The sequence below is a fragment of the Xiphophorus maculatus genome, chromosome 16 (genome assembly GCF_002775205.1).
Source record: "Xiphophorus maculatus strain JP 163 A chromosome 16, X_maculatus-5.0-male, whole genome shotgun sequence".
Lineage (NCBI taxonomy): Eukaryota > Metazoa > Chordata > Actinopteri > Cyprinodontiformes > Poeciliidae > Xiphophorus > Xiphophorus maculatus.
The window spans coordinates 4,604,419-4,718,384 of NC_036458.1; the positions used below are offsets into that span (position 1 = coordinate 4,604,419).

At 36.5% G+C, this 113,966-nt stretch overlaps 7 protein-coding genes across 12 annotated transcripts; 2 read left to right on the plus strand and 5 right to left on the minus strand.

The window, feature by feature from the left end:
* Positions 1-5,617: 5,617 nt before the first annotated feature.
* LOC102235379 (glial fibrillary acidic protein-like) lies at positions 5,618-15,201 on the minus strand. Its single transcript, XM_005796650.2, has 9 exons — positions 14,663-15,201; positions 10,677-10,737; positions 10,486-10,581; positions 9,664-9,825; positions 8,790-8,915; positions 7,122-7,342; positions 6,988-7,031; positions 5,858-5,940; positions 5,618-5,750 (listed from the first exon to the last, which is right to left on the minus strand). The coding sequence occupies exons 1-9, from the start codon at positions 15,175-15,177 to the stop codon at positions 5,709-5,711; spliced, it is 1,350 nt and encodes a 449-aa protein (XP_005796707.1). The 5' UTR covers positions 15,178-15,201; the 3' UTR covers positions 5,618-5,708.
* Positions 15,202-24,306: 9,105 nt separating this feature from the next.
* On the minus strand, positions 24,307-45,092 carry map3k3 (mitogen-activated protein kinase kinase kinase 3). Of its 2 annotated transcripts, none has more exons than XM_023349358.1 (17): positions 43,994-45,092; positions 38,363-38,443; positions 37,007-37,128; positions 35,475-35,515; positions 34,963-35,062; positions 34,739-34,852; positions 34,492-34,612; positions 31,937-32,070; positions 30,573-30,646; positions 30,341-30,408; positions 28,727-28,822; positions 28,468-28,629; positions 27,847-27,995; positions 27,125-27,256; positions 26,194-26,323; positions 25,939-26,116; positions 24,307-25,592 (listed from the first exon to the last, which is right to left on the minus strand). In XM_023349358.1, the coding sequence occupies exons 2-17, from the start codon at positions 38,364-38,366 to the stop codon at positions 25,364-25,366; spliced, it is 1,854 nt and encodes a 617-aa protein (XP_023205126.1). In that variant the 5' UTR covers positions 38,367-38,443; positions 43,994-45,092; the 3' UTR covers positions 24,307-25,363. The 2 variants fall into 2 exon arrangements, with proteins under 2 accessions (XP_023205126.1, XP_023205125.1); XM_023349357.1 differs by having other exon boundaries at positions 43,989-45,092.
* Positions 45,093-49,513: 4,421 nt separating this feature from the next.
* On the minus strand, positions 49,514-63,017 carry limd2 (LIM domain containing 2). Its single transcript, XM_005796651.2, has 4 exons — positions 62,830-63,017; positions 51,335-51,379; positions 50,142-50,278; positions 49,514-50,039 (listed from the first exon to the last, which is right to left on the minus strand). Exons 1-4 carry the CDS (start codon positions 62,830-62,832, stop codon positions 49,880-49,882), a joined length of 345 nt encoding a protein of 114 aa, XP_005796708.1. The 5' UTR covers positions 62,833-63,017; the 3' UTR covers positions 49,514-49,879.
* Positions 63,018-63,938: 921 nt separating this feature from the next.
* On the minus strand, positions 63,939-73,941 carry ddx42 (DEAD-box helicase 42). The gene is made up of 18 exons (XM_005796652.2): positions 73,874-73,941; positions 72,618-72,836; positions 72,344-72,494; positions 71,741-71,796; positions 71,422-71,458; positions 71,020-71,172; positions 70,821-70,925; positions 69,586-69,705; positions 69,318-69,494; positions 69,115-69,243; positions 68,928-69,027; positions 68,801-68,848; positions 68,290-68,387; positions 67,869-68,145; positions 67,502-67,728; positions 66,587-66,697; positions 66,014-66,118; positions 63,939-65,000 (listed from the first exon to the last, which is right to left on the minus strand). Exons 2-18 carry the CDS (start codon positions 72,827-72,829, stop codon positions 64,407-64,409), a joined length of 2,700 nt encoding a protein of 899 aa, XP_005796709.1. The 5' UTR covers positions 72,830-72,836; positions 73,874-73,941; the 3' UTR covers positions 63,939-64,406.
* Positions 73,942-73,965: 24 nt separating this feature from the next.
* Positions 73,966-87,759, plus strand: strada (STE20-related kinase adaptor alpha). 3 transcript variants are annotated; one of them, XM_005796653.3, is made up of 13 exons: positions 73,966-74,052; positions 74,982-75,051; positions 75,374-75,431; positions 78,221-78,249; positions 81,626-81,728; positions 82,413-82,534; positions 83,567-83,675; positions 83,758-83,881; positions 84,058-84,229; positions 84,303-84,407; positions 85,438-85,691; positions 85,775-85,817; positions 86,470-87,759. In XM_005796653.3, exons 2-13 carry the CDS (start codon positions 75,040-75,042, stop codon positions 86,623-86,625), a joined length of 1,287 nt encoding a protein of 428 aa, XP_005796710.1. In that variant the 5' UTR covers positions 73,966-74,052; positions 74,982-75,039; the 3' UTR covers positions 86,626-87,759. The 3 variants fall into 3 exon arrangements, with proteins under 3 accessions (XP_005796710.1, XP_023204329.1, XP_023204330.1); XM_023348561.1 differs by lacking the exons at positions 75,374-75,431; positions 78,221-78,249; XM_023348562.1 differs by lacking the exons at positions 73,966-74,052; positions 78,221-78,249 and having other exon boundaries at positions 75,020-75,051.
* Positions 87,760-87,802: 43 nt separating this feature from the next.
* rnf113a (ring finger protein 113A) lies at positions 87,803-90,038 on the minus strand. Its single transcript, XM_005796656.3, has 10 exons — positions 89,895-90,038; positions 89,433-89,512; positions 89,262-89,357; positions 89,055-89,162; positions 88,866-88,975; positions 88,556-88,662; positions 88,375-88,464; positions 88,211-88,304; positions 88,030-88,136; positions 87,803-87,947 (listed from the first exon to the last, which is right to left on the minus strand). Exons 1-10 carry the CDS (start codon positions 89,998-90,000, stop codon positions 87,877-87,879), a joined length of 969 nt encoding a protein of 322 aa, XP_005796713.1. The 5' UTR covers positions 90,001-90,038; the 3' UTR covers positions 87,803-87,876.
* Positions 90,039-91,274: 1,236 nt separating this feature from the next.
* On the plus strand, positions 91,275-111,741 carry LOC102236990 (RUN domain-containing protein 3A-like). 3 transcript variants are annotated; one of them, XM_023348560.1, is made up of 11 exons: positions 91,275-91,570; positions 103,571-103,698; positions 103,790-103,923; positions 104,012-104,097; positions 105,772-105,861; positions 106,311-106,391; positions 106,469-106,634; positions 107,620-107,777; positions 109,474-109,587; positions 109,938-110,041; positions 111,000-111,741. In XM_023348560.1, exons 1-11 carry the CDS (start codon positions 91,464-91,466, stop codon positions 111,140-111,142), a joined length of 1,311 nt encoding a protein of 436 aa, XP_023204328.1. In that variant the 5' UTR covers positions 91,275-91,463; the 3' UTR covers positions 111,143-111,741. The 3 variants fall into 3 exon arrangements, with proteins under 3 accessions (XP_023204328.1, XP_005796715.1, XP_005796714.1); XM_005796658.2 differs by having other exon boundaries at positions 91,278-91,570; positions 103,571-103,686; positions 109,935-110,041; XM_005796657.2 differs by having other exon boundaries at positions 91,279-91,570; positions 109,935-110,041.
* The last annotated feature ends 2,225 nt before the right edge of the window (positions 111,742-113,966 follow it).

A 113,966-nucleotide genomic window follows, 5' to 3' on the forward strand; every position in this document is an offset into this window, starting at 1 on the left:
AAAACCTATGATATCAACAGAAACTTTCCATAAGAAGGAAAGAAATAAAAATAATTGGACTATTAGTTATTATTGCGGGCTAATAAAGTGATCTGACAGTTTGTCTTTTTTTGTGTTGCTAGTCTGAATGGTTAATAAAGGGCCGTTTTCATGTGCAGTTCCATCTCAACCTTACACAAACAGACAAACATTGGAAATAAATCGATTTTCAATCAGTTTTTTTGCAACAAAGAGTTATAATAAACACGTTTTCACCTAGGTTCCTTAAATGTGTATACATTTGAGATTTTAAATTGACATTTGTGAATGTATAGAAAATAGACCAGCGACTATTGCAGTGAGCATATTGTGAGGTGACGCAAAAGAAACATTTTTCCCTATGTTCCTTAGAGGACTCCGTAGATATCCGATGAGGTCACGTTCACCCGACCTCAACAAACGTCACTATCCTGACAGGCGCAAGCGGAAAAAACAACAACCATGGCGGACTGGTTGAGGTTTAAGTTGTTAAGATGCTGGCTGCGGTTGGATAACAACTTTAAAATCATAAGTTATGCTCCACCGTTAGCATCCACATTCACTTCCACAAACACTGAGCACGCTCTCTATGTGTGACGTTATTGGTGTTGGAGAAAATAATATCAGGACATCTCACTGCTGATACCCAGGCCATTCGTCTCCTTTTCGTTAGCGCCGATAGCTTAGCTCCGATAGCTTAGCCCCCTCATGTTGTTTATAGGCAGGAAAACAGTGAAACGAAAGTCCATTTTCCATCTTTTTACCGCTTCGGTCGTGTGATTGGACATTCCATCCAATAACGCAGCAAGTTCGTACCATTGCAAAATAATTTTAAGTAAACTTAGATTCAAAATATCTGTGAGGCAGTCGTTTTTGTCGGTTATGTTTATGGCCCCTCAAGATGGCGCCCATATCCCTACGTCTAGAGCAGTGACGTCACGTTCCAAAGCTCACTACTCCGTCGTAACTTTTTAATGTCACTCTGAATTAAATTTAAAACTACTTAATCATTTCTGCTTGACCTATTTAAGGCCAGCTAACTTTTTAAAAATGCATTTAATACATTTTAAGGCCTTAATTCTAGACACATGAATTTAATACTTTTAAGGACAAACTGATATGAAAGAAATATCACATTTATAAGTGTATGTTATTTCGATTAGTTAAGTTGACTTCTCATGCTCTATGCGTTCATGGCAGCTGTATCCTCTTCACACCTACTGCAGAGAGATAACAGGAATGAAAACAAAATGCATCGCGTTAACCCCGACCCTTCCCGTTGTTGAGCATTAGGATTTTTCTGGAAAGCTTTATCTGCCTGGAATTCCTTCAGCACCAACCCGAGACCCCTTCCTGTCCCCCTGATAATTGAAACATGTTGTACTTTACACCTAGTTACCAAGTCAGTTCATCCTGCACACTCCAGGGTTATAATAATCTAGGGTTTTCCATTATTGTTAATTTTTTTTCTTTGTGACTTTTTATTTTTTTGATTCAGTTAGTTTTTTAGTGCGTTTGCAAGTCTTTTTTAATTAAATATTTCTTATTTTCAGTTTAGTTTTATATTAGCTGTAGCAGTAGTCTTAGTTTTTTGACTACTTTGGTTTATTTTTAGGAGCAGAATTTAAAAAGGTCAAAGTATCATATTGAGACCAAAACACAGCAAACAGCTGCGCCATGTCGCCCCCTGCTGGTTGGGCTACGTTACACTACTGTTCGGGTCTGAAACTTGCATTTATCTTCAAATAAAACGCCTCGTGATTCTAGAAGAAAAGGATAAAATACTTCCAACCATTCAAAATGGAATAATTGTGTGTATGTCACTTACATCCACTGGGTAACTGAATTCTTGTTGAACAACCAACTGACTGGCGTTTTCTCCCAACTTTAGCCGTCGCCATTTTGCGGACTAGCGTAAGCGAAGCCAGGAGGATTACGGAGTGCCGTAATTCGTTGACAAAGGACGTAAACTATTTGTGTTTATTCATCAGTTCGAAATGCTAATAAACACGAAAATGTGAAATTTCAGCATGTTTTAGTAAGTTTTATAAATGCACAATATAGTTCCAGTTACTTACAATTTTCCCCATTAAATACAGTTATTTATTTCCATTAATAAAAATATTACTAATTTCAGTTATCTTTGTTTTAGTCAACTATAATAATCTTGCCACACCAGTCAGAATACATAAAATCATTCAAACAAAGTTTGTGTTTTTCATGGAAGATCATATCTTAAAAATATGTAATCATTTTAATATCTAGTTTACACCTAATGCACAACAGTCACATTACAATGAGAATGCTCACGTTGTGTAATCCTATAAGTCCCCGCCAAAAGAAGCAAAGCAGTGCTCATTTTTAAACACAAAAGATGTAAAACTCAACCTGCTGCATATAATTTATGTCCCTTTTTTGACTGACATGAGTTTATTTCACCTGAACACTAATTTTACCCCAACACTCTGGTCTTGGTGAAAAACACCTCCAATGAATAACCTCCGTCACTCAAAGAAAAGTATTACTGAAATACAAAAAATATTACTTAAAATGTATTTCAAAAGTTCTGGAGCCAGAGTTTGGGTGATGTGGCTCTTTGCCCATGGTGGCATGTCTTCAGGGAAATCTGTTACCTCTCAAAATAAAAATACAGGTTTCTAAATACTCCTCACACTTCTTATAGCTGCCTATTTTACTAGTTCAAATATACTTTAATATACATTAATAGGCACAGTGGAAACTGATTTAGCACTACCGCAGAAGCTAACATCTAAAGACAGTCATCTACATGCTTGGATGTTCAGCCAATCAACAGCAAGGACAATGAATGGCATCCTGACTTGGCTACTTGGCTTCTACACTGTAAAATAAAATCCTACCAAGTATTTTAGGTCTAGTAACACTTGAAATAAGACAAAATTAAATTACAAGTAACGTTTCAGCAAGGTATAAGCTTGATTTAATAAAATAATTCCTCAATAAATTTCTAGTTCCACTGGCAGATTATTTCACCTAAAACATGCTGTAAGTAAGATAATCTGCTAGTGGAACAATTGATTTTGTTTTAAATATTAAGGAAATATTTACTTAAATCATGCTCATTTATCTTGCAGAAAAGTTACTTGTAAGTTAGTTTTGTCTTAATCCAAGTGTAAAAAGAAATTTGTAGAACCTAGATCAAAACTACTGGGTAAGATTTTGGTTTTTTGCAGTGCAGGAAGTGACAATTAGTTCACATATCATGTTAATTCACTTTATTTGAGGCGTTTCTGTGTAACTCCTTGACACTGAAACCCACCTGAAGGGCAAATACAATCCCTGCACATATTATACTCATATTTACTGAAACTATTCCCATATATGTTGCATGTGTCAGCAGAAAGAAAAAAAACAAAACATGACCTATCTGTCAGAATGACGCATATTAATACAAACAGATAAAACATCTCCAGGAAAGAAAGTATTTTATTGTTAGCATTTGTCAGAGCTAAATCTGCAAACATTTCCTAAGCAAAAAAACAATAAAAACATCAAAAAAAAAAAACTAAACAAGGGTAGAAAATACATCAAAGTGTGTTAGAAAGGAAAGGAGACAAAGTAGGAGGCATGAATCACACGGTGACCTTGGTGAGGGACAGAGGCGGCGCTCCAATCTCGGTAGCGCCTGTCAGCGTGTTTCGGTCCAAAGCCAGGACTGACGTGTCTCCATCTTCCTAACGCCAACATCCTCTCCTCCAGAACTAAAACAACTAATAAATCAGAGCGAGCTCTGCTGCTCTACTCATCATCCGCTGTCTGGCCCAACTCTACAAAAACTGGCTGCCGCTTTCTGAGCAGGAACCCCGGTATGTAGGGCAAAGGTCGCGTTAGCTTCCACGCCTTTAACAGAGACCTGCCTGTCTTCAACTCGTCTGCAAGATGAGAGCCTGGTCCGGACGCTTCGTCCTCACAAAACCTGCAGTTTTAAAATCAGGACTACAGCCACCAAAAAAAGTTTTTAATTCTGACTTTTTTTCCAGAGTTCTGACTATAAACTCACAATTTCAACATTTTTCTCAGAATCCAGAGTTTCTCAGATTTTTTTTCACCTCAGAATTCAAACTTCTTTCGGAATTTTGACTTTCAAAATATTTTTTTCGAAATAATTTTTTCTCTCAAAGTTCTTACTCATCTCAGATAAATAAGAATTTATCTGAGATAAATTCTCTGAACTCTGATGTTAATCTCAGATTTCTGGAATTTTTGTTCCTTTGAATTTTTTCCTCAGAATTCAAATTCTTATTTTTTCCCCCTCACATTTCTGACTTTAATTTCAGAATTCCAACTTTTTATTTCAAAATTCCTACTTTTTTAAAATCAGAATTCTCAGATTTATTTTCCTCAGATTTTTTTTTCCTCCCAATTCTGACCGTTTATTAGAATTCTGACTTGTTCTGACTTTTTTCCCCTCAACATTTTAATTTTAATTTCAAGATTCCAACTTTTATTTCAAAATTCTCACTTTTTAAATTCAGAATTCTGATACTAATATCATAAACTTGACATTTCTTTCCCCAGAATTGTTTTCTCAGAATTCTGACTTTAATCTCAGAATTTTAATTCCGTCAATCATGTCAAAATCCAAATAAAAAACCCAAACATTTTTAGCTGTACGTTAATTATGATGTTAGTGTATGAAAAATAATCTCTTATCCATTTCTTCCTTGTTATAGAATTTGTAAACCTGCACTTTATATGCACTGAAAACCTGTACCAAAATTACTTGGTAGATTTCTAAGAAATTTAAAGACTAAATTTTCCTGATGTTGCAAAAACAATTTAAACAAATCCAATTCTGAGGAGGGGAAAAGTCAGAATTGTTTTGCTCCCCTCGCAGTGGCACTAATCTTCTTCTGTACAAGGATGCTTGATTTATTATTTCTAACTCTTTTGACTAATTAAAAGGCACTGATCTTTTTATTCACAGAGAAATACTGTTAGGAGTCACCCTGCTTGAGACATTGCAAACTTAATTAGAAAAAAGTGAAGAAACTCAATTATCAATCCAAGATGCATAACTTTGCCTGGGCTACAAATTATTAGAGAGTAAAACTCAAATTAATCCGATTAAACCTCAGCTTGTTAGATGTCTAACAGAACAACATGCAGATATTCAGGACTTTAAACAAGAGACGTGGATGAAACTCCTGAAGGAAATAAAAAATAGCACCAGGCAAATGTAAAAGCAAACCGCTGGGATTCAGCTGTCGTTCTGTCGAAAGATGCTGTGACATAAACTCTTCTCCCGTTTCTCACCTAAAATCCAGTTTCAGTGTTTACAAACCAAGAGCTCCCTCCTGCCCACCACGTTTCACATACACGTAGCCACACGTCAACCTCCACAACGCTACAAATTGGATCAACACAATCTACATTTCAAGGCCTCTTCTATGACAGATTACTGGAATCAATGCAAATAAAATCTAATTTTTCAGCCACAATACAGTTTTACATCTTAGTAGAATCGGTTACACAACTGTATCGACTTAATAATGGAAATTTTAGTCTGAAAGTAATTGTAAGCGTGCTAAACTGATTAGAAAGCACTTCATAATGGAGGCAGCTTTGAGGTTTAAACTGAAAATAAAGGAATATTTCATTCAGAAAGATCTTAATGTGTTCAAGGACATAATGGAGAAATTCTTTGCAATTCAAGGAAGGTCTTTGTGTTCAGTGGTTGACTCCTTAATGATCTGAAAAGGAGAAAAAACACAGATTTAGTGTTTAAAAACAGCAGAAAGTAACACTTGGCTCAACACTGCCACCTGGAGGGAAAACATGAGCGGTGCAGCGCTCCTACCTCCCCGTCTCTGGTCTCCACAGTTCGGACCAGGATGCTTCGCTTCACATGAGCCTCTGGAGTTTTAGTGTCCAAATTAGTTTCTAACCAGAAAACAGATTTTTAAAAAAACATTTAGGATCTCTGGGAATGCAAGAAAATCTAAAAAATATTTCACTTCCTACTAAGCTTTATAATAAACACTAAATATTTAAGACTGACTGGATTGAGTATATCTAAATATTTTTAAACCTTTAAACTGCCCATACTATTTTTTAATTTATGGACCTGTTCTTATATTTATTAAACGACTGACTGAAAAGCCAAGCAAAAAAAAAAATAGGAAGCCGTTTTTCAGAGTAAATTAGTATTAAGGAATTTGTGTAATGTGTCGCTTCAAACATTTATTATTATAAATAATTTTTTTATTTTACTGTTTTATGACTTTAAATGTAAAAATTATATTTTAATCACACTAGATAATACAAATATTTTTTTATTCTGTTTTTAATTAACATAACTGGTAAGTTATTCCTGTTTACATTCTGCCAAAGTAACAAAGTAAGTATTTATTTTTTTAAATTTTATTTTATGACTTTAAATGGCAAATGTAGAATCTTTAATGTGCCACTGTACATTTCTATTAAAACTAACGTAGCTAAAATATGTTCTTATTTGAGTTTATTTTTACAACTTTCTGATTTTAAATTTAAAAAATAGATATCCTAAATTTATCACTGCACATTTTCACCACCAAACTATCCAATAAGTTTTTGGTTATTTTGTTTTTAATGATCTTAACTGGCAAAAAAAATCATAAATATCTCTCTTTATATTCCTACAATCAACAAAGAAGCTAACATTCATTTTTATTTCAGTTTACTTGCATGGCATTAAATTTACATTTAAATTTTTTTTGTTTTCATTACTTTAAATGGCAGTAATAATAATAATAATAATAATAATAATAATAATAATAATAATAAGACATCTAGCCTTGACTCCTGCTTCTGACTCATTACAAACATAAATAATGAACATATTTTACTAAAGGTTTCTACTTTCTACTCTCACAATGAAATAAAATTTCCCCTCTTCCAACCAAAAACATTTTATTATAAGAAAATATTATTGCTGCATCAGATTCTGACCTCTAAACTGCAGGTTGGAAAAGCTCTGAACTGGAATGGTGATCCTGAAGGCAAAAAGAAGAAAAACACGTTTTCGTTTCACTGTTTTTGTGGCAAAAGGCCAAATATGTCCGGTTTTCAAAGCTGAGTGTCACCTGCTCTCCTCTCCTTCCAGCAGTTTCCTGTAGGTGGCGATCTCGATGTCCAGAGCCAGTTTGACATTGAGGAGGTCCTGGTACTCCTGCAGATGCCGGGCCATCTCCTCCTTCAGGGCCTGGATCTCCTCCTCCAGGCGGCTCACCGTGTCCTGGTACCCGGCAGCCTCCATGGCGCAGCGGTCCTCCAGCTCCCGCAGCTGGCGCTCCAGGGACTCGTTCTGGAGGACGGGGAGATTCGGCTCATCAGCAGCTTCACCGCAAAAACGCCAATAATCTGGTTTCTACTGCAGATAACTACTACATGTGAAGTAAGACAAATGTCTTATTTAAGACATTCAAGTTACTTAAAAGTAACTTAAGTTAAAAGTAACTTGGAAGTTACTTTTAAATTACTGAAACTATCCAATAACTTAAAAGTAACTTTCAACAAACTTAAGTTATTTAAAACTTAAGTTACTTTTAACTGACCTAACTTTTAAGTAACTTCAAAGTTAAAAGTAACTTTGAAGTTACTTAACAGTGACTTAACTTACTCAAAAGGGTTTTTTTAACTAACTTAAAAGTCAAGTTACTTTAAAGTTACTTTTAAGTAACCTAAATATAACAAGTTACTTTTCAGTACCTTAAGAAATTTAAAACCAAGTTACTTTTAATTAACTTAAAAGGAGAAGTTACTTTAAGTTAACTTAAAAGTTAAGATGGTTAAAATAAGCTTTTCATTAATTTAAAAGTAACATAAATGTAACAAGTTAGTAAAGTTTTTAAATTACTTTTAAGAAAAAAGTAACTTTCAACTAACTAAAGCAATTTAAAAGTAACTTTAGTTACTTTTAACCAACTTAAAAACAACAAGTTAACTAACTTAAGTAACTTAAAAATTAAAAGTAACTTTTAAGTTACTTAGAAATTACTTTTAACTAACTCGAAAGTAACTTTTCAGCTAGATATATTTCCCCTGGCAGATTATTTCAGTTACAGCTAGTAATCTTTAATCAATGTTAAGGAATTTTTGACTTAAAACAAGCTCTGATATCTCGCTGAAAACGTACTTTTAAGTTATATTTGTCTCACTTCAAGAGTACTAAAGTATTTGCAATAGAAACTAGATCAAACTTAGTTGGTAAAATTTTGTGTTTTTGCAGTAAACTTTATTCTGCGTTGATAGATTACATATTAAAAGAATGAAAATGATTCCCAGTCAAATACTATGTTGAAAGATTGTCCATAAAATACCCGTTTTGTCTGATTTCTAGTGCAAATACCTTAGTTGTGTCCTATTTCAAGTGTTACATCTTACAAGCAGCTTTTTGACAACAAATAGCAGCTTGTTTTAAGTCATTAATCTCTTCTTATTGATGAAAAATACAACTTTCACTCATAAATAACTTATAAATAATCTGCCAGTGGAATTAAAATTTGGTTGCTAGGCAACGGGCTTGGCCTGGCTGGGGTTGCTAGGCAACGGCGCCAGTGGAACATGCACATTTTGAAATTATTGACATAAAACAAGCTCATATACTGTGTTGAAAAGTTACCCGTAGGTTTGTTTAGTCTTATTTATTATTTCAGTTTTAGTCCCACGTCTGAACAGACGTAGCTGGTTATTCTTTAATTTAAACGCTGGACACTTTCCACGCAGCTTTTCCTGAGATCGGCAGAACTTACGGTGCCTCTGAGAGCGTCCAAGTCGCAGGTCAGAGCCTGAACCTGACGCCGATATTCATTGGCGTCCTGCTTGGCTTGGCGCAGGGCCTCCGCATTTCGATTGGCTGCGTCTGTCAGGTCAGCAAACTGGGAGAAAAACCCAAACAGTCGAACAGCGCTACATCTTTTCACATTTTCCTCAACATGATGTCACTAGCTAGGCGTTCTGATTTGCACATGAAATATTTATTGAACTAAATGCTGATAAAAAATAATCTTCCCTATTGGCTTTAAAAAAATAAGGTAACTATTTGCATAATTTATTTATGTTTATCAAGCAAGCCTGTTTGTTTAAAGTATTTTAGCTGATTGCTACAAAAGTAAAGTTATACAAAACTGAATTTTGTATAAATTATTCAACATTTTTATGAGGTAAATACAATGTGCAAGTACACTGTAAAATCTTAAGTTAACTTAATAAATCTGAGTCTGTTGTAATTAAGCTTTTTTAACTGACTAGAAACTGCTTAAATAAAAAGGAAATGGTTGATTGAAACAACTCAGTGCTCCTGCTTTTTATTCGTTTTTCTGCTCAAACTTTGACAGAAAATATGGAAAGCAGTTCTAGTTTGTTCACTTTTTTCAGTAAAAACAAACACAGTCGTATGCAAGGCTGAACTGTCATGAAAATGAGCATTTAACTCACTCATGGTGCACTTTCATGTAATTGCTAACAACTAGCCAGCAAGTAATGACAATGTCTTGTATCTTGAACTAAATATATTTGTGTAAAGACACCAACTGGAATTTTTATTGTTGATTTCATAGATTCAGTTGTATAAAATCTACTTCAGCGCAGAATGATGTTTTTCAGTGCAGAGGTGAATCTTCTGACCTTGGATCGGTACCACTCCTCGGTTTCATGCATGTTGGACGTGGCCATGTTCTCATACTGAACTCTGATGTCCCTCAGAGCCGCAGTCAAATCCGGTTTGGACACGTCCAGATCGACATGGACCTGCTGGGCCACAAGCTGGTCCTGCAGCTCACGCAGCTCCTGGAGGAAAGGAAGGGAGGGAGGGAGGGAAGGAAGGAAGGAAGGAAGGAAGGAAGGAAGGAAGGAAGGAAGGAAGGAAGGAAGGAAGGAAGGAAGGAAGGAAGGAAGGAAGGAAGGAAGGAAGGAAAGAGGGAGGGAAGGAAGGAAGAAAGGGAGGAAGGAAAGGAAAGAAAGTTAAGAAAGGAAGGGTGGAGGGAGGAAGGGAAGGAAGGAAGAAAGGGAGGAAGGAAAGGAGGGAGGGAAGGACGGAAAGGAAAGAGGGAGGGAAGGAAAGAAAGGAGGGGTGGAGGGAGGAAGGGAAGGAGGGAAGGAAGGAAGGAAGGGAGGAAGGAAAAGAAGGTGAGGAAGGAAGGGAAGGAGGGAAGGAAGGAAGAAAGGGAGGAAAGGAAGGAAGAGAAAGAGGGAGGGAAGGAAAGAAAAGAAGGGTGGAGGGAGGAAAGGATGGAGGGAGGGAAGGAGGGGAGGAAGGAAGAGAAGAAGGGAAGGAAGGAAGGAAAGCAAGGAAGGGTGGAGGGAGGAAGGGAAGAAAGGAAGGAAGGAAGGAAGGAAGGAAGGAAAGGAAGGAAGGAAGGAAGGAAGGAAGGAAGGAAGGAAGGAAGGAGTTATAACTGTCAGCCATTATCATCCTGGTTTCTTGCTGGTCTTAATCTCGATTCTCGCCTCCTCGTGGATTTTCTTCAGGAAGTTGATCTCGTCCTGCAGAGCTTCAATCTTCCTCTCCAGCTGGACTCGACTGAGAGCCGCTTCGTCCACATCCTTCACAAAGATCGACAAACGGCAAGACGGCCTCAGATTACAGACTCAGACGCCTGAACATGTGGATTACCTGAAATGTGTAGTTTCAGCCGTACCTGTCTGAAAGTGTTCAAACTGTTTTCTGCTTCCTGACGCAGCGTCATCTCATCTTGAAGTCTGTCAAAAAAATAAAACACAAAACTGACATTTATGACACGGCTGTAAAAATAAGAATAGTTTCATTTCATTAATAATTACTTAATTCATATTTGTCCATTTGATTTTCCTCTTGTTTTATACATGAACTAAAATTTGGCACCATTTTTTAATGTGGAAATAGACGTTTTTTTATGTGGTTTAAAAATATAACATGAGTCTAAATTTGTTTAAAAAAATTTTAACCACTGGCAAAGTTCAACAAGAACAAAACAAAACAAAAAAAACAACAAAAAAAAGTAAATTTCCATTCAAAACTTCAGTGATTAAACTAAAGTAGAACTAAACTCAAATTAAATTAAACTCACATTTTTAGAATAATTTCAGAAAATTTATACAGATTTTTTTTTCTGAGTTTCAAATGTCAAAATGTTCAGCAATTGAAACTTAAAAAAACTTTTTTTTTAAAAAGAAATTTCTGAAATGAATGAATGCTCTTAAACGGCTGGTTGTGCCAGGGTGTATTTTTTTTTTTTTGCAATGATGACGGACTACAGTATAATCTGACATCAAAATCACAAAAAGTATCATGAAACCCTGGAGGGACTAAAAAGACATTGAATAATATGTAATTTTAAGAATGAATTAATATTTTAATGGGTTTTATCAATACATCCTGGCACAACCGGCCCTTTAAGAGGATTCATGATCTTTAATTGGCCCAAAATGAAAATGAGTTTGACAGAGCTGCTCTAAATGATGAACCCGGCATGTTTTAGTCAGAGAAACGTGATTTTTGTCCTGCATGTGGATAATTTTTAAATAGGTTTGAAATATTTTGATTAGACTTTCAATTGGCATTTTTTCCTGCTGCAGAGGAATAACAGGACTCAGCTGAATGAGCAGCTCATGCATCATTGCACTTTCACTCTAATCTAACACCCAGAGGCCTTTCCCACGGGATGGACTACACACACACACACACACACACACACCGACAGACCTGAACTGGGACGGACAACACCCCACGATCCATCTGTCGCACGCAGACAGACCCGGACTCACTGAGGCTTTGCATAACATCTGTACAGCTTCATGCAGAGCAGCACAGAAGTCAGTGGGAACCTGGAAAGTGACCTTTGACCCTCAGAGCACCAATCTTTCACAGGGCGAGCAGCTGCGCGGTCAGAGGGCAGGGAGCAGATCTTCCCACCCTCAGACTTTCAATCAGCACTTAAATTGTTGAGTCCAGCCACGCGTGTTATTATTACCAGAGCTGGATAGTAACAAGTTACATTTACTTGAGTAACTTTTATTTTTTTACGTAGTCTTTTTATGCTTTACTTTTTACTTTTACTTGAGTAATTTTATTTTTCAGTATCTCTTCTCTTACTTGAGTAAAATTTCTGGATTTTCTACCCACTCAATGAAAAACAAACATGTTTTAACCAAAAATCCACCAGACACAGACACACACACCTGCAGGTTCTGTTAAAGTTTCATAAGTTTTTTTTTAATTAAAGAAACTGATTTCAAAATTTCCACTAAATTTATATCTTGATCCATCTGATTATGTAATTTTTAAATATTAAATGATTGATAACTTGAGTAACTGATACTTTTTTTTTTTACCCTAAGTTGAGTATTTTCTTTGATGGCTACTGCTTACTTTTACTTTAATATATTCATGTTGAGGTGCTGCTTCTCTTACTTGAGTAAAGGTTTTGGGTACTCCACCCTCCTGTGCTTTGGAGAAGTGGAATACGCCCAGCGAGGCGATGTTCATGAATTAATTTGTTTATGAAAAACGAGCAGCTGCCTCCCTTTGTGAGGAGCCACCATTGTGCAGCCGCTCATTCCTTCACAGCCTCTCAAAAGCGGCGAGGGGTTCAGTCAGGATCAAGTTTAGAAAAAGGGAGCAAAGCTCCCGCTGCACGTGTTGGTGTGCATTCCAGCGAATCGCAAGGAAAACCACATCTCCATTTAAATGAACGGGTAAACACAGCTTACCTTCATTTGTGCAAAAATTATTTAAAACTGTATGTTGCAAAGTAAAACCTGTAAGTTTTCATTCCAATACGCTACATTTAAGTAGTTTAGAGGAAGTGCTGAAGCAGAGATGCATCTAAAAAAATACAAAACAAAAAACACCTGAAAGTCAAGAGTTTGATACAGGCACAAAGTGTTCATACTATTGGAACTTTTCCAAATAGTTAAAATTTGGAAAAGTTCAATAATTGCAACCAAATGCTGCAATTCTCTTTGAAAACTAGCAAATTTTTATTTTTAAAAATTTTATTTCACCTGCATGGAAAATTTCACTATAATAGCGACTGCAGGCTAAATATAAACACAGTTTTTTAAGAAAATTTACATTTTTAGGAAATTCCTATCAGATACGTTTGTCTTATTTATAGGGACTAAAAGATGATTTAACTGTGAACAAAACTGCTTTAATTATTCCTAATAATTAATGTCCAGCACCTGAGGCTTGGTCCATTTCTTCCTCACCATTTATCTACTCTCCTGGTTGTTAATGCATTTGGGTCATTAAGGCGCATCTCATCCCTTTATTTTCATTGTGCAACAACATTTAAACAATCAGTTGGTAGCAACTGTCAATGTGACTTTGGCAGCTTAACTGTGATAAACAGCTGTAGGCCAACAACATGCTGGCTAATTCATTCTCAAAAATACTTTATTGATCGGAAAAGTAAGTTAAACATTGTTGTAACTCACCAATTCAGATTCTTCAGAGTTATTGTAGATAGTGATGGCTGTTGGCAAAAGAAATCTCCTGCAGCAGTCTGTGTTACAGTGAATATGAAGAAGCCTCTCACTGAAGACGCTGTTTTCCCACAACGGCCTCATAAGGAAGACGGTCGGGGTTGTCTGTAATTTTCTTGATTTTATGAAGAATTCATGTTTGTGTCGTCAACTCCAGAGGTAATGCTGGGTAACCATGGCAACCAGTGACAGTTTGAAGTCCACCATGTTTAAAAACCAAATAATCTCTCAATAGTAATCTCTAACTGTGGTCCTTGGGCGCCCCCTGGTGGTCGGCAACATACTGCATGTAAAAGTGCGACTCTACAGCTAGCTTAGCAAAAGATTGTGTTCAAAAATAATGATGGATTAAACCTGGGTCACTCAAAAGAAAAACTGAAAATACTGATTGAAAGAAAACAGCAGGATTTCTTATATGATCGGAGGAAGTCAAGTAAATCCTGCTGAGAGTTTTGATGTGTTGTTCACAAACAATTTGATTCTTTTGAACGGCTCTAAGCCGTGAACTAGTCTCAGTTGGTGAGAACTGTTCTTTGCTTTTTACAACTTTGCTTGATTATAATACTCTTCTCACATATCAATAGCTATTACTAATATTTAATTAAAAATGATGAAATTAAATTAATTAAAAAATAGATGAATAAAATTGATAGAAATGGATTTGGATAGAACAGGATTTTTGTTTCTGGCAAAGCAACTCAAGTCTATTTTTGCATTTGTTGAGCTTCTAAACTACAAATAACCCTAAATGTTATTAATGCAGACAACACATAACTTTTTTATTTCATGTGTTTGAGATCATTGGAGAGCTTAGAATCCACACTGTCAGAATCTGGAAATAGCTCAAAATGAGTCGATGTGTTTATGGCCATTAACATTTACCAAACAGCCTTTGTCATTAGGATGAACAAAGTGAGTTAAGAGCCTCATATTTTCTTTTCAGGTTGTTTGTACATATCAAGCTAAGTGATTCTCAGCCTGAAAAGCTTTAATAAACACTGCTCTATAGCCTTGCCAGTGTTTCTCGTTTGCCACATAAACTCTCTCTTAGGCAGTCAAAGTGACTGCGGTCGGACTTTAAATGCATACAAGTCATTGAACATAGCAACCGTGTCTGGATACACTCCTCCCACTGGAGTCCCACCCTCCATCGCCTTACCTTTGCTTCAACATGGCCAGATCGGCAGCCAGGTTGTCCCTCTCGACCTCCAATCGGGCCTTCCCGTTGGTGAGCCCATCCACCTGCCGCCGAAGCTCCCTGAGCTCATCCTGGTAGATGTCTCCCAGGCGGCTGGGCTCCTTCACCTTCAGCTGGTTCAGCTCCGCCACCAACATCTTGTTCTGCTGCTCCAGCAAGCGCACCTTCTCTATATAGCTGGCAAAGCGGTCGTTCAGGCCCATCATCTCCATCTTCTCATTGGTGCGTACTTCTTTGTAGTGGGCCTTCATCAGGGAGTCGGCGGAGAAGTCCAGCCGGTCGCCGGGGCTCCCCAGCAGCAGGGCCGTGCTGGCAGAGCCCAGGGAGAGCCTGGAAATGGGGCTGGAGAGGGTGATGGACCGCGGGGTGCCATGCCAGGAGAGGCGGTTGGAAGACAGGCTACCGATTCTGGCGCCCGAGCCGCCCTGAGGCCCAAAACGTTTCCTGTACGAGGACTGGACCCTCTGGCTCTCCATGCTGGGGGAATAAGCTCACCCGGTGCACAAGCAGGGGTTTTATAGAGGGAGCAACCCCCCTTTGGGCCACAGGGTGGGCGGGCAGTGAATGGAACAAAAAGAGGAAAGCGAAGGGCTGGTTTACTTGACACTCAGAAAGCTGTGCGCCAGGGATTGTCCGTGCTCGTCCACTCAACTACAAATGTCTCCGGCATTTTTTTTCTTCGTCCTCTCCCCCTTTTCCTCCCTCTGACTCACTCACTCTTTCAGTCCTACGTTCACCCCCTTTTTGCCCAACTCGCTTTCTTTCTGCTCCAAGCGAATGAAAAGGAATTTGTGTGACAGGCCCTGGCCACAAATCCAACCTGACCACACATGCGCTCTTCAAAACACAGAGACACAGAAAGGGACTTTGATTAAACAAGGGGAGGGGATGTTGGAGAGACATCATAACTATCTAAAAATACAAAACAATGATTTACAAACAAGATAAACAAATGGAAATGTGCCTTTTAGAAGCACAAACTGTCACCTGACAGACAAACTTCAGTCTTTTTATTTGGATTTTATGGAATAAACCTGGACAAAGTGGTGTATCAATGTAAAATAGAGGTGAAAATCTGTATGGCATGTAATAGATAGTTCACACAAGTCTGAACCGGAAGTAGGCAAGCGCAGAGCAAAGCATAGCGGACCCATGGATTCAAGACCAACAAAAAGAAAATATATGGACACTCTTGATCAATGTGTGAGATATATATATATATATGTATATATATAAATAAAACGGCTGCTGTCTGGATCAACCTGAATGAGACGGAGAATGACGATGTGGACACGCTGCCTCCAATCTCATACTCCGATATAGTTCAGTACTTAATAAACACGAAGAGAGCGTACAACATGGAGGAGCTTCACCTGAAAACTATGAATGCATATAATCAATGTTTGATTGTAAATAATGTACGAACTCTTCATGTGAATAACAGGTTCTAGTGACTGGCGGAGTAATGTAGGCCACATGTCCGGATTAGCTGTCAGCTAAAAGCTACATTAGCTAAGCTAATTTTGCTGGTTCGGCGGTTAGTACTACAGTAATGGTATTACACAGAGGTGGGTGGAGTACTCAAAAATTGTTAACGCAATAGTTGTAATGTACTTGTAGTGTTTATAAGTTAGACAGAAGTGAGACGAGCGCTGGTTCTAAGCTCGTGATTTGTTTATTGTTGTCATAGCAACTCCATGCCAACGAGCATGGCTGTCCGTTACAAAGTTCCCAGAAGTGTGACGTCACACGAAAACTATGCTTAACATTCAACCCTTTACTCAGATCCTCGTAAATAAAAGCCTGTGCAAACAACTAGATGTAGAAGTTACTTGGCTTTTAAATAGAATTAAGTGATTTAATAAAATGTCAGTAAAAAACTCAACGATATCAACAAAATAAAAATAGACGGATCCACTTGATTCTAAACTCTTCACTGCTCAGTCTGGGCTTTCTCCCATTGAAGTGGATTAGTCTGGTAGAATGTCAACCGGGCCAATCAACGAACAGAAGCTGTGAAAGTTGATGTTGATTTTCTGTCGGGTAAAATTAAAAACCAGAGTTCTGCATACGAAGCAAAGCGTAGTGCAAGGGATCGATTCTTATCAGGAAACTGGAGGTAAAGCTAGCAGGTTTTATAGTTGATGCGTTGAACGACACACTGAGCAAAGTCCAGACCTAAATCCAAACTTAAAATCTGTTGCAAACCTTAGAAATCGCTGTTCAGAGATTCTATTGACTCCATTTCAGCTTGAGCCGACGTGCACAACTGGAAGTAAAAAACAAAGACTAAGATTTTTATTGGAGTTTCCAATCTAACCAACCATCTTGGTGGAGCATATTTTATATTCAGGCAGAGAGAGAAAGCAGCAGGTTTTTAAGTGTCTGGTCTTTGTGTGTGAAGTTCAGGTTATTAGACGTCCTGATGGATGGCGAAGCGCAGCGTAAGGAGGAAAAGTTCGCGGAGTGCAAACTCAATCTGAGCTTCAGATTGACGAACTGAGGCTGCGTTACGAGCCGCTGCTCTCCCACTGCCTTGGCAACCACAGGGCTCAGCTCTTCTGCAAATCTTCTCCTTTCGGCTTTTTCTTCCATAGGACAATTTAGAGATAGGATTAAATCGCTAATGTCCCTTAACACAAAAACAGAAAATTAAACACAAGAAATGTTGGTGAAAACAGGGAGTGCTGCAGTTTATCAGATGGTTAAAAGAACCAACATGTCTTCTTCATTCAAGTTGGTCTTTTCTTTCTCTCTTTCAATGAACGCCATAAATATTTCTTAGTTCCCAAAGATCAAAGTTAAAATTAAATAATAATTTTTGATAAATTTCTTTCCTCTTTCAATAAATGGGATTAGTAAAGAGGATACATTTTAATTACATTGGGTCCAAATATGCAAAAGATTCCAAAGATTGTTGAAGTTCAAATTAAATAATAACTGTGGATAATTTATTTCTCTTTCAATAATTGCCATTAGGAAAAGTGGTTAAATTTTCACTGTTTTGGGTCTAAATAAGCAAAATAAGTTTCCAAAGTTCATCCAAGTTAAAATTAATTAGTAATTTCATTCTCTTTAAATAAATGTCATTAGGAAAAGTTGCTAAATTCTTATGACATTTTGTTTAAATATACAAAATAAGTTTCCAAAGATCATATAGATTAAATTTAAACGATAATTGGTAATTTCTTTCTTTCTTTCAATAAATGCCATTAGGAAAAGAGGCTAAATTCTTTTTGCATTTGAACAAAATACACAAAATAAGCTTGCAAATTTCATATAAATTAAATTAAAATGGTAGCTCTTGATGCTTCTGAGGAATTTCCTGCACAATAATAATAAAAACAATAAATCCTGCATGGTTATATTTGCATAAACTGCTGTTTTGCTACCAGCAGCAGGGCAACAAAAGGGATTTCTTTGGGTCATAAAGTCACTGCCATTGTTTCTGGGAGCCAGTGAATAAAGCCTCCTTTCATTTTACTATCTGGCCTGGAGCGTTGATGCTGTAGAAGAAAAACAGCACAGTGTCTTGAATCCCAATTGGTTTCTGTTAATAGAGGTTAAACAAGATGGCACAGTAAGTCTGGCAGAGATTTGTTGACTTAAAAGGCTTCATCTCCAAGGATTAACGGCGCCGTTGCATCATCTCGCTGACACTAATTGTTTCGGCTCAGTGGATTTTTCAGACAATCGCCGCTGTTGCCTTAGATTTGGTCACTGAGGTAATTTCTCCTGATAATTAAGCATCCAAACAGAGTGTTCGTACAGTCTGGAGCTTCCCTGCTTCCTGGAAGATGGAGTCGCAAAGAGGGACAAACAGCTGACTGATGTTTTCGTTTAGGGCTTGATCTCCTCTGGACGAACTGCAAAGAGGCGGAATGGCAGCGCTAATCTGAAGCCCGGACGACACCACCACCTTTTAACTTGGACCGTTCTGGCATTTTAATCTAAAATAACCACATCGACTCTCTGAAAGCTGCACTTCAACTTCATTGTTGTCTGAACGTACATGACCTCATACCAAACCGAATCCTGGCCTACAGAACCGGCTCAGGTCCACTCTCCCCAATATACCAAAGCAACAAATTAAAAAATCTGCCAGGGGGCGTATTTAGGGGAAATTATCTCTTTAGCTGGACAATAAAATACAACAGCCTTTACTTTCCCATACAATAGAGAATGAATTAATGCTGAACTGATAGAATGGATACATTTATAATTGAAGTCTGTTATTTTTATTTATATTTGTTTATAATTTACTTTCAATATTACTGAAATTGTTTGCGTGGTAATTTTATTATTATTTATTTATGTCTTTTCGTAATGTTGAAACGGTTGTTTTGAATTTTGGGTTTAATTTATAATATTAAAAATATTACATTTGACATTTAATATGTAAAAAATAATGTAAAATGTACATTTAATACATTTTACTTTTAATATTTTAATATGGACATTTTACATTTTGATAGTCTGCACATTAAATGTACAGCAACAAAATCCAGTGGTTTTATTTTTTGGAGCAGTGTTGGTTACAGAGGCTGCTGGGAGGAAGGATTTGCGCCAACGCTTCTTTGTGCATTTAGGATGCAGCACGATCAAAACACACACATATGATTCCATGTTATATATATATTTATTAAAATGGATTTAATGGGTTTCCTCTAAGGTTTGGGGTCATAGTTCAGGTATTATTTGAGCTTTAAAGATGCTATTCAGCTGCTCCAAGTTTTAAAAAAAACCCTATACCTTGTTGCCATGGTTACGCATCATAACTCTCAAAAAGTAGAACAGCATCCAAAATTGCCCAAAACATAAAATGCCTCAACCAAAGAAAATATTAACAAATTGAGCTTTAAAGACGCCAATCAAATGCTCCCAACTGTGAGAACAATACCCTGTTGCCACGGTTACGCATGACAACGGTCAAAAAGTTGAATAAATGCTTCAACCAAAGAAAATGTGAACAAGTCTTCAAAACGAACTAATCAAAACCGCAGCAGAGCTACGCTGAAGCAGAAGGCGTGACATCGAAGGCCTGATATAAAAAGCAAGCGGGTTTAACTGGATCGGACGGGCCAGCTGCATGACTCAGCACCAGCAGGTCCAAACAAGGCGCAGCCACAAAGAGGCTGTAGAGAGCCCGGTTGGGCCCAAAGCTCCAGTCTGCCTGTCAGCAGGAATGTGCTGCTCAGACAGACCGGCATACCGGACCCCGGCATCACACTACGAACAGGATTCAGCCGCAAACTACAGCTGGAAGGCTGCATGAAACGAAATTCAACAGAATATGATTAAAAAAAATTAAAAGGCCAGTTATTTTATCATTTATATATATACTGTAGTTCCCGCTAGTCTGCAAGCGCCTTATTAGTAGGCTAGCGCAGCACAATGCATGGAAAACCAGCAAAAAGAAAATTTGTGAAAACTCTTTAACCAACGTGCAAGAGAAAGATTCATGAACAAAATGGCTGCTGTTAGGATCGACCCGAATGAGACGGAAAAGGAAAATACAGCTCTGGAGAAAATTAAGAGACCATTTAAAATGATCAGTTTCTCTGATTTTACTCTTTACAAGTTTATGTTTTAGTAAAATGAACATTGTTCTTTAAAAAACTACTGACAACATGTCTCTGAAATTACAAGAAAAGATTTAGCATTTATCTGGTCAAAGTAACAAAAAAAACGCAGAGCTTTCAGACTTCAAACAATGCAAAGAAAACAGGTTCATATTCATTTAGAAACAACAATGCTATTGTTTTAACTCTGGAGAAAATGAGAACGAAACAACCCTGCAGGGATAACGACACAGACGGCTCTGTGGGTTTGGATGAACACTTCAAGGTTCTGATGCATTAATTTGATCTTTACTGAGAAATAAACAATCATAATTGATACATTTGAACAGGTTCTGATTAAGCTTATTTTCCAGATTAAACAGTACTTTAAAATAAATAAATAAAAGCCTTTAAACATACGCATATGTTTCATTAAGTCACATTTTTGAATTGCTGGTGTGATTTAATATTCTAATCTTAAATGCGTTTTTTTTATTGCTATAAGTAATCACTGTGCTGCTGAAATTGATTCATTTTTCAGCTATATTCTCATTTACTGAATACGACCATTTTTGATAGCCACAGTAAAACAAAATAATAAATTTATTTTTAGTAATTATTTACATTTTTACCAGTTGTACCTCATTAAACCATTTCACACATAGGAACTTATATATGGGAATTAAAATATTTTCTATTTTTAGCTCCAAAGCACCATAAATTTGATCATATTGACTTTGAACATAACTGGAACTGAAATTTATATCACTAAAGGCAATCCAGGTGACAAACTTTAGGCAATAATTGTTGCAGATGCTATAAACTTCACATAATTTTCCCTCAAGTAAACTGATAGTCTTGTTTTTTTTTATTTCTTCTGGTTATTAATAAACTGGTATAATCTGTTAATCTCTATAGCTGTTTAAAAATTAACTCTGACAGATTAGATTACAGTTGCGATAAAGCGTTTCTTTGTTTGTTACCGTCTGTTTTCTCCACACACAGGCAGACACGGCCATAAAATCTCTTCTTCCTGTGACTGCCTCCCGTTTCTCCTCATTTAACGGGTGACAGAGAGAAGGAGGAAGAAAAGAGAGAGAAAACGAGAGAATGAAAAGAAACGGTGCATCCACCAAGCAGAACTCAGTCCCTTTGTATCCTGTTTACTTTCATTCAGTCTAAATGTTGAGATTCATTAAAAAATAAAAACAACAAACTCTTTTTTAAAATGTATTTGTTTTCGAGCGAAGTCATGACATCTACATATACATTCAAAAAACAAAACATTTTAGCAGTAAAATAGGTTTGATATGTTCGACTTTGCACTGCAAGTCTTGTCATGAAACATTACATGTTTAACATTTGGATACGTAGAAACATTTCTAACAACTAGCTTGTTTTCCTTTGCCTGTCCCAGGGTTCCTCCTTAAATAAAACTCTCATTTAAACATTATTTAGCTGCCTTTAATGTGTAGCAGCCCCATTTATAGCTATATGTTTGTTATTAGCCCATAATTTAAAGCTGGACATGTCATCTGAACCCTGGGGAAAACAAAGTCGTCATGGGGGATGGAGAGCGAAATCTGGCATCCAGCGTCGGCTCTGCTCCAGGTTGTCTTTGGCTCGCTAACACACCTGCATTAACTCACATCTTAAATGAGACCTGATGAGTTTTCATTGCATGTGGCAAAGCAGGAGCAGAGATGCACCAAGGAATCTTTCCAGGACTGATTTATGGATTATGTGGTGACTGACTGGTCCGAGTCAAGCTAACACTTTTCTATGTGCAAATCAATCGTAGCTGTTTGCAGGAACCAGAGGATGTAGAGAGATGCATAAAGCTGATTAATACTAGACAGCATGTTGAGAAATGTCTGCAGTTCATTCAGGTTGTAAGACGGTGAGAGAGAGCAAGACAAAGGAATCCTGAACGTGATTCAGCCACGTTTGGCTAAATTAAACCAATTTTTGAATGAATTGCACTTAGATAAATTGCACTGTTTGGCTAAAAACTTAGCATAACTTAGCTAATTATGCTAAACCTGGCTAAATTACGTTAAGTTTGGCTGAAATTCGCTTACCTAAATTGCTATGCTAAGTGTAGATGAATTACATCTTGCTAAATTATGCCAAGTTTGGTTAAATCACATTTAGGAAGCCAGAATGTAATTTTGCCAAGTTTGTGTTTCATCCTTTCCTCTTTATCTCTCAGGAGTTAAGATAAGGCAATACATTCTCTAGTGAATATACAAGAGAATGCTAAAAAAGTTAGCTTTGCCAACTGTGCTAACCCCAAACATAAGATGGTAAATGCGATTTAAAATGGAAATGTTATTATAGTGTCTTTGTTTTAAAAGAAATAATTGCTCTTAAACACAAAGTATGACATAATTTCTTCTAACAAAAACACAAAAGAGTCCTGGTATTTGAGGCAGCAGCGAACAGCTAAATCAGCAAATACTTGAGTCCAATCTTGATACTGCAAACACCAAATATAACTTAATGTGTGTTAATATGCGCAGTGGAAACCGTTTTAGGACCAACAGGAGTTAGCATCTACAGTCTTCAAGTACAGCCAATCAGCATCAAGGAAAACAAGAGCTGCTCCTGGATTGGCTGCTTTGCAAGCGCTAGCAAATAGCAAGTCAAGTAGCATTGCATCAAGGTATTTCAGCTTTCTTTTAGAAATTGTGAGTAGGCAGATTTTCCACTAATAAATTAGGGCAACATTCCACAGAAAAACCCACAAACAGGCAGATAAAACGTGATCCGTTTGGGCTAAAATCAAGAAAATCTGAGTAAGTCACAGGTGTACAAAAAACCCCGCAGATCAGAAATCGATCTTACAGTTCTGATGGTGAATCACCACATTTAGTAAAAATGCTTCCAGGAGCCGACGTGTAACACTGGTTGTGGTTTAATTTGTTGAACTGGAGTTTGAGCCAGGCAGCCAGACTTCGTTCTCCCCCCGTTTCTAAATTACAACATGCGATTCTGAAATGTCTGCAAAACCAGCTGCTTTCTACGACTTCCGTTCAACAAAACTAAAAGTATCAACAGATTTGATACAGTCGAAATATAAAAATAGATATTTATAGATATGTGTATTTCCTTACAATAATCAGACTTGGATGTCATGGGGCTATAAATAAAAAAAAAATTCACATTTGAAATAAAAACATTAGCAAAAAGAAAATATTGAAATCAGCCCCACAAAATTCAGTTATCAAAAAAATAAAAGTGCATCTGATTGAAAATTATCCTAAATTGAGGATTATCGGTCAACGACATCTGGGCCAGACATGCAATTTAGACAAAAATAAACAATTTTTATTTAAGGCTTTTTAGTTTCTAAAAAACTATAAGTATATTTTTGTTCTTTATTTTGGCACTTGGTCAGATAGTAAATACTGGAGAGATTATAAATAAAAATGGCTTTTTGTGAAATATGTTGAAATTTTAATCTGCAGACAAACTAACTGCTGAAAAACTGAACATATTTAATCTATGTTTAAATTATTATGTCTGATACAGTAGGATAAAAAAAATCTTAAAAGTTTTGAAACTTTAAAACAGGGTCTCATTTATAGTGAATACTACTAGATGTAAAACATGTGTGATGACATCACCCGTAACTATGGGAACCAAAGGAGCGAATTCGTTGGTGGGAAAAAATTCCATATAATAAAAACAAAAATTGGCTACAATGCAAAATATCAAGTTTGACAGTGGGCCAAACTAAAAAACACAAATATGATTAAGTTAGAAAAAATTAATTTGGAGTTAATTAGATTTAATAAAACTGATGGTCGGTGTGAACTGAGACAGCCACTGTAAATAGAAAAAAAATTTTATTCACGCCAAAGAATTTTAGAAATTTTCTGGGTTTAATAACTCGAAAATTTGCTATAAAAAAACTCTGAAATTTTGAGATTAATTGCAGAAATTTTATAGAGAAAACCCCCCTAAAATTGTCAAGTTTTTTTCTAGCAAATTTCTGAAATTAATCTAAACATTTCAGAATTTTTTCTAGCAAATTTTTGACTTTTCAAACTCAAATTTCTGATTTTTTTCTAGCAAATTTCTGAGTTTTATTCATTACTCATGTTTTTTTTATATCTGCCTTTGAACTTATGAGGGCTGAATAGTAAAACTAAATCAGGAAGAGCTTAAACATTTTTAAAAGTGTGCAAACTTTGTTTTTTTTTTCACCTTTATTAAATTTTCTAACAAATTTATGTCAATATCTGTTTTTAAGCTGAATTATCCAGGAGATGCATCACATTAAAGGTTGAAACCTTTATATAATAAAAACCACAGCACTAAACAGATGTAGCGAGCTCCACTGTATATTCGCTACATTTCAAAATTAAGTGCTTTTCTAAAATAAAAATAAAAAACTTTTTAAATTTTATTTTTAAGCCTCAACTTTAAGGCATCATTTTCTGAAATTACTCTTATTAGGTAAAAAAGTGAAGAATACTTTTAAAAATAAATATTTGGTTGAAATCGATGTTGAAGTTGCAACTTTTTAAAGAAAAAACAGCTTTAAGTGATGCAACAATTTGAGGGCTTATAAAGGGTTAAGGTCTACAGAAATGTAATATTAATAATAATAATAATAATAATAATTCATAGAATTAATAACTGGTCCCACTAGCTTCGGTGCATGACACCTTATTCAGAACATTAGCAAAAAGAGCTTAGTGGATTTAATACCTTAATGTGTTTTGATCTGCAGAGGCTGAAATCAGGAAAGTAGCTTAAAGAATCGTCTGCATGTTTCTGTTTTTGTAGAAAAGCTCTTTGGCATAGTTAAAGTTCATGCATTTTTTAACTCATAACTGCAAAAGAAATGAATGTAAACATGAACCGTGACTTGATAATGCTTCCTCTGAAGTGAGTTTTGTGTTGGGTTAAGCAGCATGGTGGGTAAATATTTGTTGCCCCCTTGTGGAAACTCCTGGTACAGCAGCGCTGGAACCGAGAGCACCGATTTTCACGTTTAGGAGTTCCTCCGTGTGAAGACTGGGTCTCCTTTTGAAGCATATGATGGTGTGTAATAACGGTGTGATGCCCTGTGAGGCGCAGTCAGTCTTACTCAGCACTGGATCTGGGAGAACGGATGCCTCAGCAGCTCCTCGGCGCTCGGCCGGTGTTTGGCCTCCACGAAGATGCACCGGATGAAATCCCGGGCCTGGTCCGAGGCGCGCGGCGGGAGCAGCGGATTGGTCGGCTGCGTGGCGATCTTAAATATCGCCGCCATGGCTTCAAATTCGGCCCACGGCGGCTTTTGTGTGAGCATCTCAACCACAGTGCAGCCGAGGCTCCTGGAGGAAAAACATTTGTATGGCTGAACAAGCTGTAACAAGGATCGCACGTTTCATCGAAATGCCACAAAAACATAACGACGTTATGAAGGAATGCTGATGGGCCTGTGGGGAGAAAACCGAATCTCTAATGACTTGTTTGACTGGCAATCAGCGGATCAAACTGCAGAACAGCAAACTATTCATACCTGTATGATAATTAATATATCCCAGCATAAGGTATATTTAACAGCTGCATAGCTGTGTTCGTACCACCGTTTCAGAAACTTAACTGGGTCTCTGTGTGCGTTTTTACAGTGTGATGATGTCACTCTGCTTTGGAGAGAAACCACACTGAACGTCTTACCAGACGTCAGCTTTCCTGCCGTATCCCTCGCCGCTGATCACTTCGGGACTCATCCAGTAGGGGGTGCCGGTCACAGAGCGGATGCCGGTTCCAGACATGCAGATCGTCTGCAGCCTCTTGCTGGCTCCAAAGTCTCCCAGCTTCACATTTCCCGCTGAATCCCGCAGGATGTTGGCTCCTGGCAGCAACAGTTTATTAAATCAGACCCATTTCTGACTGATGCAAAACTGAAATCTGTGTTTGATGTCTACCTACCTTTGATGTCTCTGTGCACGATCATGTTACTGTGCAGGTAGGACATGCCCTCCAGAATCTGTCTTGTATATTTGCGGGTAACGTTTTCTGTCAGGGCCCCATAAGCCTTCAGCTGATCTTTGACTGAACCCTAAAGGAGAAGAAAACATTGTTTAAAGACACCGTCTACTAATTCACTGAACATGGACACAAAAATCATTGACCAGTTAAAATAATTTTTAATAGCAGTGCAGAAGAAATGTCAGCATATCTTCACCACTTGGCATTTTGTCACATTTCAACCACATTTTTGACACTTTACTGGGATTATTACAAACTTTTGAAAACCGGTTTCCTCTTTAATATTAATAAGCAGCAGTTATTAGCCACAATTAACCAAAAGGCTAGGTTCACTAAACACTAATCTGCTAAACAAGAATCTTAGCTCTGCTAGGGCTAAACCGCTAAACACAAAGAAATTAGGGTCCGATATTGCTAAACTGCAAAAGACAAAAAGTAAGCACAAGTTCATGTTACATTTATAAAAACATGAAAAAAACACTAAGCTGATACAGATGTTAAATTATAAAAGTTAACATTAAACCGCTAAGACATAAAAGATTTAGCAGGAGCTAATGCTAAACCTCTAAACAGATCAAATGTTAGCAAAAGGTAGCACTAAACAAATAAAAATGTAAAAAAATTAGCAGAAGCTAATGCTAAACCTCTAAACACGTAAATAAGTAGCAGACGTTGATGTTAAACGGCAAACCTAACATTGTTTTAATTCAAAGTATATGTTGTAAATTCTGAATCGCTGTTATACTTTGGCTTACAGATTTTTATTACAATGTGACTTAACACTGACATTAAATTTTAATTTCAAGCTGCAAAATGAATGGTTGCTTCTGACCCCAATGTAAACTTCGATTTATTTACCCCCAGGACTCACCCCGGGCATGTACTCCATGAAGATGGTGAGAGTTTTCTCGTTGTGGTCCCTCAGACAGCCGTAGTACTGGACGATGCGCTCGTGATGCAGATTTTTTAGAAGCTGGATTTCACACTCCAACGCACTAACTTCCTGCAGGAAAAACAAAAATTCCACATTACCAATTAGAAAGACACTTTCAATTTAAGAATAAAAGTTTATTGGATAGACCCAAAGACCTGGAATGGAAGAGGGAAGCTAAAATATCTCGGATCCCAACCAAACGCTTCGACAGAGAGCCGACAGCAGAGTTTTCCTGTGTTTACCTCTGAGAATGAGGCCACAGCAGAGACAGAGGACAGAAAGGGAAGTCAGAGACACACAAAGTAATCTCAAACTCCCAACACACAGCCCCGTTTGGAGTAACGACTGATTTGGATCTGCAGAGAGCCGGGCGGAGGGGGCGGGAGTGTGAAAGGGTCACTGGAGGTCAAGGCAGTCCTGACCCTCTGCTGCTATAATACTCAGAACCTCGAGGATATAGGAAGTGACAGTGCATGTTTTCTTTTCAGCAAACAGGAAAAGACATTAAAATAAGGAAGAAGGGGGAGATAATCTCCACCATGGATTCCGCTTGTTCAGTTTGTGCTGTGCTATTCTTAATTAGGAGATAAAATAAAGTCACAGCCTTTAGCTTAAATTGAATTAAATTGTCAGTCGCCTGACTTTAGCAGTTATCTCACCTTGCTGGTTTCAGGACTTTCAGGATCAAACTGGACTTGCTTGGCGGCCAGTTCTCTGCCAGTGTCCACATCGTAGCAGAGGTAGACCTGACCAAACGCACCCTGGCCTAAAAGCTTCCCGCGACGCCACGTCACCGGGGCGCTGGGCGCTGAGAGGACATAAAATACAAACATTCATTCTGCCATCAACATTTACACAGATTCTTCAATTAGGACGCATTTTTCCCCCTTTCAAGGTGACCCATTGCGCTTTGGATAGGTGTCTGTAAGGGGTGTTCAAAGTGTGGCGCAGGGGCCATTTGTGGCACTTGGACAGAGTTTTTGCAGTCCAAAAAGGCAGTTAAAGATGATACAAACTTAGCACATTCAGCACAGGTGGTTAGGGAGACTTTTTTCTTACAATGGAAAATGGTAAGTATGATCTGAAGTATCTGATTAATCGATTAATCGTCAGAATAACTGATCTCTAAAATAATCACTAGCTGCAGCTATATAATATGAGAAAACAAAAATGTGTAACAAGTTAAACTTAAATGAGGTTGATTACATCATTGTCATTCTGTCAGTAAAAGTAAGATTAAGATTAAAATCCAAACCAGAGGATATTTCATCAGTACTTACACTTGTGGGCGACAGAGCGATCGTGTGGACGCAGCCGGCCTTGCGTGTCGATCTGCTGCCAGCTGCCCAGACTCTCCTCACTGCCGTTCAGCGATCGCCTCGAGGGAACCAAAGTAAACAGGTTTCCCTGGGGACGACGAATGCGCGGAAATGTTCGACGACCTGGAGGAAGCGACAGAAAACAGTCGATAATGTTAAAATAAAGAGAGAAACGTCTTATCTAGTCGCTGATGGATGTGACTAGCAATATTTGTCATACCTTCACTGTGGTCTTTGCAATGTAGGGAGACATGATACCTACGAGGATAGGTGCCTCCCTTCCCTGCTACTTTGTCATACACGTGATTCTCCCGGTCTGAAAACAGACAAAAATTCACAGATCATCTAACCACTTTCAAAAATCCATTTTTCTAACAGGGTATTGTAACACCCTGTTAGAAGATGGAGGGGTGCTGGTGCCTACCTCCAGCTAACGTTCCAGGCAAGAGGCGGGGTTCACCCTGGACAGGTCGCCAGTCTATCCAGGGCAACACAGAAACAAGCAGGACAAACAACCATGCACACACACACTCACACCTAGGAGAATTTAGAGAAACCAATTAACCTGACAATCATGTTTTTGGACTGTGGGAGAAGCAGGAGTACCCAGAGAGAACCCACACATGCAAACTCCGTGCAGAAAGACCCCAGGACCTTGCTGCAAGGCAACAGCTCTACCAACTGCACCAGTGTGCAGCCCCACTTTCAAAAATAAAAGGGTAAAATCTCTGTTTATGTTAGAATTGGCCTCAATGCAAAAACACAAAATCGTACCCAGTATTTTTGGCCAGTTTCTAGTATAAATATGTTATGTAGTAATATGTAGTGTTAAAATAAGATCAAACTAAGTAAAAAAAAAAAAAAGGGAAAATGTTATGTTATAAGTGAAGTAACCTGCCAATAGAACTAGAACTGGGTTGCTAGGTAACAGGCTGGGCGTGGTTGGGGTTGCTAGGTAACAGCGCCAGTGGAACTAGTACTTCTTAAACAATATTAAGGAAGTATTGATTTAAAACAAGCTCTTATTTCTTGCTGAACAGTTACATGCAAGTTATTTTTGTTTTATTTCAAGTGTACTAAGATATTTACATCAAGACAATCAAGACAAAAATACTTGAGATTTTGTGTTTTTGCAGTGCTCCTTCTGATCTCTGTTGCAGCAGGTTAAAATCAGGGTTGGGCAGGGTTGGGTAGTTGAGTAACATTTTGGAGAAAACTACATTTAGGGGTATTTTTACTACACTGTACTTGGCAAATTTACTTCAGTAATTGTATTATGAAGTAATGTTAACTTTAGTGTTTAATGATGGATTTGAATTGTTAATTTTCCAAGCTGAAATGATAGAACAACTTACAACTTCACTGATTTACAAAACTTGAATTTAACACACAAGGGTCAAAATTATAGAGATGCAAATATAACCATAGTTGGGTAGTAACTAGTTACATTTAGTTACATTTACTTGAGTAACTTCTTGGATAAAAATTTATATTCAAGGGTATTTTTACTGTACATTTCAATTTACTTGAGTAATTATTTTTTTAAATCAAGCTATATTTATTGAACAAACACTGTATTCCACAACAATAACAGTGTTAACAGCTTTGTTTTGGGGTTTTTTTTGCCTGATTTTGCCATTTGTTGTAATAAATTATGTTATTTATAGGAATTATTTTCATTTTGATCCTTAAAAACACCAACGTTTCCACATAACTTCATATTTTGGTCCAGTCATATTTTTACATTGAGTAAAAATATGTTGAAGTAGTGCTACTCTTACTTGTGTGTAATTTTTTGTGCACTCTTCCAGAAAAACTCCATGTCGTCTCTCACCTGAGACTTCTTGCCGGTTATCTGGGTAACTCTTGGCTCTGTGCATGCGTGACTTTCTCAGTGAAGGGCTGCAGAAGAATGAAAGGTTTTGCAAAAATAAACTAGCAAATTTTAAGACTATAATCATAATAAAATCAGTCAATAATTGTGGAAATGTACTAGAAAAATAAATAAAATTAGATGGAGCATGGCTGAGGTAAGATTTTGAATTAATAGGCAGTTTGTTTATTACCTTTCTGAGTTGCTGTCCAGGGACTGACAGCTGCCAGAAACTGAATTTTCTGCGCTGCTCCAAGGATCCAGCACCTGTTCAGACCAAAACAAAAACCCATATGAACACAGATTGAGAGTTTTTGCAGTTCTACAAAATATATCTAGTGCTGTCTCACTTTTTAACTTCACTATGAAAGTTTTAGAGCTGACGATTAATCACTTAATCACAAAAAATTGGCACTCTGTATAGATTTTTCATTTAGCTACTTAAGTTGTTTTTATACAATATTAGAAATGCCTCAAATGATACAAATAAACAATTAAATTCCTTTTTTAAACAAGAAACGAAACATTTTATTTAGCATTTCTTTATTCAATTTGAAGCTAAATCTGTACCACTTCAGGAGTTTTTATCTTTAGTGCAATTACTAAGGTCAGTTGCAATAATCAATAATTCTCAAGATAAATTAAAACAAGCTCAATCATTTTTATTTGCACAATTTATTGGGTTTTTTTCTCTTCTCTTTCTACCAAAAATTGGATAATAAAGGTTTTCAGTCTGGTGTTTTGGTCTAATTTTGTTTTTGAAGGATAATTTTGCTTACAGAGACTTCATAATTCATTTTGTCATTTCTGTTATTTTTTGTTTTATTATTTATTTTGGATATTTAAAGTGTCTTCCAGATCCAGTGCTAAATGTTCATTAGAATTTTAAGCTTATTGATATTTAAGAACGTGTTCTTGAATTATTAGTATGCATTATTTTACTTGAAAATGGTCTCAAACAACAATATTGTCGTTAATCACAATAACTTCCGGAACAATTTATTATCCAGCAGAATTACTCTTATTACTTATATTATTTTAGTAATATGTGAATTTTTTTCCTTTTCTTGTAATATTTCTCTTTTTCTTTTCATCAACTTATTTTATTATCATTTTTGTACAGCATTTTGGTGCAGTTTTAAACCTGTTTTTAAAGTGCTATATAAGTAAAAAGGGATATTGATTACTGCTCTAAATACGTTATTTTTGCAGCAACCAGCTTTTTTTAGTGCATAGTCCAATTAATAATTAATAAATTAACTGTTCAGCCCTAGAAAGTTTAAATATATACAATTATTACTATACTCTGCATGGACAGACTTTGAATTGCACACTGCTGATGCAACAGAAAGGCAAAAAGCCCCTCCTGTTTTCTCTTAGGCAAGTTTATTCTTGTGAAGTAATGCAATTTAGAAACAAAAAGTTATTTTTCTCACATTGCCAAGTCCTGCTCTAATGAGAAAACCCATTTAAGACTGTTTATGTTAGAGTGGAGCAGAGCATGTGGATCCTGTCTCTGCATGCGTTTCTTTCTTAAACATGGAGGAGATGACTCACGCATTGGTCGCTGGTTTCTGGGATGAACTCCCCCTCGCTGTTGATGCTGGTGTAGGAACCCTGGCGGGCGATCCTCTGCTGGCGCTCAGGCACATATCCAGGAGGCGGCGAACTTCGACCCGTGTTCTGAGAACCTTTAATTACACACACGCACATAAAAAAATGCAACATTTAGTAATATGTTCAACATAAACTTGATTGTCATCTCTGTTTCACTTTGTATTTATAGCCCAGGGCTACAGGAAGTAATTGTTTTCCAGTAAGGAGTATAAATATAAAAATGATGTGAACTCATCCATTATTCCCCGACGTATTTAATTTATTTGCACATTTTTCTAACATGTATGTGACCATTTTCCAGCTGTCATGAAGACAACATCCATACCCATTACCTGAGCAACAAAAGTTACTCTAATGAGATCTCAGATGAAAATTAGACGTACCGAACGAGATTAACATAAAGATGGAGCAAATCTTTCAAAATGCATCTGGATTACTTAATAAGTCCTAAAACGATAACTTTTAGATAGGTCTGAAACAATTAATCAGATTAATCGTCAACTAATTCAGTAATTAATTAATCGTTAAAAAGACATTACAAACTGAAAAAAGGCCTTAATGCATCTTAAAAGATGTATGCAGTTTGCACATCTGGATTACTTAAAATCCTAACTTTTAGATGGGGCTGAAATAATCAATCATGATTAATCGTCAACTATTTTAGTAATTGATTAATCCTCATCTGGAGAATAAAGACTCAAAATAGGCCATTTGCTGAAAAACCATCATACTCAGAACAGTTTGTAAGCCAAATCTGGTCAAAAGTATATTTATACATTTAAGATAAAAACATCTTTGTCTTTAAATGTTTTATCCTAAACTCCTCAAGTGGCACTTTAGTTTCACTCAGTTCAAACTCACAAAGAATGTTATGTTATAGCATTTCAGGCAAAATAAATTATAATTAAAATTAATTTTATTTGTTAATTTGCATCTTTTAATATATTTAAAATGTTTTATAAAAATAAGTTTAAGTGGTTAAAAAACAAATCTGTAAAAAGTGCCAATTTTTTTATACGATTAATCGTAAAAATAATCACTTGCTAAGCTAATCGTTGGCTGCAATCCTTCTTTTAGACACTGTTCCTTTGCAGCATAGTGTTAATCAGACCCAACACTTGTTCTTACGATTTCTTGTTTCTTATATACAGTATACACAACAGGTACAAGAAAAATTTTGAAAATTAGTTAAAAAACAGCTAAAGAAGTACTTTTAAAAAACCTGGAGAATTACTAATGAAGGCCAGTTCAAAAGATTACAAGAAGGTCTGATTTCTCAGAAGAACAACAATAAACAGAGGTAGTTTAATCCATGTAAACAGGCGATTCTTTAAAACGCTACAAATTAAGTTTTCTCCTCTGAAGTTCAAAGCCCTAAGAAGAACATGCAGCAGATTTGCCTCCATATACACAATACTTTAAGCTTTCATAGCTGCTGCTATAAAGTCAAGCTGTAAAGCCCTTCTGCTACTCAGGATAAAAAGAAACCGCCAAACCGGACCGCTTGCCAATGAAGTAAAAGCACTCTCCAATCTTATTGGCTGCAATCCAGCAGCCAACATCCAGTTATGGTGAAAAGGAAAAGGAAGAGGATGCAACGCAAGAAAGGGAAGCAGAAAAAAAAAAGAAGTCAGAAGAAACGAAAGCACCCAGCTACCTGTTTGCAAATACAGGCCCCTTGCATGTTATTGTTTACATCTGGAAATTTTGTGCATGTGCACAGCACTGGAGGGCAAAAAGTTGATTCTTTTACTGTGCATGTAAAAGAATCACCTGCTCTGCTGACGTTAGCTAAAAAAACCCTGGAGATGTAGATACTGTTTTAGTGCAAAGCACCACAGAAAAACAGTTGAACAACTCAAACCCACGTTTTTCTCACTTTGTGTCGGCTAATCTGCACGCAGTTGCCATAGCAACTGATAACAATGCCATTATGTATCAGGTTTACACACCAAAACACAGGGAGACATTTTCCACAGACAGAACAGAACATTCAGTCCGTTATAGTTTTATGTTTTTAGGCTTGATGTTTATTTTGCGATTATTAATAACTGATCGGTGTGGTAGATTAGCTAGCTACCGCTGCTATTGGCTAATCTAAGACTGTGGTGGTAGATTAGCTAATTGAAATATTTGCTCTACTGATGATCTGTCTGTGAGTCGCCTTTCTTTCATTTTGGAACTGAACCGAAACACAGAATTCTGCAGCACATCTACATGTTAAGGTTGTCAAAGTCAAGCTAGCATAACTGACCTCAATTTTTTTTTCTTAATTAAAACCTTTTCCTAATCTTTTATCTAGTTGTAGTAGTGTTGATAATTAGTAGCAAAGCCCTGTGTCCCTTTTTCTTTTAGACATATCATGTACATTGAAGATTTTGTGCAATAAATTGATAACTGAACAGCTAAACCAATGCTAGTCATTGAGGCAGCTTTTTGTTGTCCAGTAGGGAGATGGAGGATGCAAAAGAAAAGCTGATTTGTGATCCGTTTACCTGTTGACAGGTGGCGCCCTCTGGGTTCAGAGGGCTGATACGCCGTACTGACGTCTCCAGTGGAGTGGGAGGCCTTGATCCTCACCTGCTTACACGGTACATGATGAGAGTTGGAGGAGGCCTGCAGTTGCGAGGAGGAGAGACGAAATGTTTTAACCAATGTTCTTAAAACGCAATGGAACAATTGGTTTATGCGTGGAAGCATGTCGGTGTTGCGTAAAAATAATCAGGAAGCTTTGGGTCTTACGTTGCTGCACTCTTGAGAAAGAAGCATTATCCTGATGCTCTTCATGCTGGAGCTTCTGTCAAGCAGGTCGATCGCCTTGTCCAGGTCATCCTGACCTCGCAAAGGAATGGACATCTGTTTGGAGACGATCAAGAAAACAAGCAGACAAAGCAGGAGCAATGGTTTTAAAATGCTTGAATGTGAAGTTAACCTATTAGGTCAGATTAAAAATACATTAAACTTACCTCATTGTTCATATAATGGAGCTCTAGCTGCTGGCCGAAGACGCTCTTCACCTTTTCCTGAATCTTCTCAAACTGCACTGGCCTCCCAAACACCAAGATCCTGCAAAGAAAAGGCAAGAAATCACACAAACAGAAAGACTGTAACAGATTTATGTCAGCTGGTAGGAAAACAGCGCTCGACTTACATGCACATGTGCAAAGAAATTACTTTTTTTTTTTTCGGTGTGTGCAAATTCTTCTAAGTACACCTTAAATATTTGTGGCTTGTGTTGGCAGCCACTTGCTAACCACAGTGCTTTCCCTTCCACTCTCCAGCTCACATACCTTTCAGATTAAAGTGCTGGAGTGCTCAGTCTCATGAACTGGAACATGTGACAAGAGCAGCATGCCGACGGGAATGTGTTTACGTTCATGCTCTCCCTCTTACCAACGTATAAAAATATATTCGGCTTTCTAGATATCTGCAGAGCTGCTAATGCATAGCTACAAAACAGAAGGCAACGTAAACTCACCTTTTCTCTCCTAAGTATTCAAACTTTATCCTGACATCATCCTAAAAGAAAAAAAGAAAAATAACAGTAAGGTCAAAGAGTTCTTTTCTTTCCTTATCCACTTTCACTCTTTCCACTAATTACTAAGGTTATTGGAATGACGGACGTTTATCTTACCGTGGAAAACACAAAAGTTGTGTTTACATTTCAGGGATATATTAATTAGCCTTTCTGAAGCAGGAGCTTGGAGAGGTTATTGGTTAACCTAAATAGAAAGCAGGAGTCTGTGTCTGCTTAGGTGAACTTAGAGTGGAAGCAGACAGATAAAAAGGTAACAAACTACAACCGACAGCCTTTACAAAACTGAAATCCTTCATTACAAACATAAAAATGCAAAGTTGCACATGATTCTAAATGTTTTTAGCATAAGCATTTTTAATTAGTACAAATGGTGTTTTGTTTGTGAAAGCACATGAAAATAAACTTTGGAAATACTTCTAGAGTTTCAAGCCAGAAACTCACACCTGTACAAATAAATATGCATCAAAGCACCTTTTTCAGTGAGATATCTACTATCTTAAATGGTTAATAAAAATACTGTGCTTTAAAAATTAAATAGCTTCATAACCAAAAACAGCCACTTTGACGTGTCTCATTCAAGTTTCCATGATTTCAATGATCACTACCATCTGCATAAATGTGAACTGAGCAACCAAACTCAGCTTTCCAAAACAAAATATACATTGTTAATGTAACAATTTTTCACATGGGGTTGGATTGAACAGATTATTTCACTGAAAAAATGAAATTATCACTTGAAAGCTGTATTTTACAGAAATCCAAACTTGTTGGGTTGAAGGAGAAAGTACTTTGTAACATTCTGTTGTTAAAAGGGACCTATTATGCACAACATGTGAACATTTTTATACTTTACTTTGTGACTCTATTGTTTCTAAGAAAACAGCCCAAGCACTTTAAAAAAGGTTTTGGCAATACGTTAATTCTTTTTGATGTCTGGAAAATGAGTCGTTTCAAAAAAACCTGCCAATTGTTAAGTCACTCACCGTTACCTAGCAACCCCAACAAATTTGGGGGCGAGGGGTTACCGCTGTATGAGCTGCACAATGGCTGCTGGAGTAGTCAAGTGTTTTGTTATTGACTTATCATTCAGAAACCACTTGCTGAATTCTTGTTGGTTGTAAAGGAGGCTCCACTTCTGCTTTTCAAAGCTGTATGGCTGTGTAATTGAGCATTTGTTTGCAGCCATTTCCATGAGCGAATGTAAACATTGAGTTGGGGGGCGTGTCCAGGAGCATTTAAAGTGACAGGGACTGAACTGATCAGACTAAAATCTCATGATTGAAGACTGATTTTGTGCAAAAAATGTAATAAAAATGTTTTGTTTAGACCATCGGTCTATCCTAATCTGTTCAAGGAAGCATAATAGGCCACTTTAAAGCCTTTGATTTTGAGGATGAGTTAAATGAGTTTTTGAATCCTAACCTTCCCATAAGTTGGGAATGCTTTTAATCATCATCTGAATGGTGCCGCACCTGTCTGTTGGCCTGTGTTGATGTCTTTGGCTTGCCGCTGTCGTAGGAAAACACCGGCTGTCGTCGCGTCATCTGGAGGGCAACCAGGTCCTTCATTATAGAGTGGAGAGCCTGCCTCTCATCTGACGACAGCCCAACAAAACACACAAACAGGAATTAGAGCACATGCATAACATGGGTTCATGTACTTTACCCACAAATTCAAGCACTTTTCAAGGTAAAGCAGTGCAGCACTGCACTTTGGAGTTTAAAGCAATACAACTGAACAAAAAAAAAAGAAAAAAAGACCGTTTTAATTCACTTTTATACATAATTTATTAATGTTATTAATGATGTCTTGTGACAACATCCTTCATTCTACAGCAGGGACAACGTAAACTAAAATATGACAACATTTTATGTTTTGAAATGTTTTTTTCTCTCACCATCAATACACCTGATTGGACCATGAACAAAAAACTGTTGTTTTTAACAAGAAATTCCCTAATTTCAGTAACGTTATTTAGTATAAAAAAAAATTTAATTACACAGATAACATAGGAATAACAAAAATTCACAACATTGAAACAATCCAAACAGGTCATGTTAAGGTTAACAACCTTTCTGCTCAAATTAAATGCTTAAAAATAATCTGCGAAAACTCGCCAAGTTTTCTGGAATTTAGAAAATAATTTGGGTAATTCAACTGACCTAAAACATGATACGTTTAGTGTGATTTAACTCCAGACAGTGAGAAAAATATGCTTATTTTTACTAGGTATTTGAAAATATATGGCTTCAAATGTAAAAGTTGTCCAAATTTAGGCTTTTAATCAAACGTTAAATTGCACTTTACTAAAAATATATGCAGTTTTAATATTAGGCACTTTACACAGAAATGAAACATTTTCCAAACCTTTAAAACATTCTCACTGAAACTCAGGCACTTTCAATGATTTCAAGAAACACTAGTTAAGACGGATGTGCGTTTTCTCAAATCACTTAAAAGGTGAAATGGACATCTTGTCAGCTTTCTTAACCCATAATCCCATCTAAAACGTCTTTGACTGGGTTTTCTGAGAGACAGGGAAGGAGTGTGCTGTTTCTGATATCCATTTTTTCCCATGTTTGATCTCAGAAGAAACTCTGCCTTGGCTGTGCTCACTCACGAAGAGAAAATATTCCCCTTGTGTAGCTTGGAAAGACATCATACAGCCCCAGGGCAGCTGAGGGAACCGGACCCAGAACCCATTGCTTCACCTGAGAGTCTGGAGCTGCTGATTGCTCAGACCGGGCCGATGCTTTCTGCTGCAACTGTTTTTATCTTGTGCTGTGTCAAAACTGTGCACTGAAATGCCTGTTTAATATCAGACTCACTCATTGCGGCAGCGTTGTGCAGGCGGGGTCCACAAACCAGGGTTCAGATTGATGCCTCTGATGTGCCAGACCACCCACAGCCTGCAGGGGGAAATGCTTAGTTAGGTCAATATCATAAGATGAGTCAGGCAGGACATAACGGCATGAAAAAAAGAAGTTTAAAAAGTTAAAAGTGTGTAAATAATTACTAAACCACTTTTTATTTATGACAACCAAAGAGATAATGAGGTCTTTATGATGACAAAAAGGCTTTGAATTTTGCAGGGATGAAACCCAAGACTCCAGAAACCAAAGCAAAACATTTTTGACTGAATGAAAGTCAAGAGTGAATGAAAATGTGTCCAGCGCATACTAAAATATGCCCATGAGAAAGAACAGCAATTGGAAACGGCTGACATTCAAGCTGCACTGGCAGCGATCGCTCTGGCTCCGTTCCTATGAGAAGAATTCTTTATGAGCAGTTTTCTGCCATTTTTAAAAATCGAAACCAGGTTTGAGCAGCTCTGGTTGCATGAGCAGGAAAACCATCCCAAAGCCGTGTCATAAATCTACTGCTCAAGTTAACAGGCCAATATATTCAGCCCTGTTGATGGCACCAACAGCATAATGTACTGAAATAAAACGCACACCCTCTTTAAAATCATTAAAATTTACATTTCTGGTGCATATTGGGGTTTAAATTTGTTTAACCTCAAATGTGTAAAAAGCATACAGATTCCAAACTGCTGATTAGAAGCAGGTGACCATTTCTATAAAAACTAGAATGTGTGATCTAACATATAAATATGTCCTTGTATAATGATAGCAGAAAGTCATCCTGCCATTTAATGTGAACATTACGCGCCATTTTCTTATAAACCTGAATTTTCGCTTGTATCAAGATGGTTGACTGTCTTTCCATAACGTGCGGCTACGTTTTTCATAATATATAGATTTTTTTAAAAAGATGTTATATTTTAACATTTTTGTCACCTGTGTTAAATACTGACTAAATAAACAGGAAACTATGGTTTTCTCATATTATTAAACTTAGCCCTCAAAATCAACTGTGCTAATTGGCGTCACGTCTTTTCCTATCATGTTACTATTTTTTTATATTGTACTCAGTTTTTGTGAATTTTTATATCCTCACCTTCAGACATTTTTGAATGGGAAAAGCTGAATGAGCTTTAAACTGAAGCTGGTCGAAACAGAACCGCACAAAGTGCTTTTACATCCCACACAGAACCCAGTTGGACCGTTCCTCTTTACCGTTAAGAAATATCTCCGCCATCTTTGTTTCTGCCTCAGCGGCTCCGCTAATAAGGATGACCAGCAGCGCCCTCTACTGGACGGCAGCCAAACTACAACACCGAAAAAATTTATAAGCGGATGTTATTAGTTAATCGATTGGAACCAATTTTAATCTAATTAACTATTAATAGACAATTAACTGCAAGTCGATTGTTTGTGCCCCAAAGAAAAATATTTCTAAACAGTCTTTCTCCCATGTTTTCCAATTAGGAGATCTGGAGATCTTCCAAGGAAGAGAAATCTTTCAAATTCTCCCCTAGATTGGACTCTCAGAGAAATTCCCCAAATCCAGGAGCTCCATCTCACTAGTGCAGACCTCAGTTAGCATGTTAAATGTTAAAGTTCATGATGGGACTGCTAGAAAAATGAAGTAGACGGCTTGTTTTGAAATGGTTGCCAGGAGAAAGCCTCTTCTCTCTAAAAAGAATGTGGGGGAACAATTCGGGCTTGCAAAGTTGCATCTACATGAGCCAAAACATTTTGGATACATGAGTCAAAAGTAGAGATGCTTGGCTGTACTACACAGTGCCATGTTTGGATAAAATCAAACATAGCAAATCATCACAAACACCTGGCAACCGCAGTGGTGGAAGGACGACTATTTGGGCTTGTTTTGTGGCCACAGGAGCTGGGAACTGTGCAGTCAGTGAACGGATCACGGAGTCCTCCGTAAACCAAAGTACTCTCAAGCTAAATGTGAGAACATCTGTCCGACAAAACCGGATCATCAAAAAGACCAAAACAGGCAAACCACAGAACTGAAGTACATAGAGTGAAAATAACCTTGAGTCACTGATTCAATACAAGGCAGAAACAAACCACAAAAAAGGTCAAAAGTAGTTTAACTAAAAACTACTAGGGATGCAAACAAATAATGAGCTTACAATTAATTGCAAATTAATTGTTTATTAGATTAAAATTAGTTTCATTTTGTACTAAGAACATTGTTTGGCCTCCATCCAGAAGAGGGCAACACTGGTCATTCTTAACTGGAGCTGTTGATACAGAAACAAAGATGGAGACATCCCAGAAAGGGAAAAGAGACGAAGTCCAATCAGGGTCCATTTTGGGATGTAAAATGAACTTTATGCAGTTCTGTTTTGAAATATGAACACTTCACAGAAAGTGAACATTTACAGGCTCAAAAAGTCAAAAAAAATTTACTTTATAAGCTCAGAAAATGTCCAAGTTTATTCTATAAAATAATTTTAATTAATCTCAAAATTTGAGTTTTTTTCTCACAATTCTTTTGACTTTCCTTGTTTTCCCTTGGAAATCTATGAGTTTTGTAGCAGAAATGTGCTTCCCTCCCTGCACTACAACAATGCACCATTATAGTTCATATATTTGATTATTTTCATATTTTATTTTACTATTCAGCAACCTTTGTGAAAGCTTAATAAAGTGAGAAAAATATATTAAACAGTTTAAAACTTTATGTTATGGACAGTATTAGATGCTCTGACCTTTTGATACAAGAGAAAATTCAGGTTTTTCAGAAAATGGCCATTTATGAATTAATCCTAAATCACTCAGTAAGATTAACCAACTTCAGATTAACTCATTATCGATAACTTGCAACCACCCTAGCGACAAAGTAACAAATGCTCTGTACCCAAAGTGAGTGGCACCAGCACCTGAGGCACCTTAGTGAAGCCGCGGGATTCAGGGTAATAATCACCCACAGGAATGCTGGGTATGTCCGACTGCGGCTGGCAGAGCGTGACCGCTTTGCTTTAAAGTTTCCGCTGCTCTCATATGTGCCAAAGGAGCGGGCGGCAAAATCTATTCAACTCTTCCAATTTGGTATTTTATGCACTATGAAAGACCATGAACTTTACGAAGTGTGAGATTCTCACCGTTTTATCCGTGTCGGGTAACTTGAGGTAATGTAGAGCCATTGTCTCTTGCCTTGGCTACAGACATCAGTGAGACTGCTTCATCTTTAAAGAAAACTCCTTTGTTGTAGTCAAACAAAGCCTAGCCTCTTTGTCAAGAGCTGCCCCTCTTCTCACCCCAGTTTGAACCGATTTTAATGACCCCCCAATGTGGAATGCCGGGAATTCAATTGAGAACAAGGCTGCTTGAGTCAGCTGTGTCTGCTTTATTTTCCTTGTATTGCATTTCCAGGACTAGGAGGATTTACATGGATTTTCCTCTGCCCCGTCTCCTCTGTCTGCTTTTGAGAAATGTTTAGTCTGAGGCTGTTTTTTCCCTCCCTGTCTCGGACCTGAGATGCATCTGGCCTCATGGCTACTCAGCGAAACCCTTGGTCTCTTCAGGTCTCTATCATATTTCAGGTGCACATGTGCTTTGGTTTAGAAGACGAAACATTTTTAAATATTCCCAAGTCAATCTGGACCAAGTGTTGGCTTTGGCAACATCATTGGCTCCCATTGCTCAATGGCTAATTGAAAACCAAAACAATGTTGATTTATGAAGGGCACCATTCGGTAACTTACTATGATGGAAGTCCAAGAAACACATCAGAAATTTCATGGATAAAGTTGAGATATTTAAAGGAGTGTTATGTCAGAAAGACATAACACCAACTCAAATTTAATACTTTTTAAGATCAATAACCAAACGAATTTAAGACCTATATCCCCACAGAAATTTATAACTTTTGTCCAGTCAAGTAGAGATACATTTAAACTTAGAAATAGTAGATGCAAAAAAGCTAGCAGGCTAGCTCGCAAGGCTATGTTAGTGGTAGAGATAGCATCAGCCTTTTTTAAGTAACAACACAAACCAAAAAATTCCACCAAAAAAACCCCAAAACAAAACATAAAATATATTAGATTAATGGTCGTGACAAGACAAAATGTAAGACCTGTGGAAAAAAGAATTTACATCATTTAAGGCCTTAATTTTAGATACACTAAGACTTTCAAGCTACAGAATGTAACTTCAATCTTTTTTCTTTTTTACAACTGTCGATATGTCGTTAAAGTTTGGTATGAGATGGATAATCTGTGAAAAAAGAAATGAAGCTCCTTTGCATTCTCTCAGTACTAACTAAAAATAACCAATCAGAGACAAGAGGCGGGTCTTAGCGCTGCCAATCACCCTCTGTGTTAGAATTTCCACCAAAGATGGTGAATTAACAGTTTTCCTGTAACGTTAAGTGTGTTTCTGTGCCATTAGCACATTTAGGAGTACATGACAATGATTGACAGCACTAAGACCCTCCTCCTGGCTCTGATTGGTGTATTTTGGTAGGTTGATTTCAGACGGCAAAAGTAGCTCAGGGAGGAGGAGATTGAATTAGTCACAGATTATCTGTCTCATACGATACTGTCACAACATGGTGATAGTTTCAACAAATATTTAAAAAATAAATTTTTATAAAAGTTGCATACTGTAGCTTTAAGACACCGTGGAATGAAAGCCAAAATAAGCCATATTTGCATTTTGTACAACAGCAAATGGCAATGTGGTAGAAGATGCTTTGGTCAGATTAGAAAAGCTAACACTACATATCAACCTGAACACATTTTCACAAGGCAGTGGCAGTATTTCTCTTGAGAAACTGGTCAGAGTTTAAGGGAAGGCAGAATAAACTAAATACAGGGCAAACCTAAATAAAAACATGTTAAAGACTAAATCTCCAGTCCTCAAGTGGGACTGTCCTGCGACTTTTGGATGCTTACCTCCTCTACACACCTGAATCAAAAGACTAAATTACCTCCTTGACATTTCATTAAGTTTTGCAACAATCTGGTCAGTAACAGTGATTTAATTCAGGTGCGTTTGAGCAAGGATGCATCAAATAGACGTAAGGGTCTTGGTACTCAGGGACAGGTGTTGCAAGTCATGACAATATGCTATCAGACAGAAAATCTGTGAAAAGATTAATTTCCTCCGCCTCTTTCCTGAGCTACTATTGCAGTCTGAAGAAATGCCAATCAAAAACAACCTATCAAAGCCAGGAGGAGGGTCTTAGCGCTGCCAATCAATCTTGTGTACTCACTGCTAAATGTGCTGATGGCTAAGAAACAACTTATTGTTACAGGAAAGCTTTATTCGACAGTGCTAAGACCCTCCTCCTGGCTCTGATAGGTTGTTTCTCATGACATACAGTCACAATATAATGACTTTCAAAAAAATATATACAAATAAATATCTTTAATAAAAGTTACATGGTGCTGGTGCAACTTCTAAGACTATTTTACCATTTTGAATTTAAAATTAACTAACTGCAAAAGAAATAATACATTATTTGATGTTTTGTTGCGTAAACGTGGTTTAGTTTACCCAGAAAAGGTAGGAAAGTAAGTACACCTTATACTTCTTTTGTCAACTAGATCACGTGAACGCGTCACAACCTTACCTCACCTGGAGTCTCAGGTAACCCCTCCCGCTCGGAACCGACCCGGTCACCGGTGTCTCGGGGCGGATTTGTAGTAATTTGTCCCGGAGGTGTGGACGTCCATCAGACCAAAACACCCGGGATAAGGCGTGAGAGTGAAGGCGGCATGGAGGGGCTGGATACCCCCCTAAATAAAGGGGGTACGCCTTCTTTCACCGAAGATTAGCAACAAAAACACACTAATACAGTCTTTTATAGAGGTATTTTAAAGAAAATTTGAGCTCAAAAGACAATAATCCTATAAGGAAAACCCTACATCTAAGTGCTGCGGCTGAGGCCGCTGCAGCCTCGGATCTTTGGAAAACTTAAATTTCCAAAACATGATCGAAAGAGTCACTTTAACTCCTAATTTTTCAGGCTTTTTTTAAATATAACAAAAACTAGCAGACTATATGTAGCAGTTGCTGTGTAGCATTCATTAAATCCATTTGAGAGCTATCCAAAGGGAAAACCCGGACAGTTTCCGTGATTAAAATAGCCTGCCTTAGATTTTCCTTATTTTTTGTTCAGTATATTACTGGCTGCAGTCTTTTCGGGGCCTATGGAAAATGCACAAATGAACTAAATTCATCAAGCAACGTCATATAGTAATTACTTAAAGACTTTAAGGACAATAAAAGAAAGAACAACCGTTACTCTGTAACGCGACCTAACTGTAGGTTAGCGAATCCAAAGTGGCTTTAATCACTAAAAAAAACTTCACTAACTTTAAAAGTAAGAATGTTTAACAAGTCGTAGTTAAATCAGGTGGTGGGATAGTACGAATTTCCCGGGGTTTATGGAGGTAGAGTTAGCTAAACCGCCGCTTTTACACAACCAAAACAAACCAAAGAAACGTTCTTCAGCCGAAAACGTCAAACTTCCTGACAGCACAAAATATCTCCACCGGAACCCGCTACTACTCCTCCAACAAGTCACGGAAGCCGTTTAGCCGAGGTGGTGTCCATTGTTAACCAAAATGCCTGACTCTCGGCCGATCACACGTTTAAAAATGTTTCAGAGTTGCTCCCGGAGGAATTCCTGATTGACAAACTATCCAAATTAGCGCCGTCAAGGTGCGGGGACGCGCTGTTACTCGGTAGATAGCGTTACGCGGGGACGCGCATATTATTGGTGGGGCGGAGACGTTCTGTGACGTGCGTGAGGCGTTCAAGAGTAACGGAAAATTGAGATTTATTGAAAGTTTAAGTTTTATTTTGTGAATATTCAGATGAAACCAGACATTTAGACACAAAAAAATAAAAAGACACATTTACATACGTACTTTAGAGCCTAACCTCACTTTCTTCTTGTTTAACACCATTCAAAACAAATCAAAAGATTAACAGTGGACATGTAAAAGTTTAGTAGTTATTCAAAGGTTTGAGACCAAGAGTCTGCAACCTTTACAATAAAGAAGTAATTTATTAGAGTATCAGGGTCATTGAAATTTTTTTTTTTACTTTTTCTCAGAATTCTGAATTTAATCACATATTTCTGACTTTTGACCTCAGAAAAGTCAGAATTCTGAGAAAAATATTAAAATTCAGAAAAAAATATTGTATTCAGAGAAAAAGTCAGAAAAAAATCAAAAAAAAATTTTAGTTGCCCTAATTTTCTTCTGTACATTCTTGTCCTCAGTCCACCCAAATAAAACTGGCTTAGTGCTGCATATAATCAATGATCTCTGAAAAAAGATAACTTATAGTTTTTCTTAAGTATCTACTGTAGGAAATTTGTAGTCAATTAAAATATACAACAGCTATTTTATTGGTTTTATACAGGTTTTAGAATAAAGAAAAACATTTAGCTATTTGTTGTTATTTATATGAATTATCGTCATTTTCGTCAAAGAAAAAACACATTAGAAACCCAGGTTAAAAAAAGTCCAAGACTGAAACAAAGTTTGTTTTTATGCAAAAACAGATAAGACTGTTTCAGTTATTATTAATAAAATAAGTTTTGCATCCCATAAAACATTTATTTTTGAAGGTTGCAAGTGTTTAGAAACATAGGGTCAAAAATAAGAGTAGAGAATAAAGTGTGAATTATAAAAAAATAATAAATATCAACACTGCAAGCAGCAAAAATGTTTTTTTTGTGTGCATTTTTCTAAACACGGACACCTTAAAGCTTTTAAATACAAATTAGACTCAAGCCAACATGAATTAAATCAACACCAGCATTTATTTTTTTTCCAAAAGCATGTAAAAAAAGAAAAAAATGATTGTGTATAATGGTGGAGAGAAAAGAGAGATGCTTACATTTGAAACACAAGTATTAAAGGAAAACGGGGGGAAAAGACTGTAAGCAGTCCAAACCTCTTCTTTTTTCTTTTTCTTTTTTGCTGTAAGGCCATCTCAACCCTCAAGTCAAGTCTGGAAAATGATACACCTTCAGAGATGCGTACATTATTATCGTCTCGGTGACAACAGCAATAGAAACAACATGTATGTCCAGCACAAAAAGGAGCAGACGCACAGATTTAACATCATGTCACACTGCAATCATTCACCTGAGCCTCTGGGCTCCAGTGTAACCAGTTTACCTTTTCTTCTTTACTTAAAGGTGTGCAGTTCACAGATTCTGCTGTTGTACCTTGGCAAACTGCAGAGGACGACAGAAACAGCATTTCTAAAAACAAGTCACTTGATTTTAAAGCGTTGAAAATGTAGAAATCGTAAGATGAAAGACGTTTGGTTGTGGAATATGTGGACAGAAATGATGGCTACTGGTTGGGTGCAGGGATCTTATTAAAGCAGTGGTGTCAAACTCATTTTCGTTTTGGGTCAAATCAAGATCACGGGTGCTCTTCAAGGCCCGGGTGTCCCAGAATGTATTGATAAAACCAGTTAAAATATTCATTAATTCTTAAAATTAAACAATATTGAAAATTTTTGTAGTCCCTCCAGGATTTCATATTTGTTTTTGTTCTTTCCAATCAAAGAGTTAATGGTACTAATTTGTGATGATAAATGTGCTTTTTTTTATTTCTATAATCTGACATCAATTAAGGCTGAGGCAGCTGTTTAGTACAAGTAAGAAAGAGAGCACCACTGAAACCCAAAGGGTTTTGTGAAAAATCTTCAATAAACTCATAATTATGTGTTAGCATGAAAAAGTGCATGGATTTATTCATTTTGAGTGAATTTCCACTATAATTTGCAAGAAACTGGAGGGACTGATTGAAGTAATCTGGCAGAAAATAGATAAAAACAGATTTGACTTAATTGATAAAATAATGTTTAAGAACATTATGGTGGGTCGGATTTGGCCCCTGGGCCTCGAGTTTGACACATGCTCTAAACAAAAAAACATTTAAAAAAAACCAGAAACATGAACTTCTTATGGGAATCTTGTTAAAACACAATCAGGTCAACTACTTATTTCTAAGGCTTGGCTCTCTTTCTCTTTTCCGCATAGCATGCTCAGTTTCACAGTAAACTTTCAGTCACAAAACGTACTTTGTTGTCATTCAAGTGTCAACAATATTCACACATTTTAGGAAATTAGATATTTAATTGGTGGAATATAAACATGGAGACGTCAATTAACTAGATTCTCTTGGGAGTTTTGATTAAAAAGCACTGCAGACCGAGGCAACATATTGAAAAAGGCTGTTAGGTTCTTAGGCAAATTATTCACAGGGCCCTCTTTCATTGACAAGCATCCTCCAGCAGAGGGAGCTCTGCAATGGCGTTTGCAAGCATGAAAACTGCAAAACGAGCATTTTGAGAATAGGTCCACTTGAGTAACTGCTTGGTATGCAACAGAAAGTATGAAGAGAAAGGCAATAATACAAAAGTGAATATTAACCACCTTTTTTGGGGGATGGAAATGATGACTATCTAGTGGTATGAATGCCACACAATTTCTCAAAGATGCTTCATCTCTTACCCAAAAAGGTTTCATCCACATCTTTACGAATCAAAAACATCAAGTAGACTAATTCTTTAAGAATTTCGAATTAACAATCACAATCTTCACAAGACTTATCAATGACTAACATGCCTCAAACAACAGAGGAGCAACATTTTCTTGTCTGTTTTCACATATAAGCAGACAAGGCCTCAGTTTCCATCGTGATTTTCAACATCATGTTTGGTAATTGGGTTTGCTTGTGCAAAGTGAGAGTACAGCAAGATGGAGGAGGAGGGAAACGGTCAACAATCACAAACCACGGCTCTATGTACAGATAGCATACAAAACACAGGTTTCAGAAATTATTTGATATTCTGATAATAAAAGTACAGAAACAGGCTGCTGCACTGCAAAAACACAAAAGCTTACCAAGTAATTTTGAGAGAGTATCTAGCGCAAATATCTTGGTAAACTGGAAACAATACAAAACTAAGTTACAAGTAACTTTTCAGCAAGATATGGGAGCTTATTTCAAGTCAGTAATTCCTTAATATTAATTTAGAAAGCACTAGTTCTACTGGCAGATTATTTAAATTAAAACAAAACATTTCCTCATATTACAAAAGAAATTATCTGCCACTTAGCTGGTTGCTAGTGAAAACTGGCACTTTTTCATCAATGTTAAAGAATTATTAAGCTCCTATGTGTTGCTGAAAAGTTGTTTGTAAGTTAGTTCTGTCTTATTTCAAGAACTAGTAAATCGACCAAAATTAGTTGGTAAGATATGGTGTTTTTGCAGTGTATGCGCTGATGAAACAAAACCGTTCACAACACAAGACAAAATTACAGTTGAACAGGTAAGGCTATTAAGACCCAGTCGTACTAACATGCAAGGATAAGACTGGGAGTGGGAATCCAAAAACAAGAAGAGGATGAATTGAATATTAATAATAAAAAGTAAAACATGAGGTGAGCTGTTGCTGATGTGTGCGGTTGTTATACAGTACTCTGTACCCTGTTTGTTCCTGAATAAACCTGTAACAGAGTACCACAGCGAGGGATTGTTTGAATCTATGCATCGATCTTAATTATTGGGTAAAAACTGACCTGAGTGCATGCTCTGTTTGAAACATTGTTGCTCTGAAACTTCTGAAATGCCTGCGGGTGTGGTAGAAAACTCAAAAAATGGTGCAAATTATTATTATTATTACCATCATTTCTTTTTATTTTGAGTAGAAAAAGAAACGTTTTTGATGCGCTCCCCATTTTACACTGCAAAAACACAAAAGCTTACCAAGTAATTTTGGGCGAGTTTCTAGCACAAATATCTTAGTAAACTTGAAATAAGACAAAATTAACTTAACAATTTAAGAAATAAGAGCTTGTTTTAAGTCAATAATTCCTTAATGTTGATTAAAAAGTACATGTTCCACTGGTCCCGTTACCTGGCAACCCTAGCCCCGTTACCTAACAACCCCAGCCAAGCACAGGCCTGTTACCTAGCAACCCAGTTTGAGTTCCACTGGCAGTTTATTTCACTTATAACAAGAAATTTTCCCCATTTTGTAAGTGAAATAATCTGCCAATAGAACTTGTACCTTTTCATAAATATTACGGAATTATTGGCTCTTATTTCTTGCTGAAAAGTTACTTGTAAGTTAATTGTCGTTATTTCATGTGAACTAAGATATTTGCAATACAAACTACACCAAAAATACTTGGTCAATTTTGTGTTTATTTTAATGCAGGGAACAAATTTGGTCACAATCAACTATCAATTCCCCAGGAAAGAGGAAAATAAAGGTCTAAAATAATAGTCGATTAAGATCTCCAGACGTTTTGATGCTATGGGTCATTTCTAAGCGGTTTGTGCATGTTTCTGTTCAGATGGCGTTTTTTTAAAAAGCGCGTGGTCGAATTAACTGCGCCCCAGCATAACGAGGCATGTGTTCATCGCAAAACATGCTGGAGGTGTTCAAAAGGACAAAAAAAAAAAAAAAAGGCAGGTGTGATCATGGCGACTTTGTGATGTTATCTGACTCCTTGGAAGCCCAGAGCTCTTTGTGCTGCTTGCGTCCGAAACCCTCGTCGTAGTTGCCTTTGCTTTTGAAAAGCTGCTGGAAGTGGGGCTTGCAGTAAAACTCGCCCTGAAGAGCTGCGAAGGAGCCGAGGCTGAGGAGGAGGAGGAAGGATGGGATCGCGGAGTTACAAAGGAAGCTGGAGGAAGGAATCATATAACCGAAGAAAACAAAGAAAGCCAAACATATTATTCACCTGAGCTTGGCTTTGCAGTGCTTGCAGCAGAAGCATGCTGAATGGAAAACCAGGTTGTTGGCAACCAATCTCTCCATTGGGTAGACTGTCTTCTCACATGTTGCACACACTTCCTTTTGGGTCTTAAAGCTGAAAGACTGAACACATTAATATATAATTTACTGGGAGTGACACGCAGTGCAGTGAAAAAGTATAAATACTTCAGGGTTTCTCTCAGTGCATCAGAAGCCTGGCAGGCCACCAGGCTTTACTTGCGCCCCCACCAGGCTGGGAAATGTCTTTGTTTCTTATAGGTTTTTATACACCAGTAACAGTGATAGCAAAGACGCGATAAAGAGTCTCCTTGGTGAAATATTTGGAAGCACAATGACAACATAGTGTGTTCAGTATTTGAACACAAAGGGAGATTAAATGTGCAGCCCTTTGGTCAACAGCTGTTGTTTTAAATGAGCTTAGGGCTGAAACAATGAATCAAATTAAACATGATTAATCGATTAATGAAATAGTTCCCTTTAAGAGGAATGACTCATATGTCTGGTTAGTTATGCTCAAATCTAGGCCTGAAATGATTCAACGATTAAATGTATTGCATACAGATTCAGAACAGGTTTAAAGAAAAACCTTATTCTGTAAATGAGTTATAAACAAAACTCCTCAAGTGTTTTAGCTTCACCTGGTTCAAAATCATCTGGTTAAAATGATCCTATTTAGCACCTTTTTCTATTCAGTTATTAATAAAAAAATTATAATTTCATATGTTGATGTTACTTTTTTTAGCTGTAGATGCATCCTTTGCTAAAATAATCAATTGTACACAAAATAAATGCTAATTTATTTCATTTTAGGCAATAAAATGTTTCTTTTTTCTTATTTAAAAACTGAAGTGCATTGTTTAATTGTATTTCTTGATGTACTTCTAATATTGTATAAAACAAGCTTAAGTGGTTAAATGAAAAATATGCAGAACGTGCCAATTTTTATATCCAATTAATCGATTAATTGTCAGAATAATTGATTACTAAAATTGTTAAATGTGCTATATAAATAAATTCATGTTGATTTTTCTGGCCGGATTTGTCAGTTTCGGTGGGTTTAGCGTTTTATCTCCATGTTCATATGAAGAGCTTGGAATATGTTACAACCCAGAAAAACAAAAGAAGCAGAGAGCAGTGAAGGCATCACTGGCTGATTACCTTTGATCGCTGGACAGATTTATCTTCAGTGTTGGATCTGGTGTCCTGAGAAAAATAAGAAAAAAACATGTTTGTTATTTCAGCTAATATTTTAAAACACCCCAAAGCTTCAATGTATCTACCGATTCATTATAACTGACAAAAGATTATTTGATTAATCATCTAGAGTGTGGCTTTTCTACCTTTACCAGTGTGTTTGTGTCATGAGTCTGATCTGTTTCTCTCCCCCCAGTTTGCATTTGCTCCATCTGTCTTTCTGCACCCAGGGGAGAGGATCAGGTGCCTCCTGTCTGAACTGAGGCAGAGTCCTGCAAAATCAGCTTTTCTCATCTCATTAGGAGATTTATGAGCTTAATGTACGGCTCCGCGATACAGCTTAAAAGTAAAATGTCTGATTTTTAAAATTCCAGATTCAATGTTAATAGATTTTTTAAAATCATTTTCTTTTCTAAATTGTGTTTCTAGAGAAATGACCAGAGTTTTGGTAGTTACTAGTCACATTTACTTCAAGAATCTTTTTAAAAATGTACTTTTATTAGTATTTTTACTGCACTGTACTTTTTACTTTTACTTCAGTAATTTTATTATGAAGTATTTCTACTCTGACTTGAGTAAAACTTCTGGATTTTCTCCCGATTGAATGAAAAACATGTTGAAAAATAAATCACCAGGCACACACCTGCAGTTTTTGTTATAGTTTTATCAGTTTTTTATTGAAAAAAAAAACTGATTTGGAAAAATATTTTTTGCAACATATATGAATTATCATCATTTTGATCCTTAAAATACCTAAATTTCCACTTAACTTTATATTTTGGTCCATCTAGTGATGTAATTTTTAAATATTAAATGATTGATAATTTGATCAGTTACTCAGTACTTCAGAAGACTTTTTACCAGATACTTTTCTTTACTCTTACTTGAGTAATTTCTTGGATGCTACTTGTTACTTTTACTTGAATAAAAATATGTTGAAGCAGAGCTACTCTTACTTGAGTACAATTTTTTGGACCTCTCCCCACCTCTAGAAATTACAAATGACAAAAAATATTTTTAAAAAGTGTCTTATTTTAATAATCCCCTTTGTGAATCATATGATGGAGTACTAGGGTCAGGCTACAATAATTTTTGTTTAAACTATGAAAATATAGCGATAATATAAGCAAAAAAAGGAAGAAAAAGAAGTTGTTTTAATGGAAAAAAAACACACAAAAAAGAAGAAATAGATTCAGTTGTTGCTCAATTGTTTGAAAGTTTTGCTGCTGATGTGTTGAAGAAGTGTTTCCTTATCTGTAAAGCTTATACCAAACTATAAGTTCACAAGATGCTCAACTTCCCTCATTTTAATTTTTGCTATTTTTCACATTGAAGTTCTCATAAAATTACTACTTCAGTCTCCTACAGCTTTATTCTGGTAATTTTCTGACTATATTCTTGTTATTTAAAATAAAAATAATATTGTAGTCTGGCTCTAATACTATCTGATTTAAGAGTCCCAATAAATAAATGGAAGCTGTCAAACGCGTTTGTCATACAAGATGGCGGCCTTGGGTGGACTGAGATCACTCCTAACTATGGAAACTAAAAAAAAAAATCCAGATTTTCCAAAAATTAAATCTTCAACCACCAAAAGAGTTCATTTATTAATAAAACTGAGCCACAGTTCAATGGTTAGTGGTTTATACAGAGACTGTTTCTGTAAGTTGGTATTTTAATGTTTTTATTCAAGACATTTTCATCAAACAGGTGAAATTTTAGCTTAACAGTAAAAACTTAAAGAAGTATTGGGAAGTTTGGTATGTAAGAAGAAACAATCGTAGAGACTTTAGGACTGTTATGGCAGAACTCATGCAGCAACGATCATAACTAAAGCAAGTAATAAACAGAAATGGACTAAATGGCTGCCACAGAAAAAGCTCAGTAGGAGCAAAAACTGGCAGCCTCTGTGGAGGAAGAAGGGGAAAGTCCAGTGGAAACCTTTCTAAAAGCTTCTTATGTAAGTTTGGCTGGAGATCAACGTGTATAAATGGGAGTTTGAGGCTAGTAACAGATGCACATGGTAAGAGCTGCAGCACAATTTTATAGATTAATATTTGCATAATAAATGGAGCCAATGTTCGTCAGCATGCTAGTGGTAAACTGTATCAAACTGGTAGTGCCGACATACTAGTGATAGCCACCATCCAAATGGTAGTGTCTAATTTTTATCTATTTTTAAATTTATTAGCTATTTTAATGCAGTAAGTCAATAAAGTGAACAAGCTGGTGACATTTCACATCCAAATGGTAGTGTCAACATGATAGTCACTCAACATGAGCCTTATTGCTAAAATTAGCATTTTATCTAATTTTTAAATTATTAGCTATGTTTAGCATTCTTAATGCAGTAAGTCAATTTAAGTCAATAGGGATAACTCACATTCTACCAACAGCCTTTAAGCTAGCCTTGGCATTTTAGCTAATTTTAGCTTATACACTAATGTTTGCATACTGAGTTGAGTTGGTCACTGGCAGCCAGTATGCTAGTTAATTACTTCCCTTAATGCCTGATCATTTGTAGCAAAGATCACATCTACAACAACAAAAATACCATCTACTAATTTGTTGATTATTTTTTTGATGAATATATGGATAGCAAAAGGTAGTTAGGAGATTTGTTGAACCAGGTAAAGCTAAAAATGCCACCTGAACATATTTACTACAAAATGATTTTCATTTTAAATGCAAAATGTGTTTATTTTGTAGAGTTTTAGCTTAATTAATGCTCTGACTATATGTTTTCTTTAGTAAAAGGTCGTTTTAGAGTCTGAATACTCTAGCTAGCAATTAATCGATTACTAAATTAGATGACCATTATTTCAATAATCGATTTATTCACGATTAATCGTTTGTGTATAACTAACTAGACACATCAGTCATTTCTGTTAAAGGAAATGACTGGAAACATTTTAGCATCATACTTTGCACCAGTCTCAGCTGTTATTCTAACTCAACGATGTGCATGACATTTTGACTTAACTTTATTGATGAAACACTTCACAAACAGGCAGGAAAGCAAAGGATGTTGCCTGCACTCAGGGCAACCGGACGACATGTTTTTGTAGCGATTGGTTAATTAACAGTGAAGCCATGCATCTTCCTGTAGATGCAATCACATCCCAACAGTCAAGCAACTCCTTCTCATCAATGGTTCCTCTTGAGAGCAGTCATTATGTTGCTGCTAGCTTTCAGACAGCTCATGCGTTCTGATTATCAAGCACACTGCATGCTACACCACTTCCTGTGGTTTTTAAACACATGCTGAACCAAAAAGACTTTGATCTTCTCCAGAAACCGTTGAAAATTAAGCTTAAATTTAAAGTTTTTGCAGGGAAGGTATAGCTTCTTCACAAGAGAGCTGCAGTAAAATCTTGTAATTGCAGCCATAAAAGGAAAATCGACTGTTATCAGACTTATATTTTTCAAATACATCTAACAAGTCTTTAGATTTGCATGTGCCATCTTGGTCTGTCTTTGCCATATATGTACATAAGCCTCAGTTTCCCCAAACTGCTCAAAGGTGGCAGGAAGTTGTTACGACACATCTGCTTCTCCTATCCTGTAGACAACAAGAACAGTAACCCAGTTGCATTCTTATTCTCACTGGTAATTGTCTGCTGACAATTACTTCCCAAGTTTCACCGCAAAAAAGGTTGAAGACAGCTAATGGTTCGCATGATACCAATCAATTTGGCCTCAATAACTTAAGGGGAAATGAAAAACCTCTGTGAGCAAAAAACAAAGTGTTCATAAAGAGGTTTTATAGTGGAACTAATCCTCTGAACCAGCACTGTTTTAGCTGTGTGTGAGAAACTTCAGCCAGCTGGACTGTGGTTATCTGACCAAACAAGGAGCACTTTCAGCTCAAATCGTCTTGCAAAACAGATTCAGCTCTTAGCTCACTGCATTAATTCCTCTCTCCGAGCCTCTGCTTGGGTTGTAATCTCACCTAAACATGCCAACCTGCGTGTGTTTGTGTGAAACACACCCTGGGGCCGAGGGGATTGATTACAACAGGTTCCTCTGTTCTCTTTAACAAAACTTCTGGGTATCTGCTTTGAGATTTGGGTTCAACATTTAGGAGGCTGCTTAATCTCACTTCTTAGTTACTTCTGTGGGTTAAACAAACTAGACATGTTTCCCCAACTGATAATCAACTAAAGAAATCAGAACTTGTGAAAATGTGCAAAAGTATTTCACTCCAACTCACGAAACACTGCAAAAACACAAAATCCTACCAAGTATTTTTGGTCTAATTTCTAGTGCAAATATCTAGGTAACTTTTCAGGAAGATATAGATACTTGTTTAAAGTAAATAATTTCTTAATATTGATGAAAAAGTTCTTGTTCTAATTATATATTATAAGTTAATTTATCGGCCAATAGAACAAGGACTTTTTTATTTAATTTACTTAAAACAAGCCTCTGTTTCTTGCTGAAAAGTTACTTGTAAGTTAGTTTGTCTTATTTCAAGTGTAATAAGATATTTGCACTAGAAACTAAACCAAAATTACTTGGTTAGATTTTGTGTTTTTGCAGTGAATGTATTGGCAACTTTAGTAAGGAGGTGCAAAAACCTCTAAAATACGGTGTTTGGTTCTTGTTCTGTAGTAGCATGGTACCAACCTTTAGTTAATTTTACTGCATTTATTTAGCTTATTTGAGTTAAATAAGTCCACAAACATTTAACTAATATCCAGCTTCACTGGCGAATGAATATGGCAGGATACGGAGACCATTTCTCTTCAAAATGGACACATATTCTGCAAAAAAAATTGCAAATCTCATTTGTTGCAATTCAGAATCGATATAAAATGTCCCAAAATCGGTTTAAATACATAAAACAAATTTGTTGGTTTTTGGTCTCCATTTGGAAACGATGCGGTTACGTCCTGACGTCGCCAAGCAGCCGGTACTGGCACATACTAAAGCACCAAAACAAAAAGGAAATGGACAGAGAAAGAGCGAATCAACCCGTCTCGTCTTTGTTGAAGGCAAAACATTTGGACTCATTTTGTTTTTATTGAATGCCCAGGAAGTCCAAGCTTGACATGAGCTGTGCAAAGTTTGCAAAACAAAGATTAGGCACTTCAGGAATATCGCAAATGTGAGGAACCAAGCTACAGTGAAGTCAAGGTACGACATACCCTCCTGATAGTTCAGTAGACTCAGTTGAGCTGAGGACTAAAGTTGCAACATTTGTTACATTTTCAGTTGCTGCAGTTTGCTTTCACACGGCACTTAGTCAAACAAATCAAACCCCTAGAAAAACCTGGTCCCCTCCTCGCCTGTGGGGGTGCTGCGCCAAGAACCACTGAAGAAGACGACACAAAACCTTCAGAAGACATGAGCGCAACTTCCTTCTTACAAAATATAGACAAAAATGGAGTAGTGTCAGAATTCTCCTTGGTAAAAAAAACTCAAGCCATTTCCAATGGTAGCGTTAAATTCTTGAGTTTGTTTTGTTTGTATTTATCCAGAATTCCCTGCGCTTTAGTCCGCTTCTCCGGTCCGCTTGGCGTTCACAAATGCATTCAAACCGCACCAGAGTTCACTTCAACTGAACTGAGATTGAGGTTTGTAGGAGGACCAAAGTTAGCTTTTTTGGTCCAATTCAAGTTAAAACGGACTAAACAAAACTGGTGTGAATGCACCCTAAATGTTAAATGAACTGTATAAATGCTAACAGGTATAAATCTTCTTATCTAAGCAACAGTAGCTGCTCTAAATACTGGCCTATGATGGATGACTGCAGCCTCCAGCTCCCACTGAATGACGTGTGGATTGGAAAAGTCGTAAATCCTACAAATTTTTTTTCCAGTGAAGGAATTTAAAGATGCAGCTAAAGATGGCGTGGACTAAAGCAAGAGGTTCCTTCTTGTGCAAACACAATCCTTCAAATCAGGTCATGCAAGTACTACAAAGACAAACCATCTTTACATTTAAACTGCTGACTGACTGGACAAAATCAGGTATTTCACATTAGATTATCTCCGAATGCACAGCGTAAGATGACTCACTGCTGCAGGGCCTTTTTAAGGAAGCTTGAATGTTAAAAATGTACTCTGTCAGCTATCCAAACATTCACTCTCCTGTTCCTTATTTTTAGAAACGCAATCATTGTATAATCATTGTGACAGCAGCTTGAAAACAAACAGCTCAATTCAATGTAACAGCTGTCCAGAAGTTTGTCTTAAAGCTAAACTTGGCAGAGAATATTTTCCTGTTTGGAGCCAAGAGGTACTGCAGGTTTCATCTCTGCTTTTGTGTATTTTCTTTTAGGATCTCCTAAATCTCTCGCTGGAAAAGAAGACAAATATAAATCAATAACTAAACATTTAAAGACCGAGACCTGAAGCCTGGGAAAACACTCCCAACTGGTATGAAGTTTCCAGAAAGTAAAACTTGAAGCTGATTAGCTAGCTGCAAAAACTGATTAAACTTGTATGAATTGGACTCATTTATAGAGGTTTAGTTAAGTATTCAGCTCTCCAGTCTGCAGAGTAATCACATCCAGCATCATGGTGAAACGTTTGGTCAGCCGCTATTTCACTTCCCCAGCTGAACTTCCTGCTGGAACCAGAAAGTGACGGGGCATTTTTCTGCACTGGGTGGCATCCGGCGCCATGTCTGAATGTCTCATTGACTCAGCGGACAGGTCTTGTTTTGACTTCCTGCCTGACAAGAAAGTGCTTCAGAAGCCACATAATTATGAGATAATAAGCTGCCAAATAACAGAACGTTGTGCTTTTAGTAACTCACAGATAAAACTCAAGAATAATTTCTAAAGAAAGGTTATCCAGACATTTCCATTTACTGTCTGGAAATGTCCAAAATTATCAATTAATGAGTTAATCCAGAATTGATTGATATTATTGATCGACCAATGATTAATTGATAAGCATCCATTTTCATAAAATGTAATATTTCTCTTGTATTAAGAGGGTCAACTGTCTTTTCAAAAAATATGCAGAATTTAAAAATAGAAGCAAACTAATATATTCTAATAATTTCTTGAGTCATCTGTATTTTAACTTAAGGAAATTGTCGCGTGTTTATATTTCAAAACATAACAGCATAAATTTAATTTTCATCGTACCCGGACTCTGTTTGGACTGTTTCTCTTTTGGACTCTCATAATTGTGAGTTTATTGCAAATTCTGCTCAACAATTTGCAAAGAATTATTGGACTTAAAGGGGCCTTACTATGTATTTTCCAGGCACATTGTGCCATTTTATAGCATAATTAAATAAATAATTTTATTTGTAATAACAATGCTATATATATCAAATATGATACATAATTAAACACCTTGAAACTGGACCTCTATCCCTTTAAACACTCCACCTTCAGGAAGCTATCACAACATGGCTCCTCTATTAACCCTTTAACAATATATTTACCTGCACTGAGAAGTAGCTCCTCTAATGAGCTCAGCTGATGCACAGTTCTACCGGATGTTTGCTAATTGCTGCTGGCTAGTCTGAAGGGGCTGATTGGGGGACACGCTGAAGCTTGGAAACTGCAGCTCAGAGGAGGAGCTGCGCCTCGGAGGCGGAGCTAGCGCCACTAAGGCGTCTTGCACAGCTGAATGGTTGCCATGGAGATTATAGGAATAAAGCAACACTCCGTGTTTGTTTTTGATGAGGGAATAACATTATAACATGATGTAAAGCTCAAAATATTCTATTTTACATGATACCGTCCTGACTGCTAACTCCCACCTGCAGGTGGTAGTATTTCTTATTTCTGCTACCTCAGCCTTATTTGGTGTCAAGTAACAAAAAGGGAGCAATTTCAGTTCTTCAATTAATAAAAATGTTTGTGTCTCCAGTCTGTCCGCTTGTTATTTTTTTCTCATCTTTCTGAAAGGAATTTCAAGCAGAAACATGATGAAATTCTTTACAAATATTTCTAAAGTAGCAGAAACAATAGCAAAATCCTGGCGGGATTGTTGTTGTAGGTCATCCATTCAATCCAAATCGACTATTTGGTTACATGTAAAAATGCTAGTGGGGAAGTTCAGAACTCAAGAATAAAGCAGCCATTTTAACTTCCTTCTTCTCCTTTACTTCAATGAGTTAGCTTTAATGTAACAACAGTACGTTTTATCTGAGTCAAATCATTGGGTTTTGAGTAAGGAAAAATAGTCAAAATTTCATCACATATTTCCACACTCAACTCTTTATCACTTGTTTTTAAAAGTTCAAGAACAAAGGTTCAAAACAATCCAGACTGGATATAATATTTTTCCCATATCTACATTTTTCTTAAATTCTTAACTTTTTAAAACTTTTTCAGATAAACCATGTCAAACACATGTCTTAAATGTCAATTTTCCTCAACAAAAGCTGATTAGAATCTGCTTAAAAATGATTTTGACCAAACCTTCATGGAGGAAAAGCAGAAAGTAAACAACGAAATGAAGCACAGTTCTCATTTCAATATCATTTGCATGTAGCAATTCTGAGAAATAGCGTGCGCGCCTGTAGAGAAAGTGACACTGGCTTTTCAGCAGTAAAGCAAGAAGCTTGTGATATTTGACAATGCAGAAAGTTTACTTCCCTTTTTTAAAAAAAACGTTTCTGTGAAACGACTTAAGATGCTCTGATGAATAAATAAATAAAAATATGTGTACTTGGCTGAAATACAAAATATGGTGCCTTTGAAATAAAAAAAGATCAAAGACAAATGCTGGTCTAGTTTTTTTTTCTGTTTTATAGTTTAATAAGCATAACTAAAGTCTAACTGGCTGCTTTAAAAACATGCAGCATCCTGCAGCTTTGCTTCTGCAACTTTATTTAAGGTGGTTTACAAAATGCTTCTACAGCTGATCAGATGTTATGATGGAGGGGAGAAAATGAAATATTTCACAATCAAATTCTTCAGCGGAGCATGTCTCATCCAGCCCTGGAAAAAACTAAAACACAACTAGCATGTAAATATCTGCTTGCAATCACAGCAAGATTTTCATTCCAACCACACAAAGAACAAAGACGATGAACTAAGAAACAATCTTTCACTTATTTGTTAAAGTGATTCACTATGTTGCAGCAAAGCTTGTCATAATTTAAAATAAAACATGCTATATAGGTTTCCAAACAAGCTGTTCAAAGGGTTCGGTACCTGACAGCAAAAGAAATGTGAGACTCGGTATCAGGTTCCGCCAACAAGAAAATAAGAGCTCAAATGACATTATGACATGAAACTTGAAGCCTTCCATGTTTTAAATCTTTGATTTAAAACTTCAGATTTATCACCAGGGTTCGTTTTACACGTGAATCTTCTCAGGAAATGGAAACAAATGATACAAATCAGAGTGAAGGAATGTGGTTATCTGCAGAATACTTTCATGCAGGTCTACCAACGCCATGATGGAAGAAACAAACCACAACAAGAACATCTCCTTATAGAAACGGCTGCTTCTTCTGTGCAGAAAGACATGAGTCAACTGGAAACTCACAGGTGAAACTCAGTAATAAATATGTTTTACTTTAAATACAAACATTAAATTCAATAAAACTATCCAACATCTGGTTTGAACCTCCATCTTACTCTTTTTTTCTAATCAAAAAAGGCAAAAAAATTATATTTCAGTGCTTTTAATAATTTCAATTAAGACCAAAGTTGGGCAGTAACTAGTTACATTTACCCAATTACATTTACTTGAGTAACTTTTTTGAAAAAAATTTACTTTTAGGAGTAGTTTTACTACACTGTACTTTTCACTTTTATTTGAGTAATTCTATTATGAAGTATTTCTACTCTTACTTGAGTAAAATGTCTGGATTCTCTACCAACTGAATGAAAAACAAACATGTTTTAAACAAAAACTTATAGTACTTATGTGAATTATTGTCATTTTTGTCCATAAAATACCAAAATTTACACTTAACTTTATATTTTTGTCCATCTGATTATGTAATATTGAAATGTTAAATGATTGATAATTTGATCAGTTACTCAGTAATTGAGTAGACATTTTATATTATTTTTTACTTTTACTTGAATAAATTTATGTTGAAATAGTGCTACTCTTATTTTGTTTGCTTTTGTTTTAAATGTATTGTTTGTCTATAACTTTGTCTATTCTTTTATTACACTACATTCAATAAAGTCAAACCAAACCAAAATTACTACAATATCATTTGTCTACAGCTCCATCTGTCATCTGCTTTTTGGGTGAACAAATAAAACCGTGACATAGATTCCCATATTTAACCAAAACAAGAGGCAGCAGTGTCTCTTAGTTACTGAAAATCAGACAGTCTGAGAACTGTGTCAGGAAATGAAAGTTAGTGTAGTTAAGCCTAGAAGCCATATGCTGGCAAAATAATTAACCGATCAGGCTGTAGCGCCTTGGATGGATGGAAAGTCTCGTTGAGAGATCAGACAGCTGAAGGAAACTGCTTTATAACACTAAAGCAGGAAGTGAAGCTCTTAATGGGATGTTTATTTTCTGTTCGTACAGAAATAAGAAGCTGGATTAAAGTGGAATCATGCAATAGAGGATATCAGATGTCATTAACAATTTCACAATATGCAGAGGCTGTTTACTGTTAACGGTAAACCAATGGTTTGAAACGTTACGTATCAAAACACAAAACTATCCAAGTGCTTTTAGGGGGATGTCAAAAAATGTGACTGGAGTTTTCCCAATTTTTCAGGTACTGCTCCTTACAATTGGATCATGTTGCAAATTTATATTTTAGGCACTTTATATATATATATGTAAATTACATTTTTAACGCTGTATTTCATGTTTTATGATACACTGACTCAAACTCAGACGAAATTAAGCTCATGTATGCATGGACAGCATTTCCAAATTAAAATATACCAAAGATAATCCAAGAAACAATGGCCCTGACATGCTGCCCAACATCATATCTACCTATATTCTGAAATATTTATTATATAGAGAGTCACGTTATGTCTGACACGAGTGAATATGTCAGTTATAACACCTAATTTGTAAGGCTGTTACAACCCTGAGCTGCTACGCTTGACAGAACAAAACAATAACATTATGTTCGGCAACAAAGCGGTTTCCAAATCAGGAAATGGAAAGGAGGGAATTAGATTAACTGTTTATAAGATTAAAAACAACATAAATCACATCTAAAAAAGTGTTGCAAATGTTTTATTTAATAAAGTGTTTTAATGTATTAATTAGCCTTTAAGCTAGCGAACCAGACGTTACAATTGGCGCACTGTTAGCATTTTAAAGACCCCGGTGGGGGGTATTTAAATCTAAACCAAACAAGGATAAAACACTTAGATGAAATTAGAATTAAATAAAAACAGATGTTAATAAGAATCAGCATCTTGGACGGTGGATCATTTTAGAGTGGACAAGCATCATCACCTCATCTCAGAGGGAGAGAGAAAGAGAGAAGAGGCTGCAGACACGGTACAAACCAACGGACAGAGAGGAAGAAAAAGCAGGACTCACCATCTGCGCTACTTGTCTGCGGTGGCCCGGCTAACAGTAAAATCTACTTGCTCAGAAACTGGACTCAAAATGTTGTCTCCAATTTCTTCTTCTTGTCTGGGAGGGTTTTGCCGTGGGAGCTTAGCCTGCTTGCCGGCGAGTTTCTACCCTCTGCTCCGATCCTTGTCTCGGTTTTCAATACAACCGTTTTCTTCGTCGGCAGGATGTCGCACGCTATTGGCTCGCATCTGTTCCGGACGTGTTCACGGTCTGTCGGACAAAATGACAGAACGTGAGAAATACGACGCTTTGGCGGCACGCGCAAGATTTCAGTAATTTTAAAAGGACATATTTACGATGAGTGTAAAGTTTTTGCTTAAGGTGATAGCATTTGGTTAAAATTAAATTGTGTTTTTATCTGAGTCATAAAAAATTTACTTTTGCTGATGTTTATGACATCCGACTTTGCAAGGCGCTCCTGAACATGTCATGTCTAATTCTGATAACGGTGCCCTAAATAAACGGTTTGTCCAAACAGCAGAAGTGGGTAAAATACCGAAAAGTTGTACTCAAATAAGAGGAGGACTACTTCATCACATTTTAACTCAAATAAATGTTAAAAAGCACACATCCAAAAAATTACTCAAGTAAGAATAAAAAAGTATTTGGTAAAAAGGTTTCTTAAGCACGAAACTGATCAAACCATAAATCGTTATAAATACAAATTACACAATCAGACAGATCAAAATATAAAGTTACGTGGAAATTTTGGTATTATCTGGTATAGACAAAATAAAAATGATTAATATAAACAACATAGCTAACAACAAATAGTTAGTTGTTTTTTTACATCAATACACGTAAAGGTTAGGTAGCAAGGGTATGTTAGCAGTAAGCTAGCGGTAACCTAATCCGTCTTTTTTGTGCGACTCAAACTCTTGCCTGATAGAAAAATCCAGCGAGAAGAAAAGAGATTAAATAGTTGAATTTTATGATTTCCTTTTAAAATATTAAAAGTCAACTTGCATTTTAAAATTAATTTAAGACATGACTGATTGATGCACAGTCATCCCTTGAGATGAAGAGCAGTCGGCCATATTAAGGAAGAAACAAATGGACGACGCCAAAGCTTTTAATCAAACATGTTTTTATTATTTGCGATATACACGTATGCCATGGAAAGGCCCTCCACTAAAACATGAATACAATACACAAAAAGAGCCACACAGTTGCTTTGACATGTTCATTTACCTATGAACTGACGTTTTGTAGTACACAAAATGAAAATATGCAAAGCATGAGCTTTGCAAGCATAAGGATGTGTGAGAATGCATTTTACACTGCATTTCTTTATTTTCTACTGACATTAGAATTCACAGCTTTTATGCTCGACTTGACTAACAGCAACATCAGCTTGGATGGTATGTGTACAGTTGGTGTTTATGAATTGTCTGTGCTGAACAAACCTAGAGTCCAAACCAACTTTTTTGACCGCTTGAACCAAAATGGCTGCTTCTTTCAAGCTCTGCTCTGCTACCTGCCTAGACTGACCAACTCTTGTTATGGAGCTGAACATATGGAGCTAAGATGTGCTAACTTTAGTTATCCCATCGGCTCTTTCTGCGTTTCGGCGGGTCGGGAACTGCGAAGCTATCGTCTCCCCTGTCCCTCCCCTCCCCGCTTCCCCTGTCTCCGCCATCCCTGTCCCCTCTCCGGTCATCTCTCTCTCTTCTGCTTCCGTCGCCATTCCGGCTGTCGCTGTGGCGGCTGCTGTGGCGATCCCTGTCACCATGGCGGTCGCGATCTCTGTCTCCGTGTCGGTCCCGGTCACCGTAGCGATCCTCGCCGCTATGCCGGTCGCTCCTGTCGCTGTGGCGGTGATGGCCGTCGCCGGGACGACCCTGGGAATCCCCGTGTCGGTCCCGCGGGGTCTCTCTGTGTGTCGGGGGTGCGGGTGGAGGGCTGCTATGCTGTGAGCCAGTTGGATTGGCGGGCACGGAACTCAGGGAGCCGGCGCTGGTGAAACCAGGCATTGAAAAGGCGGCCATGTTGGGTCGCTCTGAGCCGTTGGCGGCCTCTGTTGGCACAGAGTTCAGGCTGCCGGCGCTGGTCCAACAGGAGGAGCTGCTGGACTTGGTGCTGAGCTTCGGAGGGCCGCTGGTTGCCGCCACAAAATGGCTCTTATACTGAGCCTAAAACAAAACCAGACACTGAAATAAATGATTGGCTGCATTAATGAATTAAAAAGGCTGCTGATACCATTTTTTTTTTACTTTTATCTTTTTTGGGAGAAAATTGTTTCCACCATTTGTAATTTTCAACAGAAAATGAAAGGTGATCTATTATACTTCCTTGAACAGGTTGGAATAAGTCCATGAGCTTTACAAAACATGCTCATTAAATTTTTTTAACACAATATCATCCTTGGGTAATGAAATTTTATATTTTGATCTCCTTTCAAAATTAGCTGTTTTAGGGCCTCTTGTCACTTTAAATCTAAATAACCTCAACTTTACACCCTCAGGTGAAAATGGCTGCAAACAGTTGTGTAATTATACACAAGTACATCTTTGAAAAGCAGAAGTAGAGCCTCCTGCACAACCAAATGTGACAGGTGGTTTCTCTATGATATGGTATGTCAACAACAAAACACTTGTCTTTTCCAGCAGCCATTGTACAATGCATACAGAGGTAAAACCAGCAGATCAACTGGGCCTGAGCTTAGCTTGGGTTGCTAGGTAACGGGGCTTAGCTTCACTGGGGTTGCTAGGTAATGGGCAGTACCTGCTGACTTGTGACTTTACATTTGGAAGGTTTTTCAAGTGGCTCACTTTCCAGACACCAAAATCATCAACTTAGTGCCAAAAATAAATGACTAATAAGATCTTATATTTAATTAACTGAACTTACTTTACAGCAAATAATTAATTCAATCCAAAAATGTCAAAAAGAAACCAAACACCTAGTACTCTTTACATCTAATGGTGAAGATGGTAAGAAGTGTCACACCTGTAATTTATTAATTATTTTTTAAAGTGGGTTTCTTCCTGTAATGAATATCAACATTCAAATGTAAGGTTGAATAATCTACATTTTTCAGTGTATGCTACAACAACAAGCACAATTTTTACACATCTTTTAAAAAAAAATTTTTCATTGTGAAAAAAATAAACTAATTAAGAGAAAACATGATTACAAACAGCACCTGGAAAGCTTGTTTCAGTGCAGACATGCGGTCCCCCATCGCCCCAGTTGTCGGTTTGCTGTAGCCTTCAAAGCTACTAGCAGAAGACAAGCTGCTGCTACGTTCCTGCACGAAAATATTTTAAACATTAAATTTATTTCTTAAATCACAATTCACAGTAGGGCTGGGCGATAAAACAAATTTATCAAATTTTTGGTGTTTGCAGATTTAATTTTTGGAAAATCTGGATTTATTTTTTCACCAATGCAATCCTTGGGTTTCTATAGTTACGGGTGATGTCATCTTGCCTGATGAGCTTTTTTCTTCTTCTTTCTTTTACAGCTTCTATTATTAATTGGACTTTAAACGCAGGTCAACTTTACAACAAAATGTAAGATCCAGGCTAAGATTTTGTTTTTCAATAAAAATTAAGTCATGTTTTAAAAAGAACAGTCATAGTAATTTAAAAGTAAAGTCTTAATATTACCAGAATGAAGCAGCCCTAATTCAGAGATATTGTATTGTTTGACATTTTTGTGCTACTATTTTAACATCACGAAAAGCAAATTCACTTCAGTTGGATAAGTGACTTACAGAGCTCTCGGACCCCAGACCCGGTCTCTCTTTGTAACCAAGACCGCCTCCACCGATGTTCAGCTTCTTTCCTTTACCTCCCTTAAACCGCGATTTCCTGAACCAGGGATTCTGGGGGAGATCAATTTAAGTATTACACAAAAACACAAAATCTTACCAAGTATTTATGTAGTGCAAATGTCTTAGTTCACTTGAGTTAAGGCAAAACTAACTTACAAGTAACTTTTCAGCAAGAACTTGGAGCTTGTTTTAAGTAAATAATTTCTTAAACTGATTCTCTCGGATGTAGGGCTACTCAATGTAAATATATCATCACACTGGAATGACAACAACTCTTTTACTAGAAAGGATTATTTATATATTGGAGGAGCAAGATGGGCAAATTCAAAACAATTTGGAAGCATTTAATTCATATATCAGAAAAATGAAGATAAAAGATCAGACTTTGAACTGCTCAAATCTATAGACTGTTTTTAGGTTCGCTTTTTGTTTATAATCCTACTACATTCAAATATGGATTTTGAAATGTTTTTGTCATAAATAATAAAAATAAAAACTATTTTTGAAAAAAAAATATTCCCTTATAAGATGGGAAAAATCTCTTCTCATAAATGAAATAATCTGCTAGAGGAACTAGCACTTTTTCATCAATATTTGGAATAAATTTTTTATTAAAACAAGTTTCTATAGGTTGCTAAAAAGTTACTTGTAAATTAGTCTTGTCTTGTTTCAAGCGTACGAAGGTATATATGCTAGAAAATAGACCAAAAATACTCTAGAAATGTTGCAATATTTTAAAAAAAATGGTATTGGCCAAAATCGCAATCGGCAGGTCAGTCTTTTTTACAATCATCCAGAAAACAGCAATCGCGCACCCTTAGTTAAAATTTTATGTTTTTTCCATGTTAATCCCACCTGCATGGCTAAATCCATGAGCTCTTTGGGAACGGCCTGATTGGCTCCCTCCAGGTTTCGCACCAAGTCGCCGGCAAACGAAGTGTCTTTGCTGGTCAGAAGGGTGTAAGCAACACCTTTCTCCCCGGCACGACCCGTTCGGCCGATTCTGTGAGTGTGCGTGTCGATGTCGCGCGCCACATCGTAGTTCACCACGGTGCGAATTGACGGGATGTCCAGACCACGGGCTGGGGGAAGGACAGAGAGGTGGCAACGTTACAATTTTTTACATTTTATAATTATTCTAAATAGAGTTATTCAGCTCACAACATGTAAAAAAAATATCTATCAAAACATTTAAAGATGTAGAAGAAGTTGAAGTAAACACCGGCTACATCAGTGGCAACCAGAACGGGTAAATTTTTCTTCTTGAAGTCGCTGATGACTTTGTTCCTCTCGCTCTGGTCCATGTCTCCGTGCAGGAGGCCGAGGCTGTAGCCCTCCTGAGTCAGGTTAGTGGCCAACTCCTCAGAGTTGGCCTTCTTGGTGACGAAAATGAGCACAGAGCCGGTGGAAGTGAACTCGACCAGCCTTCGGGTCAGCCAGTTCCATTTATCTGATCCGCTGAGCAGCAGCTCCACCACCTGAGTCACATCCTCGTTGGCCTTTTAAGCAAAACAATTGACAGAAAGAAACAAAATCTGCAGCTGAATGCTCTGACAAGTAAATATTTTAAACATAATCTTGTCCTAAAATGTATTTTGCAAATGTTTTTATATAAAAAAACATCTTTGTAAATATTGAATCACCTCTCCGATGTCGCCTTGCACAACCCGAATAGGATCAACTAAGATGTCCCTCGCCAACCTCTCGATTTTTTTCCGAAAAGTGGCGCTGAAGAGAAGAGCTGCAAAAAAAATTATAGTAGCAATCAGGGCTGAATAATCATGATAAATCAATTATTGAAATAATTGTCAACAAATTCAGTAATCGATAAATAGTTAAATGGAGTACACAGACTCTAAAAAAGGGCTTTTGCGTGGAAGAACAACAGAGTCAAAGCAATAATTAAGGCAAATCTGAACAAAATTGGAAATTTAAAATGTCTTCCAGTTCCAGTGTTAAATGTTCACTAGAATTTAAAGTTTATTGATTTTTCAGAATGTTCCTGCATTATTATTGTTTCACCACCATTTTACTACTTGAAAATGGTCTCAAAACAACAATATTATTGTTCATTGCAACTTCTGGGACAATTTATCATCCCAGAACTTATTTATTAAAGTTACAATTCTCAATAAGAATCCAAACATGACTTACTCTGCCTGTCTGGGCGAACATGGCTTGCAATTGATCTCACCTGATATTCTAAATAAGAAGGGAGAATTATTTATTTACATGCATAAAAAAAACGGTAACAATATAAAATATAATAGTGGCAGCTTACCAAATCCCATATCAAACATGCGATCAGCTTCATCAAACACCAGATATGTCACTCTCTGTAAGGATGTGGCCTTTTTTTTAACATGGTCAATCAGGCGACCCTGCGTGAACACATTTCATTCGGTGAAGTTCTCGTTTATGCATTTTGACGTCAGCAGCAGAAAGAAAAAGCAGGTGAGGTTTCTCACCGGCGTGCACACGACGATCTCTGCTCCCTCCTGCAGAGCCTTGGCCTGCTCCCACATGCTGCCGCCTCCGTAAACAGCCACAGAACGCAGCGAGTACGCTTTCCCAAAACGCTTGCACTCTGCATGGATCTGCAGAACGTAACTATAATAAATAAACCTCTTCAGCTTATTTACATTTGGGTAAAAACACTCCAGTTGTTTACCTGCTGACAGAGCTCCCTGGTGGGACACACGATGACCGCTATAGGTCCCTCTCCCGGCTCCAGCTCCTTCTGGTCCATGATGTGAACCAGCATCGGCCAGATGAATGCCGCTGTTTTACCACTTCCTGTTTTTGCAATGCCGATCATGTCGCGTCCAGAAAGAGCAATGGGAACTCCCTGGAAGAACGGTGGGGACAAATAATGTTGTTGGACCAATTTCTGGCTTAAACTCTACAACTTGAAATATGAAAGTCAATTTTTACTGAACCTGACACTGGATCGGCGTGGGCTGAGTGTACTCAGACTTTCGAATCTGATGCATTAGCTGCTCATCGAAGCCGAAGTGAGCAAAGCTGGTGCAAGGTTTAGGAGGGGCAGCACCAGAAACCTGAGGGAAGAAGAGAAAATAATAGAATGAGCAAAAAGATAAGAACAGAGAAAAATGAGAAGAGAAAGAAGGAAGGAAAAGAAGAGAAAGAAAGAGGAAAAAATAGAAAAAGAGAAAAAAACAATAAAGAGAATAGAAAAGAAGAGAAATGAAATGAAAAAAGAAGAAAAGAAAGGAAAAAGAGAAAAAAGAAAAGAGAGTGGAAAAAAGAAGAAAAGGAAGGATAAATGAAATAAGAGAAAAAAAGGGAAAAAAGAAAAGGAAAAACAGAAAAAAGAATAGAAAAGAGGAAAAAAATAATACAAAAGAAGTGAAAAGAGAAAAAAGGAAATAAAAAGAAAGATGAGAAAATAAAAGAAAAGCAAAGAAAGGAGAAAAATAAAAGAAAATAAATATTTATTATATTTGAAACAATTCAATCAAATCTTGTTATGGTAAACAACCTTCCTGTTCAAATTAAATGTTTAAAAAAAATCTCTAAAAATTTTTCTTACCACGTTTTGTGGCATTTAGCAAACAGAAATAATTTTTGTAATTATAAATGATTTAAAATAACAAGAAACGTATAGTATAGTTTGATTTAACTTTAGACCGTGGTGGTGGTGGGTGGGGGGAGGGGAGGGGAGGGGAAGGGGGGGGGGGGGGGGGACATGTCTGTGTCTTTTTATTCGGTGTCTGAAAATATCCTATGGAGGACCAAAACTGACATAATTAGAAATAAAACCAGAAACATATATTTTGTTTTTCCTTTTTCTTAAACATGCATTTTTGTCAAGAAATGTATTTTATTCTGGATTTTCTGTATATTTTAGGAAAAGGAAAAACAAAATATATATATTTCTGCATTTATTTTTAAATATGTCAGGTTTGGCCCTCCATAAATATCTGGTTTCAACTGTAAATAACGTTTTCCAAATTTAGGCTTTCAATATAATGTTAGATTGCACTTTATTACAAAAATGTGCAGTTTGAATATCATTCACTTATAAAGACCTTTATACAGAAATCAAGCATTTCCAAACCTTGAAAACAACTACTTTAAAGCAACCTTGTAGAAGTATTCGGAATAAAATAGCAATTTGATTGTGAAATAAAAAAATAAATAACTGACTTACTCTCAAGTTGAGTTTTTGCCTCAACTCCAACACTTGGCTGCCGTTGAGAATGCTTAGCTCCTCGTGTTCATTGTAAAAGTTTTTCTCAAAAGGTGGGTAGTCGATCTACAAGATTCACAAATCACAAGAAAAAAATTATTATTTTGATTTTCCTTTAAATAAATCCCACAGTTAAAGCAATTTCTACTAATCTGAGTACCTCTGAGTGATCAATTGGTGGCAGCGGCAAGATTATTTTCTTGGTTGTAGAAGGAATTGGGTTTCCATCACTGTCATAGTCGATGTTTTCCTCCTCTTCCTCCTGGGTCAGCCCTGCTGTGGGATTCTCTGCCATGTAGCGGAAATATGCTTCCTGTAGAAAATACAGCATTTTATTTTAAAAAACTAACATAGTTTGGTGTACTTCATAGTCGAGCAACTAAAAATATAAAATTACATAACTTGTAGGATTTAAATAAAAAAGAAAATTCACACAAATCAGGCCACAACAATGATCCTAATTGCAACCTGCGGAGTCAGAGAAATGTGATGCAGAATAAAAGATCGGAGAGGATACAGGAAGTACGTCTCTGGATTGAAAAACTTTGGAAAGCTCACTCACTTGCTCATCTTCTTCCTCAATGTCATCACGAATACCCCTGAAAAAAACAAGCGGAGAAAAAAAAACTTCCCTGCAACTCGTCCATACACCAAAAGCAGCCCACATCCCACAATGACTCTGCCTAGCACAACAATTTTGTTTTGTGACTTTTTTCCCCCAGTTAAAGGAACAACATAAAACCACAAAAGGTCTCATCCAACTTGAGAAAATAGGAAAAATCAGACAGAAACCTAAAAGAATTACTCTAAAGTTTAAACTTTTATTGTTTTTTTTCTCAGGAATTTCTTTTTTAATGGATAGATTAAATGAAAATACTTACTTGGTTGATTTTTTCTCCTTTTCTTCTAGTTTCCTCATGTCTTTAGCGGCTTGGTTCTGAGAAAAGGAAATAAAATAGTAAAATACAACACTTCATTTTGTGTAAATGTTTAAATATAGCTTCAGATTCATTGTTGGAACCACTGAGAAATAAAATATAACATCATATCTTCAATGGCACTATCCTTATAACAAATTTTGCTGGACGATCAACTAAATCAAGAATTATTGGGATGATCGACAGCATTGCTGTTTTGAGACCATTTTTCAAGTAATATGTTGATAACGCTGTAACAATGCAAGTTCTCCATATTTGAGACCAAAAAAATTTTATTTTATAAAGAACACTGGATCTGGAAGATATTTAAACACCCAGAATAAAACACAACCAAAAACAGTAAATAAAATGCAAATTAAAACCACTTACAAGCGAAACTATAACTAAAATGCATTATAGTGTCTTTGTAAACAAAATTGCTCCTCAAAAAATATTAATGATCAGAATGGAGATTATCTTCAGTTTCACCTTTCCAGTCTTTGTGAGTGGTGTATTTTTATGCTTCAGAGTTCAACAATAATAATTTACTTTATGTAACTTTCCTACCTCCACCTCTGCCATGAAGGCATCCAACGGGTCGTCTTCGCTGTCTGAGCCGCCGCCCGACTTCATCTGCTGCCGCGTGGGCGAGTTCTCAGCAGGAATGTAGGGCAGATCGGCGTTGCTGCTGGACTCTTCTTCATCGTCTTCGAAATACCTACAACAAAGGAAAAACATAAGATTTTAATTTGCACAATTGCATTTACATTTCATTCAGATCTTAGCAGTTTAACTAATATTGTGTAAAACAGTAAATTCAGTGAGTGTAGAGGTCACTTACGCGTTTTCTTCATCAAAATTAGCTCTTTTGGACCCTATTTTGTAGAAAGACGGAAGCTGTGGGCCTTTCCCATAACCGCCACTTGATCCAGAAGCGCCAAATGATGTGTGAGATTTTGGGGGAACATTAGGCTCCTCTTTCTTCCCTGCAAGGGAAAAACCTCCAAAACCAAACCCACGCTTCACTCCTGGACCGCCTTTGTTCCAGTTCATGGCTGCACTGTGAAAAACAAACAAACAAATATTTGAACTGCTTTAATCCCTCCGTTAGATTTGTATTTGATCATCCCTGCAGTCTGTAAAACAGACCAAATATAGAAATATATTTGCCCTGTAAATGCAGGGAACCTCAAAGATTTTAGTCCATTAAATACTGAAATAAAAACTGTGATTATGAAATACCCAAACTGTAATTGTTACAATTTAAACCACTTTTCCTCTGTTAGCATCAGGAATTCATTCTGTTTGTCTCAAAAGATTATTAAAAATAAATATATTATGTACTGTTTAGCAGTACAGTTACTGAATGTAATCGCTGTGGTAAAATACTCTTGTTGATCGCTGGTAAGCTTTAATTTTAGAGTTTATTGTAGTGAGGTTCTGACTATAAACATTGATAGATTCATAAGTAAATGGCTGAGGTAATTTATTAAAGTACATTAGGAGAGCTAAAAGAATCTAAAGTATCTCAGGAGCTTCTTTAAAACCAACTGCTGATTCTATAATCAACAAAGCTACATCCATATAATTGGTTTGCTGAACGTGTATACTTTTGTTTTAAGACATTTTCTTCATAAGGATTTATTTTAATAGTTTAACCACCCAACTAGATATGCAGGATACACACACATTATATATATATATATATATGCATTTTAGATATCTGAATAAATAGCACACCTCCACTAGTTTAGGAATCATTCAATAATTGAGCTTCATTCGCAAGAAGACTAAAAAGAATCAAATCGCAATGCAACTGAGTAAGTATGAGTACATCTAAAAGAACAATTGTACACTATCGAATATTTCCATCTTTAAAGATTCACGCTATACAACAACGATTTTATTTTCGTTTTGCAACACAGCATGCTAGCATTAGCTCAAGGCCGCATTACGGCCAAGGCTAATGTGTGCGAAGAAAAGCTTTATATTTTACGTAACGGTGAAAAACCTGGATAGTTAGTTGCGCTATGAAATATAAATCAATAATAATAGCAGTTGCTAAGTTTCAGAACAAATATTTATGCATTTGTTTACCTATTTCTGAAGCTAGTAAATGTTTCTGTGCTTCTTTTAGAACGCAGTGGGCGTCTGCGTTATTTACGTCATACGTAATAATGGCGTCACGTCGTAATTGGTGCGTAACGTCAACCAGAAGCGTAGAGAGGGGGGTTTCTGAAAACATTCTGCAGGAGCGGATAGACCGATAAATAAAGGTACTAAGAAATATTTTATTTCCACAGTTATACCGTGTTACTCTTCACTAGTCGGCGGTAGGTTGCGATGCGTCAAATAACGCCTTTTAAATTTGTTACAGTAAGTTAAAACAGCTGCTTATGCTAACTGTTGTTAGCTGATGCTCCCATCACCATTAAATAGCAACATTAGCAAAGCTGTTCTCTGAAAGAATAGCTGTTTCTCTTCATTAAATGTGGCATTTGCACTTCGCTTGCTATCACTATGTAGGTATTTTCCCTTATATTTTACAGTTATTTCAGCAGTATTGCCAGTTGAATTGGTTTTGCTGGAAGGATTTAATAAAACAGACGGGGGGAATTAAGTATTGGGATGGTTTTGCAACGTCCAAAAACATGTTTTTTCATCAATTTTCCTATCAGGTTGCTTTTTGTCCTTTAAAGTGGACATAATCAATAGTCCTTGATGCTTTAAGTCTTCCTTAAATGGCTTTGCACTTATTTTTATTTAAATAAAAGAAATTTCAGCAAAGTACCAGAACATTTTAAGAGCATGATTAATTTGTTTTTTGTTGTTTTGTGTGTTTAAATTCAGTTAAGTCTGGCAACAATCTAGCGTTAAAAAATTAAAACTTTGTTTACAGGCTATTTTTGGTGCTCTTGTTATGTGATAAAAAAATTTTTTAACCTGTTTGAGATTCTCACAACATTATAAGTAATTAATGACATGTAGTTACAATATTATTAATTATGTCAGCTTTTGGATAAAGAACAGAAATGATCTCAAAAGCATAAAATTTGGGAGGCATTAGGAACGTGTCGTTCAATCTTTCAGTTAAATTAAAAAAATATATCAGTACTCGTGGCAAGCTGCAATGATAAAGGACTTTTTTTGACAGGATGGGATGAAACAGTATTTCCTTTTCATCACAGTTCCTTTATTTTCACAGATATTCTCAAAAGAAGTTTATTTCAGCATCTGATGTAAGAACAACCTCAGGAGGATCAATGTCGTTTCTTGTAAGTGTTTCCATTTTTTGATTTATGACTTCCACACAGTTTTTCTAGGTTAATATTAAACCTCATTTAGAAATTTTGAACTAATTCAACTGAAATAAAGTCTGTTAGAGTATTTTTTGCTTTAGCTTTTGTAAAGTTTTTACAGGAAATTTTACAAACTAAACATTTTAGGTTTTTTTTTTTTTTGCATGCTTGCTGTTTATTATTAACCACTGCTGTCAACAGCCTTAATTACTCTCTCTTTGTCTTTCTGTGTTTTTCTTTTTCTTGCTTTCAATTTGCTTTTTTATTATGCCTGAAATTAACTTTTTCTATCTGTCAGCGCTGGGTAACTGAGAAACTGAGTGTGGAGAGCCTGCGGGATCTGGAGTTATTTGGAGGTGAGGCTTAAGTGAAACAAATTTTAAAAAACTACTTTAGGTTGTTTCCTCTCAGTTCTTGCTTTGCTTTGCTTTCCAGACATCATTCTAAATTTGTTATTCATTGTTTTGTCTGATCTGTTTTGAGCTTTTTTATTTCTTTCCGTTTTTGTCAGCATTTTATAGGAAAATTATGCAAAAAAAATTCCTTAATTACTTTCTAATGTGTGCTGTGGATGCTATTATTGGTTTGAAAAATCAAAATAATTATTGTTATTTTATCTAAGAATGAGAAAAGTCTCAGAAATAGCAGCTGGCAGTATAAATTTCTTTAAGTGAAACTGTCATCGAAGAAGAAAAGAAAACATTTTGTGTTTTTTTTTTATTTATTGACATGTCTATATGTATATAAATTATGTTTATTAAAGTCTATAAAATATACAAAATAATAATTTTCAGAAGAGTTTAATTTTCTTTTTCAAACCAAACTGACATGAAAACCACAATGAAAGTGGAAAAAGAGACACTTTTATTCAATAATAGCACTAAATCAGAACCAATATCTTTGCGCTTTTTAAAAAGTATAAATACTCTAAACAGTTACATTATTTTTCCAAAATGCTTTCATGTATCTTAAGAAACGTATAAGCGCCGCTTGACAGCACTGACATTAGTGGTTTTGATGGAAATTGACAGTAAATCTTTACAGGGTTGACAGAGATCAAATGTTGTGCAATATGAATATTTTTTCAGTTTTTTAAAAAATATATTTGTTATGCAAAATTGCTGGATTGGATTTATTTTGTTGCAACTTTACCTCATTTTCATTTGATTGCATCTTTCAGCATTTGTGCATGTTTGTTCAAATTGGTCATTTGTTTTGGCTGCACACGATTCCCATTGCCTTACAGAAAGTTCCTGTCAGAATTTTAGATTTAATCTATATGAGCATGAATATCAGTAATTTTCTGCTGTTACTGATTAGCGCTAGACAGTGCATTTCAAATGAATCGTTATCGCAATTTGATTGTATGCAGCATTCATTTTGCTCAGAGTGCAGCAGATGTTGGATAATTGAGAAGTTGTTCTAAAAGCAGATTAAAAAGTAGAAACTACAAGTTTTTTCAATGCTAAAATAGAAGACATAAGCCAGAAAAAAACATTTTTTTAATAAAAACTTTGGTGTTGAAATGGAAATATTGAATTAGTGTAACATTCACCAACATTATTGTTTTCCTAATTCTTTTATTGATACATTTGAGCTGTTTTTCTTGCAGGATGAAATTATTTAACGTGTAAAAGTGACTTTTGAAACAATCATTGAGAGCAAAGTTTTGTCCCTCCCATACATTTTGTTATTGATTTGCTGTATGTTGCTTAGGAAGCTGCACCTGAACCACATTTCACGACTCTTTGCTCAACTGGTAAAGTTATTTTTCAGTGCTGTGTTTCCTGCTACAGATCAGACTTTAAAACAAACTTTCAGTAATGTTGAGTTTAAGAAAAGATGTGAAACCAGCACATTTCTTTGAGAGTATTTTTGTGGCTCTTGTGGCCTGAATTCACAGCAGAGCAGACAGGAAAGAAATAAAGAGATAAGGGGGGAAGAAACGCAGACATGCAGCAAAGGCACTAAAGTTGGAAGTTAAACACCAGATGGCTGTCTGCAGGTCTGACGCATCAAAAGAGACCGTCTCTGGAAAAGCCCAACCTTCTAAAAATGATGGACTGAGCTTAGAAGCAGAGATTGTGTTAATAATATAAAATCAAATTCGTCGTTTAATTTTAGCTTTTTGTTTTTGAAGATTTAATTTTAGAGGGAAAAAAATGATTTTTTTCCATTATTTTACTTCTTGGGTTTCCATAGTTCAGAGTGATGCCGGCATGCCCAAGGCGGCCATCTTGTTTTACAGCTTCTGTTTATGTTTTGGACTTTGAATTCAAGTCAACTTTACAGGCATTTTTTTTTTGTTTCTAATTACGAGAATAAAGTTTTATGAGAATTTTTATGAGAAAAATAAAGACGTAAAATGAGGAATGTTGAGCATCTTGTGAAGTTATACTTCGGTATAAATTTTACAAATTATACTTAATAGAAATATGTAACTTTTAACACATCAAAATCAAATTGTTATCAGCAGCAGGACTTAGAAACTGTGTAAATAACTTTATTTTGAAAGAACTAATTAAAACAAGTTTTTCTGAGTATTTTAAAGATGCTTTTTCTGGTAAAATTGTAAATATTATGACTTTGTTGTTGTAATTAAAGAAAACAACCAATACTCCCTTATACAACTCACAGAAATAATAACTGAAATTAAAGCCACTTTTGGAAATATTTTCTTTCATTTTTAGAAAAAAAACTAAAAAAAAAAATCTGGTATGAAAAAATCTGATTTTATTTTTAAGCCTCATCGTCCAGCAATAATATATGTATAATTTTGACTCTGTTGGGATTATTTTTGAACATCCACCAAAAAGTTTATCTTGTTCACCCAACTCTCTGTTGTGTGTTGTAAAATCATTCTGTCCTGGAAAAAAACATGGAATATGTTAATAAAATCCCCAAATTACAATGACATTTATGCTCATGGTGAGTTTATGTAAAATTCTGACTGAAACTGTAATATTTGTAATTAGGATGGATTTTTTTTATTTATTTTGTGAAGCAGGAAACTCTTTTAATCAGATCTCCATCATGCAGCGGCTGTGCTTGGCAGCTGAAAAAACCCTCCTGTGGACAGAGATCCTTCTCTAGTTTTCTTTGTGTTTCACGTATTTATGTCATTGACATGGTTTCTCTACCCCAGAGCAAGCTCAGGGATTCTCACACAGGAAAGTAAGTGCGGTACTCCTGTCACTGCATCAGCATCCTCATTCTTCATGTTGCCTTTTGTGTATGTGCGTGCATGCACTGATACAGTACGTATGTGCGCACAGAGATTTACATTTCGAGGGATTCATGATCTCTCCAGGCTTTGGACATGTTTGTATGCACGTGTGTCCAGTTCATGCTGCACATGCCTGTTTTGTAGATGGTTCTTTTACACCTCACAAACGAGTGCTTTTGTTGCAGAGTTTATTGTTTTTCTAAACAGATTTAATACTTTTCATGTGTAGCCTATTAAAATAGAACAATCTTGTGTAATTTGTGCTTTAACATGTAGATTTTACAGACTGAAAGTCCAAGCTTATTGTGTGAAGAACCTGTGCTGTGATGTTTTCTTAGTGCAGTCTGTGTATCTATGGAGTTCAGATGTTGAAGTTCTTTGCTGTCCATTTTGGGTCTGATCACTGTTCGGTTCTCCATTTGATCAGGAAACTAATGCTGCAACTAACAATTATTTTAGTAATAGATTATTCAATTAATCAGATGGAAATACTACCACATTCTGCAGATATTTAATTTTTTAAATAAAATATTAGAAATTCATTAAAATACGCAAATAAACAAATAATTCAATTACTATTTAAAATAAAATGTGATAACAGCATTCCTTTATCAAAAGCTTGACTATTTGCAGCACAGGATGCAGCTAAAAGAACCAAAACGCATGTGAAAAACAAATTAATAAATGGATAGAAAAAGGTGTTTAAGAAATTTTTTTAATGGAATTTGAACTAGGTGAAGGTAAAGGGACACTTGATGAGTTTTTAGTAGAACAGATTTATAGATTTAAGTTTTTTTCTTTTACCTTAAATGCAAAATGTTTATTTTTGGACGATTTTGGCTTAAGTAAAGTTCTGGTTTTGTTTTTCTTTTGGCAGTTGGCCTTTTAAGTCTGTATTCTCTAGTTAATGATTAATCTATTACTAAATTAGTTGACAATTATTTCAAAAATCGATTAATCATGATTAGTCATTTCAGCCCTAATATTTTTTGTCCATTTTTAACACAATTACTGTTTTGAGTATGATGTTCTTTGAGCAGTTTATTTTGAGTCTGAATGCTTCAGTTAACAATCAATCAATTACTAAATTAGTTGAAAATTCTTATAATAATCGATTAATTATGATTAATCATTTCAGCCCTAATATTTTTGTCGATTTTTTTTTTTAACTTATGGTTCTGAGCATGTTGTTCTTTCAGTTATTGGCCTTTTCTGACTCTGTATACTCTAGTTAATGACTAATTGATTATTAAATTAGTTGATGATTATTTCAAAAATCAATTAATCATGATTAATCTAATTATTAATTTCAGCTCTAATATTTCTTTTGTCCATTTTAGGCTTAATCGCATCTCTGAGCATGTTTTGTCAGGAAGTGGCCTTTTTGAGTCTGTGTACTCCAGTTAATGATTAATCAGTTACTAAATTAGTTGATTAGTTGATTATTTCAATAATCGATTAATCATGATTACTCCGATTAATCGTTTCAACTGAACATGAAGTATATACAAAGGTTTCTTTAAACCGTGGCTGCCAGAGCATGCTCGATTTTCCTGCTTAGACGGTTTTAATTTGTGCTTCCTAGATGCGTAAAGATTTACCATTTAACTTTTTGCTTATAGAAACAGTCTCTGATTTTATCTGTGGGGATATTTACAGAGGCTAAACGTTCATTTTTATTTTAAAATGAAGTCATACATTAGCCTTCATCCGCCTCACCAGCTCACTGCTGCAGTCGGTTAATTTCCATCATTTTTCAAAAGCGATAACTTGATGGAAATCAGGAGTCCTCACTGCCAAGAATGTGGAAATGTTTATATGCTGCTGTTCTGTTATAGGTGGTTCACAAATACTTTAGCTTACTGTGGCGCAGATCCTTATGGAAGCATTTCACTGCCACAGTTTGGAAACAAATTCAGGTGTAGCATTTTGTTTTAACGAGAAAGTTCGACGTTAAAAAGTTTGAGTTTTGTTTTCTAAAAAGAGATGAAAAAGTTGTTTAAAAAAAAGTTTTTAATTTTAATGAGTTTTACTTCTCGTTCTAACGAGAAGGCATTTTCGTTTGAACGATAGTTTGTCATTAAAAAATTTAAACCATTCTCATTTTAATTAGAAAGCTAAAATGAGATAGCTTTAGAATTTGAATTTTAGAAAATGAATTTACTAAAATTTTATTTTAGAAATTTTAACAATTTTAAAATAAGAAATGTTAAGTGTCTCATTTTAACAAGTTTGAATCTTGTTTAAATGAGAAAGTTTCTCATTAAAATGATCATTTCTCTTTAACAGGAGATGCAAAACATTTAAAATGAAAAACTATCAATTTAACGAGAGTTTCTAGTTGAAACAAACAAATCTGTTAGTAACAACGAGTTTAGGTTGACTCAAAATGAGAAGGCTTTCTCATTTTAATGAGAAACTCTCTTGTTGAAAATGAGAAAACCTTCTCATTATATCGGGATTCGTTGTTTTAACGAGACTAAAATTTCTCGTTAAAATTATAACATTTCGGGCGTGGCGTAGCGGTTAGCGCAACCCATATTTGGAGGCCTTGAGTCCTCGACGCGGCCGTCGCGGGTTCGACTCCCGGACCCGACGACATTTGCCGCATGTCTTCCCCCCTCTCCTTCCCTGTTTCCTGTCAGCCTGCTGTCATATGGGGGACACTAGAGCCCACAAAAGAGCCCCTAGAGGGGTTAAAAAAAAAAAAAAAAAATTATAACATTTCTTGTTAGAATGATAGTTCATCTCACTCAAATGAGGTTTAGAACTCAATTAAATGAGAATTGTTCTCATTTAATTGAGATTAGTTTTATATCTCATTATAGCGAGAAGGTTTCTCGTTTAATAAGATGTAAAATTTGCTCCTCTTGTTAAAAATCCTTAACGCAACTTGCCATAACTCTCCTTCTTGCCCTGTTTCTTCTAGATGACTTCTAAAAATCCCAGAAGATGTTGCTGTTTTACTTTTACAACCTTATTATATAAAAGAGAATATATTTTGGTATTAATGAGATTTAAATCTAGTTAAAATGAGATGCTGCTTCTGAGTTTATTTCCAAGCTTTGGCAGTGAAACACTGTAGATCTTACAGTGGAACTGTTATTATATTTTTAATTATTTGACCTTTAAGTCAGACTTGTACTCACTGGATATGATGGATGTTGTTACTGATGTTTTAAATCCACTAGTGCTGTCTGTCTGCCTAACACTGTAGTACCACAGATTGGTCTTTTCTGTTGTTTTGTGATGGTTTAAGGGTTTTATCTGAGACGGATGAAGCTGAAATCAGAGTTTTGTGTTGATTTGTTTTTTCTGCTCCAGCCCCATGAGGACAGTGAGGAGAGTTTGAGCTCGCTGCCACGCCGAGACACGATGGGCTCCTTCCTGCCAGACAGCGGCTCGTACGAGCTGCTCGCTGTTATCGGTAAAAAAAAAGCTGAGATTTATGCACTTTTTATGTTTTATAGCATGAACAGTTTCAACAAATCAAACAGCCAAATCACTTTTGTTAATGCATGCAGTATTTTTATTCAGTCATGCATTTGTTTGCTTTTCTAATTCTTTTCTAGCTTATTAGTGCTTTTGTTTTGTTTAATTTGTAATAACAAACTGTTTTATTTTTAATATTGGGCTAAAAATTTCATTTGTCATTATTAATATTATTATACACTTTTTTTTTTAAATTTTGATCTTTTTTCTCATCTATTAATTCCTTGCGGTTCCATAGCAACGAGTGATGTCAGCACACCTGGGGCGGCCATTTTGTTTGAGAAATATGTTTCATAGTTTCTATGTTTTATTTGGACTTTGAATTCAGGTCAACTCTACGACAGAATATTAGGGTCAAACTATGATTTGATTTTTGTTTTTAATTACAAGAACAAAGTTATAACTCTACCAGAATAAAGTTGTGATATAACCAGATAAAACATTTGTTTTAAACATTTTCAGATTACTTTATGCCTCATGAGGATTAGTTAATTTTTTATTCTTTGTCTAGATTTTTTCTGTTTTTTTATATCTGTAAATGGAGCTATGTAGGTAAACGTTGAACTCAAAGATAAGTTTGCATCCTATTTTTATACTGACTCATATTTTTGGTTGTTAGGAAAAGGCTTGGACGACCTGATGACTGTGAACTTGGCTCGTTACAAACCCACTGGAGAACATGTGGCCATTCGTCGAATCGACTTGGAGTCGTGCACCAACGATATGGTCACCTACCTGCAGGTCTACATCCTCCTTCTGTTTAAGAATCATTTCTAACTTTGTGATTTATTGGGAATTATTATTTCAGCTACTGTGGTATGAAAAAATGCATGCCTTCTTATAGATTTCTTCACTTAAATGTTGCAGATCATCAAAGTTTAATACAAAAGAAAAAAATTTTAATTTAATTTTTATGTTTAATTTGAAATCTGTCCAAAACATTGTTGTTTAGCTTACTTTATATTGTTAGAAGAGTTCAATTTAAATAACATCTTAATTTTACAGGACTTTGGTGGCTAGTGAAGTAGTAAATTTATATTTTCATACAGAATCATGCTGCTCTGGGCTACTTTTTCCCCTTATCACATTAGTTTATCATTTGAAAACTACCTATGTTACATACTCTGATTAATATGTCTGATTTTAAAATTTATTGGATGATTTGAAAACATTTAAGTGTGAGGGGGAAAAAAAAAAAAACAAAAGGTGGCATTTAGATTTTCTCAGCGCTCTACAGTTTTGTCAACGCTGCAAAAACACTAAATCTTACCGAGTATTTTTGTCCAGTTTCTTGAACAAATATCTTATTTTAAGTGTAATGACTCGCGTGTAACTTTTAGGCAAGATATTGGAGCTTGTTTTAATGCAATAATTCGATAATATTGGTCATAAAGTTCTAGTTCCACTGGCACCGTTACCTAGCAACCCCAACCAAGGCCAAGCCGTTACCTAGCAACCTAGTTTTAGTTCCATTGGGAGATTATTTCACTTGTATAGCAAGACAATTCTCCCATGATATACGTGAAATAATCTTCCAGTGGAATTAGAACTTTTTTGATCAATATTAAGAAATTAAATACTTAAAACAAACCACTTTATCTTTCTGAATAGTTACTGTATGTTGGTTTGTCTTATTTCAAGTGTAGTAAGATATTGGCACTAGAAAAAAAAAGAAACTTTGTATGATTTGGTGCTTTTGCAGTGAAGTTTTTTTTCTGTCTAATAAAATTTTCCCTGCTAATTTCTAAGACTTTTCTTTCCTCTTTACACTAGGGTGAGCTACATGTGTCAAAGTTGTTTCATCACCCCAGTATTCTGCCGTATAGAAGCGTCTTTATAGCAGAAAACGAGCTTTGGGTCATCACACCATTCATGGCTTATGGTACAGAAACACTCAAAATTTATTCCCCTGTTAAATCTAACGCAGGAGATTTTCTTATCTTCATTATTACTTGATCTTGCAGGGTCAGCTAGAGATCTCATCTGCACTCACTTTTCGGATGGGATGGGTGAACTCACCATTGCGTACATTTTGCTCGGCATGCTAAAAGCTCTTGAATACATCCATCACATGGGATATGTACACAGGTAAGATTAACTGATATATGTGAAAAAGATAACCCTATCTCTAGAATCTGAAGAAGCCTCTGACTGAAGACGCTCTGTTTTCCCAAGACAGTCTCATGAAGAAGATGATATTAGTTAAACTATGCATTTGGATTTGACTGCTGGTGTTTTTTTTTTTCATCGTTTTGCTCATGTAGGAGTGTGAAGGCCAGCCATGTTCTGATATCTGCAGACGGACAAGTCTGCATGTCCGGTCTGCGGAGTATTTTCAGCCTCATCCGTAACGGCCAAAGGGCCAAAATGGTTCATGACTTCCCTCAGTACAGTGTGAAGGTGCTGCCTTGGCTCAGCCCTGAAGTGCTACAGCAGGTACGGAGCATCAAAACATACTGCAACCCTGTGTGTCTGTCTTATCAGCAAATATTTTAATTGTTTTTCCCAGAATCTGCAGGGATACGACTTTCGATCAGACATCTACAGCCTGGGCATCACGGCCTGTGAATTAGCCAATGGACATGTGCCGTTCAAAGACATGCCAGCTACACAGGTGATCAGAAACTCAAAGCTACGTTAGCCATTTTGACGCCTCATATTGTGTTAAAGATACAATATGAGGGTCCTTAGAGGTACAACAAATTCTCAGAAACACATTAAAAATACTTGAATTCAAGTAAAGAAACAAGAAAAGAATCCCAGTTACTCAGCTGTAGTTTTGAATTAATCTATTAAATGGGACAAAATTCACATTTTTCACATTTTTATATTTCCAATAAATTAATGTTTACATTCCATGGGCAGTGTGCAGTTACCTAACAACCCCAAACACGCTCAGCCCCGTTACCTAGCAACCCAAGCAGAATTCCAGCACATTTGGTCAGCTGGTTTCACCGCCACTGTACAATGGCTGCTGGAAAAGAAGTGTTTTGTTGTTGACTTCTCATCCAGAAACCACTTTCTGTATTCTTGTAGATAGTGCAGGAGGCTCCACTTCTGCTTTTCAAAGATGTACAGCTGTATAACTGCACATCCATTTACAGCCATTTTTACTGATGAGTGTAAAAGTTGAGTTGGGGGCGTGGCCAGCAACAATTTATTTGGATTTAAATGTCTCAATGATGGTGTCAAAACCGTATTTATTTCAATTCATCTGGGAAATAAAACCCACCGTTTTAGGGCTCACATGATTAAGAAAGATTATAATGTTATGAATATCTTTAAAAGTTGCCTCTTTGGTCATATTTCAGTCCATTTAGAGCAATGAGCGTTCCCACAACAGGGCATGCGTTTCTCGACATACCACCGGTGTAGGGGGCCAAATGCTATTTATCGGCTGATTAGTGGATGGATAAGATCCATCGACGTTAGATTAACTCATTACTCGACAATTTGTATCCATAATATATAATTCTTAGTTTACTTTTCAATAATTCACTACTTTTGATTTGGTTTGTAGCATAAAACTCCAGTAAAATGCATTGAGGCTTGTGGTTGTAAAAAATCCAAAGGGTGTAAATACTTTCGGAAAGGACTGACTTTTGGTTTTAACAGAATGACCTACATTTATTATTTTCTTGAAGATGCTTCTGGAGAAGCTGAACGGAACCGTGCCTTGCTTGCTGGATACCGCCACGATTCCCCCGGAGGAGCTGTCGCTCAAGCCGTCCCGCTCTGCTGCCGACTCGGGGATCTGCGAGGGCCCGAGAGCCGGAGGGCTCCGGCACTCAAACGGAGAACCGTCCTCATCCTCCGGAGGACATCCGTATAACCGCACATTTTCCACCCACTTTCACAACTTTGTAGAGCTGTGTCTGCAGCGAGATCCGGAAAATAGGTTGGTGAAATCCGATTCATGTTGCGTGTGACATTATTAAAAACACGAAATGCGTTTTTCTAATTTTTACTTTTTTGTTGCAGACCATCTGCTGCCACTCTTACTGGACATCCTTTCTTCAAACAGGTGTGTGAATTTTTTTTGTTCAGCTTAAAATGTATGAATCCAGACATGTTTTCTTTCGGTTTTAAATAAGTTTTGTCTTACTTTGTACAAGGGCTGCAACTAACGATTATTTTAGTAATTGATTATTCTGGCAATTAATCGGCATATTCTGCAGATTTTTCATTTAACCACCTAAGCATTTTTTTACACAATTTGAAAAAAACATTTTTTTAAAAAGCAAATAAGTAATTCAATTCCTTTTTTAAAGTAAGAAAATTAACATTTTATTACCTTTTAAATAAAATGTAATAACTTGATTGTGTATAGCAAATGTTGTACCCAGATATGTTGTTCTGAGTAAAACATATTTCCTTTTTTTTTTAAAAATATTAAATGCAAAATGAATGTTTTGGCTTAATTACTGCTCTGACTATGTTGTTATTTCAGCAAATTCACTTTAAAAAAAAAATCTGTTCACTCCGGTTAAAGATTAATCGATTGCTACATTATTTGAGGATTATTTCAATAATCGATTAATCACGATTAGTCATTTTAACCCTACTTTTTGTATTGGAAAAACATCTTTCCAGCTGCACTTGAGACTTAATTTCTTTTATGACAATAAAATAGCTTCTCCTTTCCCATTTATCTCACATTATGTTTGTCTTTTCAGATCAAACGTCGACCGGCGGAGGCGCTGCCTGAGCTGCTGCAGCCAGTGTCACCCATCACTTGCTTCGAGAACTCCGGGCCACAGGACTCCGTTTCTGGACTGGCTAGTCTGGAGTCTGGCCTGAGCTACCTGGAGGTGGACGACTGGGACTTCTGACAGTAACGGACTCAACAAGCAGAGGATTTTATGGAGAAGCTCTTCACTGAGGATGGGATTTGTTATGTTATTGATCTCCTTTTAAGTGATTTCCATGGTAATTTAAAAGGAAGTTGTTATTCACAGACAAATTTAAAGCTAACAGTGTCAGGGCTATTGTGAACAAGTGGGCATGGAGGAGTACATTTCTGCCTAATTACTCACCAATTTACAAGAGAAAAACATGGAAAGTTTGTTTGTTGTAAATATGTAGGGGAAAATTTTAGTTTTCCACATTTACAGGCAATAATGTATTATGTTAAAACTAGAATATTCTGACACTATAAAGTCAGAAATGTGTCGGGGGGGGGAGGCTGAATTTTACCAGGTGAAATCTCAAATTAAAGATAAAATCAGATCTCTGCAAAAAAGAAAGAAGTCCTCTAAGAATGAGTTTTTCTTTTGAATCAAAACATATTTCTGGTCCTAAATTTACTGCTCAAATCTTTTTGTTGCAAATGCCCAGCTTTATGATCTCAGAGAAATTATTTTTGTTTTCTTTGCAAGTTTTTGGCTTTACAGTGTCAAAAGATTATAAAATGTATGCCTTCTTGCAAATTTACAATTATCAGAACAGTCAGGGTTTTAATCTTGTAAATATATTAAATTAATCTCACAACTTTTTAGTTTCCAGGTGGAAATTTACTCCACCGTGACCAGTTATTTTCTTTTAATGCTCCTAATACTCTGCATCTTTCTTGATGTCTTGCTCATGTTCTGTTTTCTAGATATGCACAAACTCTCACATGGCACTGAAGGCCTGACAACGGTTCACTAAAACACAAAATGCCATTTCTGAGTCGATCAGAAGCTGCTCAATATTTTTTCAGGAACACTTATTTTGCATTAAAATTGTAACTTTATAATTTTCCACAGATGACTGTTACCGCCTTAAAGCAGATGTAAATGTTCTTGATTAATCAACTGAACAAACAGGATGTAAATGGGTTTTTCAGTTGCTTCAGGCTGTTTTTTGTTGCATAGTTTGCAAATGAGTGATCGGGGTGTTACTCATGGGGAAAGTTAATCTTTCTTTTATGCTTGTTTTGTTTGCATGTATATTTGAACGTAAGGGCAAAAATTAAACCTTAACAATAAACTCAGTGGAACTTCATATTTTACCAAAATGGAGGCTGTAAAGCTTCTAAAAAATATTTATTGAAAATTTACACAGACAAACACAAAGAGAGGTTTAAAAAAAATCATATGATGCTAATCTTCTTCCTCTGATGGAGGCTGATCTGCTGCGGCAGCATTACGCTTCTCCATCTTTGCAATAAGCTCTGGAGGAAAAAGACAAATCGTATTTGAGTACATCAATGTATTAATAACCTGTCCTTGGTTTTTCTAGCAGAACGTTCTTGCCTTTTGCAGGGTTAAAGACTCCGTTGGTTTGAGTGTTGCAGACGTAGCAGCGTTTGGACTTGCGGTAGTGCTGCAGGGCGCAGGTTTCACAGAAATAGTGCTTGCACCTGGAACACAGCTGACCGGTTAGTAAAACCAAAAAAACACAGAATCACAGGAAAAGCGTGAAGGGACGACTCACTTTGTGATGATGGGATTCTTAAAAGAATCCCGGCAGATGAAGCACTTAAAGGGCAAATCCTCATCGTCGCTGCTCACCTCATAATTCTCATCATCTAGAGTGAAATAAATAAGTTAAAAAATGCTGAAAAATGCAGAAATGATTTTGAAAATAATTTTATTCACCATTTCCTCCATATGTGCCCTCATCCAGCTCCCTCTCAATCTGCCAGCCATGTTTGTAGTCCGATCTGTCGTGAAGGAACTTGCAGCTGTCTTTAAAAGAACATGCAAATTATTAGAACAAACAAATGGATTTTTAAGATGACACCACAAAGTTTTACATAATTTATATTGTTACACAAACCTCCAAAACCACAGAATCCAGTCTCCTTGTAGTCCTTGCAGATATCTGGCTGGTAGTCCCACCGGACTGTGGCTCTCAGGTGTTCAGGGGCGCGGATCGGCCCTTTCCTGTTTTAAAGATTACATTTAATTACAACTTCAATTTCCTGACATTCTGTTTATGATCAATTTAATTCCCTGTACTTAAATAATAAAAAAAATAGCTTTTATGATTAGTCTTCCAGCAGTTATTCTAGTACATTTCTAAACCTTAAAAAGTACTTTATCCCAAAGGGAAATTAAATAATTCAAATAAACGTTTGCCGCCTCACCTGACCATGCCAGAAGAGGCGTTCCCCATGGTGGTGTCTTTAGGCTTGATGAATTTCTGGTAGTTGTTGATGCCACGGTATATTTTATCATCTTCTTTACCTGTGAGCTCCTGTTTAAATTGGAATAAGAAATGCCTATAAATATTGATTATTAATTCTCAAGCATGTAACAAGTTGGGGTTTTTTTACCTCTTGGATTTTCTGACTCCTCTCAAAAATCGCCTGGGCATCTTTGTCTCTCTCTGTGTCCAGCTCATATGTAGCAGTTGCACCCATGTCCTCAGGTCCCTCCGGTTTCTATATTTAAACATAAAAAATAGCAGATAGAAAGAGATTTTACATCTTCAAAACACTTTGATAATTTTTTTTACTAACAGTATCAAAGTTTTATCTCACCGCTGACCGTGTAGACTTATAAGAAACAGTGATCTTGTCGTCCTTGCCTTCGTCGCTGTCACTGGAAGATAAAGCATCTCTCTCTACCTTTTTCGTCTGGAAAAATTAGATAAAAATCATTATTTACTTCAAATCCTCAACAGAATAAGCATTTTTGCATCGTTACCGTACCCTCTGAATCATGGGATTGACCCGAGCATCTTTCTTTTCTCTTCTGACCACGGCGCTCTGGTCCTCATCACTGTTACTGTCTAAAAGAGAGACAAGTATGAGCCGAAATATTTACCTAAAGGTAACAAAAAGCTGTATAGTCATTAAAAAGCTTCCGGTTTGCATATGTATCACCGAAGAGAAGCTTAAATAGCCAAAATGTGACCAAGAGGTCGAAATTCCGAATAACCTGGAATGCAGCACAAACCTCTAGCTAAAACAATTTACCAAAAACATTTAAATACACTGATTAGATATAAAGGCTCATATTACATATTGTAGTGACTTATATTTGCAGAAAGCACATAAATATACCCACCGTCTGTTTTGTTTAGAGTTTTCAAACCGACGTTAAAAGCAACAAAATACCCTAAATTCACAATTTAAAAACTAATTAAATGCTATCGGATTTGAATTAATTACCTTTGTCACTGCCACTCGCTTTCCTTTTCCGTCCGGAGAATTTTTTAGTAGATTTTTTAAACAGAAACCTACAAGAAGGCGATTTGGCCTCCTCAGACTCCGCCATCTTGCCAGCTCAGTTACTGTCCTGTGTGGTCACAGCGCCCTCTACTGGTTTGGAGAGCACATGACTTGTTTGTCTCCTCTTCCTGGCCAAAGGGAGGCTTGCATAGCGTCACAGTTTAGCCAAATCTTTTTATTAAAAAGATGAAAAAAACGTTATTATTCAAAGAAATGTTTAGGCGTTTCATACAATATCCAACGAAAAACTGTTTTAAAATTGCTGTTTGACTTTATGATTTAACGTGCTTGGTCGGAAATATATCAACTTTATAGGTTCAGTTTCTGTGCTAACATAAATTATTATTGAGCACAGTAATTGGGCACAGTTTTTGCTTTTTCATTTAATAAAAAGTAACTTTTTTATATATATTTTTTTTTTACAAACCTGCAGGAAATTGCTGCTTCTACTGATATTCATTATAAATTTTGTACATACTTATCTCTCCAAAGTACATCAAAATGGCCATTGTTTAGAGTTTGTCTGTAAAAGTTTAATTTATACTAGGTTTTAAAATCTGTTTTCATGTGTGACATAAACAAAGGAGGGTGAACTACCCCAAAATTGAACTCAAGTAAAAGCACTAGTTTAACATATTTTTACTCAAGTAAAAGTAAAAAAGAAAGAGTAGCTGTATAAAACATTACTTAAGTAAGAGGAAAAGGTATTTGGTCAAAAGGAGACTCAAGTACTGAGTAACTGATCAAATTACCAGTTATTTAATATTTACAAATCATCAGACAGCCAAAATATAAAGTTAGGTGGAAATGTTTGGTACTTTAAGTATGAAAATGGCAATATTTTATAAAAGTTTTTTTAAAAAAAAACCCCTTTCAAATCAGTTTCTTTTAATATAAAACTTCTATAACTGTCCGTGTCTTCTGAATTTTGGGTTAAAACATTTTCGTCCATTTAGCAGAAAACCAGAAATTTTATTCAAGTAAGGTAGTTCACAATAAAATTACTCAAGTAAAAAATACAGTGTAGTAAAAATACTCATAACAGAGTATCGCTCAAGAGCCGTTTCTTGTGTGATTTTTGCGACGAATTTTAAAATACTTAATTTTCACGCAGACTTGACCACGTTTGGTGAATTTTTGAATATGATAAAGCCCCCAAAAAGCCAATTCATTTGGCGGAAGCATACTAAGAAGAAGCGGAGCGATTACAATAGGCCTTTGCTTCGCTTAGCTGCTCGGAACTAATAATAAATCAGTCTGGTTCTCGCAGTACGATAGTATCGCAATGCGGAAGTGTGTTTTATTTTGAAGGAACTAACCGGAAGTCATTTACATCACCCGTTCTAGCTTTCCGTTAGTTCCTCTCCGTAGAGCCGCATCAGCAGCAGCAGCATCCGCGGCTCCCCCCGCAGAGGACACCGGGTACTGGAAGGACGCAGGCCCGGCGAAGGGAGAGGTCCTGGCCTGGGTGCGGATCCCGAAGAGGCCCCGGGTCGGGTCCGCCGCTGGATGGAGTCCGGCTGCGTTCAGACAGCAATGGCTATGGGTCTGACATCGAAGAAGGCGTCTGCTCGGAGCGTCACGGTGGAGCGGAAGAACCTCATCACGGTCTGCAGGTAGACATCACGACCTGGTCGACCTGTTTATTTATGAGCTGCGTGACGGCCACTTAATAACAACTAAACATAGTTGGTAAAAAAACACAAAACTGTAAATAATTACAACCTTCAGAATAGTAGTTATTTTAAGAGGAGGCATTTTCACCTTCACAAACTGCCGTTATGAGGAGAACATAGAATATTGTGATCCCTTTATATGTCAAGACTTCACTTATGTGGATTTATGTTTTATATCTTATGTTGTTGACATAGTGAGATCTATTTTTAGTTGTCCACCTGTCTAAAATGACCAGTGATGTGATTAAAAGCGCATCACCGACAGCTGAGCAGGACAAGGGCACCGGGAGCTTTGCAAGGACTCCTCCCCACATGAGAGGCCCTCCATCCGGCTTCATCCACCCGGTGGGAGCAGGCAGTGGCTGCGAGGCTCCTGGGGCCCGCTGACCTCCACAGTGACCAGAGAGGACTGGAAATGGTCCAGTCAGGAGCGCTCTGATTGCACAACTCACAAACTAAGGAGTACTTGTTTGACAAAAACAACAACTCAGAAATGTTTGGATTAATATCAGATTTTTTAATTTTTTTTGTTGACAAAAACAAGGATATTTCTGAGCTCCAAAAGTTTAAATAATTGCAAGACAATTTCTGAGCACCAAACTTGTCAAAAATTTACAATTTAAAAAAACTCAAAATTTTTAGAATAATCTTAGAAATTTTCTAGAACAAAAAATTTCTGAGCCAAAAAATTGCCAGGAAAAAAAAATCAAATTTTTTGGAGAAAAACTCAGATAATTTGATGACTGTTAAAACTATTCAAACTCTTTCTTTCAAAAATTTTTCTAGCCAATTTCTGAAATCTCTGAATTTTTTATTTCTTTCTAGTAAATTTTTGACTTTTCAAATTAGAAATTTCCACATTGTTCTCCAGAAGTATTTTCAAACTCAAAATAAAAAAAATTTCTAAAAATTTCTGAAATTAATCTAAAAAAAATGAAAATTTTTCCAGCTAATTCCCAAACTAAGGAATTTTCCATGTTATTTTCTAGAATTATTTTTAGATTAATCTAAAAAAAATTAAGAAATTTGTCTCGCAAATTTTTGACTTTCAAAGCTCAGAAACTTCCTTGCTTTTTCTACAAGATTTCTGAGATGAATCTCAAAATTTCTTAGGTTTTTGAGAAATTTACTCCTACTTTCTGTTGGCCCTTGTAAGCTGTTATGCAACTCCCTTTGCTACACATTGATTAATTTCATGTATTTAATTTGATTTTGGATTTTTTTGTGACAGACCAACAAAAAGTAGCACATACACTGCAAAAACAAAACCTTACCAAGTATTTTTGGTCTAGCTTTTAGTGCAAACATTTTAGTACATTTGAAATAAGACAAAATGAACTTAGAAGTAACTTTTCAGCAGCATATAGAAGCTCGTTTTAAGACAACAATTCCTTCATATTGACTTTAAAAAGTTCTAGTTCCACTGGCAGATTATTTCACTTACTTATGGGAAGAACGTCTTGTGTTTAGTGAAATAATCTGCCAGTGGAACTAGAACTTTTTAAAATCAATATGAAGGAATTGTTGTCTTAAAATGAGCTTCTGTATGCTGCAGAAAAGTTACTTGTAAGTTCATTTTGTCTTATTTCAAATGTACTAAGATATTTGCACCAGAAAAATAGACAAAAATACTCTTTTGCAACTTTTGCATGTCTGCAACTTAAAATGTTTTTAAAACATTAAAAATTCAAAATTGTACATCTTTAAGTGTAATTACTTCACAACTAAATTATTCTTAGATGTGAACATTTTTAATCAAACCATCTTCTACATCATAAAATGGAAGCTAAGAAAAAAATACTCTCAGGTAGACACACATAAAAGCATTTTTTATTGTTTTTATGGTCCTTTTTTGCATTAAAGTGAGATACATGGAGCCACAACACACAACACAAAGCAGGGCATGGCTGCAAAGAAAACAAAACGGTTTCACATCGGACTTTCAACACGAACATTAGTGAGGAACCACGAACACGCTTGTTTTCAGTTTGCTCCGACCGTGCTCAGACACTTTTAATCATGTAAGCATTTAAAGACAAACAAGACGAGACAGAAATAATACTCAAAATGCTTTCTGTCAGTATTGATCACTCCAAATTCTGCATTTTCCTCATTTCTTTTAGTGATTAACTTCTTTTAAAGGAGATGTTTTCCTCCAGGTGCGTCTGTCCGATCTTCTCCTTCGTCACTTTTTCTTTTCGTTCCACTCTGAGCTGATAGGAGTCGTTACGTGACGTGGAAGCTGAATCTGCAGCCGACCTTCTGGTCGTGCGTGATGTTCTTCTTATAAATTATCTAGACACAGATACCTGGCTGCAAAAGCACTAAATATTACCAAGTATTTAGGTTTAGTTTCTAGCACAAATGTTGTGGCACACTTGAAATTAAACAAACTAACTTACAAGTAATTTTTCAGCAAGATATAAGAGCTTGTTTTAAGTAAATAAAAGAATATTTCACTTATAAGAAGACATTTTGCCATGTTAAAAGTGGAATAACTAATTATTTACTTTTTTAAAAGCTCCTATTACTTGCTAAAAGTTACTTCTAAGTTAGTTTTAGTAGTAAGACATTTTCACTAGAAACTAGACAACAAATACTTGGTATGATTTTTTTCTTTTTGCAGTGCATGAGCTAAATGATGTTAGTGCTTCTCATTAGTGCAGCGTGCCAAGCTTTTCTTTGTCCTCATATGTGTGTATAAATGTAAAAAGTCTATTTTAACGTAAAGTCAGCAAAGACACAGATTAACCCTTTTCATTCTTAATATGTTTTGTTGGGAGGGGGAACAAAAACATGGTTTCAGTTCTGCTTTGGGAAGAAAAAGTTCTTTTTTTTTTAGGGTTTCTTGTCCCTCAGAACTGATCTCAGCTCAGTGTTTCATAAAGCCGAGTCTGTTTTAATTAGAGACACATTTACAGAGGAGGACACCTGCATGTAGAGAACGGGGCGCTGGAAACCTGAGCCAATATTTGCATCATGTCAGGGAACAGTTTCCGTACGAGGCGGGTGAAATAAACAAGATGGAAACTACGAATAATGATGAGATTCTTTTTAAAATGGAGAGTTTTTGAAACAGCAGGGTAAACATGGTTTCCAGTTGCCAGTAGCAACAGGTTTCCTACTTTAACTCAGCTGAGGCTTCCTGCAGAGAATGAAAATCTGAGCCGAATTTCACCAAATGCTGTTCAAGCAGCAGTAATAAACGGAAAAAGCGAAATGATTTGTAGCTTTCTGGTCTGGCTAAGACGTCCGTGTTGGTGGGAGGACTGCAGGACGAGGGCTGCTGTTGCTGTGGACATGGAGAACCTGGGAAGGAATAAATGAGATAAGTGAGAAAGAAAGAAAGAAAGGAAGCTGACGGGAATGACGCGGCTGCTGCAAACACAAAAAAAAATCCATGTTTATGCATGCTGGACATGCTTGTTTTGCATCGTTTTGTGGATTATTTAGCCGTCAAACTGTTTCGACAAGTATTTCAATTTTTCTTTGCAACTTTTCTTTTGCATTCTTCGTGATTCGTTAGCTATTACAGCAGAGGTTCAATAGATTTGGGGATCAATCATGAACTGATCAGCTTGCTCTCGCATTTATATCCCTGATTTATTATTATCTCCCAATCAAAACGCCGTCGCTGCCCGTCTGACGCCCCGATCCGTCTGCACCTCCGCCCATCACGAAACACTTTGCTTTGACTCTTCTTCAGAGGGAAATCAAGAGAAACAGAACCTGCTTTGGTTTTTTGTTTTTGGCTACAACAAAGCTAAACTTGACTTTTTGTGCCAGTCCAGCAGTGCAGGAAAAGGGGAGTTTCCTTTGCGATGAGTTCGCCTGCAGTGTCATCTGATCCTGCTGCTTAGGCCAGGACTGAAGGGAGAGAAAGAAAACAAGAGAGGAGAGAAGGAGAAAGACGTGAGGAAAAGAAAAACAGGCCAGCGGCGAAGCAAAGCAAAAACACAAAACCTTACCAAGCATTTTTGTCTTGTTTCTACTGAAAATATTTTAGTACACTTAAAATAAAACAGCAAGATACAGGAGCTTGATTTAATATTGATGAAAAATTACAAGCTATAGGTGAAACTTTAACTCATTTTAAAGGGGAAAATTCAGGTGAATTCTGACTGCAGTCACCTGGATTTAGGAGTGGATCACAAACGCACTCCACATTTTTTGAGTTTTTATTTGCAAACTATTTTTAGATTTTTCTTTTCCACTGTTTCCCTTTCAACATAAAGTCACATCAGCTTGATTTCAGTCAATAAGTCCTTGATATTCATAAAAAAGTTCAAGTTCCACTGGCAGATTCTTTCACTTATAACACGGAAAAATATCTTGTTATAAGTGAGATAATCTGCCAGTAATTTTTCATCAATATTAAGGAGTTATTGACTAAAAACAAGATTTTATATCTTGTTAAAAAGTTACTTGTAAACAGAGAAGGTGAAAAGTTACTTTAGTACTGAGTAATTGATGAAATTATCATTTAATATTTAAAAAGTACATAATCAGATGGACTAAAATTTAAAGTTAAGAGGAAATTTTGGTTTTTAAGGACGAAAATGGCATTAATTCATGTAACAAAAAAATAACAAAATCAGGCAAAGTAAATTTTTCCAAATCAGTTTCTTTCAATAGAAAACTTGAGAAAAATTAACAAAAACTGCAGGCGTGTGTCTGTGGCTGATACATTTTGGGTTAAAACATGTTTATTTTCATTCAGTGGGTAGAAAATCCAGAGATTTTACTGAAGTAAGAGTAGAGATACGTAATAATAAATTAACTCAAAGTACAGCGTAGTAAAGATACTCCTAAAAGTACATTTGTCAGAAAAGTTACTAAAGTAAACGTAAGTTAGTTTTGTCTTATTTCAAATGTACTAAAATGTTTGCACTGCAAACTAGAGCAAAGTACTTGATGATATTCTGTGTTTTTGCAGGATAAATGCAGTTTTTGGCGTCTTTGTGGCTCAAACTAATTCCTGTAAGTACAGTGGAAAGGTGAGAAAGGGAGAACAAGAGCGGCTTTCAGTGGGTGCTGAGTGGGGCCTGGAAGAGGTCCAGGGCGGAGCGAGAGGGGGCACAAAGACGGCTGTCAGAAACAGCGCCGTTGTTTTTCAGTGTCAAATCGTACCAAGAGCATGTTGCTGCTCCACTCAAACCATTTGCATTTTTAAGGCGTCCTTGAGATCAAAGTGAGTTAGTACAACTATCTGCTGCAAAATCACAAAATCATCAGGACCTAAAGAGCTGTCTTGTAGTTTTCTGATTAATAAAAATACACATACATAGGGTGTATATGAGGTTATAAACCTTGACAAGATAGGTTGTTTGTTTTGGTCTGATGCTCTGCAAAAACACAAAATCTTACCAAATATTTTTGTCTAGTCTCTAAATTATTTCACTTAGCATGGAAAGATATTTTGTTATTATCAACAAACCTCTTCCAGTGGAACTAGCACTTTTTAAAATCAATATGAAGGATTTATATACTTAAAGCAAAGTTGTACATCTTGCTCAGAAGTTGCTTATAAGTTAGTTTTGTCTTTGTACTATAAACTAAACCAAAAATATTTGGTAAGATTTTGTGTTTTTGCAGTGAAGGGGATTATTTTTAGAAGTGAAAATGTGACGACTGACAAATATGGATCGGTTTTGCAGAAATACTCATATGAAAAGCAGAGGAGACTTTCTACTACACAGAGGTGTCCAAAGTGCGGCCCGTGGGCCATTTGTGGCCATTTTGCTGTTTTTTTGTGGTCCCCAACTGCATGGAAACTTTATTTGCAGTTATTAGCAACATGATTTACTTTTCAACAATGGAAAACGTCAAGCGTGACACAAAATAATCATCTATTTTACAAAAAATGTGATTTTCTTTTTCCTAAATCATCTGATGGCAAAAAAAGCTGATGACAACCAAGCTTTTGTAATAAGTAGAGCCAGGTTTATCCAGAGATTTTTGCTCATTTTGATGCATCATCAGCTTTTTATAAATTTATTGAACTTGGCTAAATATTTTCAAATGTTTTGAAAGAAAGTAACCCAATTCCTATTCAGATAACGAGCATAAAAGAACTAGATGCCAATAACCAGAGGCACGTAGAGTAACCAAAAATTGTGCTGAAGTAAAAGTAGCACTACTTCAACATATTTTACTCAAATAAAATAAAAATAGCCATACAAGAAATTACTCAAGTAGGAGTAATAAAGTATTTGGTAAAAAGTCGACTCAAGTGCTGAGTATCTGATTAAATTATCAATCATTTAATATTTATAAATTACATCATCAGACAAACCAAAATATAAAGTTGCGTGGAAACTTTGGTACTTTAAGGACCAAAATGACAATAGTTCATAGAAGCAACAAAAATAACAAAATCAGGCAAAATAAATTTTTCCAAATTAGTTCAATTAAAAACTTATGAAACTTTAACAGAAACTGCAAGTGTGTGTTTGTGTCTGGTGAATTTCTGGTTTAAACATTTTAGTTTTTCATTCAGTGGGTAGAAAATCCAGAAATTTTACTCAAGTAAGAGTAGAAATACTTCCTAATAAAGTTACTCAAAGTACAGTGTAGTAATAATACTCCTAAAAGTAAATTTTTCAACAAAAGTTACTAAGGTAAATGTAACCCAACTCTGCCAATAACAGATATTTCTACCAAATGGAAAATGAAACAATTCGGACTAATTTAAATCCATAGAGCCATTGGACACCCCTTACATGATTTAAACTCAACTGACCTGTTTTCTTGATAATTCCAGAACAAAGTCAAAACCCCCAAATCAAATTTAATCCAGTTTTCATGGACAGCGTCGTCGTATCCAAATGTTCCCTGCCTTGATGCTGTTTGGTCGCGGCTTCCCGCCTCCCCGCCCTTGGCTCCGCGTCCTCTAGATCGTCTTTGTCTTGCGTTTTGGGAAGAGGGCTTTCCGAAAAGACGTGGTGGTGGTTCCCCTGCTGTACGAGGCGCTGCCCAGTGAGATCTTGGTCTTCCCACTGGTGATGGTGGACGAACCCAGAGACGTGGTGCTCCTTCCCCGAGAGATGGAGGAGCTCCCCATGGCCAGCTTGGTCTTCCCCCTTTTGATGGTGGTGTTGCCCAGCGTCAAGGCCGTCTTCCCCTCCGTGAAACTGGTGTTCCCCATTGTCTTCCTGACCCGGACTCGACGTTGGGGTTCGGGACTCACTCCACACCGAGCATGGCACAGTCATGCAGCTCGTCTCGGAGTTGGTCGTAACATGACCAGAATGCTAAGCATGGACGGTGCGACCCCCGTGTGGCATAAAGCCTCCGTTGAGCTGGTCTACGTGGGCTTTGGAAGGCCGCATACCACCCATGCGTCCCGTGAATGGACAGAGGCAGCCGTAGGTGGACGCAGCCTATCCGGGGGGACTCGGACAGTGGGGCGATTGTCCCTCGGACACGACGACACCGCACGGTTGAAGGAGACATTGTTGAAAAACAGGACAGTCTGCGGTGACATCACTTTCTTCTCTGCCATTGTTCCCCTACAGCTTCTGATTGTAAGATGTCCCCTCTGTGCACAGCTGTAAGCGCCATATGTCAAATCAGCTGCTGTTTTTGTCCCAGAATGAAAATTCGATGTGTTTATCTTTCCCCATAGATCTGGATCTGAGGCTTTGATGGCCTCGCTTCTTATTACAGTCAACTAAAGCGATCAAAATGGCCAAAACTGAAATTCAGAAATCATTTCAGTTAATTGAAATAAATAAAAACTGTAATTAATGGAGTAAATAGAAAAAAGGGAGCAAATCTCTATTTAAAAAATCTCAGAGGTTTTCTAGAAAAAAAACAAGGAAATGTCTCAGTTTGAAAAGTTCATAAATTAGCTAGAAAAAACTACAAATTTTGAGATAAATTTCTGAAATTTTGTACGAAAAACACTATTAGATTTATTATTCTAAAAAGTTTAAAATTTGCTTGAAAATCTCAGAAAGTTTGAGATCAATCTCAGAATTTTCTAGAAAAACAGATAAATTTATAAATTTGAAGAGTTGAAAATGTGCTAAAAAAAATTCTGAAATTTTGAGATTAAACTCAGAATTTTCTAGATGAAACAAGAAAATTTGAGTTGTAAAGCTGAAGATTTTCTAGAAAAATCTCAGAAAATTTCTGAAAACAATGTGGACATTCCTGAGTTTGAAAAGTCAAGTTTCCAGAAAATCTCAGATTTTTTTTTCCTGGCAGATTCCCGGCTTTTCAAACAAGGAAAATTTTAAATAATAAAACGACGTCTTAGGCCAATATGGATAGGAAGTAAAAAGTCAAAAACCTACCTGGAAAAACCAAATTTTTCTAGAAAAAGACTTGGAAATTTCTGAGTTTCAAATTCAGAAATTCACAATTTTTTTTCTGAGGTTAATCTCAAAATTTCTAACTTATTCTTTCTAGAAAATTGTCAAATTTTCAAAGTCCAAAATTGTTTTGATTTTTATAGAAAATTTCTGAGATTAACCTCAAAATTTCAGTTTTTTGGCGGAAATTTATGTGGCCCTAATATGCCGTTGTACGATCTGAGGTTTTGATTGCGTGTCTCTGAAGGTTAGTATAGTTAACTAAAACAAACAAAATAACAAAAACTGAAATTGAGAAAACATTTTTGCTAACTGAAATAAATAAAAACGGTAAATAAAGGGGAGAAACTACAACTAACTTCAACTATATCATAACACCAACTAAAACCACTGAGATTAAAAGAATTAAAATACTTTTGTTTTGGAATCTATTTATTAGCCTTACAAACTGATGTGAAATTTATTTATTTTCACACAAGCAGCTTACAGTGTCAGTTAGCTGTCCAGCAATAATTGAATAAATGTTTTGAAAATTGTGTTTTCTGTTGAGTAAACATAATTGCTTTTTGAATTTGCCACCTAAAAATGAACCAAAGTATAAAAAACTAAAACTATTGTTATGACTGGTAAGAACTAAACTGAAACTAAGCAATATTTAACTATTGCCCACTCTTAAAACTAACTGAATTAGACAAACAAAAAATCACAACGAAATAAGCTATAATGAAAAGTCCAAAACTATCCCATTTTTTAATAACTAAACACAAAACAATCAGGAACAACCAGGCGAAGCAGAGTGTAGAGGTATTATCTTTATATGCACTATGACATTAATACACTTTTACAGTTTTATTGTGAATACAGCTTGCAGCCGAACCATGGGAATGCATCAAAGACCCACTGGACTCCTACTGGTCCCGGCTGCACAGAACGGGCGAATTGTTCTCGTGTCGCCACATATACATCACATCACATCTGTTCAAGCTTCCCCTCCCTACTGAGCTCAACACACCATAAAGCCTCATCGCATCACTGTCGCATTTGCATAACATCCTCTGCACGCTTTTGAACACGGGACTTCCCCCCTTTTTTCTGATTTAAAGACGAGTTAAAATCCCAAACATAGCAGCTGGTTGTGACTACTGACCTTCTAACACTGACCACACAGACACATCCACGAGCTTTTATTTGTGTGCTGGATTCACGTGTGAAAATCCCAGTAGATGTTGCTGTGCCTTTCCTTGCCCCTGATGAGAGTCGTCTTGACAACAGACACAGATTTGGTCCCGTAGGTAAAGGTCAGAGTCATGAGAGAGCTCGTGGTCTCCCCCCGTGTCACCGAGGTTTTAGCCACCGTTATGCTGTTGCTGCCCAAAGTTATTACGGTTTTGCTCCAAGAAAACGAGGATTTCCCCCAGGAGATGAACAACCTTGTCCTCAGGAACGAAACCCTGCCTTTGGTGAAGGAGGTCTTGCTTGACGAGAATGTAGTTTTCCACTCGTTGTCAGAGTCTTTTTTGGACTGCTTGGCCGCTTTGGGTGTCTTCGCCCTGGGCTCGGGGTCCCTCTCCATCTAGGTGGTCCTGCGCTTGGACGTCAGCGCCTTGCGGAAGGAGGTGGTGGTGGTTCCCCGGCTGAAGCTGGCCCGTCCCAGAGCCACGGTCGTCTTTTGCCTTTGGATGGTGGAATCTCCCATGGAGGTGGTGGTCACTCCCCTAAAGATGGAGGACTTGCCTAAGGACACAGTAGTCTTTCCCCTGGCTATGGAGGTATTCCCCACTGCCAGGGCAGTCTTGCCCTCTGTAATGCTCGTGTTGCCCATTGAAGCGGAGGCAGCCTGGATGCCAGCTATCGCGCACGCCGCATAGCAGACCCTCTGCGGCGCAGAAAGGCAAGCATGTCAAGTCAAAAAGCCACACCGAAGCCGCTGCAGCTGCCCTAAATAGATCACACCACCATGTATAGATGAGGGGGAGGGAATTATTTGATCATGCTTTGATGCTGGCCGGTCCCTCAGAGAGACAAGACCCAAAGGGACCTGGAAGCGCGGCAGAACCAAGCAGACAGGGGGATAATTGTGTTGTTTTCATGATAACAAAGCCGGAGCATTGAAGGGGGCGCTTTGTGCAAGCACACAGGACAATTGGGGTGACCTCAGTATGAGAAGATGGCGTGGTTCCCAAAAAAGAAAGAAAGAAAGAGAAAAGCCCTCCTCCCTGCTGTTGTTTAGATACAGTACTATGTTTGTCTGCTTCAGTACAGTATAGTGCTCAGCTGCACGGGGCCTGCAGCACAAAACCCATAAAATTGGGGTATGTAATGTTTATAAAACGTTTTTTACATGTTTCTTAAAACCTCTGCTGTCTCCCTGTAGTAACTAGAAACAACCAATAAGATCCAGGAGGCGGGTCTTAGCGCTGTCAATTATGCTATTCCCCTTCCTTTCTGCTATGCTGCAACTTCTTGCAGACGGCTAGCCTGCTAGAAATGCTAAGGCTAGTTAGCATAGCCACCGATGATGCTGGATTAACGGCTATTCTGTAACAGTAAGTTATTTCTCCGCCATTAGCACATGTAGCAGTGAGTACATAGATTGAATGACAAAGTTAAAACCCTCCTCCTGACTATGATTGGTTGTTTTTGACTGGAAGAGGTGTATTTCTTCAGACGGTAATAGTAGTACTGGGAGGACGATCTTTTCGCAGATTATCTGTCTCATAACAGTCATGGTGAGTTTTAACAAATACGCAAAAAAACATTATTTATAAAAGTCCCATACTTCAGCTTTAACCTTTAATAGATGCAAAAAAAGGTAGATAGCTAAACTAGCAATGGTATAGTAGCAGCTATGTAATTGTAGCCTTGATCACGTCGAGTCCTTTCTGCTATGCTGCAGCTTTTCTGGACGGAAAAGTCCAGAGAGGGAAAAAAACAACATTAAACCCATTAAATAGCGATGCCGCAACAAAATTGTAGACCTGTGATAAACGCATTTAGACGGAAACCCTAACGCATTTAGGGTCGCTGAAATAATAAAAACAGAATTTAAAAAAGTCAGAATTCTGAGATTAAAATCAGATTTTAATTTAAGACAGTAAGGGTCTTAATTTTAGACAAATTTAAGAAAAACTTTTTTCAGAATGCTGAAAAAAAAAAGTTAGAATTCTAAGATTAAAATCAGAATTCTTTGGAATTTTGAATTCTTTTTCAGAATTCTGAAAAAAGTCAAAATTCTGGAAAAAAGTTAGAATTATGATATCAAGATCAGAACTGCGAGGGGAAAAATGTCAGAATTCCGGAAATCATTAGAATTCTGAAAATAATATTTGAATTCTCAAAAAAGTCTGATTAAAATTAGGATTCCAAACAAAATTCTGAATTCTGAAAAGTCCTAATTCTGAAAAACAAGTTAGCAATCTGAGATCAAAATAAAAATTCTGAGATAAAAAAAAAAAGTAAATTCTGAGATTAAAGTCAGATTTTAATTTAAGACATTAAGGGTCTTAATTTGAGACAAATTCAAGAAAAAATGTTTGAACTCATTGCTTAAAATGTAAATGTTTTCCCTTTGAGTTGCTGTTCAGTTTCCTAACTCAGTTTTGTTTGTCTCTTTGTTTTTCAGATTTTCTGTGAAGACTCTTCTAGAAAGGTACACAGAAGAGCCTATAGATGATTCATCAGAGGAGTTTATTAACTTTTCTGCTATTTTAGAGCACATCCTCAGCCACCGCTTCAAAGGTAACACAGCAGGTAACATATGAAGAAAAAAACAGTGTTGCCGTGACTACACCCTGCAGTCTGAGCAGAAATAATCCCCTGCTGTGTTTCAATCTGTGCGCAGGTTCAGGGAGCTGGTTCAGCTCCGATGGACAGCGCAGTTTCTGGGAGTACATCCGGCTGGCGTGCAGCAAGGTGCAGAACAGCTGCATCGCCAGCATCGAGAACATCGAGAACATCAGCACGTCCCGAGCCAAGGCGAGGACTTTATGTGTTCACAGGCGGGAAGGGTTTCTGTCAGAGAGAGGGCCTTCTGTTCCCGCTGACTTCTTCTGTCATCCCACAGGGCCGGGCGTGGATCAGAGTGGCTCTGATGGAGAAGCGTCTGTCTGAATATGTGTCCACTGCTCTGAGAGACACCAGAACAACCAGGTCCAGTTTGAATTTTTATTGCAAAACTGAAAAAACAAACAAACAAAAACCGTCTCTCTGTTTTGTGCACATCTCTGACTGATTTAACTCGTCACTGCAAAAACACAAAATCTTATCAAGTATTTTTGTCTAGTTTCTTGCACACTTAAAATAAAATAAATAAAAAAAACAAGTTTCCAGCAAGCTTGTTTTAAGTAAATAATTATTCAATATTGATTTTTAAAAAGTACTAGTTTCCCTGAAAAACAAGATATTTTTCCATGTTATTAGTGAAATAATCTGCCAATGGAACAAGAACTTTTAGATCAATATTTATAATAATTCACTTGAAACAAGCTCATTTTGTAAGTTAGTTTTGTCTTATTTCAAGTGGAATAATATATTTGCACTAGAAACTAGACCAAAAATACTTGGTAAGATTTTGTGTTTTTCAGTGATAATTGGATAACATAGTAAAGACAACCTTTTATGCTTCCTTGAACTGGCTAGCATATATCTATGGGCTTTACAAAACATTTTAACCACAAAATCATTCTTAGATAATAAGATGTTATTCTGTTCAGTTCAGAGTTCTATAAAAATTAGCCTCTTGTCACTTTAAATCCACTGGCCACTCCCCCAAACTCAATGTCTATACTCACAGTTTGAAAATGACTGCACACAGACGCCCAATTATACAACTGATTATAGATCAACTATACGTAGATCTTTGAAAAGCAGAAGTAGAGCCTCCTGCACAACCAACAAGAATGAAGAAAGTGGTTTCTGGCTCCAAAACACTTGTCTTTTTTAGCAGCTATTATACGGCACATGGAGTGGTAAAATCACATGAAATATACTGTATATAATATAATAAATATATTTTTATTTATTAGATTTCTTAATCTGGGAATTTTGTACCACAAACAAGAAAAGCTGGTATGACAATAAAAAAATCCTTGAATCCTTGGAACTCAGATTAGGTTGCTAGGTAACGGGACCGCTGGGGTTGCTAGGTAACGGCAGTTTTTGGAATGGTCTATATTCCAGACACCAAAAAACATAAATTTACTTCTAAAAAACATCTGGGTGTTTTTTAGGTGCTTGGTCTGTTTTTGAAAACAGCTGGAAGTAGAAAAAGGTACAAAATATGAGTTATTGTTTTATTGGTTTAGTCGTATACAGACAGATCCGTTGACTCCACTGAGGTTTTTTGTTTTGCATTTATTCTTAACTATATAAATTCCTGTAATAGTGAAGATTTTTTTCATAGATTTGTTTATTTTCTTCACAATTTATTACAAGTCTGTTTTCTAATTCAAGCTAGTTTTTCTATTGTTAAGAAGGCCCAACATTTTCTCATACACCGCAGTGAGGATGTTTTAGGTAATTCTGGATATTAAACTAACCTATTTAAACTTTTGAATTTGAAGAAAGATACAAAAAAAAATGCTAAAAGTAAAAAGTTCCTGTCAAGTTTTCTGGCACTTAGCAAATAGAAATAATGTTAGTAATTCTCTCCAAGCTAAAACAGAAAACGTTTGGTCAGATTTAACTTCAGACTGAGAGAAAAATCTTTATATATGTCTTTTTATTCAGTGGATTTAAATATCTGATTTCAACCGTGGTATGAGCATATGTGCTGGTATGTATTGAAGTTAAAACCAAATTAATTCTCAATTTTTTGTCCAGCAGGAGGTTCTATGATGATGGAGCCATTATGCTGAGGGAGGAAGCTACTGTCCTGACTGGCATGCTGATTGGACTGAGCGCCATCGACTTCAGGTGAGGTCTCTCTAAAAATCAAGTACTTAGCAGAGGTGGGTAGAGTACTAAAATACAAGGACATAGTTTCACTCAAGTAACAGTAAACAAGTGTTTGGTAAAAATATTACTCGTACTGAGTAACTGATTAAAACATCAAACATTTAATATTTAAAAATCACGTCTCCACACAGTGGAAATTTTGGAAAATCAGTTTCTTTCAACATATAACTTATGAAACTGTAACAAAAACTGAAGCTGTGTGTCTGTGTCTGGGGAATTGTTGGTTACTCCAGTAAGAGTAGAAATACTTCATAATAGTTACTCAGGTAATAGTAACTCAATTACTTTTTTGTAAGAAAAAAGTCCTAATAGTAAATTTTTCAAAAACGTTACTCAAGTAAATGTGACTACCCAACTCTGGTTTTTATTTTTAACAATCTGGTTGTAAAAGAGCAACTTTTGTGCAGTTTTTGCTTGAAAGGAGAAGCTCTGGATGGGAAATCCCCAGCTGTGATTGACTACACCCCGTACCTAAAGTTCACACAGAGGTAAGACTCAACCAGCTGATCAATTCACTTCACCAAGGATGTGTTGTAAGTTTTTAGTTTGCTTTCCTGCCATGTAGCTACGACTACCTGAGCGATGAGGAGGACCGCCGTAGCGTGGACAGCAGCAACAGTGAGGAGAGCGTCCCCGAGCATCCCTACATCCCTCTGGTGACCGACGAGGAAAGCTGGAGCAACAAGTGCCGCAAGATGGAGCAAAGGTTTAAGATCGTCTACGCCCAGAAGGTGAGCAGGGCTCGTACGATTAATCTAATTAATCATGATTAATCAATTATTGACGCAACTGTAAACTAATTTAGTAATAGATTAATTGTTAGAAATTGTTTTAAAAAAGGCCATTTGTTGAAAGAACAGCAGTCATTAAGCCAAAATTGGGCAAAAAATATATACATTTTAAATTTAACACACAAATTAAAATGTATATAATTCAAATATGTTTGAAGCAGAGCTATGGAAGAGGATTAGTGCCATGAACAAAAAACATTATAGATTTTTTTTCGCTCAGAATTTCCCAAGTTTTTCCTCAAAATTCTCAGTTTAATCTAAAAATTGAGACTTCAATCTCAGATCTAACTTTTTTCCCCAAAATTCTTTTTTTTTTAATTCTAACTTTTTCCTCAAATTCAGACTTTTCCTCAAAATTTTTACTTTTTTCCCAACGTTTTTTTTTTTTCTGAAAACTGACTTTTTCTCAGAATTCTTATTTTAATCTCAGAATATTAAAGTCGGCATTCTTTTTTTTTCAGTGGCACTAATCCTCTTCTGTACGGAACTGCTCTAGTGGGATAATTTTGGCTTCACCTGGTTGATATTCTATAAAAAAAAGAAAATAAGTGTCCTATTTAGCACTTCCTCTATTCAATTATTAATCGCTTATTGGTAAAACAATCAACAGAGCTGAGCTTTTCATATGTTGACGCTACAAGTATTTTTTAGCTGTAGATATATCTTTTGTTACAAATAAGTGTACACCTTAAAAAATGCTATGCTATTTCATTTCAGGCAAGAAAATATTTTTTCTTACTTAAAAAAGAAACTATGTACTTTTATTATTGTAAACCTGGTTAAATGAAAAACCTGTGCCACTTTTTTTATCCAGTTAATCATTAGAATAATTGATAACTGAAATAATAATTAGCTGCAGCCCTTAATTGCTAAGCTTTCTTCCCTCCAGTTTCCCCTCATGTTGGTATGTCTTTGCGTTGCGTAGGGGTATCTGGAGGAGCTGGTGCGCCTGCGGGAGTCGCAGCTGAAGAACGTGGAGACGGAGAACAAGCGTCTCCGAGCCAAGGTGGAGGAGCTGACACTGCAGGGTCAGCAGGAGAAGAAGGAGCTGGAGGCCATCGTGTTGGAGCTGCAGGCACAACTGTGAGGAATCACAATCAGATAACAGTGTGTGTGACTTAAACTGCAAAAACACAAAATCTTACCAAGTAATTTTGGTCTAGTTTCTAGTACACTTGAAATAACTTACAAGTAGCTTTCCAGCAAAACATAGAAGCTTGTTTTAACTTATAAAAATACATTTTTCTCTTGTTATAAGTGGAATAATGTGCTAAAGAAACTAGCGATAGTACTTTTTCATCACTATTTTAGGAATTTCTGACTTTTAAAATGCTCCTATATCTTCTTCAAAAGGAACTTATAAGTTATTTTTGTCTTATTTTAAATGTGATGAGATATTTGCTCTAGAAACTAGTCCAAAATACTTGGTAAGATTTTGTGTTTTTGCAGTGTGCTGCTGGGTTGTCATTTGTTTACTTCCTGTACTTCTTCTACAGTTGTTAGGCTATGTTCACACAACAGTTCTTAATGCTCAGTTTCGTTTTTTGGGTTGTTTTTTGTTGCCTGGTCATTCATACTACTAATGTAACCTGACTGCAGTCAGACTTCTTTATGAACTTTTCATGTTCCCCAAAGCGATTCACAGAAGAAGCACACAAACGTTCTTCTTCTGCGCCATTCATGGATAGATTTTTTAATTTGTCCAGCAACGAGAGCTGACAGTATCGTCACAGGATCATCACAAGATGAAGGAAGCTAAAATACTTTAGCCTCTCAACCTCAACTGTTAGCTAAGAAATGTTGGTGGAATCAACTGACTCACTCACTCTTTGGTTACCTAGCAACTCACTCACTCTTTGGTTACCTAGCAACAACCTGCTGGGTAACTAGCAGTTTAAGCAGCAGCTTAAGGTTCTGCCTCATAGCGGCCTAAAAAAATAAGCAACAAGGACTGAAAACTATGAATATAACAGGAAAGATTCTCCCCACAGTTTATCAGAAGTTCAGAAAATTAAAACAAAATACAAATCAGTAATTATCAATATTGACTGTTATGAAAAGCTCATTTCGTGGTATGATTTTCAGCCTAAAGTACTGACTGCAATTTCCATAGAGAAGTCAGTTTGGCTGTGTAGTCAGAACCAGGACCTCTTTCATAATCTCATAACTATTATTTTCAGCCATTATTTAAGTTGGATAAAAATGCGACATGACGATCGAATATGTGTCTGATTTAGCACCACCTACAAAAATGGAACAGATGTGATTTGTTTTTGGAGGTGAAAAGACCAGAATTGGGCCATTCAGACTGAAAAAGTTGCATTTGAGCCAAAACAAAAAACGGATTTGGGTTGCATTTTCCTGCTGTGTCATTGGATTCTTAGATTTTTGTCACTTTTGGCATCCCGTCCTTAGATCTATCATGCTGGATACTTCACTTTACTACCCATTAAAAGCTTATTCATAATTTCTGAGAAGTATGCAGTGAATGTGATAGAAAGAGTTACATTATTCCCTTAGATTAGCTGGTTTATTATAATCTAATGGTCTATTGTTATGGAAAAAGTTGAAGAAGTCAACAAAAAACTGTGGTTTGATTTTGTGAACCATTTTACTCGCAATTTCATTCATTTATATAATTATATTCAAACTTTGATTTCTCTCACTGATTTCTGTTATATGTAACATAAGTACTAATTTAATAATTACTCTGTATAACTCAGGTTCTTCTAGGGTAAAAATATTATTTTCTCACAGTAAAACCTTTTTCTCCCTCCAGCTCCACCCTCATGCCTTGTGACTCCTCCCATCTGGCTAAAGATCTTGCCATCCCACTCGTCAACCAGTGGTCCACCATCACAAACAACCAAGGTGATGTCAAGCTGTTCCGCAGGTAAAACTTCTTTGCACTGTAAAATACCGTTTCTGGATTAATTCATTCAAATTATTTATGACTTCACAGCAAAAACACAAACTCTTTAGTCTTTAGTCTAGTTTCTAGTAAAATATCGTAGTACACTTGAAATAAGACAAAACTAACTCACAAGTAACCTTTCTCAAGATATAGGAGCTTGTTTCAACAATTTTCTAAGAAATTATTGACTCAACAAAGTCAATAATTACTTGTGAGTTAGTTTTGTCTTATTTCAGATATTTTACTAGAAACTACACTAAAGTACTTGGTAAGATTTTGTGTTTTTGCAGCTTTATTATAGCTTATTTTTTGTGTTTTTTGTCAAGGAGGAGTTTCCATAGCCTGGATCAACTTTCTCCTCAGGTCAGTCTGAACTCCAACTCCCAGAAGATGGATGGGAGGCAGAACGGAGATGCTGCCTGGACCTCAGCGGGTAAAACTGCTGATGCTGAACATTTACAATACATTATGTTTTACAGTCAGTGGTGCAGTGCTCAAACTCAACATATAGGAACTTGTTTTAAGTCAATAATTCCTTAATATTGATTAAAAAGTTCTAGTTCCACTGGAAGATTATTTCACTTACAACAAGACTTTTTTCCCTTGTTGTAAGTGTAAAAATCTGACCATCAAACCAGTACTTTTTCATCAATATTAAGGAATTATTCTCCTAAAACAACTACAATATCTAGATGAAAAGTTACTTGTAAGTTAATTTCGTCTTATTTTAAGTGTACCAATGGATTTGCACTAGAAAAATACTTGGTAAGATTTGTTGTTTTTGCAGTCTAATCTGATATATCACCAGGATGTTGAGGTTTTAAATGTTATAGTAAGAGCTTATTTTAAGTGAATGATTCCTTAATATTGATGAAAAAGTACCAGTTCCATTGTCAGATTATTTCACTTATAATATGGGAAAAATATCTTGTCATAAGTAAAATAATCTGCCAATGAAACTAGTACTTTTCATCAATATCTAGGAATTATTCACTTAAATAAGCTCATATATCTTGCTAAAAACTTACTTGTAAGTTAGTTTTGTCTTATTTCAAGTGTACTAGATAGACCAAACATACTTAGTAATTTTGTGTTTTTGTTGTGTTAACCAAAACATAGGACAGTTATAAAAATCGTGATGAACTAACTTCCTGATGACAGAAATTTATTTGAAGAATAAATAAATAAATTTTGACAATCTCCCCATTTGTAATAATGGTAAAATAAAACCCCGCTGCATTTGCACGCCTTGGATCGCTGCATAAAAGCCTCATAGTAGCAGCCACCCATGCTTATATTTGCACAAAGACCAGCTTCATCCCACTGTATGCTGGTTTGCGTAGGCAGAATAAACTATTCACAAATTTGGGATTTTCTGATGTTTTCTGTAGGAAAAGACAACACTCCCTCCATGCTGGGGCTGTGCGGCTCGCTGGCCTCCTTACCAAGCTCCAAGTCTTTGGCGAGCCTGAAGTCCAGCGAATGTTTGGTGAACATCAGCACTGAGCCCAGCCCTGCGCCCTCTCCCAGCTAGGAGCCCCAGAGCAACAACTTAACCGCCCCCTAACCGATGCTGCGTTGACCAAAACCTGCCACATTCCCATGTTGATGAAACAGAAACAGGAGCGCCAAGGCATTACATCTGGATTTTTACGCTGTAGGAAGCTCTTTTTTCCCTTATATTCTGTTATTTCACATCAATCCACACAGCCAAAAATCATGCAAAACATCTGTTTACCTCTTTTTAAAAAAAATATCATTATTATTGGCACGGCTTTGTCTGTGTTTGCCTGTTTTGTTGAATTATCATGTGAAAAGTGTAACCAAAACAGCACAAGAAGGTGATTTTAAGGGTAATATTAAGACATGTGGATGTCAGGACACACTCAGCAGTATTTTCTAAATAGCATGACTGAATGAAACCGGCTGAAAATCCGCTGACAGTGCATTATATTCTGGTTTTAATTTTTAACACCACAAACATCTCCAGTAATCATTGGTTTCATACGGACATACGCTCCTGCATACGTTTTGTTTTGATTTTGACCAGCTAGTTTTCAGTACAACAGTATTTCCTTCCCACTTGTTTACAGTTTGAATTTTTCTGTTGCAATAAACTGCCTTTTTCCATTATTTGTGTCTGAGCAAAAACATCTGCTGAACATTACTCTGGTTCCATCTAGTGGTAAACTTCTATGTTGTTTGAAACTATTTCAAACACGCTGCAAAAACACAAAATCTCACTAAATTTGTTTAGTTTCTAGTCCGAATATCTTTCAGTGACGTGCGGTCAGGGGAGGCAGGTGAGAGCCTCACCTGTCATCATGGAAAAATCATTTATAATGATAAAATAATTTATATTGCTATTTTCACCCTGTGGTTTGTACTATAAAGTACCTATTTTTTTTTATTTAGCTTAACAAATTCTGACTATTCTTTCTTCAAAATCACTGAATTTTCGCATTTTCCCATTCAAACGCTGAAAAGCGAAGCCGGTGAAGCAGCAGCGAGCTGAGCCTCACCTGGGATTGATCAACCTCTCGCTTACTGCACTGGCTGCCATTTTGAGACCATGCTTCTCCTTTCTGTACGCCGCCAATAAAATGGCTAAAAAACATTTAATTATTTAACTGATTTATTCATTTAACTGATTTTCCATAATTTAGCTTATGTACATAATGTACAGTGTTTTTTGTCACCAACAGTGTGTAAAAAGTGTTTCGTGTGCTGACGAGCGATTAGAAATACAGAGAACAGATTCGAGGTGAGGCAGGCAGTTCTCTTGCCTCATGGCAGGGGGCGCTCATGATCCCAGACATTGTGACTCCACAACTGCAGAGTAAGAGACAGTAACAGCGAGCTAGCCATGCAGCTAGCCATGGAGCTAGCCATACAGTAAAGTGCAGCGATATATTTATAGTTTGCTCCTCTTACCACAGCAATCACTTATTAATAATCGCAAAATAAACATTAAAACCATACTACGGCAACAAACTCAAAGTTCTGCTCTTTGTGGGCGAAATATGGGTTTTTTGGTGGCGTTGTGGTCAGTTGCTATGGCAACGAGTCTCCGCGTAGCTGCGCTCATGCAGAGAGCTATAAAATAAGTGGTTTTGAGTTGTACTTTAACGGTTTTCCCCTTTGCTGTGGAGCACAGCACGAAATTAAAAATATCTAAATGTTCAAGTTTGAGTTAACGGAGGCAGCGCGGCTATGGATGGCATATATAAGAATAGTCTTTGCCCTCCAGCGTTGTCCGCATGCGCGAAATTTCCTTATGTAAACAATAACATGCAGCGGGTTTATATGATATAAATATGATTATGATTAAGTCAGTGCCTCGCCAGCTATGAACCTCACCGCACGTCACTGATATCTTTGTACACTTGAATAGCTTGCAAGTGATTTTTCATCAAGATAAAGGAACTTGTTTTAGGTAAATAATTCCTTGTTATTGATTTTTAAAAGTGTTTCCTCCACTGGGAGATTATTACGCTCATAACAAGACATTTTTCCAATTTTATAAGTTATATAATCAATATAAAATGTTTTCAGCTCAAAAGCCCGTCAGCTTATTTAAATCATATGCATAACCACATCAAAATATAAGTTAAATCCACTTAAATTATTTGATTAAAGTCAACATTGTAATTCAATATAAACCCAAATATTCACTGGACTTGAGTTTAATTGAATATTACCAAAACCTTTACCAAAGTCAAGTTATGTTCACTAATTATTTTCCCCAATTAAATACTATGTTACACTTTACATTGTGTGTTATATTTTCACTACTTTGACTCTTGTGGGCTCTATTGAAGTTTTACGTTAGTCCATGACGTGTGTATTGCGCCATTTCGACGATATGAAGCTTACCGGAAGCAGCGTACCTAAATAACCTTCACAGCAAAGAAAGAAATACAGAGCGGAACACGACGGCTGTTGATGCTAATTAAATATTTGGAAGCAACACGGACTGAAAGGCTTCGTCCACGTCCTCCGACACGTTGACTCCAAAACAGCGCGGGGATTCGCTGTTTTGGAATTTGCAACTTCTACTTCTGTTCGCTGATTGGCTGGGTAGAAATTCTACCGGAAGCGGCCTTTCAGTCCTCGATCGGGCAGTTGCCGCATGTCTTCCCCCTTTCTCATAGCCCACTTTCTGGTATGGCAAGTGCTAAATAAATACAACTAGAGCTGACGAAACTTAAAAAATAAATAATTAATTTTACTGCAGGGAATCAAAGTAAATGGGAGAAAGTCCAGACTGTCTGCTAGAAGTTATGTATAGATGTATAAATGTGCAATAACTCAAGATTTATTTTGTTTAAAAGTATTATGGTATGTAAAATATAAGT

Bases quoted from the DNA above. Each gene is read 5' to 3' on its own strand.
- LOC102235379 (XM_005796650.2), bottom strand. From the start codon at position 15,177: ATGGAGAGCCAGAGGGTCCAGTCCTCGTACAGGAAACGTTTTGGGCCT. The intron at 9,826-10,485 runs GCGAGAATCGAG...CCTTTCCTCCAG, and splicing joins TGAAGAAAATCCACGAGGAG to GAGCTGCGTGAGCTGCAGGA. The intron at 8,916-9,663 runs GTCAGAAGATTC...TTTTTCTCCCAG, and splicing joins AGGAGTGGTACCGATCCAAG to TTTGCTGACCTGACAGACGC.
- map3k3 (XM_023349358.1), bottom strand. The intron at 30,647-31,936 runs GTGAGTCATCTC...TGGTCTGAACAG, and splicing joins CAGAAACCAGCGACCAATGC to GTGCTGGATCCTTGGAGCAG. The intron at 27,257-27,846 runs GTGAGATAACTG...TTTTTCCTGCAG, and splicing joins AAAGTCCTGAAACCAGCAAG to GAAGTTAGTGCGTTGGAGTG.
- limd2 (XM_005796651.2), bottom strand. The intron at 50,279-51,334 runs GTAATCAGCCAG...TAATGTGTTCAG, and splicing joins AATCTGTCCAGCGATCAAAG to TCTTTCAGCTTTAAGACCCA. The intron at 50,040-50,141 runs GTGAATAATATG...CCTCCTCCTCAG, and splicing joins CACTGCAAAGCCAAGCTCAG to CCTCGGCTCCTTCGCAGCTC.
- ddx42 (XM_005796652.2), bottom strand. From the start codon at position 72,829: ATGAACTGGAACAAAGGCGGTCCAGGAGTGAAGCGTGGGTTTGGTTTT. The intron at 69,706-70,820 runs GTAAGTCAGTTA...TTCTTCCCTCAG, and splicing joins GGCAAAAACTCAACTTGAGA to GTTTCTGGTGCTGCCCCTCC. The intron at 69,028-69,114 runs GTGAGAAACCTC...GTGTTCACGCAG, and splicing joins AGATCGTCGTGTGCACGCCG to GGTCGCCTGATTGACCATGT.
- strada (XM_005796653.3), top strand. The intron at 81,729-82,412 runs GTAAAAAAAAAG...TTTGGTTGTTAG, and splicing joins CGAGCTGCTCGCTGTTATCG to GAAAAGGCTTGGACGACCTG. The intron at 85,818-86,469 runs GTGTGTGAATTT...TTGTCTTTTCAG, and splicing joins GACATCCTTTCTTCAAACAG to ATCAAACGTCGACCGGCGGA.
- rnf113a (XM_005796656.3), bottom strand. From the start codon at position 90,000: ATGGCGGAGTCTGAGGAGGCCAAATCGCCTTCTTGTAGGTTTCTGTTT. The intron at 88,465-88,555 runs GTTTGTGTAACA...GTTCTTTTAAAG, and splicing joins TGGATTCTGTGGTTTTGGAG to ACAGCTGCAAGTTCCTTCAC. The intron at 88,305-88,374 runs GTGAATAAAATT...ATTTCACTCTAG, and splicing joins GGGCACATATGGAGGAAATG to ATGATGAGAATTATGAGGTG.
- LOC102236990 (XM_005796657.2), top strand. From the start codon at position 91,464: ATGGAGTCCGGCTGCGTTCAGACAGCAATGGCTATGGGTCTGACATCG. The intron at 106,635-107,619 runs GTGAGCAGGGCT...TGCGTTGCGTAG, and splicing joins AGATCGTCTACGCCCAGAAG to GGGTATCTGGAGGAGCTGGT. The intron at 110,042-110,999 runs GTAAAACTGCTG...TGTTTTCTGTAG, and splicing joins TGCTGCCTGGACCTCAGCGG to GAAAAGACAACACTCCCTCC.